Raw genomic sequence first — 144,179 nt, forward strand, 5'->3', positions numbered from 1 at the left:
GAATAATTATCATGAGAAAAAAAAAAAAAAAAAAAAAGTGATTTTCACAATACAAGTTGTTCCTTCCAGGGTTTATCAGTCCGTAAGTGATCCAGGAACTCAGTGCACATTTAAGGAAACATCTGGTATTGTAAAATATGATACTACTCAATAAAAGTCTCATAAACAATTAAAATAGTACATGCAAGAATAACAGAAATACCATTTGTTACTCATTTTCAGAAGGAAAAAACAAAAAAAAACAACCGATGAAAGTATAAATCAGAAGTCTAATAGTTTGACAAGGATAATGTTAAGATCAAATGGAAAACTCAAGAGAGAAAACTCAAAGTTCTCCAAAAGGAAGGGGAGGAGCACCTGGGAGAAAAGAGAGAGGAAATTGTATCTCCGGTTTTTAGTGCTCCAGATATTGTTTCTTATTCATCTGAATATCGGTGTTGTACATGCAAGTTTAGGAGATGATCAAATTTGACAGAACAAAACACTTACTGAAAACATTTTGTTGTTGGGATCAAATTTCCCTTCTGTAAAAGGACATCCATAAAGCTTCCAAGCAATTTAGTTAGCTGCGGGGGTTTCTGAGCTTCAAAGTCTTGACCATCCCAGCCTCCACTGGACATCTGTTTTTTTAGTGCTGACAAATGTGTGGACAAAGACTTCTGAAAGCTTAAACACTGTTTGAAAACAATATCCTTGCATAAATTTTAATCAACCATGTATTTTAGAGCTCTCTAGTAATCTCTAAGTAGGCTGATTATTATTGTGGTTTGGTTTTGTTTGGTTGGTTGGCTGGTTTGATTTGGTTTGTTTTTCAGGAAGACAAAAACTCTTTTCTGATGTAAATAGCTATCTAAGATTAGGGTTTTATGTGTTGTAACTGTCAGGAACAAATGTGTTTTATTATACTACCACATCAGCCTGAGTTTCTCTCTGGTTCACATCTCTTGTTCACCCATTCTACTTCTGTGCTTCTCCTGGCTTGATGTACAAACAGAAAAAATCAGCAGGCAAGGAAACCTTTCTGCTGGTAAGAAATGCTCACACTCTTGTCTCCAAAATGAGTCTGGATGTGAGTGGATGTGATCAGCAGCTGAGCTCACCCCAGTTTGCCTGTGTATTCAACTCAACTTTGTCCCCCAGCTAACCTGTGCCACTTCCTCTTGGACTCCCCCAACAAGAAAACTACCCAGGGAAATTCTTGGAGAACATCTTAGAATTATTTTGCACTCCATAGTTTGCCTCCTCTGCATTCATGAAAACAGATCTTCAGACATATTTATTTAAAATAACTAACTAACTAAATAAATAAAATGTTTAAAAGGATGCACAACATTGTCTCTTGTAAAACTGCTTCACAGTGATAACATGAGACCATTTTCTGGGACATGGCCCAGGCCAGAAGTCCACCAGGAAAGGGAATCTATGCATGTTTAAATAATTCAATTACTTTTGAAAATCCTTCTGGATGATTTATCTCAAAGATGCACTAGGTGTTCTGCAGCAGTGCATTGCACCTACCCCTCTTTTTGAAAACAAGCATGAAGTCTCTAGCAGACTGCCAGCTGCTGAACCCCTGCTACTTTATCATGTGATTAAGACCCAGATATCTTTGAAAGACTACCCAGAGATTCACCAGAGCTAGATGTCTTCTGTTGTCATTAGACAGCAGCTAATTTAGACTGTGGGGAATTCCAGGAAGACCATTCTTCCATGTTTGAATCAAGGTCTATGCAAGGTGCCTCAGACATGATCTCAAGAGATGAGAAGATCACAAGAAAATCACATCCAAGCTCAACACATTGCCCTACTTTCAGAGTAGAATTTAATTATGTTTATGTAGGTCATGATTCTATTGGTGGATGAAGTTTACTAGAGACTGCAGGTGAGGCTGACAGACTCCATCAAGGAAATGTGTTAAACAAGTCCAAAACGGACACATGGCAAATTAGTCATTGCTGGCTCCACAACCAGGGTAAAAGAGTAGTAAAACCATAAGTCTTTCAGTCTCTATTATTTGCCTATTAAACTTCCCATAGCCCTTAAGAGAGGTGGAAGGCAATACTCCTGAATGTATTCAGCATGTAATATAAAAAAACACATCTCTTTTACAGAGCAGCCACTCCTCTGATGATTTCATGTGCACAGTGGGTATTGCAGGCAGCAGCATCTCAGCCCATTCACTACTTAATCCACTCTGTTCCAGCTTAATTTGCAAACAAATCTTCTGGGAAATGTTATGAAGAAAGGCTGAGAGACCTGGGTCTGTTCAGCCTGGAGAAGACTGAGAGGGGATCTCCTCAATGTATATCAATATCTGAGGGGTGGGGGACAGAAGGATGTAGCCAACCTCTTCTCAGTGGTTTGTGGGGATAGGACAAGGGGCAATGGCTGCAAGTTAGAGCACAGGAAGTTCCGCACTGACATGCAACAGAACTTCACGGTGAGGGTGACGGAGCATTGGAACAGGCTGCCTAGGGAGGTTGTGGAGTCTCCTTCTCTGGAGATATTCAAGGCCTGTCTGGACGCCTACCTGGGCAGCCTGCTCTGAGGAACCTGCTTTGGCAGGGGGGTTGGACTCAATGACCTTTCGAGGTCCCTTCCAAACCCTACAATTCTGTGATTCTGTGATTCTGTGAAATAGGGTTTACTTTATAAAACACCCAAATCATTTATGTCAGTTGTTAATAAACAATTTTTTTCTCCATATGTCTACATTTGATCTACATCTATATAATTAGTATCTATATCATTAGTGTCTACACTAGTTCTGCAATTCCATCATATAGGAATGCCATAATCAGATTATCTTCAGATGTCAGAGACAGATTTGCTCCTTCCATACCTGGTTCCCTTGTCTACTCTTGTTTGCCTCCAGTTTCTCAGTAGTACACCACTTACGGGAAAGTTTGTGTCAATTCAGCAAATCTTGTTGAAACATCACTCACTGTAGTACATGTAATGCAGACTCTATGTGCAAGTGACAGATGCAAGCATTGCCTTCTCATATGAGCTCTTTCTGCTAGGACAAGAAAAGCTGGAAAAGAGGAAAAGGCAGCATATGAAATTTAAGTGGAAAAGAACTCCACCAGAGAAAATATCAAAAGGATCACTATTTTTCTGTTCATTTGTTCTTTTCTAAGAAGATATGAAGGGAAAAATAAACACACTCATTGTCAGCTCTTGTGTGGATGTTTCTTTGGTCTATTTAAAAACTAATATGTTAAAAAAAAAAAACCACAAACTATGTATTTTAAGGGAGGTTGAATTGACTCAACCAGGATGTTAGCGGTGTCTGAAAGTCATTTTACCTTCACCCAGAAAGAAACACACTGTAATTTCAGTGAATATTTATTTTTGTCTGGGGTTGCTCTTTCATGGAAAGTTCCAAAATTTCTGTGTACAAGATACCTTGGACACATCATTTACAAGTTATTGGTAAATCAGTTCATCTCAGACTAACCATTCTGAAGAATAGCTTCTGAAGAATAGCTTGTCTTTAGAAGGTATCTTTCTATAACACTTTCGTGGTGTAACTCACCACTGAAACCTTGCACTTAGTCACCCTACTACTTACTCATATCTTCTAATTTGCAACATAATTCATAGAGAAGCATCTGAAAACTAGTGAGAGTTGAGATTTTTAAGATGGCGCAGTGTTTGTGCTAAGGCACTTATTTGTTAGTTACCAGTTCAAACTTGTTTAGTGTCAATAATGCTGATAGCATTCAGCAGCAACAAGTTTACACCTGGTAGTCATGTTTCTAATCTAGCCTGTTTAGAAAAAGGTCCAGAGTTTACTTTTGAATTACTCTACATGTAGAAGGGGGACAGGGCAAGCACTTCCTTAAGATCAAGTAATGTCACTTTAATTGACGGTCAGAACTCATTGCCCATAGTCTTCTGGTTTAGCAATCAACTATGCCCCATGGGATTTTGAAAAATGAATGAACAATTATGAAACAAAAAAACCTTTGGACATAGCTCCTTGTTCTTCTTGGCATTCTTAGAGAATAATAGTAGTATATAACAAGATTCTGTTGAAAAGCTAGTTTTGCATTTACAGAACCCCAGACAGCACAGACTATTTCCTCATTTAGACGAGTCATAGTTTCTTCTCCTGAGGCCTCATAGAGACCTTTCCTCTAGCTTTTGACACAGCCTTTTCAACTAAGTTTCCCCAGTGGGGATCTAAGCCACTGACTAGCATAGTGTGTGGAACAAGAACCCCAAACCTGAACTTGTCTCTTATGAGACTTGCATCTCTCTAACATGAAGAAATCCAACTCAGTGATTGTGACACAAATCAGGAAGATCCATCTGATAAGAAGGCCTTCTTATAAAGGGTAAACACCCAGGGCTCCTACCTTGATCTGGTCTCTCACCGCAACCATCAATCCCAGAAATGAATAAGCCAGCTGGCACTGGATAATAAGGTATAATATGAGATGAATCCCCAGGCACTGGTGGCCAGTTCCAGCAATGCCAATTGTGTTCTGTTAGTCTGTACTTCGTCAAAGTCCACTTGTACTTTGTTCAGTCTGTACTTTGCTTACAAACAAAATCCTACATGTTAACAAGTATTAATATTGTTTAGCTTCTCCGCTAATTACTGAAAGATAAATATTAATGGAATGGGTTGAGAGGACGTGAGGAAAATATTACTATGCTCCTTTCTGCATATTGGCTTAAAGTTTTAAAGTACGTCAGACATCTGTCTGCCTTTTTAGAAGTTTTATGTGAAGAGCAGAGAGATAAGTAGGCATTAATTGTACCATGTGAACTATATAAATACTGAGCCTTTGCAAGGCTTAAATGAAAAATATTTGGAATAGCCTTTTCAAAAAAGCTACAAGGCAGTAAATCTGCTCATTCTTCCCCTTTACAGTATAAGAATTCAAAGCTACAGCATATAAATTTTAGCTCATGCACCAGCTCAAGCATGTAAACCAATTTACTTCTGATCTTCTTTCCAAGGTTACTTCTCAGTCACTGATGTTTATCTTATACATTGTATATCACCTAGATAATTGAGAGGTGGACAGAAAGGCAGAATCTGTTATTTTTTTCAACTACTGCAGAAGTCTGCACGCTCTCCAGCAGACAGGTCTTGCCACTGCCCAGCACCCTGGCACAAGAGCTGAGTAGACTTATGTTGCTAATGAAACAATGCTGCTGATAAATTGTGATTGACAGCCACATCCTGCATCCAAAACTATAAAGAGGCATGGACCCTTGATAGTCATATAATAGTCTCTTAGTCAATCAGCTCTTACACCTAGATAATTTGATATATTTAATTTCCTTTGGCCTCCTGCACTTCATCTTCTGACTGACTGCTCCCAGTGGATATAAATGTGTGTGACCTGCAAGGCAGCTTCTTTGCAATAAAAACTTTTGAGCACATCCAGTAACTACCACCTCCTTCATTGTGTGTCTGGGCTCTTTTTAGCCAGGGTATCTTGCCCCACCCTCTGCTTATGTTCCAACTAAATTTCACATGTATTTTTCTTATGAGGAGTTAGGATAGGATTTTAGCAAAGAAAGTGAGGACAACAGCATGGGTTCTGGATGAGCTGAAGAGGAGAGTCATGGCAAAAATGCTGTGCTTGAATGAAATTTCCTGTCCTTGGGGAATTTGTAGGACTTCAGACATTCTCACATTCTGCACCAGGTCATAGCCATCACTCAATGAGGACAGAAAGATAACAAAGCAGGTAGCATGTTGGTTGTTAAGACACTCACACGAGTCCATACAAAATCCAGCATCAAGCTTGTGCTTCAGGATGCTCCAAACTACAGATTTTGTCAGCTCAGCCATCTGTGCAGCAATGTGGCCATCAGCCAGGACTCAATAAGTTCAGGTTGGTTGTCAAGGGGAGCCTGAAAAAGAAAAGTCACAGGGTTGATATGTTGTCACCTAACATATCTTACTCTCAAAGTTCTTTGGCTGACAAGGTTGTTGGGATGCCACTGAAAGCAGTGCAAAAACGCTCTGCAAAATGATTTAGTTTCAGTGAACTGACTAATTCAGAACAACAACAACCAAAAGAGCTAACTTTTATTAAGCTTCTTCTGACCAACTCTATTTGTGCTCTTTTTCCCTGGCTAGTCAAAGGCAGTTTGTACAGACATTTTCTCTGGCTCAGCACGACGTCTCCTGTCGTCACATTTCAGACAGGTTCTCTTCACACATTCTTGTAGATGCTGTGCAAAATAGTCACTAAAGTCAATAGAGGAAAGAGATATTGATGAGCTGTGTTACAGCTCCACCCTTGGAGTAACGGACACCCTCTGCCCCTATCTCCATGCCTTTTCCATCAATCCTCCACACACATACTTCCCAACCTCACAAACACAGCTGGAAGTAAAGTAAAGAGGGAAGAGGTTTCCTATCCAAGCTTTCAGGAAGATGATTCACAAGAAATGAAAGCAGAGTGGGAGCTAGGACGGCTGAAATAGTAGCACAAGCAGTACTCACAGAAATCCTGGCAATAAAGATACATATTTTTTTCAACTGCAATAAACCCCAAAAAGTTTCTCAAGTTCCTGGCCATAAGGACTTTCTGTTTTATCTCCATTAAGTATTCTTGAGCACTGTTTGGTAATCAAACATCTTACATTAACTTTCTATGGTAAAAATGCACTTTTACTCATTCAATCATTATTAATTGAGGCAAAGAACATAGATCCAATCTGAGTCACTGAGGCAGTTCCCTGTTTTCATGAGTAATTCTGTCATTCCAGCTGACTCATAAACTGACCAAGCTCCTTGTTTGTCCCACTCAGCTTCCACTGAGTAGCTGTTCCAGATGCTTACTGGTGAGAATCCATCTTCTGATTTCCAGCTGGAATTGACTGCTAGTAAATTTACATATTATTCTAATTGCCACCATTGCTCTGCAGCATAGACAGCTCTTTTTCTCTTTCTTTTCTTCACCACTACAGTCAGTCCTAGCAATACAGCCAGAAAAAGTGGTTTATAACTTTTCAGGTACTGGGTCGCACCTGCTATAAAAGACAATCTTTTAAAATCTTTATTGTTTGATAAACCATAAAAGTAGGTAAGAATATAGGGAATTCTCTTTCCATGTCATAGCAGGAGACTTCCTTTGCTCCTGCTCCAAACTGAAATCACTTGTAGACAGTAACTGGAATTACAATGTTCCTTTACAGTTTGAAGTCCTCTTCACCTTCACAACAGCAACAAAAATTATTATTTCTGTGCATTAGCTCTGCCCTGTTTTTGTCTATAATATCTACTTCTGGAGGTGATGTGGACAAGCATTTAACAAGCTGATGAGCTACAAACAACTAACAATCCAAGATGGGGAGGTGCCACCAGTGACAGTCGCACCATTTTTCACATGTAAAAATGAAAATACCTGTGAAATCACTTAGAATCAATATATATATATATATATATATATATATATATATATATATTTAAATTACACAATTCTATCTTTTCTCTCCTCTATTTGGCCATTAGGGCATCACTATAGTAGCCTCTCTGTCCTGTTAAGCCCATGTGGCTATATATTCATAGATACATAGAATGGTTTGGATTGGAAGGGACATTAAAGACCATTCAGTTCCAATCCTCCTGCCCTTGGCAGTGACACCTTCCACTAGACCAGGCTGCCCAAAGCTCCATCCAACCTGCCTTTGAACACTTCCAGGGGTGGGGCATCCACAGCTTCTCTGGGCAACCTGTGCCAAGGCCTCACCACCCTCTGAGTGATTAATTTCTTCCTTATATCTAATATAAATCTACCCTCTTTTAGTTTAAAACCATTACTCCTTGTCCTGTCACCACACCTCCTGAGAAAGAGTCCCTCCCCAGATTTCCTGCAGGCCCCCTATAGGTACTGGAAGGCCACTGTGAGTTCTCACTGGAGCCTTCTCTTCTCCAGGCTGAACAACCCCAACTCCCTCACCTTGTCTTTATAGCAGAGGTGCTCCAGCCCCTTGATCATTCTCATGGCCCTCCTCTGGACTCATTTTAATACATCCATGTCCTTCTTGTGCTGGGGGCCCCAGAACTGAACACAGTGCTCCAGTTGGGGTCTCATGGGAGCAGAACAGAGGCGGAGAATCTCCTCTCTCACCCTGCTGGCCATGTTGCTTTTGATACAGCCCAGGGTAAGGTTGGCTTTCTGGGCTGCAAGCGCACATTGCCAGTCTGTGCTGAGCTTCTTATGAACCAACACATCCAGGTCCTTCTCCTCAGGGCTGCTCTCAATCATTTTCCATCCAGTCTATATTTGTGCTTGGGATAAACACTGAACACCTCGTTTGTTTGAAAAGTGGTATGTAAAAGTTGAAAGCAATTCACAAATGACACTTTGCAGTCAAATAGCAGATGGATTATCAGAGACCAAGCGAAAATCATTGTTTTCTTCAGCTTAACCTCAAACCTCAATAAACAATTCAAAATGTCACACAGGAAAGTCCCTGAGCATAAACAACATACTGGTGTATCATGTCCCATATATCATTATCCTATGCTGTAGCTGTACAAAATGCTGTACAGCTTGGTCAGACAACAAGTAGACTGTGGATTCAGTGATTCATAAAACAAAAACCTTAGAACATCCAAAGTTTTTCAGTGTTATTTTTCTCTGCAGTGATGTTGCATTAATTACAGTACATAAACACATTATAGAAAATAAAAAAGCAACTCTCATGAAGAAATATAATCTTTCTCACAGCAGATTGTATAAAGTTCCTGATATATTCCAGAAATCAAACAGTTCAACAACTTCCTTTTGACCTTTATATCACTTATCAGTTGTGTTTCACTGGATGAGATTTTTCAAGCAATCCATCAGCAAATTTGTCCAACAATATTACAACAATCTATTCACGCACATATTGGGTTGTTCATGAGTAAAAAAGGGAACTTCCATAGCTGCACTAACAGTATGTAACAATTTCTGCCTGTTACTTTGAAGTATACACAGATTGTCTTTATACGAGACACAGAGATCTTTTATTCTATTTTTATTTTTATTTCTAGAAAGCTTTCAAATGGCCTTTGTAGCATTTGGTAGCTTTTAATAATTAGAACATCTAGGAGTAACACTGGCAACATTTCCATTGGATTGTTCCTCTTCAACATTTTACATGTGAGGAACATTTTAAATAAATTCTATATATACTTCTGTAACCCTTAATAATATATTTGATACAATGGTGTTTACTTGTAAGTAATCACCCACAAGTCATTCAGATTAACAGTAATTTTCTCTCCAATGGTCTTTACATCAGTATACTATATGAAATCAGTACCTCTGAGAACAGTTATAATGACAGACATGTTATAAAATGTCAAAGCCTTTTGTTGTTGAAAATGCTTATTTCTGGACTTCTTATAGCTCATTTTATTCCTTTGGCAGAAGCCATCTGTTTTTAAGGACTGGATTAATCACTTTTACACTAAGCTCTCTTAAAGTCCTGAGTTACAAAAGCAGCATGACTTCTGGTCTGAGAAAGCATGGGGGGGGCAGCAGTCAGAGTCCCAAAGATAGAACATGGAGGTGGTTTACATGTTGGCTTCATTCTGAATTAATTATTTAAGGAATACGGCTGGCACACGAACAGTTGGCCCAAATGCTGAGAGACAAATTGGGGAAAGGAATGGGAGCTTCTTTAACCATAAGAGGTAACAACTGGAGAACCCAAAGACCACATTGATCCAAAGCTGCAGGAGAGAAACATGATTGGGGCTAGGAAGAGAAGATACACCTTGGAGTAATAAAAATGATGAGCAGTAACCATGGGGAAAAAGTACAGATGATGCTGGACAGCAGATACAGCCAGGGAAACAGTATACGAAGGAAACTGGTGTGGTTGCATCTTACCTAATCATACCTAATGTGGGTGGACTACAGAGAAGGGTCACTGTCCAGCCCTTGTGCCCTCCACAACCCACAGTCTCCTAGGGAAACATTACCACTTCTTTCTGAAAGATTCCCACTCATCTCCCAACCAGGCAGTGGCCTGTTTGCTGTCAGTCCATGCAACGGTGCCTTTAGGAATCGGGATTACAGGCAATCAACTGCTGCCAAGCTGCCAGAAGCCTGTCTGATAATCCAGGCACAGCCTGAAAGCTGTTGGAAATGCTTTATTTCATTTTAACTTATTTCATTTACTAAAATAAGTACTAGAACATATCATCTGCTTTTCCTAAGCATGTGCAACTAAAATTATACACTGCTCATAAGATTAACTCACCACATAAACTGTGATCTAACTCATAACTGTGGAAAGGAAATGAGACAGGATTTCTCAGTCTGTGGAAAGAATTTGAGTAAGCAACAGCTTGAACTTACCTTTCCCATGAGACTGCAGTTAAGCTTTCAAAAATGCTAAGGAACAAAAGCTTGAATAATCTTAATATCCCTTTTTTTTTTATTTTTCTTTCTTTCTTTATTTATTTTTTTTTCCACATTCAGATGGATTTTTTTTCTTCCCTTCTTCCTCCTTGTAATTGGAGACTGATTTGAACAGTTTAATGATGATCCAGCATCCATAATCTGAAAAAAATAATAATAAATAAGTAAATATATATATATATATGAACTGGTCAGATGCAAAGATGCAGACAACGTGCTTTAAGGAAGTTTGGAAAAGAGGGCTGCAAACTAATCTCTTTGCAACCTGCAGCTGCATAAAAAATGTGCTCACAGATATAGAAAAGGCATCCAATTTGCCTAAAAGAGAGGAGAAATTTACAAGGAGAAATTAAGACCAACTGTGATTTCTAAAGCACTTTTGCAATACTTGGCTGATGGGAATATCCTTCAAAAGTTCTTGAGAGGATAGAAATGGTATTCACAGATGTAGTTTTGGTAGTTAGACACGTAGACATGGATCTGCCAGCTTTTCTTTTGAAAACAAAAAGCAATGGAAAAAAAAAAGAAAGAAAAAGAAAAAGAAAAAAACAAACAACAACAACCACAAAATAAAACAGCTGAATAGATAGAAATTACATTTATTGGCTTGCCTGCAAAGCAAAAAGAACACTGCTTCACAAAATGTTTTTTTCTCTGCCATTCCCCGTCCACACTCTTTCACTTCCTTGAGAGCTAAATATCATTCCTGAGATCTGAGAGGGAGTTCTGTGTCATGTCCTGCATATGTGAGAAGGAGAAGGACAGAGAGGTTGATAGTTCCTGTGGTTATTAGGAAAAGTTGAACAAATTGAGCGCTTTATATTTATAGCTGACTGACACAGCTTCCATCTGTACTAAGGATTAAACTTCTCATACAAAAAAGTCTGGTGTATCTGAAATGCAGGACCTTGAGAAAACTTTTATGCTGTACACAGTATGCGAACAGGCTTATATTTGGCCACTAAGAAAATTTCATAAAAATAAATAACATCACTGGCTTCGGAAGGCATCCTAATGATAAGTCTTGCAATTTTTGAGGCATTCCCATTGCTGGATAGTCACAGGTGGTGTACTCCAGGGACAGATACTGGGCCTAATACCATTTTACATCTTTAATTACCTGAATATCAGAGGCAGAACCCTCAACAAGTCTACAAAACAAAACTGGGGTATGTCAGAGAGTCATGCTGCCATCCAGGGGGACCTTGACAGGCTGGAGAAATGGGCTGACACAAAACTCATGAAGTTCTACACAGAGAAGTACAAAGCTCTGAGCTGAGGGAGGAACAACCCCAGGTACCAACTCATGCTGGAGCAGACAATCTGGAATACAGCTTCTCTCTGGTGGTGGATGCCAAGTTCAACATGAGTCAGCAATGTGCCCTTGGGACCAAGAAGGTCAACAGGCAACCTGGGTTGCATTAGGTGAATTATTGCCAGCAGGTGGATAGGAGATCCTTCTCCTCTAGCCAGCACTGGTGAGGCTGATGCTGGAGTGCTGGCCTCCCCAGTATAAGAGTGATATGGGCATACTGGAAAGAGTGCAGCAAAAGGCCGTGAAGATAACCAAGGGTCTGGAGCATCTCTCCTGTGAAGAAAAGCTGGGAGAGCTGGAACAGTTCATCCTAGAGAAGAGGAGGCTCAGAGAAGATCTCATCAATGTCTTACTGAAGAGAAAGTATAAAGAAGACAGAATCAGGCTCTCTTCTTTCACGCCCAGTGCCAGGACAAGAAACAAACTGAAATACAGAAAATTCAACTTAAACATGAGAAAAAATCTTTTACTTGAAAGATGGAATTACTTCCCCAGAGAGGTGATAGGGTCTCCATCACTGGAGATAGATACCTGATGAGACACAGACCTGAACAACTTGTTGTGGCTGAACAACCTTGAACCTGAACAACCTTGCTGTGGGTAGAGGGGTTGGACTAGATCCTCCATAGAGGTGCCTTCCAGCGTCAGCAGCTCTGGGACCCTCTGATTCCCCAGAGTGGCATATTTAGATCTTCTATGTTTGCAATGACCTAGAAAATGCATCAAATCTAACCTTCTAGTTACAGCTCTTTTCAAGTTTTTATTCCACCTTACCCTGTAAGTGGTCCTTACAGGCTCTCAGATCCTCCTGGACTATTGTGCGTGTCCTGCCTGGAACCTGCTGAGAAAAAAAAAACAAGTTGTTAAGGGGTAGAATTAGGAAAAAAGCTGGGGGAAAAAAAAAAAAAAAAAAAAAAAAAAAAAAAAAGCTGCATAAAAAATGTGCTCACAGATATAGAAAAGGCATCCGATTTGCCTAAAAGAGAGGAGAAATTTACAAGGAGAAATTAAGACCAACTGTGATTTCTAAAGCACTTTTGCAATACTTGGCTGATGGGAATATCCTTCAAAAGTTCTTGAGAGGATAGAAATGGTATTCACAGATGTAGTTTTGGTAGTTAGACATGTAGACATGGATCTGCCAGCTTTTCTTTTGAAAACAAAAAGCAATGGAAAAAAAAGAAAGAAAAAAAAAGAAAAAGAAAAAAACAAACAACAACAACCACAAAATAAAACAGCTGAATAGATAGAAATTACATTTATTGGCTTGCCTGCAAAGCAAAAAGAACACTGCTTCACAAAATGTTTTTTTCTCTGCCATTCCCCGTCCACACTCTTTCACTTCCTTGAGAGCTAAATATCATTCCTGAGATCTGAGAGGGAGTTCTGTGTCATGTCCTGCATATGTGAGAAGGAGAAGGACAGAGAGGTTGATAGTTCCTGTGGTTATTAGGAAAAGTTTTTGGTTGAACAAATTGAGCACTTTATATTTATAGCTGACTGACACAGCTTCCATCTGTACTAAGGATTAAACTTCTCATACAAAAAAGTCTGGTGTATCTGAAATGCAGGACCTTGAGAAAAAGCTGGGAAGTTTTGCTTTCAAGGCAATGAAAGAGCATTTGCTTAAAGTGCTCCCATCAAAGTGAGGACCTGAACTCATAGCTCATTTCTCTTTCAGCCACACAGCCCTACAAGCAGTCATGAAAATTATCTAAAAGGCCTCGGTCATCTTTTTTGTACCTTACATGCACATCTGGAGTTGGTATTGTTGGTATATATCTGTTTGTGAACTGTTGATCCTGCTGAAGTCACAACATAGCCAAAATTCACGTGTCCCACCATGTTGCTTGTAAGAGTGATTTCTCAATCATCTCCTGCTGTCATCATAACAGTAAACAACATCTGGTGTTGAGGCACAATCAGCCAGAGAAATGAGTTCCTCACCACCAACTACCTACGTTACTACAGCCTCTGCTTTCTCCTGAAGGAAAGGTTGTGCCCGCCACTTGCTCAGAAGAGACCTTCCTGCCCCTCAGCTCATAGCAAGGCTCTCTGCAGTCCCTAGTGCTGTGCACACGCGTGTGACAGGTGAGCTGGTCCCCATGTTAGCCGGAAATCTGACTTGGTGCAAGCCAGACACCAAAGAAAGCTCAGCAAGTTTGCTTTTCCTTGGAGAGCCTCTGAAAAGCAGGAGTCCTCTTCTTCCCACGCACATTTCTCTTGCATGGAGTAGGGCCTGGAGACCTGCCCTCCTTGCAGCTGGGCTCGGGAAGCATTTGCTCTCCTGCTAGCTTTAACAATTGCAGACTAAGCAGGCTGTCACCAAGTTTCGTTCCTTAATGGCTTCCTGGTCAGTGGGCAGTTTCTGATCTGGCACATCACTTGCCATGTCTGCTTAACATATACCCAAAAGTAATTTGGATCCTTGGCAAAAGACACCCCAGCTTCATGTCTGGGTAATCCCAAACCCGAAGCTGCCCTAAATTGTAACCATGACTGATTCCAACTCATGCTCCTCCCCTCTCATCCCTCTGAGGGCTGTCATGTTCTTTGATTTCTGCCCAAAGGGACTGAGAAGGATTCAGACTTTCTGCTATTTCCAGACTTTGGGAAGGAAAGTTATCCCAGCAATCTCCAGGGAAAAGGTCTTTGGGAAGGGAAGTGTGGCTTGATTGAGAAGAGGTAGGTGCCTCCTCTTCTCCCAAGACATCAGGTCAGGATGCACAACAATTTTACCTGACTCCTTATGGACAGCAATTCAACCACAGGCAGGGACTCTGCAATGCATAGAAACTGTACAGTTAGAAACACAGTTGCACATTTTGAATATGAAAAATCCTATTATCTTATGTGCAAACATTGCAGAATCACCATGGGAGGTGAAAATCAGCCCTGTCTATATCCATTGATCCTATTCTCCTAGAGGAAGAATGTCCAAGAAATGAGTCAAGAGTATTCTGTGCCAGTGTATTGGCACAGAATTAAATGGCAAAAGTTTTCTGTGCCATTTAAATGTCTGCACTCATTTGAAGGTAGCCTTCAGTGAGGTACTGACAAAAAGTGAACAGTGTCTGTAATAAATATTAAAGGAGAAAAAAAAATAAGTGTGTTTTTACATGGTGACAGTCTCTGAGGGCCAGGGTGTGGTACAAAGGGAAATGTGGTAGCACTTGTTAAATAAATGTTCTTAGGCTTTTCCTTGCTCTGGCTGCAGGATTTTCTGGGGCAGGGTAAGCTGTGTTTTCCTCACTTGTTCTCTCCCATATTACCGTGCCTTTATGCAGGAACAAGACTAGCTATAGATAGTGCCAAATTTCTATATTTACTTACATATTGTTTCTAATACTGAAAAAAGGTCAACAGAAGAGAGGGAAACACTCAGATCCCCCTGAGTTCAGACTTTCAATGGCTACAGGTGTGTTCAGTTTCTGTTTCAATAGTGGACAAAGGAAAATCATGTTTTACAGAATTTATATTCTGAATTCTCACTCATAAATTGGCTATGAGAGCCAGGACTCATCTGTTTTTATAGTCAGCAGATTGATTTATATCTATTTCACTACGGCTTGATACTTAGGTCTCCCAAAACTGGCTGACAAACACACAAAAAAAGGACTTGTCATTTTTTGGAAAGTTACATGTACATCCCCTAGAAAAGAGGACAAGCTTTAACCTTTCAGAATCAACATTATTTCTTAGTTCTCACAACACTTCAGAGTGCTTATCAAAGGAGGAAAATGTTTCTAAGAGTAAAGTAAATATTTACTATAAGATGGTTTTATTATGTGTTATTGTCAATTTGTTGTACCTTGTACTGTTTCTGTGTTTGCATTGGTAAGCATTTCTGAGTTAAAAATATCAGTTGTATACATTCTTTCTGGAGAACACTATTTTGTCCTGCTTTCCTATAGCATGCCCTAAGAGCATGACCTAAGTAGACTTCTGACAATGTTGCATGTAGTTTCACTGCCTGAAGTGCAATATGGAATATATCCCTCTTCTACTCTGTTTTATATATCAGAAATTTAATTTATTTGATAATTTTAATGAAGAAAAGTATTCTTTGCATTTGTAATGCTGTCTAGAATTGAGTAACACAACCATTGTTGAGAGTCTTGAAATGTAAGCAGCTGAAATGGTAAAATTTAATTTTATTTGAATTAATATGTATATATTTAGATTGTTCAAATGACTGTGTTGAAGTTTCTAGCTTTAGTGGCCTATGAATACTGTTTGAGGCATTTGAGGCAGTTCTTCATTCCCACCTCTATGCATATTGCAGAAGTTATTCTCTTTCAACAAGCAGAAGATCCATAAAAACATCTTAGGGAACTATTAGAAACTTCAGGCTATACCCTTACTGGTAATGCAACCCTATACACACAGTATGGAGTGTTTTTGTATGAAGTGGCAGAAGACTGTATTTAATATTTCATGTGAAATGGCGGAAGATTGTATTTAATAAATAAATAAATACATTTTCAGCTCTGATTATGTGATGCAAGGGGGTTAAACAGGACCAAATCCAACCCCTAATCATGATTCTATCAACCTGATTTAAAGCTCTTTGAAGTCATTATGAGTCATAAAATCCAGATTTCTTATAATAATCGGTGTGGCATGGTATATCTATAAGTTATCTAGAATAAAAGATTATTAATAGTAACCTAAAAACACTTGCTAATTTACTGGAAGAGTTTCAGACACATTCACTGCTAGGTACCTATCTGAGGTTACAGGTTTGAGCACTTTTTGCACTAGAGTTCATACTGAACATATCAAGATGATAATTTGCCTACTTACTCTATTCTGAATTCCCCAGGCACAGAAATAAATGGGAGTATTCTAAAAATGATGTTTGCTGCAAGTGTCCTCTTTAGTAAGATATTTTATATACCATACATTACATACAAGACAAGACTAAAAGTTCTCCCAATCTCTAATGCAGACATTGGTTCATGTAACTGGGAAAGGGGAATTTTCCACCAAATCAGTCCTAAATCCAGACATGTTTTAAATCAATTGATGACTGGGCTCCCTAGTCTCTTCCGCTTAGTATGTGTGGAGGGGGAACAACTCCCATATTTTTTCCTGTAAATCACAAAGCATGCAAGTTTCAAGGAGTTATGTGAAACCACAAGATCAACTCACTGATGGATGTAACAGTCTTGGGGGAGAAGAAGAGGGAAAACAATACTGCCAGAAGCAATGGCAAACCAACCCTGGCAAAAACACTTTCAAATTTGCTTTTTTAGAATAACTGCAATTTCAGTCTCCGTTCACACAAAAGTTTGTTTAAAATCCGTATATGTGATCAAGATCCTCTTGTGTTAGATGCTACACAATACTTAATGAGAAATACATTTTTTTGTCAGCCTGAGAGGCAGGGGTGTTCATACAGAAGGGGCAACGTATATCAGCAGGGTGGGGTGGGGTGGGTTTAGGGAAGGAGGAGAGGGTTGGTAGACATTTGAATAAAGAGGAATTCCAGATAAGTTTGTGAAGAAGGACAGTGAATTAATTTTGCAGCTGTTTAAATCTAGTACCTGCCATGTGTGATACCTTGGTCCCACATCTTGATGTATGATAAATATTGCTAAACTATGCTTGGAGTATACGTGAATAAACAGCTCACTTAAGATGTGGAAAAGTAATTTTTTTCTACAAGTTTTTAAGACTTCCTTTTAAAGAGACATATCTTCTTCAGTCTACAATTAGTTAAAAATTGAAACACTCTAACATGTTTCTTCAAAACTCCCCACTGTGCCTACAAACAAGCCAAATGGTCAATTGTCTGCTGTTATTCATACCTGTATTTAATAGCACTTTTATTGGAGAAAATCAGCTCAACACTCAATTAACACATAGCATTTCTGTAATAGCAGAATTGGGGAATTTCCGCTGCCTTGTCCTGCTGACCTGCTCACAGCAGTAATTTTTGTACAGTGCAGTTTGAGAGATTTTTTGTGTATAAAGTCACTACGGAAAGTAACACTGACCATTTTTTTGCATGTTACCACTAATTTCATCCTCTAATCTCAGGTTTAACTATTTAAAAATAAACACAAATATTTTGGAGTTGCCAGATTCATGAATCATTGCAAATACAGGTAAATATCCTGACAAAATCCTTCTGTCCAGAGTGTTTCTTTCACCTCTTCTTGTTCAGAATACATTAAGGTTTCTGAACTGTACGGAATACAGATTACTCATTGACTCTAATTTCACTTCAGTTGTTACTAGTATAATGAATTAACTCAAGTGGAAAAGACAATGGATGGTCATAGCAGACAAGTCCACTATATACAGATTCTATGTGAGTCTGATTTTTTTTTTTTTTTTAAGTACATAGGAGTTTCCGTGTGAATTGGATAAGAAAGAGGAATTCAGGACATTCCAGGGCATACTAGTATTAGATAACCTTAACCTCACTGATAAACACAAGGGGAAAAGCACACACAGTCCTTTCAAAATGTTTCACTTTCCAGCTCCATTGTAGAAAGTTTCTATACAGCTTACAGTTCTGGGTTCTCTACTACGAAACATGTTCCTTTTACAGGTTTTGTTTGTTTGTTTGTTTTTCCCCAAACCATTTGCATTAAAATATTCTCAATTTAGAAAATTGGCTTAGCAATGACAATTTAAGTACATTAAGATAATTTTTATTTAGTTCATACAAAACACTTGACTGAAGAACACGAATCTGAAAACAAAAGTAGTTGTGTATTGTGTATTTTCTTAATGAGGAGTTGTAGTAATTTTTCCTGCATTATTTAGCAAGGAAATCACTTTGATTTTCTTTCTTCCAAATACCACTTTTTAAACACAAAGTCAGTTAATTTCAGTCTCAAATGTTGGTAAATATGTCTTTAGCTGTAAGATCTCAGAGACGGATTCCTGTCTTTCCTGGTAAAAGTCAAGCCCAGTTAGCAGCTCCACATCACGAACACGTGCCGAATGAGCCTGAACTCTTTCTTCAACCCATTCAGAAGGCAACCTATTTTCCTGCCAAAAGAAACAAGAACAATGTTCAAACACTGGTCATTGTCTAACACAGCCACCACACAAGAAAGTGCCTTTTATGGCATTAAAGGCCTTCAGTTTGTAAAACTTTTTTCACGTTTTCCTAGACATCTTTGCAGCCTTGCTTTTACAGATCTCACTTACACAGAGGCAAAGGGATGTCCCCTCTCACCACTTCCAGAGTAACAAAGAAGCAAAATCATGCTGAAATGGCAAATATGGCTTTTAACTACAAAGTACATGTGAGTCTTATTTTAAACAACCAAGTCAGGATAGTTTAGTTACTGTACAAAATAACTACAGTACTCAGGCTAGCCAAAAAACAGGTATATGAGAACCTGAACAAAGTTTTTACAGCAGCTTAGCCTTGATTGTTGGAGAGTAATAATAATTGCTAGATAGACAAGGAAAAAATGGAAATACAAGCTCTAATCGATGCAATATAAGCACAATCAAATAATCTGAATTATTTACCTGCAAAGTTTTTATGCAAACAGATGATAATGTGCTTTTCTGTTACCAATATATTCTTCTGACACAATAGTTCACTGAATTTATGTTACCACAGAACACAATGAAAATTACGGAGTGCAACAATATTGAGGTTTTTTTGCTAAACTTTAGAACAACAGATTGCTAAAGTATAAAGGTTAATTCATAAATATTATTTATTTTGTGCATTCAGTCAACTCTGAGATGACAACAACAAAGAAGTGGAGATACCCAAGTGCTTTCTAAGCAATAAGCTTGTACCCGTCTGGAGTTATGAGTTCAAAATCACTAATTAAATAAACACTATTACATTGCTTCGAAAGCTAGTTCAAGTCTGTACAGCTATACTTTTTTGTGGGAAGACTAATAGAGACACCGAGCTAAGGAACCTTCTGCCTCTCAGGGCTTATGGAATAGATATATTCCAATCATTGGTTTATCAATACAAGTTATACTCCACTAATTTATTTTTATTGTTTGCTACAAAATGTGAGAGTTGCATTCTTAGTGGAAAGCATATATGTACATGTATGTCTTCTTTAACTAAAGTATGTATTTCTGATTGTTAACTGTGAATTTCAACTGCAGAATGATCAATCTAAATGCCTGCTGTCTAATTTCTGACAAACACGGAACAAAGGACTGAAGGAATTCCACTGAAGAGAGTAACAAACCTTTGATACCTCTGGAGTAAGTTTATCTTGCCGACTTCCATACAGATATTTCATCAAACTTGTTTGTTCTGCTTTTCTCAGCCCTTTTCACTAACCTGTCAGGTGACACTATTTCCAAGTCCTCTTATCAAACCCTCATTTATTCTTTTCACTTGCTTCCAATCAGCTGGTTTGGTACCTGCTGCTTTTCCTGGAGCTTCTTGCTCTCCTAGTCTTCATTATCTCTCAACTCATGCTCAGCTACTGGGAATGAATTTACCTAAATACTAGTCTAAATATCTTAGACATCTAATGATTCTCCAGATAACTGTATCACACTGGGAATCAGTTCACAAAGGTTATTTGCACATAGAAACATAAAACTATACTTACAGCACAGCTTTCAGTGTTGTCAGGTTGATGAGGAATGATAAAAGACAGAACATCCAAAGAGCCTGTACAGTTCAGGGGAGTATAGGATATGTTCTTGCAGCTAGTCAGAACCACAAAGTAATGGGTTGGGATAGGGATTTGTGTGTTGTTTACATGCCTATAAAACAAACATCAGTTAAGGGATTTATCTGGATATCAACTGTAATAACCATTGATACCACTAGTATTTTATAGAATTCATCTCAGTACAGATCTTTCACTGTTATATGACTTCTACTTTTCTTATGATTGAAATAAAAAGCTTGGGGGATTCATAGTCTCAATATCTGTTTCTTGAATAGCCAAACATGCATGGACTAGTCCTTTTGCTACAAGCAGTCCTACTGAAAATTACAGAATTGCTTATGTGCTCAACACTGCTTTGTCAAACTCAGAGACCTTTACATCTGAATGGGGCATGATAGAGCATCATATGTGCCCTTCATTACATTAAGAATTTCAACCACATGTAAATGAGCAAAAGAAGAGAGAAAAGAAAATCAGTATCTGATTCTTGTCAACAAGAAATGCCAGAATGACGAATTGTGGTTATATGCCACCAGTTTAGGATACCTAATTCAAAATGTCTTTTCCTGTATTTATTAGTTACTCCGTTAGCATGGCCACTTCTGTGTATAAACTTATGAGGAGCTTCCCAAATTTGCTGTATTTCTTCAAAATTTAACCAAACACCATGAGTGAAACCATTGTTCTGCTTACTATGACAGAATAACATGCTGAATGGAACATGCTTGTTCAAAACTGTAGACAAAATTATGTGGTTGACTGCGCATTAAGGCATTCTGCTTGGAAGGAAGTTCCAGTCTCTCCTCCCTTCCACCCTCCTACTTCGTGGCAGGGTTGATTTTCCCATTCTCAAACCATTTTTGACAGATGTGGTATTAAGTCTAGCCTTGAATAAAACATCTCCAAAGACAGATTCAGCAGTGCAGATTTCCAAGCATTTTTCTACTACGTAAGTGTCCTTACTGTTAAAAGGTATTTTCCCTATATTTGGAACAACCCAAGTTGTTTGCATATTCTGCTTTGGGTTATTTTGTCTGTTTGTTTGGTTTGGTTTTTGGTCTTTTCCCTTCTACTTTCACTACTCCCTAGTAATACTTGGTCTTTATCTTTTATGTTTCTCTTTTATGGAATTCCGTTTTATGAAAGCCAAAAGTACCTCTCAGGAATGTTACACGTTACATACCCGGCTACATGAATGCATTGAACATGCAAAACTGATCTTTGCTAAAACAAAGTTTGAGAAAACAGGGAGAAACAACAAATAGCTGAGTGGGCACAAACATAAAAGCAAGAAAACTGCACTCAAGCACATCCTCCATATAGTAAGATGTCATATATTCTTCCAGTATTTCCACTACAGAGGACAAAAAGTCTAAGCATAAACTTAGGAAGTAAATTACTGGTCAGTATCTGTGCATATGTACATAGTTACACATGTAACTGCAAAGCCTTTTTCTCTTTACTGGAACTTCAATTTTTACAGTATTGTACCTGTTTACAAGAGAAATTGCCATTGTATGAGTAACAGTGGATGTATCATTAGAAGGGGAAGACTCAGTTCTCCTTGACACTTGTTTTTTCATTCTTTCTGAAAAAAAGGCTTATTTGGGGACAGTGGGAAATAGTCCAGAGCTTGACCTTTGGCTTTTCTGTGTACTTACTGTGTAATTTCATCAGGAGTGTCAAAATGGCCATCATAATTGTAATCAAATACTGGTCCACTGATAACATTTACTCCATTCCTTTCTCTGGCATACTTCTGAAGAAGCACATTATGGAAATAGTCCCATATGTCTGCAATTAAAAAAAATAAAAAAATAAAAAATACAAGCAGATTTAACTTTAAATTGGGGTTGTTTCTGCACTAAAGAAAAAGAATACCTTGTCTTTTTTGTTTGTTTGTTTTTGTTACAGATACATAAGAAAAAAAAATCCAAACTAAACTGCCTGTAAAATCAACTCCTGACACACAATTTGGATTTCATCAGAAAGTACAGATTGTCATTCACCATTCAAAGGGTAATGGTAAATGCTATTATACCTCTTGCAAGCTCCATTGCACTACTGGATATAATTCATTGTACCTTTGTCTTCAAATGGATAATTATAAAGCTGAAAGGCCATTTATTTCTGGCCTTGGGCTAGCACCCAAAACTGTGCCAATTAGTAGAATCCAAGATAATGGCTTTGAGAAAGGAATATTTACCACCTGAGAGTTAGCCTAACTCTACAAAACTCATGTCAAATATCACTAGGCAATGTCTTATTTCACAAATGTTATTTGGGCAAATATAATTTGTAGGTTACAATCTAGTAAGACTATTTGAATATTTGCAGTTATCAAGGGGGGAAAAAAAGAAAACATGGGTTCGGAGGGCTGGGAGGTACCCTCTATAGATTTATTCTTTTATTCTTGTTTATGGCCTATAGTAACTTCTTGTAAGTTTTTCTTGTAGTTTCTTGTAGTCTCTTGTAGTTTTCCTTGGAACACTGGATTTTCCATAATGTCTTTGATTTACTTGGAAGAATAAGGCAACTTAGGTTTTCCAGATCTCTATTTTTTATATGATGAGTGAACGAATAAATGATGTCTGAATGTATTAGAAAAGTAGTTACATCATAGAATCATAGAATGATTGGAAGGGACCTCAAAGGCCATCTCATCAAAGGCAAAGTTTCAACCCTCCTGCCATAGGCAGGGATACCTTCCACTAGACCAGGTTGCTCAAAGACCCATACAACCTGGCCCTGAATACTTCCAAGGAAGGAAGATTCATTCTAATACTTCCATGTTCTTGTGCTGGGGGCCCCAGAGCTGAATACAGTGCTCCAGGTGGGGTCTCACAAGAGCAGAGCAGAGAGGCAGAATCACCTCCCTTGACCTGCTGACCACACTGCTTTTGATGCAGTTAGCTTTCTGGGCTGCAAGCGCACATTGACAGCTCATGTCAAGCTTTTCATCCACCACCTCCTCCTCGTCCTTCTCCTCAGGGCTGCTCTCAATCCATTCTCTGCCCAGTCTGTATTTGTGCTTGGGATTGCCCCAGCCTCAGCCCAGATCATTTACTTCAGTAATTTCTCTTTCTATTCTTTGTCTATGAGAATGAGTATAAACCTAAAAGCAAAACAGGACAATAGGCATTTGTATAAATTCTAATCAATGATTATAAACAAATGCAAGTCAAGTTAGTTGGAAAGGGTTAATGTAGCTTACTGTACTCATGTGATAGAAATATCTGCCTGAAAGAAATATTCTACATTATCTGTTTTGAAGTTCTTTTTGATGAAACATCAGGTATCAGAGCACTGTTAACAAACTTTGTCCTGTCTTCCCTTGAGACCTTGCAAAAGAAAAGAAAATGTGCCATTTTCCTTCATCTCAAGCCTTTCCCCATCGGGATGTTGTTCTACAAGTTCCATAGCTAGCATTTAATGTTACATACACCTAAGCAGAGGACTACACACATTAAAAAAAAAATAGTTCATGTAAGTGTATTGTAAAATTTCACATATCTATTTTTAAAAAGATTTAAGTATATTTGCATGAGATCTGGATATACTGAAGGCCATGACTTAAGCCCTTGTCATAGCTATATCAAATCTACAATAGTCAAAATCTTGCATCCTACCTCTGAAAGCTTCATACATGGGAACAATATTGCTGGTGAGTAGGGCATCATACTGTTCAAGAGTGGATGAACTGAAGTCTATATAAAAGAATAAAGTATATATTAGTGAAATGCCATACAAAGACCTATTTGATACACATGTCACTATAAATTTCAGGTACATGTAATTAAATCACTTTACATTTCTTAACATTTAAATTTTCTGCTACTCCACAGAAGTCAGAACACAACACATGAAGCCATATACAAAGACACAGTTATGTCTGAACTATATGGGCTAGATAGAAAGTTTCTGTCATAATTACATCAAATACCAATGACAGGATTTTTCTTTTCTTTTGTTTTGTTTTTCACATGTAATATGAATTATTCTAATTTATTCGCTCACAGAGTAGACTGGAAAGGAACGATTAGAGCATAAAGTCACTGTATTTATCACCTGTTGTAATTTCCAGGTTATTCCACTTTCATTAGATGTGTTTTCTTTTGATTTCATCTCTCTATGAAGCAAGCTCCCCAGAAATAAAGTATCTTCCAAAATATATTAAATTGTGTTGTACCTTTGCGGTATGATTAAAAAGGCTCTGTGCCTATCTGATTCCTATCCATTTGCAACTGAAGCTGATATTTGAGCATCAGTGTATGATCCTCCTCCAAAACTAGTATCTCCAAATTTGTTTCTACAACCTGTTCAATACAGTCGTTATCAAATTGGTCAATAGAAAAGGAATATTCATACAGAGGAATAGGGGGAGCTCTTCACTCAAATCCTTTTACATCTTTCCGATCAGTTTTCATCACAGTCAAGTTACTCCATTTTCTAAAGAAAAACGTAAATGTTCTAAGCTGAAAATATTTAGATACAAGTAGCAGTTGTCCAGTTTTCGGTCAGTCTACAAACACTGGAAACCTTTTTCTGCCCAACATGCTGATCCAAAGAAGTTTGTTTTGGTGTTTGGGTATATGTTTAAACATAAACCCACATCCAGCTGATTAAGACTTTCTATGCTCCAGCTATAAAAAGAATCATGCTCACTGGGAGGGTAGAGGAAACCATATGTCAAGTTCAGTCCTTCTGGGTAGTCGGAACAATTTTGGCTATGAGCAACAGGGATTCTAACATCAGCCCGCAGACAGTCTGAACCAGTGGGAGGAAGAGAAGATGTGCTTTCCTGTGAAAAGGGAAAAAAAACGTATTACACCCACAGCTGTGGCTAACATAATGCTCTGTATGTTTTTAACTTTCTAGAATGGTCTTCACTGAATTTTCTCCTGTTTTCATAATGAATCAGGCCAATGCAAGTAATGGACACTGATGCACTCTGTGCAAGTATTTTTCCTCTACTTCTTTTTGCAGGTAATTCAGTGAAATCCTTATGCAGGATAAGGATTAAAACTGTATTAGGAAAAATAAAGTTATACCTTAGGCAAAAACAGGTGACAACTTTGTCTCATTCTTCCCTTTTACAAACTTATGGAAACACAAACATGATTTCACATCCTCCTGCAAACCAGTTTATATATAAAGGTGGCAATAACACTACACCTTAACATCTGAGAATATTATCTCAATAATAACAGTCTGTGCCTCTGAAGAGTTAAAGTTAAATAAATTCAGGGAAAATTCAGCACATTTTACTGGCTAGCTTCACTAAATTCAGCTGAGTAATGTTTGCATTACACACTAGCTAATACCTGGCCAAAAGTGATTCTGATTAGTGTAATTGTTTCTACAGCCTTATATTATACAATAGCATTAAATAAAACATGAGAATGTGTGTTTCTGTATTTAACTACACTTTCTTTTTTCATACTTATTTACGTGTTATTTATTTTCATTTTGGTAAGAATGCAACACATTTAATTTTTACATCTTTACATGAAAAAGTTAAACATCTAAATTGAATTTTAGCACATAGTAGATTTTGATTGGTTTAAACCAAGCAGGAAAAAAGAAAAAAAAAAAAGTGGAAAGTAAGTTCTTCTCATGCCTCTTCACAATTCTTGATTTAATTTCTTTACTTACTTTCATGTGAATTCTAAAGATGTTCATATCACAGTCAGGTTAAATATTAATGGAAAATACATATACTTCATGCAATGAAATATAAAATACAAAAGGCCGTTTTTGCCATCTGAGAAGATAAACCGTCATTGTTAAGCAAATGTAAATCCCAATACAAAACTGACACCCAATTCAATTCTGTAATTTGTCCTTTCTAGTGTTGAAATCAGTCAGGCTGGGTTAACAGATCAGGTTCACCCAGAAGGAACTAACTTAATAATTAAGCTCTGATATTCAACAACAGGTTCGATTTCTCCATGGTCCCTGAATGAAAATATGAATCAAAGTAACAAGGGTCAGAGTAAACATGACAAGGGCTGTCCTGAAGAGAACTTCATTTTAATTCTCACTAAATGTAGGGGCCTGACCTATGTTATCCAAATACAGCAATGAGTCTACTTTTAGACATGTATCATGATGCTGGGTTTTCAAGATCATTCGTGTTTTCTCCAGCCTGAAGCCATGAGAATATCCCCCAACTCTTCCCTTATTATCTTATGTTACGTGGAATCATAGAATCACAAAATATCCCGAGTTGGAAGGGACCCATAAGGATCATCAAGTCCAACTCCTGGCACCACACAGGTCTATCCAAAAGATTAGACTATGTTACTACATGTAAGTATGCAGTCCAATCGCTTTTTAAATTCAGACAGGCTTGGTGCAGTGACTACTTCACTGGGGAGCCTGTTCCAGTGTGCAACCACCCTCTCACTGAAGAACCTCTTCCTGATGTCTAGGCTAATATATGACGTCTGATAGCTTCTACTTGAAGCTATCTATATAATATGAGCTGTAATACAGGTGCCAAGGCAGGAAGACAGTGGTTTAGAGTTGTCTCATGTATGTACTACATCATACATCCTGTATTTTCTGAAACACTCTCATACATTCAGGAGATATAAATTGCTCATGGCTGTTTACATTGAGCAACACCGGAGAAAATTCAACTGAAGAAATGAGAATTCATAATGAACACCATATGAACTCTCAAAATATTGAAAAAGCAACCATTCAAAAATATTTCAGCTTGCTTCTTCAAAGATCTACAAGTCAGGTGGTAAATAATATCAAAAGCTTCCAAGAGATGAGAATGGGTACCTATGTCATCTTTTAGTACAATGAGATTAACAGTTAGTGAAACACAAGATTGCAAGCCTTATTTTTGTTGCTCTGTAAACTAATATATTCACTCTACTACCTCTCTTCATTCCTCTTCCTCAAAAGAGAGAAATTAGCTATTTTTAAATAGGTATTCTTTCAATAAGAATAGAAAGATTCTCAAAGAAGCTGTTGGAAGGGCTGATTTATTAAGAAATGAGGTCTTGACACTGATAACCACCTTCTCAAAATTTCAGAATCAGGACAGGTTTAGCTGTTTGGCTCCTTGTCTTTGAGTTCAAAAAAAACATAATGAGTCGTAAAGAATGCAGTTACAACTGTAAAAAAAATAGCATTGCATGCCACACTATGCGTTACCTTTTCTGATGCAAGTTTTTGTCTTTTGACTAATTCATAATTAACATTGAGAAGCATGAGACATTTACATTACATGACAGACTTGAGCATCTGCTGTGGTCTGACATGTCAACTTCAGCCACTTCCAGGAATCTTTTTTCAGTAATCAAGAAGAAAAAATGCCAAACCACACAAAACAAAACTTCCATTATTCTAGTGCACTGAGCTGTATTTCCAAAAACCCCAGTGACTTAGACATCTATCGTTGCAGTTTTCATCATAAAATAGATTAGATTATTATACATTTTTATACATTTTTATAGTAAACTTAAAAATTCTTGCATGTAATTTTCTTTAACCTCAAAAAATGCTCCAGATTTCTACATAGGAAACCTCTTGAAAGCTCAGAATGGCAAATAAAACTGCACTTCCACTGTAAAATTTGAATTCACAAATGGTTATATACAGCAAGGATATTCCACATTCCGTAGCTGTCTGCGGACAGGTGGAGGAAAATCTTATTGCAAGAAAAATCTGCCTTCTTCCCTGGCAGATAAGTATAAAGCCTCAAAAAAAAAAATCCTTCAATATATATACATATTTTTGACTGAGAATACTAAGCAACCTAAGGTCTGACATCATTTATTTAAAATCTGTAACTATATATTATTCATGATATCCCAGATTCTGTATCAAGTGCAAGTGTGCAAGTGTGCTGGCTTCATCAGCCAGCCCAGTTTCAAAACTTCTAAATCCCACAAAACCAGCAGAACTTCAGCCTGTACCACTTGTTTTAGGATTTAAACCCTTCTTTATAGCTATCTACTGTCAAAAAATACCCCATCTTGCAAATCGTATAAATCTCTGCACAGGCTTTATTGGAAACATAAATAATGTAAGAGACATTAAAATTACGTAGAAATTGCAGTCTTCTGCCATTCCCATGTATTGTAGCCAAAGTTCACAGTCAAAGGCAGTAGCTGTAGCCTTCTGTCCTTGCACTGCTGTCACAACTTGTGAAGCTTTTCCTCAAGTGTTACATGTTGTGATTAAATTAAAATTGTGATGTCAGCTTTCTGTGTAAGGTATGTTAGTAACTGAGCTGACTCTTAAACTTACAACCTTTCATCACTGTGCTTCCAAGAGTACTAGAGAGAAAATTTATTCTTTCCTATTCTTTCTATAGGAAACGTACATAATTGCATTAGTCTGCTGTGAGCTATACACTCTAGTACTTCTGTCTTAATCATTCACCGCTTCCCACAACGTTGCATAAATCACTACCAGAAACTCTCACATATGTATTTGTGTTGACTTAGATGTTACTTTGGGCAAGAACTTTTCCAACTGAGAATTTGGTTTTCAACAAAAGAAAATGATTGAAAAGTAACTTGATTTTCTGAGCTTTTTGCTGCTGTTGTTGAAATATTAAAAAGACCTCAGCTCTGGTGGGATTTTGTAATTACACAAATTCAGAAGAAAAATCTGCCCACAATTAATTGGTTTTCAGTATGGTATTGCACTTTCATACCAGGCTGTAAGAGCAGATCATCAAAAACAATGAAGTAAAAATAATCTTTGTTGAAATTGACATTTTTTTCACTACATTTTAAGCCTTGCTAGGGTTGGATTTATGATCTTCCACCCAGATTACGAAAAATTAGTATAAAGCACAGAGTAAAACTTTCTGAAATTCAAACATTCTAGCAGCATATATTTGTTTAAAATAATTTCCCCATATGTGTGTAGATATGTGTACAGATAAAATGTACACATATATAGAAATATATAGAAAAAGGGTCAAATTATACAGTGGATTAAGCTCATGAATGTCCACTAGTTTACAGACCCCAGGAACTCAGATTTTTCTAGGGTTGTATACCCTTGAACTCTCAGAGTTTCATTCAGATGTAATGGTTATTTCATAAATTATATAACGTAATAGAGAACAAATAAGCAAAACACATGCATTAGTACAAATTGTCTTGTGGAGTTGTATAATGGTTTGTTAGTAGGATAAAGACTATGATAATCATTAAAAAACTTAAAAGTTCCTGTTTTGGAAATCACAGACCTTTTTTTGCTCAGGAATTGACAGGCAAGTTGGAGCAACTTTGACACTTTATCTCTTTTAAAGAACTGGCTTAACAGAATGAACTTCTTTTATATCTTTTGTGTCCCTAACATATGGCCATTCCCACTTATTTAAACATATTTTTAGATGCTTAAAATTTGACAGATGTCATAGATACTTTTTCCTTTTCAGAAATAAAGGCCTCGGTCATATAATATCCACCTGTTCTTAACCAGTATTCATAATGAATGCACAACATTTTCAGTCCACTGTATTAGACATTTAAGAATGATACAAATGTTTGATAACTTACAGGCTTATTCACAGTGTATGCAGTCCACAGTGGCATCCAGATATCATGGCTGTATCCACTCACATACTGATAATGGGGAAGGAGGCAATAAATGTTGTTCTTCTGAAGAACTTTGGGTCTCCCATATGGCAAATGGTATGAGGTTACATTCTTTACTATAATTTAAGAAAAAATGATTGATTCATTCTTCTATAACATTTCTGATGACACAAAGGTTTAAGCCAGCGGAGAAAAAACACAAAGCAAAATGTAAATTAAAGCATTAACAAATAGAGACAGAACTGACAAGAAACACAAGCATGTATTTATTTAAGCTCTTAGCTTCTAAGTGGAATAAAGATATGTAGAAAATAGTTTTCATTTTGTTTAACGTAGCGGGTCAACATGATATGACATCAGACATGAAAATTCTCATTTCTTTGCAATTTCTTATGAATATAAATCTTTTGAATTCATTTTGCCAGTGGAAAGAGAGCTATTAGGCTAGCAAACATTGAAATGTTTCATAAAATTTCCAGAAACCTTATAGAAAAACATGGTAGTACGAGAATTTTTCATCAAAGACAAACATACGGTTGCAAGATAGCAAAAAAAAGATATGCCATATAGTTCAGAAGTACTCAGGTTTTCCACTGAAAACTGTGTGGTTTTTCTCAAGATTTTAATGGGATTCAGATCTAGTTCTTGTGCATAAATGCCACTACAAAAGTATCAATTAGTATCTTTTAAAGAAATGCAGGGAAACAAGAAAAACAAGAAAATGCTTCTGACTTGGCTCACCTACTTCTCTTCAAATTGCAATTAACGTTGCAAAAATTCCCATTGAAACCAGTAACTTAAAATATAAAACAGGCATAGATTTAAAAATACTGCTGTCCCTTTCATTTCTTTTTACTTACTTTCATCTGTGGTGAGATTTAACCTCTTGTTTACTACTGAAAGATCTGTGATCTGTAAAATATCAGAGAATCCTTCAGAATGAATCAAGTGTTTAGAAAAATCAAAGAAAAAAGAACACACTTGAAAAGGATGATTGAAAGATTCCAAAAGTTCCTACTTACATTGCATGTGCATCCCAAATTATCTGCAGGAACCAGACTGGAAACCGGACATGATAAAGGAGATGACTCCTCTTTTGCATGTGAAGGATTGTAAAAAGGTTTTTTTAACAGGTGGTTTAAGCTGCCATGTGTTCCGTTGTTTGGTGCTGGTGTAATATGTAGCAGATCTGTTGGAAATTTTGAAATTTTAAATGATTTTTAAAGCTATTTTAAGACTAGAATATCATTTTAAATAGACTCTCCACCAATATGCATTTTCTGTGCATTTTTTTCTAAATGTAGAACAAACAGCTTATTCAATTATTTAAACCATTAAGTTAACTATCACTATCTTGCAATTTTCCATTTTCAAAGGTTCATTGATATCTTCTTCCACTACATCAAGATTTGGTAATCTATGTACTTGAGTACTGTTCATGCAGTTTTATACATTGCCATAACATTCCTGAGATTAAATGATTTTATGCAGAGTACAAACTTGTTTGCAAGTCACAAAATCACAGAACTGTTGAGGTTGGAAGGGACCTCTGAAGATCATCTAGTCCAACCCTCCTGCCAACAGAATCACCTAGAACACATTGCACAGGATGGCATCCAGGCGGGTTTTGAATATCTCCAGAGAAGGAGACTCCACAGCCTCTCTGGGCAACCCGTGCCAGTGCTCTGTCAGCCTCACAGTAAAGAAATGTCCCCTCATACTCAGATAGAACTTCCTGTGCTTCCCGCTGCCTCTCATCTCTGGGCACAACTGAAAAGAGTCTGGTTCCATCCTCTTGAGAACCTCCCTTCAGATATTTATACACATTGATGAGATCTCCCCTCAGTCTTCTCTTTTCCAGGCTCAACAGGCCCAGCTCTCAGTCCATCCTCATACAACAGCTGCTCCAGACCCCTAATCATCTTAGTAGCCCTCCTCTGGACTCACTCTAGTAAGCATACTAGTTTATTGCATTTTAATCCATATTTTCTGAAGAACATACTTCCTAATTGCTTACTGTCATGGCTGCTATGGTTCATCCGAAGCTATGAGCAAGAGTTGTAACTCTCTAAAAGGTTCTTATCTTATCAGGAGTTGGACTTCATGATCCTTATGGGTCCCTTCCAACTTGGGATATTCTATGATTCCATGATTCTATGATCCCCAAATGATTCTACAGACACCACTTCGACAGCAGGCTCACATGGCAGGAGCACTTCTCCATGGTTCTTTAGTGGACTTCTTTTGCAGTCAATAACAACCTCCAAAGCAGAATAATTTCTGGCAGTTAATCTTTCAGCACCATATAGTAAGTGAAACAGCATGGCTTCCATATTGTATGAGAAAAAAACTAGCTTTTGAATGAATTCACCAAAATTTTTGTTACTCTTCTTTTTCTCACACAACACTGGTATTTGAAAGCACTGCTGGTTTATCACCTTAAGTACTAGATTGTTTCTACTCACCACACATAAGGTTGTAAACCTCGATGTTTTCAAAAGCATCCACTTCTGTTTTTTCTTTAAAACTTGGGCCATATCCTAGGAATATAGCCTAGATTGGAAAAAAAAAATCTATTTAAAGGAACCCAAATTAAAAAAACAATTCACTTGTATTTCATGCAAATGGGGACACTGGACCAAAATAGTCTTATCACAGTCATAAATTACAATACAGGATTACTCTGATAAAAAAGAAAAATTTTGCCCATTATATATAATTTTAAGAAAAAATATTTTATCTTTTTTTAATATTTTGACACATACTTATGAAAATTATTGCTCGTTGTGTTTCAAATTCACACATTTTTATATTTTCATTGCAAAAGTTGGTAACAACTTCAATAAACACAGAGTTTTGGCACTCACAGATCCTATTTAAATGCTAATATTGAGCCAGAAATATAAAGTTTGGTTTTGTATTTTTTTTGCATTCTCAAAAATCTTTGGATAGTTAGGAGCTGATTGCTGTGGCAACAGCCAGCATTAGGGAACTGGGGAGACCCATCTCAAACTTTGCTGAGACCTAAGTCAGTAACACCAACAGTACAATTTAGTACTGGACATCCCTTGCTGGGATCTGTAAGCATTTTAATGGAACCCTGATACTACCTACAGTCCCACATCAGTTTCTATTGCTTCATAAGCCTTCTGAGCTCTCTGCCATGAGATGGCAGGAAACATGACTAAACAGGACAACAGTCTGTTCTAAAATAATATTCTTATGTTCTCACAATAGAAAAGGAATTTTTAATATATTTTTGAAGACAATATTAAGACATATTACTACTTTATAAAGAAATATTTTTAATCAGTCGTTGTGCCAGCAGCATAAGATTATCTATGATTAATGTCTCTACATCAAACAGAATTTATTTTTTTTTCCAACACAAACACTGAGTGCAATTCTGATCAGTATATTGACATGTGGTTTTAATACAGTTGTGAAGACCTGGAAGAATCTCATTATTAGGCACAGGATATGGGACTAGTAGAGGTATGCTTGACCTTACTTAAAGCTTCACCTCACAGAAAGTACATGGATAATACATATCTTCTTGAGCTCAAAAGCTCAAGACTTCTAAATAGACCTGTTACAGGACATGAAAGAGACAAAATTTCAAAATAGGCTATATTAATATACAGGCTATATTAATCATCTTTTTGCCCTGATGACATGCCTAAGGCTTGTAAGACAAGCAGAGAAAATGAGATTTAGCTTATTTGAGCACACAGGCCTTCAGATGTTCAATTGGATTCCCTGAGTTTATGGAGATTTTTCAGTCATTGCTTCAGTAGAAAAGGAAAGAACTTAGTGTTCCACATCTGAACACAGTATGCTTGATTTACTGGTTCCATGGAGTTAAGGTGAGCCATGACAAGTTTTACTACAGGATCCCAAAGAAGCTGGACTTGTACACACTGATGAAAGGCAATACCAATATGTGAACCCTATACATGTTCACAGTTTGTATGTCTGGATGACAGGTAAGAAAAATCACAATGCTAAAACTACTATATATTCTCCTGGTTCATCTACCACATTCTGATTTTCTTCATGAGAAGACACAAGACTTGAATAGAAATCATCTTACCTCCATACTTTTAAATTCATTGTCATAGCCATGGTTACCTACGTCACAAAACGTGTAACTGTTGTCCCTGAGAAGAAACCATCACAGACTGTGAATTAAAACGTCACAAATAGAGGCAGATAGTAAGAGTCATCCTAAATCACTGCACTCTGAACAATATCCTCAGAACTGACTCTGAAATAATATTGTACTGCTTTTTGCTCATCCTGTGTTCATGTTTATGAAGAACTCTCCATCTTATACCACAGGTTGCTATGGACAGAAACAAAACATATTCTAGACAACTATGGAGTGTACAGTGAATCAATGTTTTCAAAATAAATTGAATAAATGCCTGTTTTTGACTGAGGCCTTTACTCAGCAAGAACTTTCACAACAGTGTAATCTGCTTAGGAAGAATTCTTCAGTTATATTCCTTGGTATCAGCAACTTAATATAAAAGTCATAGTAGGAAAATTTATCTGTTATCTTCTGTGGAACAACACAAATAAGACTGCAAGGGATTTTGCCTTACAAGAGAGTGCAATCTCATCATATATCTTAAAAGGGTGATCTTGAAGGAGAGATGTTCATGTGGGAAGGGGTTATAGAATTATTAACATGCTAAAATACTCTGACTTATGGTGACTAATGCTTGTATTAACTTAACTGTTGCTGAGATACCTGGAAAGATAAGGACATAGTCATCTTTTATTTATTCAACACATACTTGTAAGACCTATGTACCCTGTTTTCAAAGGCACAAGAACACTCAAGCACAGCTAAAAAGAAAAAATGAATGTGATATTTTTCACTGTGTATTTCTTTTTAGGTTCAGGACAATTATTTGGTTGCACCAAAATAAACAATAAAGTTATGTACTGATCAGGCGTTTTCTAGTATTTGAATAGCCTTGAAATTCCAAGTCAGATCATAGTTCTGCTGTTGTAGCCCTGTATCTCAGAAATACAGTATTGCTACTTACACCACCAACATTGTCCTGAATTTTACATAGTTTTTTATATAGACAGCAGTAAAAACTAGTTATTCTGGGTAGAATGAAATATTTACAGTTCTGAGGTAATGATGTAGTGTGGAGAAAAACTGACCTTGTACAGTAGCAGAGGACCTTGAAAAGGGGCATAGCACAGAAAAGGGGCAGAGCATAGCACAGAAGACTACAGACATGAGATGACTACAGACTTGCCCAAGCTGGCCTCTGGAGACCCCAAGGCTACAAACAACTCACCAGTGTTTTGGTGAGTTATCAAAGACATGTAGATCCGGAAACTAATATAGCCATATTTAGAAGTAAAAAAGAGAACAGGAACAAGTATTTAACACATGTAAAGTACATTATAAACAGTAGAATGAGATGTAGTGTTGACTTGGAGACCAGTGAAGAACGACAAAGTTATAGAAGTGTGTTAGCATACATATAAAAATGACCTCAGTAAGATCACAGAGTGAAGAAAAAGAAACATCAGCATCATATTCCTATTGAGGAAGGATAATAATGCCAATTTCTGGACAGCAGACTGAAGTCATAAGGGCCCAGAAGAACAGTGAGAGGATGACCTTAACACCAGCAAAAGGTCTAGATACTAGGAAGGGTTTGCGTAACACTTTTAACTGCATTATTTTTGAGACTTTTTTTTTTAATAGCTTTTTTGTTGTTGCTGCTGCTGTTGTTTTTTTTCTGTAAAATTTTTTTCTGGAGTACTAGACTTCTTTGACTAGACTGTGAAGATTTCAGTCATACTAAAATGCATTCTTAGCTTACATTATTCATTTTTACACTTGAAAAAAAAAATAAATGTAACACTGCAAGTCTTACAAAACAAGAAAGGAGGCATCAATGAATGAAATGAAAAGGAAAACGGTCACAAACATGATGGTACCTTACAGCCAGCCACTGTCGATCCACCAGAAGATGAACTTTGTCAATACGAATGTTGTTAGCATAATGGAACCGTTTTGGCAGGTTAGGTGTCAGATAAGGCTTGAAGTGCTGAGGGGATCTTTTGCACTGCACAACAAGAAAGGGCCCAGTCAGATTTGTGCAGTATCAAAAATAAATCCATCATTGAGTATTATCACAAACAGTTTGGAGAGAGCTTCTCCAATAACCCTGCCTATCTCATTTTCAGCCCAAGAGGCAATGGAATTATAGTAACCTTACCAATACTATGGTAAAAGCACTGCTAAGGCTGAAAGACATTTAGTAGTAATGTTTACCCTGTACATTCGTACTAGTGTCACTGGCATCTCATATGTAAGTTCACAAACTACAAGAGAAAGTTCCTAGGTAGTTCATGATTTTCTGTCACCTTCTATTACTTTACCATTCAATAAGCAACACAGAAAAACAAATATACATAACATGTACTGTCTAGAGTTTTAGTTGCAAGATTGAACATGTAGATGTCTAGTGCTCAGCTATTAGCTACAGACCTTAGCTCTGACATCCACATTTACTATTTTAACTGCTATATTAATAGGCATACCATGAAGGAGTTTGCCATCAAGACACTAATGAAAACCATACAATATGCTGCAATAATTTAACTGCATATGGTTATCAGGAGTCACTCCACCAGCCAGAAACCACCACAGCAATGTTTCAGAGGTGTTGATCCCATTCAGAAATCTGGGACAACACAGAACAGCTAAAATGTTGAGGGAATTGCTGCTAGAAAGCAGATTAAGCCAGAGAAGAGGGCCTGTTTTATCACACAGGCAGCACACAAGCTATAGCATATTTGGAGTCTGATCTGACATCTTCACCTTTGAGCCCTAGAATTCTACACTATGCACAGAATGCCATTCATGTATGAAATGAGAGTAAAATGTTCCTTGATAGTCATCTAAGAAGCACAGTGAAAAACAAATAAGGATTCAGTGGGTTTGCTAGCTCAGGAGAGGAGATCATTCTGCAGAAGATACTCTAATAAAGGGAAAAAAATAGAAGAAATCGACCTAATTAACATACAATCCACAATTTCCTTCTCTGCCCCAAACCCTTCTTCTAACAACTTGAAAGAGACAAAACATGGGATGTAACTATCTATGAATAGATGGGGGAAAGGAAGTCTCCTCAATCCAGATTATTCCTACAATACAGAGATGTTGCATCTCACCTTGTAACTATTACCAGTAGCAGTTTCAAGTAGGGTAGAGAACATGCAGAAACTGCTATTGCCTTCACCCTAATGCTCTTTGGTATGACAGGCTCCACATCATACAATGGGGTAGAAGATGTAACACTGAAAAAGCTCCTTCCTCTATTCCCATCCCCTGATATTCTACTCCCACGTCTGCTTTGGATGCTGGAACAAAGGACATGTTCTTAGGTAATTCAGAATCAATAAGAATTTAAACAGGAATTTCACCGCTCTCTGAACTTCGAGTGGCTGGCAAAAGCTACGTGTTGTATGGCACAGATGAGTGATTCAAGAGGTTACAGGAAGACCTCCAGTGGTGGTTTATTGGAAATACACTCTGCTGAGATAGCCTAGCACTTTTCCAAGCTGAGTAAATACTCAGCTCTAGAAGTATCAGAACATCTGTCCACAAATTCATTGAAGGAAATAAAGGAAAATTATGGCAATACAGAGAGAGTGAGCAGTTTATATCTTTAATTCACCATGAATTATAAATTTAAAGAAATACAAAAATCAAGCTTCCTGCAAGGATGCTAGTTTGCACACCACATATATAACAAGTTAATTTATAATTTGATTAAAATAAACAAGAGAACAAACAAACACACAAACAAAAACAACAGTGAATTATCTATCTTAAGACTATAAAGAAAAATATGCAGTGTTCCACCTCATCACCTTTCAGTAAAAGAAACTGTCTTGGTCTTCCTATGTTTTGCACTCCATCCTGCACTCATTTGTTTGCATCCTTCAGCACTCAGCTGCCACAGAGTGCACCTAGAAGGAGCAACGGCCTACACAGGAGACACAAGCAAGCTTGGACCTGCTCTCAAGTGCTACACCCACAAAGTATGGCAAAACTATCACTATGGAGACCAGTGGTAGTGCAGCATACCTAAAAGTCCTGCAAGTACTCAAGTCATATGCCATAAAAGTTCCTGAAAAAGCCATACTTCCTCATGCCAAAGGTCCATCTTGCCCAGAACTCTGTTTCCAACAGTAGCCAGAACCAGATACTGAAGTATAAAGAAAGCATATACAAACAAGCCAAGTATTAAATTAATATTCTTTCTTGTACCTGTTCAGCTTCCTCTAGGCTTACTTGTGCATCATGTTTAACAGCCCTTACAGGCCTGTCCTTCTTAAAGTCATCTAAAATCTTCCCTTCTTATTTATATAGTAAGCCTCTACAAAACCCTGTGGCAATGTACTCCACAATGTCAAAATCTGTTGCATGGAAAATTTGCTTTAACCTGGCCTGGGTGCAGCCCTTGTGATACAGAGCTAACAGGATGTCTATTATTTAAAGCACCACTGTGTTGTATTCTGTTCTATAATGAAGATATACCTTACTTTCTCCATCTGAAGTCACCTATTTCTTCCATTTCAAAGTGAAGCTCAGAAAACTTCTTTGCTTTGAACAGAAATACAGCACAGCACTCATTTGTGTACTATTTTTGAACAACTTCTAGAACTACCTCCTGTGGTACACTACAATACGCTATTTAAACTGGCACTATAATCTCAGTTTTTTACAAACTATGTTTTTTGGTCACATTCCTATTAAGAGGAACTACGAGGAAAAAATATTAAAATATTTACTCACTGTGAGGTTTTTAACAATTCCTTCTGAGTCAACTGTTAAAAAGAAAAGATCAATCAGCATACATTAAAATAGTTGAAGGTCCAAAGCCTTGCTAAAAAAATTTCAACACACTTTTTCCCTGTAAAATTGAATTTCTTTGTTAGCTTGTGAAGATCATGGTAACATAACCTTCCATGGATAGGAATGCTATGTTTGCAAGAATAACTGCCTGCATACATGGTAGCCTGTGACAATACCTGGTACTTTGGGTACATCAAGAAAGACTGTTGAAAAGCTATGTTGATAAGCTATGTTGAAAAGACTGCCTACACCTAAAGCTGATAAATCATGAAAACCAAATTTTTTTCTCCCTACAGACCTCAGTTTGAAATAGAATGTTCTTTACATTGAATTGGACCTGGACCGCTTGTCTAGTATTCCAGTTCCAGCAGCAGTCACAGAGAATCCAGTCTGTTCTAGCAATTTCACCTTCTATGTTTTAGAAGAGTAACTTCAGTCTTTTGACATTAGCTTTCTAAAATACAAATCAGAGCACTTTACAGAAGGAAAATTCTTTCAGAAAGAGTAAGACCATTAGAAAAAATAAGTCAACAATTATACAGAAAATAAAACACATAATAAACATCATTATTTGTTCCTCTGAACTCCTTAGTATACTTTGTTACTCTGTTCCTGTCTGACTTAGTCTGTTACTTAAGCCAAGGAAAGTCTGCTTCAGGTTGTATAAATGCTGTGTCTATAAATATAAATACAATTAGAATAGATAAAAGAAAGTACAACAGGATTCCAGCTTTTAATTAAAATCTGCTATAATTATGCCTTTTAGAATACTTTATGAATTCTCTAAACTCCCTGAATAGAGCACTTCCATGGTTTACCTCTCTCCCTTCTTTTCCCTGATACAGAAAGTTTTGTTTGTTTATTTATTTCCTGATATAGTGCTTGTGCAATCCCAGGATTGGTCCACACTTACAAGTATAATAGTCCTGAGGAACCTTGTTTGCTCGAATGCGAGCTGCAGGCCCAGCATATATGTAGAAATTAACCTGTTCGAAGTAATCAGTCATGTATTCTAATTGGCTGCAGTAGGTCTTGTCCATCCCTAGAGAACAATACAGAAACAGTTACATTCCAAGATACCATAAAGTGATTTATAAAATTGATTAAAACTAGTAAGCACACATATTAGAAGAGAAAGAAAACAATGACTCAGTGAAGTTTACATTGAAAAACAAAATTATATACATTACCATGATCAGCTAAAACAATGAGATTTACACAATTGTGCAGGTTTCTCTGTTTAAGTCCCTCCATTAGCATTCCTAGTGTTTGATCTGCTAGCTGTAAGGCTTTGATTACCTGTGAGAGAAACAAGGTTCATTAGAACTTTCCTTTGTTGCTGATTTCAAGTTATCACTTAATCAAGTTATCACTTAAATCAGTCTGAAAAAAGCAAGTTTTTCTGTCAGCTTTCATGCTGTTCATATTGCTCCTTTATTTCTTCTGCTCCAGTGCAATTTACCATCACCATTAAAGATGTGCAATTCCAATACTCTACCACAGAATTTGCTACACTAAGTACATTTTAAAGACTCACATTAGATTTTTTTCTATTACTTAAGCTTTAAAATACGTTTATTAAAATAAAAATGTAACACATTCAGATTTTTTCCTTACCCCCAATTTATATAAAATATAAGATTTATAATATTAAATGTCTTTGACATTTATGACAATTAATGACAATGACAATTAAACTGTCGTTGTAGCATGAGAATGTCATTGTATTAATAACAAGCAGCATTTCAAAATCATTTACATACACTCTTTACCTATGGCATCTAAGGAAACATGGTGTCCTTCTCCAATACAGAGTTCCTTCAAGCTTCCTACAGAAAATCACTGACTATGTGTACTGAATTTACATGGCAAGGTTTTGGTAGTGGGGGTCTGCAGGGGTGGCCTCTGCGAGAAGAATTCAGCAGCTGCCTTATGCTAGATAAGGGCCAGTTTCAGATGGCTCCAAAAGGGACCTGCCGCTGGCCAGAGCCGAGCCAATAAGCAATGTCTGCACCTCTGCGAGAGCAGATTTAAGAAAGGGAAAAAACTGCTGTGCAACAGCAGCTGGGAGAGAGGACTGGGAACCAGCCCTGCAGACCCCCAGGTCCATGCAGCAGGAGGTGCTCCAGGTACCACAGCAGCAGTTTCCCTGTGGCCCATGGAGAGGCCCCTGGTGGAGCAGGCTGTCCCCCTGCAGCCCATGGGTCCCACATGGAGCAGATCTCCACGCTGCAGCCCCCCCGTGGGTGGAGGAGCCCCCGGTGGAGCAGGTGGATGTGGCCTGGAGGAGGCTGCGGCCCATGGAGAGCCCCCGCAGGAGCAGGCCCTGGGCCGGAGCTGCAGCCCGTGGAGAGGAGCCCCCGCAGGAGCAGGGGGTCTGGGGGGAGCTGCCACCCAGCTGTGGGGGACCCGTGCTGGAGCAGTTTGGAGAACCACACCACCACTGAAGTAATATGGGAGAAATCCATCACAACCCACACTGCAGATCTTCACGAAGAATGGCTCTTCCCTAAATGGCATAGCTGACTTACTGTCTCCTTCAAAGAGCAAACAGAAAGGACAACGCTTTACTGAGTCTGAGGAATTGCACCCTTCTTGTTCCCCTAGCCGCACTCTCTCAACAATCTTGCATGCAAGGACAACGCACAAATATACAATTATGCATACAGTAAAGGGGTTTTAAGCCCTTTGTGCACAAAGAGAAATGGAATTCACTTTCCAGTCAGGGAGCCTAAAACTGTCCTACAAAGATCAGTTTTTCTGTTCTTTGTCCACTACAAGAAAGCCTTCTGTGGAAGATCATTTTCAAAGCTATTACACAATCTAGGAAGGAGCTGATATGATAAGCCTGATGTGTTGGGTCTCTCCTTAAAGACTGAACTTTTTTCATGCATGCAGATAAAAACGAAATAATACAAATTAACAAACACTGAAGTAGAATTAATGAATATATAAGAGACAGTTCTGAGAATTTCCTAGGCCACATGCTTCCAAATATCACTTGTCAATAAAATTGAAGTTTCGTCTAAATGCACTCAACTTTAAACTTAATACTATTTGTAACACTATGAACAGAAATGATTTTCTGCCAGTCCATTTGTGTTACGGCTCCTTTGGCTCACACACACTGCTGATCATAACTAAGGGGTCAGCCACAAGCAAGAGCCTAACTTAATGAAAACTCAGAAAACAGTCATGGTAATTTTTGATCTAGTATACTTTCCAAGTTTATAAATCAGATAAGTTTATAGTACGGCACCATTTTTAGTGATATTTAGTCTAGGAAAAACACAAAAACTACTTACGCCAGCACTAACTGGTCCAAATGAATGTCCAGAAGAATCTGGTTCTTCAACATACAAAGTGTAGAAATCAGGCCTCAAGTTACAAATAAATAAAAAGGAAATATTATGAAAATTTGGAGACAGCATTGAAAAAAAAAAAAACTCATATGAAACAAAAGGAAATACAAATATAATTTTAAGTAATTTCCTCTAACCTTAAGAAAAAAAGAAAAAGCAAAAACAGTAACTATAATCATCTACCTTCCTCTGAGTTTTGTAATTAATCAACATGGACTATTTTATTTGGAATTACATTTTAAGAAACAGTATCCAGTGTCTTTAAAGAAATCACTCAGTAAAACCTCAGGATCTTAGAGAACAAAGCAAGCTGTTCTTGAGATACAAACAAAACTACCACTAAAATGACCTTATCCTGCTCAAGTGATGAGGCTCTAGAAAGTGTCTCCTAACTGCAAATATGAGGACTTTGGTAACAAATCATCATATAAAAGATTTCACTTGTTTACATGTTACAAAGATCAGCATGGTAATCTAAAATTCTATTTAAAAACACACACAAATGAATCTTAATCTGTCATTATTTCATTTAAACAACTGCAACAGATACAAATCTATTGGGCATCTAACTGCCAAGTTACAGTCCTAGATCACTACGGTATTCAGAATCTTGTGTCATTTAGAAGATGTAAAAGTCTTCTACTTTGTCATTCTCTGATACATGCAAACATAGTAATATCCACACTACCACAACCTGTACAGACATCTGCTTTTCATTCTGAATTACTGTCTGCAATTACTTTCAGATATTTAACCTTTCTTGTGTAAGACCTTTCCTACAAAATCCTACACTCAGCCTAGAAACTGAATGTTACATGTTTCACCTAGGGCATAAGACAAAACAATAAAGGAAAACTTAAAAAACAGTACATTCCATTCAGGTACATTGCATCCACAATCGTATGTTGAAAATCATTAACTATACTTATACTACAAGGTCATGTTCAGCAAATTCTCATCTGAGATGGCAAAACATGGTAGATTCCATGTTTCAGAAACACTAATAGAAAGTTCATCTGCAAAGTATTACAACCATTCCAAGCTGTACTCTTACAAACCACTAGGATATTACTGTTACCTTTCAGATTTGTTATAATCAAGCCATTTCAGTATTCCTGAAATTCTCTCTTCATATGTAACTGAACTGAAACAAACAAAAAGATATGTCAACAAGCCCTTTCTGATTTGCCCTCCCAATTCCAAGGAATATAAGTACGGAGAAAGAGTCCACCTAGTTACTATGTTACTATATTACTCTTGTAACATAATAAAGTCAATGTATTGTATTTCAAGAATGACATATCTTAGTAAGATACCAGTAATAAGTAATTTGTTATCAATACAGCCTTACAATTATATACTAACTTTAGAATAGCCTTGTAAATGTACAGAACCATGAGAGATTTACTGAAATCACAAAAAATAAAAATATAAAAAAAAATAATTGCTAATACCAATGCCTTCCAAAAGATGAAAAATTACTCGGTCTAAAGGTCATCTTCCTTCAGTAGCTTCCCTATGCAGTGTCCTTTCTTCAGTTAGTTCCTGCCTTCTATAACCTTTTGCCAGTGTTTCCAAGTTAGTTAAGGTATAGGTTATCTGAAAACTTATTATCAAGTACAAGTACTTTCAAAGAGTTAGTTATTATGTGTAGATTTTAGACTTCATGTGTGAAACTACGGTAGTCTTTGGTATAGCTTGTAGGTGGCTACTATTTATGGGATGCCTTCTCAGTGGGAAATTGGTGGTTTGCACTTGGCTGAAACTTTCAAAACCATCTAGGAGAGGAGAACATACAGTACTTTTTGCCTTTCTTATTGTGAATCACCTAAATGGGTTTGAAATTTTTAACTATTAATGGCAGTTCCGTGGCAAACACAGGACTATGTGATATGGCACTTGCCACTCAGACTGTTGTTTAAAATTGTAATTATTAAATTAAATTATTTAGGTATTTAATTCCCTCAACTGTTATATGACAATTTGTATTTTTGGAGTAATTTAGGGGCATTTTCCACAAGCCTTATAAAAACTTACTTGTTGTACATTTTGTACAAGTCCGGGTATGTACCATTAATGGGAACATCAGAGCCTGGCCAAAAGAATGTTCCTGCTTTCAAACCTTGGTACATTGCTGTAAGCCACATCTATGGATAAAGATATAAACAAATTATTTTATTGCATTTACACAACTGGAGGGCCTCAGATCACCAGAATCAAAATACATGATTGGATCAGAAATATGGGCTGCAGGTATACATTTCTTTCTTCTTTCATACATCATGTACCTAACAAATCATCATGTTGCCTAAAAATGTGTCAGATTTGAAGTTTGTTTTCTGTGTACACATTCTGAAGAAACATTGGTAGCATGGGAGTGAGTATGCTGCAGTTTCTTGGGAATTCTCAGGGAAAAAAAAAATCGTACAGGTATTTCCATAGCTGCCAACAGGTAGTGTGTCCTTTTTCCAATGACATATCCTGCAGAATGGATATGTGGATCCAGTGGAATGAATCATAAAGATGGAAGATACGGTTTCTAGTTACATAATTTTATTATTACAGGGTATATTTCTCTTCATTCTAAAGAGTGCAGCTGTGGTCCCTACTGAATCCTTCAGAAAACAACAGCACCAAAATTTGTATACTTGGGTATACTATAAACATGACTACACACATATATATATATAAATATGTAATCTGTATGTGTGTATATAATTAAATATATATGTATGTTAAACATATACATTAAGCATATACTACACATGTAAATAATTTTTTTTCTATTTTTGTACTACTTGGTATTTCTAGTAAATTAATAATATTAGCTATAACCACAGATACAATCAAGAGGTAGGTTTTCTTGATGAAATGAGTCACATTTTACACAGAAGCATTCATTTAGATGGAAATGAAGTTTCTTGCTATCCTATTCCTTGTTTTTATATGCCTGGACTTTATAAGTGTATTTTTAAATGGATATACTTTGGAAATAGATTTGCAAATTTCATTGTTTAGCTAATTGTCAAAAACTAACTAACCAACCAACCAAACAAATACAACCTGCAAAATAAAACCCTATCAAAAACTTACTAAGGTTTCCTGTGGCAAGAATACCATTCCAATAACAGCCAAAATATTTAAGGATTTTTCAGAAACTGTCCCATTAAAAGAATTCTTAAAGCCTCTGAGTCAACATTTTAAGAGTTCTTTTACCTTCAGAAAGAAAACTGTTTTGTAGGCAGCCTATAATATGAACCCTAAAGGACATTTAGTATGTACTGCAAGTACATCACACAACTTTGCATTTTATTCTCTTTTGTTTTATAATATGACACATGATCCCTTAGACAGAAGAACACCATGAATGGAAGGTAAACCTACCGGCTGTCCCTTCCACCACTCAGGCTGGAATTTTTCGGTCCCTGAAAGTGAGAAGTGCCTGTTCAAGTCTACATCATACATGCTGTTATCAATAATACCATGAGATTCTGGATACAATCCCTGCAAAATGAAAACAAACAAACATAAAACTATGAACCTTAAAATCAAATGAAACCTAAACTATGTTGCAATTATTGCAATTATTTTATGGCTGTTTTATCACAGAAACAGAATACATTTCCTACCTCACATAGTTCATCAGATTACTTCCAGTGAACTCAGTGTGCCTTGCAAGTTCCCTTTCAGTTTTCCTCTTTCCTCCACAACCCCATTAAAAGCTGATATGCTATAGATTAAGTATCAGATATGTCACATGGTTACATATCAGCTGCCAAACCCACCCTAACACAGACACTCATCAAATGGCAGCGCCCTCACCCCTATTCACCCGTATCCAAGTAGACTGACAAAGATCAGGAATAACAGGTTCATAGGCCAGAATCAGATGACATACCTACATAAACACGTAGGCATGCCTCTTTCCTACAACGCTGCATGTACTATCTCAGCATGTCTCTTTATATATCACTTCTATAGCCTAAGTTCCTATGTTCCACAAAAAGATTAGTTAATTCCTTGGTACCAAAAAATCTTTTCTGTGGCATATAGATAAAGAAAAGTATAAATAACAAATTCTCACTTACTGTGACAATAGTATAGTGGTTTGGAAAAGTTTTTGTGGGGTAAGCAGCTCTCATGTATTTTGAATGTGTGCCACATGTTTCTGCAACAGATTACAGAATTAATATAAGTTTCCTTCCTTTTTTTTTTTAATTGAAAACTAACAGTCTTAAAAACAAAAAAAAATAAATAAAATAAAATAAAATAAAATAAAATAAAATAAAATAAAATAAAATAAAATAAAATAAAATAAAATAAAATAAAAAATAAAATAAAATACAACATCACCACAGTCAGCTGCTCAGTTGTCCAGTTGCTATTGTATTAGACAAGAAATTTGACCCAAAAATACGACACAAACATTCTGGTGTTTCCTTGTGAGCTAGGCCTACACTCGATTGCCATCGAACACAGGACACTCAATTCAGCTGCCTGAACCCTATATGCTCGAGGTCCTTTGAGGCATCTTTAGTGATTCTGCCCAGTCTCCACGCGCTGCTCCTGCATCCATGCCAACCTAAGTAGATGTCTCTCATACTTCAAATCACCCTGGCACTGGACATATACATTTATGTAACCAGACTGAAGCCTCAGGTCAGCCCAGGCAGGACAATCTGCAGAGCTGTCTGGTGAACAGAAAGACTCATTTGCAACAGCACTGGAGTCCAATGCCATTTTAGATACACTCAGATATCCAAGACATACACAGGAAGCCAGCAGTTTTGATGTAAGATCAATGGGAGACCTGTGCCCTGATGTAGATGCTGAAACCCACCCAGTCCTGTGGCACCCTCTGTAGGTTGAACTGACATGCTCTCTAGGCACTTGCACCATACTGCACAGACTGCATTAACCATAAAGGCACTTACTACAATGGACATGTTTCTTATATATAGACATATCCAAGAACATATCTAAATATATGTGCCCTAGTCTGGACTGAATCTCATCCCAAGTGCCCAGGAAGGCTGGACATGCTTCAAGAATGAAAACTTGAAGGCACAGGAGTTTGTAGCAAGATGGGTGTCATTCTTTTTTCTTAGGTGACAAGTGATAGGATGCAAGGAAACAGACTCAGGTTGTGTTGGGGAGGTTTAGATTAAATTTTAGGAAGAATTTCTTCACGGAAAGACTGGCATTGTATTAGGCTGCTTGGAGAAGTGGTGGAGCTGCCATCCATGGTGGTATTTAAGAGACGTGTGGATGTGGAGCTTAGGGAAATGGTTTAGTAGTGGACTTGCCAGTGATGGACATAAGGTGATCATTAGAAATGATGATCTTATGGGTCATTTCCAACGCAGATGATTCTTTGATTCTTTCTCTCCATCCATTGTGCTACATTTCAGCAATTAATTTTCAAAGGCACTTACCACACCTGAACATCTGTAATAGCTAAATGCACTGCAATTCAACTTATTTATCCACAAAATAAAAGTTGTGAAGACTCTAAGATGCCTTAATGCCATTTTTAATGTCATGTGGAGAAACAACTCTGTATTAATCTGTAGTCAGCTGATCATTTGATTCACACAGAAGCACAATTTATTAGTTGATATAAAGCATTTCCATTAAATAATAAAATTTTTTAACTGAACAAGTTCAGCTAACCAATTGAAAGCCTGATACTCAACAAAACTGTTCTAGTGTTGTTCAGAAAAAAAAGGCTTATAAAGAATGTTTAAAGAGGGACAGAATAATTGACAAATGAGAAAATCAGAAGAATTTTTTTACAGATTTCTCTTGAACAGTAAAGGAGTTACTTTCATAATATATATTCTGTACCAACTTGCTTCATTAGCTCTATTGAAAATGCTAGGTTAATGGAGTCCGAGAGAGGAAATATTTTATGGTACAAATCAGCTTAAAAGTCTTCCTTTTGCAAAGAAAGGAAATTCCCTTTCTTACCCACAGTAGATTACTGAGAAATATAAGCATGAGTGTGTATAAGTAAATATTAAAGCTGACCACAGGTATTGAATTAGAACTGATCTTGTTTACAGGGATTTCTTGGAAACATACACCTAGCATGGTTTTCATGCCTTCACCTAGCATGGTTTTCATGCCTTAAGTCAAATTGGCATTTCCTTTTCACCTCTTTCAAAAGACTGGAATTGAACACTGACTTCTTCATGCATGATTTCTTCACTGATTCAAATTCCTTCCATTTTCAGAAAGACAGCAAAGAATAAAATATTTGCAAAAGAAGTCATTTGCACATTGTTTTAAGTTCAGGCCCCTGGATATCCTTTGTAATCCACAAACAAGATTGTTTACTATTCAGTAAGCAGAACATAATATATTCAGAACAGACACAAACACTGTCAATTTAGACTATTACTGCTGAGAAGAAATGAATAAATTCGCAGAGATTTTGGCCAGGTACAAAGCATATTGAGAGTTTCCTAAAATATTCAGGAAATTTGAATACAAAGTGTGCGCTAATGGTTTTCAATTTTCAGAGCCCTCTACAGCACAACCTAAAGAAATACTGAGAAACAGTTGCTTGAACCTTACTGCAATTACATCAATACGTTAATTTATACCAACATGTAAATTACATTATATTTAAGTCTAAGATAAGAATATTCACTCATTCTCTTAAATTCTTAAATATTCAGCTTCTTTTTAATATGTTAAAATATCTGACTTGGAAAAGTACACCTTTGAGGGATACTTCCCAATAACCTAATGCATTTTTTTTAGTATTATACTTTAATGAAGATCGCGTTACCTAATAGAATTTTTACTGGAGTACAGAAAATGTATGAAATCCTTTGCTCGAACTATTTTTGAGCCTTAAACTGTATTTGAATGTACATTTCAAACTAGTTATTTAATAAAACACTGCAGACCAATATTAATGGCCTTCTTAAAAAAGAGTCTTGGTTGCTGTGCACTCAAATACAAGAATTAATGTAGAATATGAAATAATATAAGTATACAACTGATAAGGGAGACCTGATTTGGGATCTTCTTATTGTCGAGCAACATGTGAACAATGTAGCAGCAAAAGGGACTAAGTAGAGAGGTTGCATGCAGATTTTTAAAGAAAACAGTCAAAGCACTTGTGGTAACTTACTGAGTTTTTCAATATTTGGCAGCAACGAACCCCAGGTTTGCAAGTATTCTGCTCTAAAACCATCCATTGAAAAAAGGATAAGTGGTGGCACATCAAACCTGTAGGAAAATACAACTTCTTGATCATTAAGGAGTTTGAAGAGTTATTGACTTGTTAAAGTCTTTAACAACAAAACAAATTCTATTTTTAAAAGCAGTCTCCAGAACTCCCATATGATTCCAAGAATTAAAGTCACAGTGAGAGATAAACAAATAGCTCAAGTACAAACACACAATCCTCATGAAAAAGAAACCACTGGAGGCATAAAATACAAGCTACTCATTATATATACAACCCATGAAAATAAATTGTTTGCTTCTTTTTCATCTTTTAATCACAAATATAAATCTACAGACTATCATCCAAATTCAAGCCCAGAGTACAGAACAGCCAAAGCACTTCTGGACATAGTAGTGTTGAATTCTGTCTCTTCTCTCTTTACACACCTTAAAAATCTTTCAGGGCACCTGCACAAGACTGTAAAAGCCAGCAATCACCCAGCAAGCAGCTAAGATCATTTGGCCTCTGGGCTGGAAAGAGTAATCTCTCTGCACTGCCGGGTTTGTGCTGTTTACCTTACCACATTTGCTTTGTGAAGACATCAGTGGGCAGTCCAGGTTCTCTGTGGATTTTATCTTTCAAGTTAGCTCTCTCATTGAGGTAAAGAAAGCTTTCTTACCTCAAGTCCACCGACACACTGCACACAAAGCTAAGAAAAGAATGCAGCTGCTATCATGCCATAGGTAAGATTTAATGTAAGCAAACAAGGATCAAAAGCCTCAGATCTGAATTTATATGGAAAGTATGATAAAACGTGTGCAAATTGAAATTGATCTGTAGAAGTGTTTAGATTATTGTTGTAAACGTTCTAATTGGGAAGTGCTACCTGTGAAAAAAACCTTCCAAGTTATTAGATGTGTTTTTTTTTAACCAATCTAAAAGGACTGATAAAGAAAAAAAATGCATTGGGAGATATAAAATGCTAGCGCTACAGCATTTTACTTGTAACACAAAGAGAAAAAGTCAGAGGGATCAAGTTATCTAGTTTTGCAATTCAGTCTTTTTGTTAACCATCATTATGTATTTCACTGTTTCCTTAGAAAAAATAAAGCTTACAATTGAATGAAAAATGTAGTTTGAAATAAGTTTCATTATATGTGATATCTAAAATAAATAAAAATAGAACCAATTATTCGTAATTTGTAGAAATGGTTCAATACATAAACCTGGAAAACATTTGAAAAGAACTACTATTGATTAAATGCAGTTACTAACATGTGACTGAAGAATTTTTTGGAGTAATACTTTGAGTGATGACTATAAAAATAAAGTTATATATTCATATCACACAATATCACAAAAAATAAAACAAACTATCCCAGTTTGTTTCTCATTCAGTCTTTCCAAAACACTAAAGTACACTGTCATCAAAAGTTTGTATACAAACATTTTGCATAAAATAGCTTCCTGATTGAAGTTTGAAACAAAATGGAGCTTTATATAGCTGTGTTGTTTACAGCACTTAAAGAAGCCTTCTTCTAATGTCTAAATTCTAGCCTATGAATCACTGTGAACTCCATAAGTTATTTGTTAACCTAAGAAGTACGTATCTTTGTACCTATACTTGGCGGTCCATGCAGGAACCCATGAACTTTAGAAAGAGGCTGCACTACTAAAGGTATAATTGTTATAATTAAGTATAATTCGGCAGTAAAATAGATAACATAATAATAACCTGACAGATACTGAGACTTAGCCGAAAAATAATTCATTTTATCTTGAGAACAACTTTTAAACTATGTTTCTGCCTATCCTATACCTATAACATCTGCCTGTAGATATAAACTATCTTTATAAAATACCTACAGGTGGTCATCAGAATTTCCATGTTCCAGATATTGCAGACATAGCACTACTTTCATATCTTCTTTTTTAATTAACCTTTCTTCTCATATGCTCTTTGAGTAAAAATAAATAAATAAATAAATCTTTCAGATAAAGAATTGCCATCATAAATTCCAAGTTATCGTAGCCTGCATAAGCTCATAGAACGTCAAGATTGAATTATCAGAAATACTGTACTAATAACGTAAAATGGACTATGAACAATTTGTGATACATGAATTAACTCTAACAATTTTTCCAGGTCTTTGGAAACTGACTTGTAATCTGCATTTGAACTCCTGTACTCTGCTCTGAGCTGTAAATGATAAATGGATTTGCAACAAAATTACATATGCTCTAGAAAAACAAAATGTTGCTAGCCATAATCTATTTCTATAGAAAATATATTCTCTAGGCAGGCATCTTATTCTCAGTAATTATAAAAATCTCTTAAAGACCTACTGTGGCTGAGTGAAGCATTTCTGCCCACCCTAATATTTCTTATTTGTTGAAGGGAAGGGAAAGGGGAAGGGGAAGGGGAAAGGAAAAAAACTTTATCCTACCCAGCTGGACACTGAGGAGTTTCAAGTGGTGTACATGGTTCTTCTACCCAAGGTATTTCACCTAAAATGACAAAATAAAATACTGAGTTAGCATTACAAAGTAATACAAAAAACAAATTGTACAACAAAGAAGTTTCTTGGTTGACCTTTTTAGAGCTCTTTCTGAGACTTTTTGTTTCAATACAGAATTATAGAAAAGTAGGGCTAAAAATACCTTTATATATCATTTTGCACAAGCTATTAGGCCTTTAGACACTGAAAGGACTAATGCTTACAGCTGTAAGCTAAAAACAGAACACACATACTACCCAAACAAGCAAATAAAGTGGAGGAGAAATTACTATGAAAGCTTAGCCTAATTTTTATCTGTCTCTAAATGAGTAACATTTAACTGTATCCAGGATCCACACTGGAATACTTCTTTTTCTGCAAATTCCACTTATACACTTTGTGATGGCTGCCAGGACTTCCTTTAGCTTTTGTTTTTCTTTTCTTCCCCTGTAAAGAATCCAAACTCCTTCAGTCTTCCCTTGTTGGCCACAGCTTCTGACTTCCAGGTCTTTCTGTTCTCCCTTGAACCTACACCTGCTTCACATTTCACATTCACTCATTTATGATAATGATCTGCCCATCCCTTTGGAAGAAATAAGGGAAATAAAAGAAGAAGTAAGAAAAGAATGAAAGGGGGGAAAAAAATAAAGAAAGAAAAGAGAAGAAGCAGCGGCTGTTAGAGTTCTTGGCTTACCACAGAAAACTCCTATCCTAATAAACAGCCAGAAGTGGGGATGTACACTGATCTTAATTAGGTCAGTACTCTCTGCTCAAATAAATTAGCATCTAGCCAAACTCTTGACTGTTTTTAGCTTCCATTTGCATTTAGGTGACAAATATAATATTGCAGAACTTGACTTCAGTCTCAGCCACCTCACAATATACAGGAGTTCTAATAACAGATAACATGTTTTAAGTCACCAGTATACTCTTCAGATATCATATCTGTAATCTGATTTTACTAACGATGTTATGTTTAGACAGAGTCTGTATAAAACAATTAAGTATGAACAACATTCAAAATAAGTAAAACATAAGAAACTCATTCTATAAATTAATTTTTATTAAAAAGAAAGGGAAAGTTTTAATTAGGGCTCATTACTACTACTATAAGTACTTCAGATTCCATGGGATTTGAAGCTGGAACCATGTCTCCAACTATTTTTTGGAAAAAAACAAACAAACAAAAACACAAACGCAAAAACCACATTCGGGATACTGCTGCAGTATTCAGAACACTCTTTCTTATGAATGACAGTTCTCACACTTCTCTCCAGAAATCTTCTTCTTCCTAGTCAAAAACACCAAAAGCTTCACCACAAAACATCTTCATCTTCCAATACGTAACTATAAGAATCTAACCTTGAGAAACAAATGTATCAACCTTTATATTTCTAATGTTTGAGCAAACATTTATTTCACAGGAACATTTATACAACATCTTTCTGACTTCTGATTTACCTTTGCAAATGCTGTTGTAATTTACACAGCAGTCTTTATTCTGCAAACAGTCATCAGAACAAGAACAGTAACTTCCAGGTAGCCTCTTCTCACCACAACGGAAATTAGTGCATCTCCAAGATCGGGCTGAAAAATGTAAGAAAAAGATTACTATTCCATGCACAGAACAGTATGTAAACTCCTTTGTTTTGAAATCTCCCCCCCAAAAAAAAAAAAAAAAAAAAAAAAAAAGCTTTTGTTAAACCAGTATTTATATGTCCTACTTGATTTACTTTAAAAGTTTCATGTAAGAGGAAAATTCAACACATTTAACGCATAAAAACACATAACATGTTGCTGCCGTTGAATGGTAACATCAAATCATAGAATAATTCATTTTAGAAAGGTGTTACCAAAGTTATCTTGTTCAATGCCTTCCACCCTTCAAAAATAAATAAATAAATTAATTAATTAATTAAAATGAAAGAAGGCAAGAGATCTTTTTTTTTTTTTTCTTTCTCTTGTGCTTAATTCCCAGCAGATAGGAAAAGATCTAAGGGATCTAAGGGTCTAAGGGCAGAAGCAGGCAGAAAGTGATAAGGATGAAGAAAAACTGAACTGCTGCCAAGACAGCATAGGGACTAACTGGAGAAGAATCTGGACTTGAAGTGGAAATAAATTTCCCGGAAGAACATTGCAATCCTCTGATTCCATTAATTCACAAGTAATCCCCAAGCCTACATCATAAGGTCAACAATATACTTTACAGGAACTCCCGTTAATTTTCAAAAGGACAAAAAGTTCTGGTGCACAGGCATTGTTTCAGACCCCTAGTCAAAGAAAACCTGTCATTTCATTCACACTCGTCCATAACTTAATCTGGGCCAGGAAACATGCACTACAAATGCTCTGGTTATCTTCAAAAGAGTTGGCTGTTCCGTGCTGCTGTGCTGTGCACTGCTGCATTGCACTGTGCTATACATGAAGTCCATAAAAATTGCTTCAATTAATATTTTTGCCTAAAAAGCATGTCTCTTCATAAGAAAAAAGATGAGGATATAATTTGAGAAAGAGGTGGAAGGGTTTCATGCTAGGCACTCTAACAACCTGAAACTCAACACCACTGGCTTCCTCCCTCCCCAAGTCAATATATGGCGTAGCAAAGCCCAAAACCTTTTCCCAGCATGGCCAGGGGGTCTTCTGTATATCAGTGTAAATACAAGAACTGATTTTTTTCCAATTAGTACTATGCAATAAAACAGAACAGAATGGAAACCAATGAGCACAGACTGCTCAAGACCATACTTGGCTCCACACAGGCATCTTCATAATCCCAGCAGCAGTCTTGACGCTCTTTGCACCCACTGTCACACTGACAGCCTGCCACCTCTTTCCGATAGGGCTCATTGCATTTGTGCCTGCAGCTGACTGCAACGAGAAGGAAAGGGATCTCAATGACCAGGCTGCAAAACAGTCCTGTCCCAGCCACGTCAGATGAACGGATGTTCATGGACATGTAAAGAAAGGTGATTAATTTTCCAAACCAATTTCCCAAGTCATTTTCCACTGCAGCCGCTAGTGCGCAGGTCAGACCAAGCAACATGAGAGTCGTAGGAGGTCCTCTGGATACTGAAGGTCCTGGGTTTTATTTTTCGTGTGCTCACCCGGGACTGCTGGCATAGCTGTTTCTGCTGCACTTCTCCCCAGAGAGGCAATGCCCAGGTATCCCACCCTCCCACTGGTGTCTCCTCTGCTTGTTTCTGGATCCAGGATGCTGAGAGAAGAGTGACTCCCACCCTGGGTGTGGGTCAGGGGCTCCCTGAGGGCTCTGCAGCAGCCTCATCTGGGCCAGGGCTGACAGTTCCCAGGCTGAAGTGGTGCCCTGGGCCCTGGGTGGTGGGGGCAGGCCCAGAGCGCTGGGCAGGGCTTATTGGTGCACTCCTTGGCCTGACCACATCTCTCCCACCTAATCATTAAGAAGTGCCTTAAAAACCTGCAGGTTTGATGGTTTTGACCCAAAGAAATAAAAGGGACCACATAAAGGGCCTTGCACAGGAAATGGAGACATGCAGTTCCTCACCACAGCTCTGATACCTTCAGAGGTATCAGAGGTTGCAGAGGGCCTCTGCAACATCCAAGGGCAATTCCAACTCTCCAAACATCACCTGCACAGTGTGCCTTGTGTCTGCAGTCTCTGTAATGTAGAAGTACAGTCTGAACCACTCCGAGCACCTACATTCCTAGTGTTCCCATCTAGCCACAGTTATATTGCGATGGGTATCCTATTATGCTTCCCAAATGGTTCATGCTTCTGCAAGGTGGACTGCCTACAAAAATCAGGCTTTAATATTCACTATGTATGGATATGGAGCTATGAGCTAAGATTGCTTTTTTTTTTTTTCACATTAGTCAGCTTGTTTCACATGTAGAAAGTTCACAGGTTGTACTTTGCTCTTTATGTGCAATACAATAATCATTCATTCAAGAAAGCTAGGCAAATAATTAGAATAACAAATATGTAATGAGCATAAATGAATCTGTGAAAAGAAAAATACAAATGGAAACATGTAATTAAAGGTTGCATTCCATGTCTAGGCCATGTTCTGCCAAGGAAAAGCTGTGATTTTTCACAAGTGTTTATAAACATATGCAATCATTTTTTCTTCATTTTTAGTCTCTAAAGTATTTCATTTAATTTTCCTCTATCCGTTGGCTTTAGAACAATCAAAGTTGTTCAGATAGTCTATCTGAGTTAAAATGATATAGAATATACATGGTGAGTCTTTGTCAGAAGAAATATAAAACTTTTTCTTTTTCTGAAACAGAACTGTTTATACAATCTGCAATCCATACCTCTAATTTCTTCACAATATTTACAAAACTGTGTGAGTTCTGTTAAGTTAGTACATTGCTTCATACTTAACAATGTTACTTCATCTTTCTTAAGTAGATCTGGTTATAAAGTAACAAATAAAGTTTGGCAGTCCCTTTTTAGGATTGCTCTGCAACATTTGCAGCCAGAGACACAAAAATTTTCTTTCAGTGCCATCTTTCACCTTCCATTCACTTTCCACAACTATGATCAAGTTCCTCAGGTAAATGTCATTAAAGACTCATGTGGTAGGTATCTCCATATTTTACACAGAAAGTTGTAATACAACACATGTGCCATCAAACAGTAATTATAACTCCATTTCATCCTGCTAGGACTGAACGAGTAAAGAGTTGATGTAGGTAAATATGTTTGATACATGTTGATTAGGAGTGAGAAAGATACTGTGCTTCCTTGAACGCCTCCAGTATGAGATTATTATTGTTTTGATTCTAAGTGAGGTGTTATAACTCACCATGTGATGTTTACTTGTTCTGATCCTGATTGACCCTGACATCAATATGCTATTCCATTTTTTCAAATTAAAAAATAATATTCCACAAATTCAAAGCATTGTACTTTTTTCTTTTTAACCACAGATTTACAGAAATTGACAATTTCACAGAAAATTCATGATCACTTTTAGCCACCTGAACTATGCCAAATGCACCTGAACTATGAATCGTGAAGGTGGTCCAATGACATCTCTTCTACAATACATGTTGCTGAAATAATTGCAATGTCTTATATATAATAAGAATGTCCTATCTCAAATTTTCTAAAAATATTATCAAGATAAAAATTCCAAAGCTGTTGTGAACTAGGTTTAACACTTCTAGATTGAGAAGCAAGATATTCAGTGGTTTAGCATATGTTTTCAGGTATAATTATGTGTACAGATTTTATACAATCCAACTTGAAAAATGCAAGAACTTTATTTTCGTAGATGGCAGGTTGTCACAGAACATTTATACTTTATAAAAGAGGGTTTGCTGAAGGCCTTTAGCAGATGTAGCTTAATTATACTGGAAGTATCATAAACATACCTTGCTCCTGGGCTCCACGGTTTAGTCCAAGTCCCAAACCTAGTCCCAGCGACACAACCACCAAAGCAACTAGCAGAAACTGTCACACAAATACACAAAAAATAAAGTTCATAATTGTGATAAACTGTTACATTTATTAGGAATTAACTATATGGCATGGGAGGCACAGAAATAATAATCTTGTAAACTGTTTGTAAGGCAACGCCTAAATACCGCACTTTTAACCTAGGGCCGGTCCTATCTTGTAACCAAGGAATTCTTTGATAGGGAAAAGATAGTAGAAAGCAATGACTGCATTCACCTGTTTTGCAAATTCTTAATCTTTGTAAAGAGAAGGAAATCCCCACCTTTCTCAACTCCAAAGCCTGTATTATAGATCCTGTACTTTCCTAAAATGCCCACAGGGGTTTTTTTAAAAACTCAGCTGGACTGAGGCTGCACGTGTCAAGTTTTCATCCACTAGCCAGTTTCTTTTAATGAGTAAGACATTGTATTAGTGAGGTTAGAGAAAACTGGAAATGAACAAGCAGCCTGAAGAAAACTGGAAATGAACAAGGAAAACGCATAATAGAAAGTCATATAATGGTTGGAAGACTGGGAAAGAGCTGAGGAAACCTTCATCGGCTTAACAGACACTCTAGATGTACTGGCTAAAAGGCACAGTGAAAAATGACAACCCTCTATATTGCAGCATATCCATTTTTTACTAAGGCAGTAACAGGAAGGAAAATGCCTGTCAGAGAAAAGAACCATAAAACAATCCAGTTTACTTCCTGCTTTTGTTTCAAACCCTGTTTCCTGCCACTTCCAGCAACCATCAGGCACTAGCAAACATTGAGATTCAAAACAGAGTAGAAATAAGAGCAGCTTACCCTCATACTTTGCATTACTGTAATAGAGCCTCTAGGGAAGCACCCTGGGTTTTTCGTTACTGCCCATCCTGCCCCAACATTTTACCAAGTGGCAGCAGCAGAGAGTGCTGCCCTGTTCTCAGGTGAGGGGTGGGTGTACACTTTGCAGCTCCACTCCAGGACACAGCCTAAATGCACATCATTCCTACCTGCAGACTGGGAAGATCAACCTTACTTGCTCCCTGCTGCTCACTCCCTTGTTTTCGGACAGGAGAAATACCCCAGCAGTAGGAATGGAAATGGAATTGGTGAGAGAAATGGGTAAAAGAGACTGGTGGGAAAAGCATGAATTGGAAGGATTGACCAAAGTGGCAGAAGAGTCTCTTGAAGAGAGACCCCAGATGTGAAGGTAAAGGTTTAATGTCACATCCAGTCAAGCAGGACTGAGAATTAGCAGTCGCATCTGGGCTAGAACACCTGCCTCTTTCTGGACCAGGAGCACAATTCTTCCAGTGTACTGTAATTGGTTTTGTTTCCTGAGCACGGACCAGATCAATCCCCAAGGCTTGCAACCTTCACCTAAAAGTTTACTCTGATTTTAATCTCCATTTTCTTACAAACTTAGAGTTTATAATTACAAACTTGTATTTGTAATTGAAGTAAACAGATAATACTAAGTTTAAAGCATAGCTACTACAGCAACTAAATGTTCTCACTGCTGCAAGTCATTAGAGAGCTGAAATAAAATCCAAAAACTCATGTTTGAAAGGTAAATACACAATGTATTGCATTTTATTACCAAATTTACACAAAGGCCCTTGATTTGGGGACAGTGATCCTTAAGGTAAAATAACATCAGTAGCACCTATTCAAATCCTCAGACTTTCTACTGCTAACTTCTATGTCTAAATTCATGACTAGGACTTCTTATTCATGAAACAGTTGTCCCTAATGCATATTCTCTGACTCTCCTCTGATAGTGTGGACCTTCTAGGTAGTGTTACTACTCACTGAGTACACAGTTCTCCACCTGATCTTTCAGGAAAAATTTACCAGGGAAGTAGTAGTAGTTTCATATAGTTTCTCAAAAGCAAAAATCAGTGGTGTAGAATATTAACAGCTGACACCTCCAATACTGAGATTTTGTTTCTTATAAAGGCAAGCATTTGAAAACCATTGCATTTGGAAAAATGAATGTTTTATGATATTTAAACTTCTCAGTTTACTCTTCTAAGTACCTTTGGAAAGTACTGTTTACTTTCCTTCCTGATTAAGCATTCTTCTTACACTCTTTCTCGATTAAATTATTTTTACTGATGACTTAAGGAATGTCTGTTATTTTCACTTCTCTTTTTTTTTTTTCTCCATTTCCAATATTTCTCCTATATTTTATGCAATACTTTCATAATGCAGCATTAAATAGGAACTTGCATTATGTGAAATTGTTCTGATGACATAACGCTGAAGAATATCACAACCTGCCTCTCTTTTTCATAGAGCTGGTTTCAAAATTAAGTTTTTAGTCTTTTGAAAATCAGTACCTGTTATCCTGTCATTTTCATTAAATTCCAATTCTAGATGCAAGAGCTTGTATAAACACACACATACACACATATGTACATGTATGTATAAATATGTATACAACTTTAATATTTGTTTCATTTATGGTCAGAAACAGAAACCTAAAATGTGTATCAGTTCTAACAAAAGATTTCAAAAATGTAGAGGGACAAAAAAAAAAAACAAACAACATTCTTATCTACAAGGTAGCTGAATGACTCTTAAAGCCCTGGGGAAGAAGGAAAGAGTTGACACGGTATTTGAGACGTGAGAATGACAATACGGGATGAAATGGTTCATTCATCTTTTCCTATACCTTGTTTTTCATCAATGCATTGCCTACATACTCCTTTTATTAATGACAAATCCAAAGACACAAAAGAATAAGCAAAAAGGAACAGGGGATACATTGGCCACAAACAAATTAATAAAATAACATACTGAAGCACTGTCTTTGCTGTGCAAAAGATCTGTCAGTTTATCATAGCAAAAGAAAAAGTCTAATTACTTGCCAGGAAATATATATATAAACGTATATGCATATATATATATATATATATTTGACAGTGTTAAACTGCTGGATAAGTACCACAAGAACTTTAGAAATCTGCCAGAGAAATTAGTGCCTTAGTGCTATAGAACTTTAGGCATCAATTACCAAGCTACCTTGAATCATTACATTAATACAACAAAAGTAGTAAAAAGCCTACAGATTTGAAAATTGTAAAGTTTCTACAGTTCTGAAAGGAAAAAAAAAGAGTAGCAGCCCTGAAGAACAGTGCCTACTTACAGCACAGATTATCTTGTATTTCTGGAGTGTTTTTTTCTTCACATACTGTGATGGTTGTAACATGTCATCCAAATGTCTGCCTTCATGCATGTCTAGTTCATCGTGACGATTCATTTTGCTGAGGTCTGCCTCTCAGCTGTGTGTATGCTGTGCTCCTTTGGCTCCCCAGCTGGCTTAGCTGCAGCTAAGAGGCTGCTTTTGCTTCAAGTGTGTGTGTGTACTTTGCTCAAAGGTTTTAAATGAGGTTTTAGCTTTTACATTGGTGATAGGTTTGCAGGAAGCCAAAGTAAGCAGGAAAACTACTCAGCAAGGTCAAAGGCTGAAAAGTTCTCTCATGTAGAGAGAACTGTTCTGCCACATTTCAAGATAAAGATGGCATTAGATAAACTGCAGATTAGGAATAATATGTTGCTAAGCAATAACTTGCAAAAACTACACAAATTTGACTACTCAACTATTTGCCTGTCATACAGAGTATTTCTTTACTTCTAAGAAAGTATTTGTGATTCTGTTAAATACCTTATACAAAACCAGTACCTAAGTAGATGATTACCTTCTGCTCTGTGTTACATCTATGTTTTGAGTTCCCTTCCCTTATTTAGCACCAGAGGATTCCTCCCATTTAATTTCAATCCATTTTTGTCATAGACTTCTTTCAGTCTGCTACACTTTTTTTTTTTTTTTCCAGTAGTGGTAGATGCATTCATTAAAGACAAATGGTATACAGCCAAATCAAATTCAATAGAAATAAAAATTAAATACAGTTTGAAATGTATTCCTCATTCAATTTGGTGGTTAATGGGAGGGCTGTTTGTTATGGAAATATATAGCCTTCATAGCCTGGATTGAGAACCAGGATTCTTGAATCATTACCAATTGTAACTACTCAAATGCTTATCCAATTCTAAAGTTGAGTACCACATGAGTCATAATTTAAAATAAATTTATAACATTTATTATAAAAAAACAAATTCAAAACCTAGAACCATATGAGTGGGTATGAAGAAAATTAGCTCCATCCCAGCCAGCCCAAACCAACACGGTCTCCACACCTTATTATATGCCATTTACATTATGCTTATGTCCCACACTATATAATACTTCCTCATTTAACCACCACATCCCTGCCCATCCTTTGATATATACACAGATATCATTCTCTTAGTCTGAGGTTCACCTTTGTAAAATGTTCCTGAAATGTCCATGGACATAATCTTCATGACTTGGGTTCCATCTGTTATGGTGGTCACAGGAGAGGAGAGGTAGTGTGATGTTACTGGGTGCCAAAGCCAGCTCAGGTAGGGTCACTGCTGCGCTTGCGTGGCTTTTTGGGAAGCTCATTCTTCATCGGTTTGAGTGGTTCCTGCTGCAGTACTTCCTACAACACGCAACTCAAATCATGGGTTACAACTTAAGGGTCTATCCATACCAGTCTTCACCCTTCGTCCCTTTGGACCAGACTATCAGACTTAACCTTGCAATGGACTCCTCACCCTCACCCCTGCTCCTAACCAAGGGTTGCAATTCCTGTAGAGGTAGTGTTGCAGTGTGGACGTACTTGGAAGGCACAAGTCCCTCTGACTTGAGACGCTGCAATTGCAGCCTGTCCAGTCAGCAGCACAGGAAAAAACAGCAAAGCCCTGGCAATTTGCCAGTCCAGGGATGTGGCCTTTGCTGTTATCAAAATGTTCCCAAGCACAGCAAAACATGATGCTAAGTGCAGCAAATAGCAGCCGCTAGCAAGCACTAGACTCTAATACAAAGAAGCAAGCAAGACCTGTGGCATGCACAGAAACCTGCCAATGAATAGCTAAACAGTGGACCAGCTATAAATCTGGCAGCTTATAAATCAAATCTGTTGTTGTCTTGAGCGCCACTGGCCCCACGTTGGGTGCCAAAAAGCACTCTGGTGGGTTAACCCCTGTAGGCAGCCAAGCCCCACCCAGCCACTCGGTCCCTCCCTCCCAGAGGGATGGAGGAGAAAACTCTAGGGGTAGAAGAAAGAGAAAACTCAGGGGCTGAGCTAGAGTCAGTTTAATAGGTAAAGTAAAGCTGTATGCACAAGCAGAGCAAAACAAGAAGATAGAACTTGTTTGCTGTCCTTGTATAACAATTGTGAGAATTAAAGCTGTGTTTTTGCAATAGAAAATACCACTAACCTTGCATATTCAAAAGTGATTGCGCAGGCACATCAGTGAGGGGTACGTTAGGCAGATAAGGGAACAGTGGAAGGTCCCACTGCCCCAAAATAAGGATGGCTACAAAAAAAAAAAACAAGACAAGCAGTTGTGGAATCAGCAAAATCAAAACAAACAAACAAACAAAAGATCCTGGGCCCCTCCAGTAATGAGAGAAGAAGAAAAAAGGGGAAAAATGAGAAATTACAGGTTGGTCAAATAAAATTGTACGTATATGGTGTAGTAACAAGCATCAAGTAGGTTGTGAAGCTGTAGTACTCAGCCAGTGAGGAAACAGTGGAGGAATCAAGTGTTGGGTAATAGGGGATATAAGGTTATGATACACTTCTGCTGTGGGCTCCTGCTTGCAGGATGCCTGCTATTGCAATCGTGAACAAAAATGCTGCTTCACTGAGATCCTCACCCGAACCTATGTTATTGGTTGCAGACTGTTTCTCATATATAGTGTTGCTTGTCAAAATGTTTGCTTGCTCTTTTATATATTTAAAGTCATTTTGTAAGGTGCATTTCCTTTTCTGTCACTGGAATTTCCGGGTCATTTCTTTCTCATGCAAACGTTTCTTTCCTTCCTTGTTTGGTCAGGCTTACAGCTCCTTTTTACTAAACACATGGAATCTGCCATGGCCTCATTCCTTGGCAGAGACAACTAGGTGCAATCCCAGCCCTTAAGACTTGTACTGTTCTTCCTCTTTGACACTCGGGTCCCTTACAGAAGGCACAACGACCTTTACTTAGACCTGATTTGCCTGTGTAATGGCCCTGACTTGGACCTCAGCTCTACCTCAGGGACCAGGTTCTCTGCTATAGGTAAGCTCATATGTAGTTCACTTTTATTAAAATTAGATCTGGTTAGACAAATATGGTGGTTTCACATTGATGGTCAGCTAAACTCCACCACATGGTCCTCCTGCTCCCTTTCCTCAATACAACATGGGCGGAAAATATGATATAAAAAAATGGGGCTGAGATAAAGACAGGGAAATCACTAACCAATTACTATCACAGGTAAAACAGACTCAGTGTGGGAGATTAATATCCTTTGCTGATTATTGTTAACAGAGTAGAGCAGTAAGACACTAAAGCAAGCTCCAAAGATCTTCCCCCCATCCACCCTCTTCCACCTCCTCCCCTCAAGTGGCACAGGAGAATGGGGGCTCCCGTCTATGGCACTTCATCTCTGCTGCTCCCTCACTGGTCACTCTCTGCCCCTGCTCCCCATGGGGTCCCTCCCATGGATGCCGTCCTTCCTGAACTGAGCCTGCGGGGGCTGCCCACAGGCAGCAGCTCTTCAAGCACTGCTCCCACACGGCTCCGTACCACGGGGTCCATCCCCCAGGAGCAAACTGCTCCAGCACGGGTCCCCCACGGCTGGGCGGCAGCTCCCCCCAGACCCCCTGCTCCTGTGTGGGTTCCTCTCCACGGGCTGCAGCGTGGAGATCTGCTCCATGTGGGACCCATGGGCTGCAGGGGGACAGCCTGCTCCACCAGGGGCCTCTCCACAGGCTGCAGGGGAACTGCTGCTGCTTGCCTGGAGCACCTCCTGCTGCGTGGACCTGGGGGTCTGCAGGGCTGGTTCCCAGTCCTCTCTCCCAGCTGCTGTTGTGCAGCAGTTATTATTATTATATTTTCTCCCTTCCTTCAGTCTGCTCTCCCAGAGGCCCATCCAACATCGCTCTCTGGCTCAGCAGAGAGCCAGCAGCGGGTCCCTTTTGGAGCTGGCTGGGCTCTGCTCCCAGGGGCCACCCCTGGCAGCCATCCTCTGCTAGACCTTGCTGTGCGAATCCACAGCAGGAAAGGCACCACGTATGAGATAAATCACTGTTGGGACCTATTTGGGAGCTCAAGACTACCTTATGATCCACTTTTAAAACTCAACATTGGGTGTGGCATTTGGGGCAAACTGCGTGGCGCAGAACCCTAGTTATAAACTTAGATTAGGTTTAAAATAAAGGCAACCCCTCCCTTCCCTTCCCTCCCTCCTTGCCTCCCTCCCCGCCCGGAACGCAGAGGCGGCGGAACGCCGGAGCCGCGCAGCCGCTTCCCGGAGCGGGGGGGGCCGGCAGCGGCCGGGACCTTCCGGCGGGGGCTGCGGCGGGCCCGCGGGGGCGGCGGGGCCATGGCGCTGCCCATGGCGCCCATGGAGACGCAGCTGCAGAGCATCTTCGAGGAGGTGGTGGTGAGGCCGGGGGCACGGGGGCGCCGGGCAGGGCAGGGCAGGGCAGAGACCGAGCCTCCCCGCCCCCCCCCGGAGGGGAATGGCGGCCCGGGATGGTTCGTGGCGTGTTGTGTCCGCGCCTCGCCGGCCTCTTTGTGTGCCCAGCGCCTTCGTTGCGTTCCTGCAGCTGCGGTTGAGGAAATGCCGGGCTGGCGATCGCGCTGCTGCTGTTGCCGATCTCGTGGGCAGCAGGGAAAGCGCCTCGCGTTGCTGTGCGGAACAGGCGGGTGTCAGGCCTTGTGCAGCAGCTGGAGGAGGCCGAGAGTTGCATCCAGGGGCAGTTCTCGGCGTTGCAGTTGGGCGTAATGGCGTTTAAGGAAAAAAATGATTTAACAAGATAAACTGGGTATTACATGTAGATAATCTTCTACTGCAAGGCCGTATGATCACTTCATGGAATTTTAAAAGCAATGGACTTAAACTGAGGTGGAGCAGTAACTGTGTATCCAATTGATTTGCGTAACCAAGTGTCGAGAAACAGGAGTGGGACAAAAGGCTTAGCAGGATTCAGAAATACTAGGAGTATTTCTTGAAGTGTGGGAGGAGAGCTGCAGTTACAGAATTGAGCGATTTCTACAACTTTGGGACATAAGCTAAGAAAGAGCCTGGCCTAATAGGCTGCCCAGGGAAGTGGTGGAGTCGCCATCCCTGGAGGTCCTTAAAAGACGTTTAGATGTAGAGCTTAGGGATAGGGTTTAGTGGAGGACTTGTTAGGTCAGAGATTGGACTCGGTGATCTTCCAGCCTAAATGATTCTGTGATAACAGAGGAAATGCATCCCCCTCTGATACAGTCCCATTAGAGCCCTCCTTAGCGTTGCGTCCTGCTGGTTAGGCACCCTTGGAAAAACTTGTCACAGCAGCTCACCTGGGGCTTTTCTCTTGCAGAAAACGGAGGTAATTGAAGAAGCTTTTCCTGGGTGAGTGCGATGTTAGATTTTTTGTTTGTGACTTTCTGTGTAAATGCATTTTTCTACTTGTACTCTTTCACTGGTGTAGTGCTAATAACCAATTTTCTCGTTTGCATTAGTATGTTTATGGACACTCCTGAAGATGAGAGAACCAAACTGATCAGCTGCCTGGGTGCTTTTAGACAGTTCTGGAGCAGTCTTTCCCAGGTTAACATTTAATTTTTTGCTTCGATATATATATTTTTTTTTCCTGCCCATGTAGTAAAACCTTGTCTAGCAGACAAACACTGAAGCTATAAGGTGTGTTTCCAGTTATTCAGAATCTGATTTCAGGTATGGCCCAGTAAAGAATATAGGAAGACTATGCAAGAAAAAGATCAGCTTTTACATTAGTAAGACTATATAGTTGTTCAGCAAAAGTTGTGCATTTCTAATAAAGATAACCAAGTGAAAGTAGTAACTGTTCAAAAGTAACATTTTTTTTTTTTTGTAGAAGTGAATAATTAAAACGAAATGAAAATAATGTTTATGTTCAAAAATGACCTTTTAATAGTTAGATACCTCTAGGCTTTCTTCTTGTAATGGGAGATCTACTTCATTTTCAGTCAATTTGATTATAAGTGATACGGGAAGAACGGTGTAAAACAGTTCTACTTTATTCTCTTCTGTGCTGAAAGCATGTGACAAACTAAGTTGACTGTAGAAATCAGTTTCGGGTATGAGATGAGACTTCAATGGGAACTGTTTCCAATATTGTATCAAATGACTTGTAGGGAAAACTGAATGTTGGACAACTGGACTAAAAACATTTTAAATTTCATTCTCATTTCCTGCCAGTTTCGGTTCTTCATGATAGGAGATTATATGAATGTTATGGTTTGTTTCACTACCCATAAATACATTGTTTCTCCCCTTTGCTGTTCTTTTAGGAATCCCATGAACAATGTGTCCAGTGGATTGTAAGATTCATTCATAGCCAGCACAGTCCTAAAAGAATTTCTTTTCTTTATGACTGTTTAGCAATGGCAGTTGAAACTGGACTTTTGCCACCCAGGTAAGTTAAGCCACAGTGAGTCAATAAATAGGATACTTGAAAGCTGCAGTATTGCAGGGTGCTCTGTGAGAGCGTTATTAAAGAATGTGAGAGCACATGCTCATAATCTGACATTCATTCTTGCATTATCTTCTTCTGCTAGGATGGTTTGTGAATCTCTGATAAACTCTGATACGCTGGAGTGGGAAAGGACACAGCTGTGGGCCTTAACATTTAAATTGGTCCGGAAAATTATTGGAGGTGTAGACTACAAGGTATTTCCCCCCCCCATTCCTTTCTTTGTGAGAAGATGTATTGCTTTATGGCTTTGCTTTTATGTTTTTTTGCTGGTGAACCCCCTGTTGCTACCTAGGAAAAGCAACTCTGAGTCTTTGGTATGGTCCGACTCCAACAAAAGGAGCAGAAAACCATGCATATCTCTCAGAAGAAGACTGCTTCACAAATGTTGGTGGGTGTGTTAGATCAAACCCATAAAGCACAACATTGTATGTTGGGCAGTCTGCACAAGACGTCATATGTTGGGTATCTCTGGATGCACATCAAGATTTCAGCAGTTATTTTTTTTTTACCTGGGGTATGCCAAGATTGAGAAGTCCCATAAGAAGTTTAATGCCATTAGTGTTCACATTTTCCCTAGCACTCTGTCTGCTGGCACTTAGCAAAAACCATCTGATTTCACTGAAGATGCTGTCTGGTCATATTCACTATGTAATTTATCTGCCTGAAATGAAAAATATCCTGGAACATTAATTTTGTGTGCTTTCTTTTAGGGTGTGCGTGATCTCTTGAAAGTAATCCTAGAGAAAATCTTAACAATTCCAAACACTGTGAGCTCAGCTGTTGTGCAGCAGCTTTTAGCAGCAAGAGAGGTAGTTATCTCAATTTTACATGATGTCACATCAGTCTTTCAAATAGAGCCACTCTAGCTATCAGAGTTGATACAGATCAACAGCAAAGACCTGTTGTTTTCTGTTACTGTGTTTTGTACCTCATACGAGGAGCTTTTTGGGGATGCTGTTGTGCACTAAAATCCTTAAAGTCAGACCTCACGTTTGACTTACTGAAGTAAGTTGTATGAGATAAAATGTTGAGATTAACTACTTTCTTTTTTCTTAGTTAGTGAAAATACTAGTTGTTTTCAACCTTTTATAGGCAGACATAAAGGCATAGTTTTACTTGAGCTTAAACAGCCTAATTTACACTAGTACAATTAAAAGCAGATTTTAATCTAATGAACTATCAGGGTACAACTTAAGAAAAAGTATTTTAATCTTGCTAGTATTTATTTTTATGGATTGCCCCAGACTAGTAGACAGGCCATACCTTTGTCTGTCTTATCCCAACTTTTTTTAACGCTGATACATTCTTCCATTCTTCTACTTATAGGTGGTAGCCTACATTTTGGAAAGAAATGCATGTTTGTTACCTGCCTACTTTGCAGTTACAGAAATCAGAAAGCTGTATCCTGAAGGAAAACTTCCCCACTGGGTAATGACAAGATATAAAATCATGTAATCTAGAGTTTTGTTTTACGGAAAACAAAACATTGTGTCTCTTTTTTTTTTTTTTTTTGCTTAACAAATTTAAAGCGAAGATTTAGAATATTTTATTCAATGGCAAATTCTGTGTTTAGGTATGTCAGTTAAAGGTATAGGCTTGTTGTGGTGGAATCAGCAGATCCCTGTGTTCTTGCATGAAGTTGATGGCATAGTTTTGACCTCTAGCTTGGTGTTCAAAAGTCTTGATGCATTGAGTTGGGTTTGTTGAATACGTTTGGATACACAGGTCATGCTTACCATCCAGATTGTGCTCTTTCTGTAGTAAGAAAGAAAAAAAGCACTTTAAATTGCTGACTGAGATAGTTTTGTGTGTTTAAATTCAGTTCTGTGATAAATGTCATGCAATAAAAATGGTCATTGTTTCTATAAAGAATGTAATATTGATCTGGAAATAAAAAATATGGTGCTTTATTGTTGTGGTATTGTTATCCAGAGGTAAACAGAAATTCTGAAGTTTTATTTTGTCTTAAAATCTTTGCTCCTAAATAGCATACACTGAAATAATGTGGTATATGTAAAAGAAACCATTATTATAAAGTTATTAACAGTTATTATTGCTCTCATTCAAGTGTAAAGTGAGAAGAGTGCTTCTTTCCACTTTACAAGGTTACATTTTTCTTTTTATGGTTTCTAATTTCTGGAGTATTTTTCTGACTTCTTGAAATGTGTAGGGAGATGTCTATTTTTAGTAGATTTCTGTGTATTTAACTAAAATGCATGAACTTTTTTTTTTAGTCTTAAATAATCTGTATCAATATATGCAATTGATATTGCATATCTTTTCTCACCCAGCTACTAGGTAATTTAGTATCGGATTTTGTGGATACCTTCAGACCCACAGCAAGAATAAATTCCATTTGTGGTAAGAGAATGACTTGTATTCACTAAATATTTTGTTTTATGTAACCTTTTGGGGCATATGTTCATCTAAGCAAAATGATTCAGAGCTTATGTCTCATGTAGTATCTTTCCTTTGGTTAGTTTATTTTCAGACTTGCTTCTCCAGTTTTTGCTTTGAAGGGGAAAATTGATATTGATGAGGTCAAAAGCATTCAAGTTGATAGCAGAAGTGTATGTACTTCTTGTTACATGTCTGTGTAGTTTGTATCTACAGTAGACCTTAAGAAAATCATAGCGTTTCTGCATTTCAGGATTTTGAGATAAAACAGATCTACCGACTGGTATGTTAGTTTTAGAATGTTTTCTGATTTCAATTTCTGTTGGAGCTTTTGTAGCTGCTCAGTTTCATCCCTATTGTGGCAAAGTTCTCTGTGAACTTTCTAGTTCAGATGAGAACAAAAGTTTACTGTTTTAATTGTGATGCATGTTGTGGTTTTCTTTAAAAAGATAAAGATGTCTTCTGTTTGCTTTGAGAATTAAGTAACTTTATGACAGTTACATTGTTTCTTAGCTTTTAGCAAGTGTTGTTGCAACTGAACTTAAAGAATTAAGAGATTAAGAGCATAAAATCATAATGTCCCCAAGCATTTTGGTTCTAAAGCCAAATTTTTACATTTTACATGTATAAATTGAGGAGAAGATACAAGTATTTGTACTTCTTGTTTTATGTGATAGTGTTATGATTGGTCTGGACAGCAGAAGTTATGGAATTTGAACTGAGAATGAGATTGAGGTCAAAGGTGGGGCACCTAAATTTAGATGGTTATGCACAGATGCACTAGGGGCTCAAGGCAGGTGCTTGGTTAAACAATTATGTTATAAATTATTATATACATAATATATAAATACAAATAAATTATATTATAAATATGGTTAAACAATTGAAATATATCCTAAGTCTCTAACCTATACTATCTAATGAGTCTAAATTTATCCTACAAAAATTCTTGGTGTACAATCAGCTGAATCACACTGGCCTACATTGACTTAGTTGACTACATTTCCTGCGGCTGCAGGAGGAGCACAGACACTTGTATTTGACTAACATCATCTTGAATGGAAGCCTGCCCACAGGATTCTTTCATCCTTAGGGGATGAAAGAAGGAAAAGGGAAAAGAATAGCTTACATACTTAAACTAGTAATACCATTTTTGTTGGAAGGACCAGTGTACTAAAAGTTAATCTGTAGGCCAAGCAATGGCATTAGAACAGTCTTAGGGTAAACTGAAAGGTCTTTGGGCACAGAGATTGCTCCTCTATAGATGAAATAAAACTGACCATTTGTGGAGCACTTCTTCTTTTTTTTTTTTTTTTTATTTTTGTGGTTTGGCATACAGTATGAAGTGCTGTGATTTTCCCCCATGGGAATTAGTGTTTCTTTTAGATTAATACTTGCAAATACTTTAATTTTCAGGGTACCCAATCTGAATAGAAGGGGATTTAACTCCTTGGATACTTTGTTAGTTGAGAAGTTGAACTTTCTGTTGGGGAAAATAAAATCAGCTTGAAGCAATCCTATGGTAAAAAGCTATGAACAATGGAAATGTAAGGAGAGCATAAAAGTGGCTGAGGCTACTTTTTGCATCAGAATGATTAATGATAGGCCAATTTCACTGTTGTAGAATTCATGATGTTTCATTGCATGTAGGTCGCTGTAGTCTTCTTCCTGTGGTAAATAACTCAGGTGCCATGTGTAACTCATGGAAGCTGGATCCTACAACCCTTCGTTTTCCTTTGAAAGGTCTCTTACCATATGACAAGGTATGCCTTATTAAGCATCTTAAACCTCTTTATGTTCCAGAAATACAAAGGTTTTATATTGTTGGGGGAAAAAAAATCAACTGTGAATTTCCTATTGGTCAGCTAGGCTAGCATTGCAGTTGTAGATGTTTTCCCTGTGTTATCTATTTCAATGACCTCAAATTGTACATGGAGGAACTTTAAAGTAGCATGTAGTGTAACTGCTGCCCAGGAGGCTGAAGAAAAATTTGTTTCATGTTCTTTGTTGGTGTGTGCTTCTGGGAGCAAGTGGGAGCAGAGAATTGATTGAAAAATAGTTTAGCAGTGAGGAGGTAAAGAGAATGGGAAGGTGGTTTCTTCTTTTCTACGTTCTTTGTTATTCTATGGGAAAGATACATTTGCAATTCAAATGTAAATAGAAGTTAGCTTATTTGAAGTTAGAACTCTGGAGTGTGAAAGAGTGGTGTACTGAAAGAAGTTAACAATGTAAATGAACAGGACAAAAATCCAAGGTATCCCATCCCAAATAACCTAGGCCTCTAAGGAAGGATATAGAAGATCTAATGTCGCATGCTGTTCACAGTCCACAGCTATTTTCAGTTTAGGGGTTTCCTGAGACAAGCTTGGTTTCTATATTTAATAACCATTTATTTTTCCAATACTTGTTCAGTCTTCTCTTGAGCCCATGTAAACTGTTAGCATCCTCAGTATCCTTTTGACAAGGAGTTCTACCTTTCAGCTTTGTTGCGTGAGCCGTTGCCTTCTATTTGTTTTGAATCATGCTTCAAATAACTTTCTTTGAAGTGATTCAGATGTTGGAAGATACAGTGAGCAGTTCCATATCTGCTTTCTTTGTGTCACTTGTGATTTTTATGGATCTTGGTCATGTGCTTCCTCAGCTGCCTTACCTAGCTTCCTTTCAGTTCTTGACGGTCTTCCAGAGTCCTGCTCGCAGTTTTCCAAGGCTGTTTTCAGAAAGCATGACACCCTGTTAGTGGTTTTAAAGAGTGTATTTCTGTCTTGTCCCTATAACATCTCTAAAGAGTTCTAAAGAGTTGGAGTTATTTCCTTCTTTCTTTTGGGTATCAGAACAAAAAGATTTGCATAAGTAAGTAGATCATAGATAAAACACCTGTTACATTGTTAACTCAGTTAAGTAGTAGTATTAAACGTCATCTTGAGGCAATATATGTTTGTATATGTTTGCTTTTTTTTTGAAGGATCTGTTTGAGCCGCAGACTGCTTTGCTGCGCTATGTGCTGGAGCAACCGTATTCAAGGGATATGGTCTGCAATATGCTAGGTCTGAATAAGCAGGTACTGTACTGTGCTGTAACACATGGTTTAATTCTGCATAGAATCTGCACTATTCTTTTTCTCTTTTCTTTGCTATAGCTAACTAAGCAAAACAGTTTAGGTCCAGAGAGTGATTTTTTAAATTATTTTTACTATTTTATTTTTATTTTATTTTTTAATGAGATCATATTAGGTTAATTGGACACTGTTGTTCCTATCATTTGGATATTGCTTTACGAATGTTAAATTGAAAAGTAGAGATTTAAAATATGATTTTTTTTTGCATTGCTTTTTTTTCCTATAAGGCCAGCCTCAAGTACACCTTTGACAGACAGTAGGAGACTGCTAGCTCAAAAAATAAAAAACGGTTCTTGTTCCTGTTTTTAGTTTTCAAAATGTTGTATTTTGTTGTATTGGCATGTTACAGTACTACAATAGTGGAACGCTGGGTTTTGTTTTATTATGTTTTTTCTTTTTATTCATTAGAATGGGAGGGCTTAGTCTGGCTTGGGGATCCTTGAGGCTGGCCTCATAGTCACTGTTTTGTCTTTTCTTTTTTTCTTCCTTTATTTTTGTTCTGTCCTGTCTTGTCCTGCCCATCCTCCAATGCTCTAGACCTTGAACATTGCTCAGGTATGTTCACAACCTTACTGTTGTATTGTGACTAACGATACGCTGGCCGCTTTGTAGCCACTGATTCCAGTTAGAGAATACATGTACAGTCAGGGCTTGAAATTGGCAGGACCATTACACAAGGGCAAATTGTCAATACAAATCTCTTCAGATATGAGAGATATAGCATAAAACTCTGACAGTCAGTGGTCCTTTGGTCCTAAGATTTTGATTGGAATGGACTGCTACCATTACCTTTACCAGTCATAAGTACTTTTATTGCTGGAATTTTCAGATGAAGAAAGACTCTTAGTTCAAGACTTCTTTCCTTATGCAGGTGGAAAAATATCCACTGCACTCAACTGTGAAATTACAAAGCTGTAAATACAATCCTTGTTAATATATATTAAAAAAAAAAAGCATTAGGAAGTCTCTGTAACAAACTTCCCAACAGGCAATTATAATATTTTTCAAGCTAGGTAAAACACAGTAGTGTGATAAGTAGTTCCTTAAAATTTGGACTACCTGTGGGGTTTTGTTTGGTTTTGTTTGTTTGTTTGATTAAAAAAAAAAAAGGGCAAGCCTGAGCAAATCAACCAAGTAGACTTTGTTCAAAATTTGACATACAGTACTATATTTACAGTTGATCCCTTGTTACAATAATAATTCCTCTCCTATTTAAAAAAAAAAAAAAAAAAAAAAAAAAACACAAACAACATTTCAAGCTTTATAAAATGGCGTTGCTGTTTGCAATACTATAGTGAAGGTTGTGTCAGTGTTTCCATTTAAGAAACTTTTTTCAGATTTTTAACTTGACTATAAAATTTACATGACTCTGAAACCTTGTGTATATTTTCTATTTTAAGTGAAATACAGCAATGCTCCCATGCTCTTTCTGAATTGAGAATGTTTTTGAATGCACAAATTCCTACATCTTGGCAAACAGTACTATACTGTTGTATACAACAGTCTTCTGTATTTGAGACTCTTAAAGCAGCTGAAATGTTAAACTTCAGAAATGAGCTGCTAGGTTTAGTGTTCAGGAGAGTAGTATTTGTATTTTGGGTCTTTTCCTGTGTCTACATTTAGATAATAATTTAAACTCTTCTTGTATGTATATTGTAGCTGGTAAATCATACAAGACTACAGGAAAAACATAAATATTAAGCCCATTTTATTCTAACTATTTGTGGTCTGTGCCTTAGAGTCAAAAAATGTCAACATTAAAAATGCTGTTTATTTAGTCTTATTTTTCCTTCCTATAAAAATAGTTGATGGAAATTCAATTGAATTAATGAAATATATCGAAGTATACTTTTTAAAACTTGGTTAGTAGCGTATGAATTTCTACACAAAGTTTCAACCTGGCATGAAATTTTATGGCCAAGGAACAAACTTGAAGAATGTAGCTTATAAAGGAAATGCTGACAGAACATGAACTATAGCTGTGCTGCTACAACTACACCAGCGTAAGGACGTTTAGGCTGCTGTGATTCAAAAGTGCAAATTGAGAGTAGGGTGGTGTAGTGGTATAGAACAGGAATACTATATGTTCTACTGAGACATTGATATATTCTGTTTAAAGCTGTGGAAAACATTACAATTTTAATTACTTTTTAGGTACAAATTAATGTTATAGCTGAATTTGTTATTGTATCCAGACGATTAAAGAAAAATAATAGTGTGCTTTTCACAAGTTGTTTTACTGCGTTGGTGTTTTCAGTAAAATAGCTGATAATTTTGTATTTTATATGTAGAACTGAACTAACCTCTATACGTTGATTGTCACTGTAATAAAAGATGCTTAGCAATGCAAATAGTTCCAAGTTTGTTTCAAAAATGAATACGGAAACACCTCAAAGTGATGATCAGGCATTCCTTTTTATTTATATGAAGCTGCTTGTATGCCCTGTCAACTATTCACACAGATCCAGTTGCAGGATTGGAGCCTTCATTTGAATCTTTTGGCATCACAAACTAGGTATGGTTCAGCAGATCGGAAATTTGCCCTAGTTCTCGAATATTCTTGAAGACGAACAATGAAATTCTCTGGTTCAGTCTTAACTAAGCAGATGTGTGTTAGAAAAATGTTCACTCAAACCATCTCTGAGTTGTGTAGAAAATACATATCCAGCTGTCCGCTAACCTTGCAGAGAGAAACAAGAAGGTAAAATTTGGTATGTTTATGCATTCATATCTTCCTTTCAGGAATTTAAGTTTTGATGTGGGATTTTTATGAGCTTTTTTATACTTTTACCAAGTCTATGTATGGCTTTAAGTCCAGATGCGGTAATACAGACTTCAGCATATTCCTTCTGTTGGACTGTGGGGTTGGCTTTTCTTTTCTGCTAGTGTATAATTCCGTGTGTGGTAGTATTTTCTTTTCTACCTGTGTGAATTGGTTTATAGGAAGGAGAGTTTTAAATTGTATCTTATCATGTCTCTTCATATGCATGAGTAGTACTCCCAATGCTTACTTACCTTTTGAATAATTTTGTTGAGGTATTTAACAATCTGTGTGGGTTTGGGTTTTAGGGAAGTTTTTTGTTTGCTTTTTTTTCTTGGAAAATGCTTAAAAGCTTAGTGTCTTACATTGCCAAATTAAGACTCAGTTTAGGGATCATATTTAAGGGAGTACTTAAAAACACGTGCTTCTTTGAATCAAACTTTAGTAATGTCTTAAGACAATCATGAAATTGCATTTGAACATTTTGCTTTATATTATTACCTTCTCTGTACATACAGATTTACATGAAAAACGTCCTTTTAGAATAATTGAATCCTTGAATAATTAATCTGGATTGTGCTGCAGTCCTCTAAAAAATGAAATTTTACTTAAGCTTAATGTAAGCTTTGATTGGTTTTAGTTGGGGAAACTTTGAAAAAAAGAGGTAATTTTTCAGGTGTCTTGTTTCTATAATGTTATACAAACTTTTAATTAGGACATACTGTATTTTGCAAATAGCCTGTGGTTATCTGCAGCTTTGACTATGAGATGCTGTACTGAGATGAGATACTGTGCTGTGTTCAGGTGGATGTGTAGTTCTAATTTCCCCTAGCGACAGACCAGAACAGTTTGCTTAGGGAAGTTGTTTATTTGATGTCTGTCATCATGGAAGTAGAATTAAAATATCAAGTGGAAGGAATGACATAACTCAAAAACTGACTGCCCCTTGTATTTTTGAAGTATTATATATTGATGTTGGGGACTTCATGGTATTATTAGCGTTAGCATGGCAAAGTACTTAAAGTAAGGGGTGTGATTACTTTTTTTTTTTTGATACATTTCTGATTGTCTGTGTGTTGGGAAGGCTTGAGAGCACTTCCCTTGTTGAATCTTACACCATTTTTAATCGGAATACTCACAGAACTAGGTAGGAATAGAATCAGGTGTAATATAAACAAACTGTAGGGGCTTGTTTTGAGTCTTGGTAGCATGCAGTTGTGGAAAACGGAAGTGAGAGGGGGCTGTAGTTCTGTTTTGTATCAATTACTTTAGCCATTTAAATTATGCACTTTGAATTTGACTTCTGGAGGTACCTGTTGCTCAGCAGGATTCTGTCTCCTGAATCCATTATTTATTAAATATTTTCAAGCTAAATGGTATTTCTTAAAGTACTTGAAACAATAATGACCTGCAGCTAGCCTTACTGATTTCTTAAAATAATTCCGTTTTAGAGAAATCTCTTAACAAAAAAAAAAAATAAGACAATTGAAGCTTTGATGTGCTACAAAAAGGTACCACTGGTCCATTAGAGGGCTGGTCTTGAGAGAAATTTTAGTGTCGAATTGTCCTGGTAGTACTTTTTCTTTTCCTGTATCTCTTCATCATTTAATAATATTTTCAGTGATGTTATGTATTTGTCAGATATTTAAAGGTTATTGTCAGGAGTGAAATGGAGAGTATTTATTCACATTTTTGTAACTTGGTTATTTTATCTCTTATTTTTAAAGACCAAAACATAGTTGTTTTTACTGCTGTATTTTTCCACATATAAAAATACTTCCAAAATCCCAAATCAGTTTTTGTTTTTAATTTTGAAACACAAATTCCTGTTTGTTTTTGAGGAAAATCGGCCCTTACCTGTATCTTTATCCATGTCTCAATACATAGAGAAGTTCTCTTTCAGTTACGAGTAGTTAATAAAATAAGACCCCAATCCTGCGAAGACATAGGCAAGTGCAGTATTTTATTTGAGTGCTCCAAAACTCATAGATAGAAAATTTCCACTTAAATATGTTCACTGAAAATACAGAAAAAAAAAATGCCAGAAAACTAATTAAAGAAGATAGAATAATAAATACTGCTATGTTTATCACAGAATGCTGTGAAGCAATAAAAGGATGAATTTCAGAATAAAAGGATGAATTTATTTTACTAGTTTCCTGGCTCCTAAACCTTTCCCAGTCTTAGAATTATTGAGAATACTGAAAATTCCTACTGGAAATTCTGGCTTTCTTTTTAACAGTAATATTTTCCTGTTGTATTCTTTCAATAACTTTATCCTAAATTAATATAGCCTAACATGATTAGGCTTTTGGACATTAACCCAGTGCTTAGCAAACTATTAAATTTCAAGCCCTGTACATAGTAGTTTTGCATGCTGGATTATAAACTAGTCTGTAGTCTTGTCTGTTGCACCCTGCTCTGCTTCATAATTAGTTGCTTGGTGAGGGAGGGGGGCCGGGGGAGGAGGGGATAACAAGAACAAAAACACAACGAAACAAAACCGAAGTGTTCTCAACTGATGATGTTAACATTGCTCTCTGTAAACCTGTAGCGTGGTTGATCTGTGGCAATGGCATTGGCATTGTGTACTGGAAGAGAAGGTGAAACAGTAACCGGTGCTTTCTATTCTAGTTAGAGGTTTGTGTTAAGCATGCTTTGAGAAAGCACAGCTAGAATTGGAGCTTTCTGCAGTTTGGAGCTGGCAAAGAGCATGCAACAGGGGATGCTGTTCACTATATTATGCCAACTTTTCCCGTTCTTGCATTTTATGTTCAATTTAAGAGAATATTTTCTTTTTGTTGTTGTTGCAAAAGATTACCATTGATGAAAGTTAGAACAAGCATCCCCTTTGAGCATCTCTCTTTCCTTTTATTATTTCTTACTTTTTTAATTAAAAGGTGTTTTTAGGCTGCCTGGCTAGTAAGTCGAAGAACTCATCTAAGGCATCTAAACTCATCTAAACTATTTTATGAATATTTGGGTAACCTTTTAAAAAAATTTTTTTACATATGCCTTTTTGCCTCTAGAAAGGGACCTTGCATTTTCATGATTTAGTATTTGAGCAGCTCAGTTCCTTTTCTTTTGTATCATTTAAAGTAATAATGTTTTCTTTAAGGCTGCATTATGTTACAGGCATCAGATATAAAAATAAATAGAAATGTGACCATTCCTGAACAGAGATTGTAATGAAACAAGCTGAGATTAGATTAGTTCCATAGTTCTAGCATTGTCTGAAGTAAGTTAAATTCCACGCAGCTTTCTGTTTTTAGTAATAGCAGCTTGTAGCACTAGCTATACAAATACGGAGTAATACAAGGTTGTTGCACTTGACATTTATACTTAAATTTAATATTTGTGACCTGAGTTCCAAGCTGGTAGTGGGTCTGGCTTATGTACATCAGTGCTGACAGACAGATCTGAATGTATAATGCCTTCCGTACTTCATTGTTGTTGAAGGTCATTAGAGAAGGTGTGTTATTTTAAACGATTTGTCTGATTGCTTACCTTGCCGCAGAGATTGTGGCAGTCTAAATCCAACAAGTAAAGTGTTCATCACTGTAATACATAATTGCTGTTCTATGCAAGTACATAGAACACACTGTTTACATCAGATTAACTTCTAAGTCTTCTTGATCTTGCCTTGTGCCATGTGGTGCTGCGTCAGTAGGACTTGTAATTTTAGGGGTACTGACCAGTTCATTCTGCTGCTAATTGTAGGTGAGCCCAAACTGAGGGTGTGAAAGAGAAGGAATGGTCATGAAACACCTGTACTGTGTATTGGGATGCTTCCTCTGGTTTTGTCAGTATAATTGGTATTTTTTCCTTTATGGTGCTTTCTGCTTTTGAAACGTACTTTACGAGGAAAGGGAAAAAGAACAAAAGCTGTGTTAAAAGAAGAAATTTTCTGTAAGTGCAAGATCAGCAAAATAAAACATTGGGCATGAATTTCTTTAAAATACAGGGATTTTTTTTTTTTTTTTTCGGTGCACTGGTGATCTGTGTTATGGAACTGAGTAGGGAATTACCTAAAAATCATTGTGACCTGTAACATAGTGCAGCTTTAATACAGTGGCTTATCCTTAACTTAAGTTCAGACTTCATTTCATGCTTCCCAGCCTTCTGTCAAAGTACTGTAATTTAACTGCAACTGTACAAGCCCTGAAGTTAATGGTAAGACTTTTGGAATACTGTATCTGATCTCTGCCTTACAGCACAAGCAGCGCTGCCCTGTGCTGGAGGACCAATTGGTGGATCTTGTGGTGTATGCCATGGAACGGTCTGAGACTGAAGAGAAGTTTGACGATGGTGGAACCAGTCAGCTTCTGTGGCAGCATCTCTCCAGCCAGCTCATTTTCTTTGTGCTCTTTCAGTTTGCAAGTTTTCCTCATATGGTCCTGTCACTCCATCAAAAGGTAAATTGTTTGTATCACTCCCAGTTGGTAAGAGAGGTTTAATAATAATTAAAATAAAAATAGAAATAATCCTCGCCCCTGCTACCTCTCCCAAGAAGTACCTTATGGGTAACGATCAATTCTTTTTATTATTGTGCGCTGTAGAAACAAGTCAAACTCTCAGGTTACGTTGTTGTTAGGTAGGTCTGTTTTCAGTTTATTCAGTTACGGGGTATTGTGTTATATTTTAACTCAAAAAGTGTTAGTAGCTAGAGCTGGGAGATAAACTGGCATAATTTAGAAGGTCTGAGTACTGTACTGCTGCATCCAATATACATCAAAGCTTCTAGCAGAACAAACAGCCTGTGCTAAAGAAAGCTAAAGCTAAAGAAAGCTGAAGAAACATGCCTTGTAAATGAATGCAAGAACTTTTAGTTTGTTTGTTTAACCAATCTAATCAGAGCAATTTAATCAAAGATCATTTGTGCAATTACAGTGACATTAGTAATTACAGTCTATAGTTATTGTTACTTCCTAATAGTAATATTGTTAAAAGTGATACACTTCCTGGTATTCACCGTCTCCTTTCTGAATCCTAAAGTGTTGCTGCCAGTCTTCCATTAAAAAGGCTAGGAAGGGTTACAGTAAGCCAGCAGCATCCTGAGCTCTCAGCTGGGAGAAATATGGTGTTCATGATAGGAAGAGAGTGTTCGTTCTCCTCACTATAAGATGAGCTTGTGGCTATTTAGATAAAATTTCTAGCGTGCTCCATCTTTGTCCATGGTTCCATGTATATCCAAATTTACTATATGTAGTATGTTTTACATGGGGAGGATACTTTTTTCCCTACCCTTTTTGGTAGCCCTAAAATTCAATTGTTTTCCTATGATGACTGTCAATGAACCTTTGGTAAAGCAAGTCAGTGTTATTAAAACAATAGGTTCTGTGCCACAAAACTGAACAGATCTAAGCTAAAAATCAAGCTAGGTAAGAGTATAGGTTGATAGAGTATTTGTTATTGCTGTATCAGACAAACTAAACAAATTACAATAAAAAGATACTCAGGCAGGTCCAGAGAGTCCAGATGAAGCAAGTCCAAGTTATTTGGGTTCAGAAACTTTCTAAATAGTTAGTATAAAACCTATGGCCTGCTGCTATTGGTGGTGATATTCCTTTTGGCTACAAGACCACAAAGTGACAGCTTAAGGCCAACATTTAAGAGTTGCTGTTTTTTTTCAAAACAACGACACTGGAGAGCTAAATACATTTTAAATCCTACAGTTAACCTTTTTGGCCCTCACAGTCTGTTTCTCTGTTATGACTAGTGCATCTGTTTGCCATCTTTCTGAAAACACGATGTGTATTTCTGTGATTTCTATAATTTCTGTCTATGACCTGCTATAAAATGCCCAATAATCTCTGAAAATTGAAACTATTACAGCCTGCTTTTCTACTTTCATGGGAATCTTTACAGTGTTTTTCCTTCTGCATTCAGTATTTGTCTGTTACTGAGTGTTTCTGACAGTTGGCAGGCCGCGGTCTCATTAAAGGGAGAGACCATCTGATGTGGGTGCTACTGCAGTTCATCTCTGGCAGTATCCAGAAGAATGCTCTGGCTGACTTCCTCCCCGTTATGAAGCTTTTTGACCTCCTTTATCCTGAGAAAGAAGTAAGTTTTGTCTATGAAATTGTTTGAATTTCTAATTATTATTCAACATGACAGTGCCATACATAGGTATAGCTATTGTTGTTGAGTTAGTGTTGCAGCAGTGTGCTGCATAGTTACAGAAGTTTTGAAATTAAATAAAAAAATTCAGTATTTCCTAGCTATATTTTTTCAATAGCCACACTTGGGCAGTGTTTTTGTAGTCAAAAGAAAAAACAAAACAAAAAAAACTCCTAACTCATGTTTTGCCTGAAATAGGTCTGACTAAGGTTTTGAGGAGGTGATTGCTTCCACACTCAGGATACTATTAAAGAATAATGTTATGGAATTTCATTGCTATGTCTGTCCTATAACAGAATAATACATTATCAGACGATTCCAGGAGCAAGAAAATGAACATGACATTTTAAATTCATTTTGTATTAATGGTTCCTTCTGCGGCTGTAAATCAAATCTTAGTCACGGTTGGTGCATTCCTCTAGAATGAAGGTTCTTAAGACAGGGGAGTTAGAGGAAGTATTTAAACTTCACCATGGCAGCATTTTTCTCAAAACATCTTCATTGTTTGCTCTTACAGTGCCTTTTATTTGAGGTCAGTAGATGCATTAGCACAAATGTGTGGCCTACCAAACTGATAAGGGTTAAGTGCAGCAATTTTTTTCTCCTCCTAGGTTAGTTTTGACTGGCAGGAATTCTGTAGTACAATTTGTTGCATGACCTCACAGTGGCTTTTATCAGCATAAACTCTGAGAAGAGTGACAGGACTGGTTACTTTAATGTAGTTAATGGGCTTTGAGTTATGTTTGTTTCAAGTGTTTGTGGGCTTAGGGCGTTTCTGAGCATTTTCTAAATGTTGTCAAAGGCTGTTGCTCTTAAGAGGACCTGTCTTACTCTCTTCTTGATTATGCATTGCTGCCATCTCACTTGTGGTGCTGAGGCATTAGATAATTTGCTATATTTCAGAACAATTACTGAGGTTTAGTTGTGTTCCAGAGCTCTTGAATTAAAGTGATTGACGAGGAATAGAATTCGTCCTTTAAATATGTTGCTTGTGGTGTTGCGAGTGCAGAAGAAAAACTTAACCTTGAGAATACTGGCTATCTAAGCTGGTTTTCTGTACATTAATACAATGAACATGTCACATTCGCTTGTTCTTTCTGTAGTGTATTCCTGTACCTGACATTAACAAACCCCAGTCGACTCATGCTTTTGCAATGACCTGCATTTGGATTCATCTGAATCGGAAGGCCCATAGTGACAACTCCAAGTTACAGATTCCCATTCCTCATTCTCTTAAACTTCACCATGAGTGAGTTTTGTTTGTTTGTTTTGAGTGTGTGAGTTTGTTTTTGTTGTTGTTTTTTTTTGTGTGTGTGTGTGTTAAACTTTGTTTTGTTTCTAGAGATAATGAAATAGGACCCTTCAAGTCTGTATTCAAAATGTATTCTGTGATGGAATGCTGATGGGATAAGGGTTATCAAAGGATAAAAGCACTAAAATCTCAAAGTCAAAATACCTCATTAAAAAGTGCAATGCTGTTATACTTTAAAGGAAATTGTTTTATGTCTAAGAGTGATAAATCTTTACTACCAATAGAGAATTGGAAAGCAAATTGACTACCTTATTTTATTGTGTTGTGGGTTGGAAAGTGTGTATAAGCAGTACACTAGGGTAAGTTTTGTCTGGAAAAGTGTGTTTTAAAGTGTATTTTTTCTCTTAAGGTGACAGAAAAAATTTGTCTTGAACTGTTTTTACTAAACGGTGAAACTAACTATGACATAAAATCTAGTTATTTGATGTGATGCAATTGATAAATATTTTCTTTTTTCATGCTATTTTATAATTAATTTTTAATCTGTGGATATTGTGGCTCTAATGTTGGAATGCATGTGTATTTTTCTTCTTGCTTCTTCCTACTTAATACATAATCTGTCTTTGGCATGCAGGTTTTTGCAACAGAGCTTAAGAAATAAGAGTTTACAGATGAATGACTACAAGATTGCCTTGTTGTGTAATGCTTATTCAACCAATTCAGAGTGTTTCACTTTACCAATGGGTGTCCTGGTAGAGACTATTTATGGCAATGGCAACATGAGGATATCTCTTCCAGGGACTAATTGCATGGCATCAGGGTCTATTACCCCATTGCCAATGAACCTCTTGGACTCACTCACAGTTCATGCAAAAATGAGGTACAGTATGCAATGAGTTCTGTTTTTTTAACCTGTTAATGCTTATGTAATTATCATCAGGACAACTTTTCTGTGTCTGAAAATGTCATGTTTAGATTTGTTGACTTATATAATAAACTTCTTAACTTTCAAGTACTTGATTTTGATCAAAAAATATTTTCTTTCTTTCTTCAGTTTGATTCATAGCATAGCTACAAGGGTAATTAAGTTGGCTCATGCAAAATCTAGCGTGGCCTTGGCTCCTGCTCTCGTGGAAACCTACAGTCGCTTGTTGGTTTATATGGAAATAGAGTCCTTGGGCATCAAAGGCTTTATCAGTAAGAAAGTTTTTCTTCCCCCCTTCCTTCTTCTTTTAGTTCAGTAGCATTTTCTTTCAGTAGGAACTGGAGGCCATATCAAAATCTAATGATGCAACATCATGAATACCTATGCAAATTGTCTTAATATTAAAAAAAAACAAACAAACAAAAACTAATAGTTACCCTAGTGCTGCAGTAAATTTCAGACGAGAGTGCTGCAGTCCCTTTATATCATCACTTGTACTATCAGGACCTTCCTAGTCAAGCTGACTTGTACAAAGAAAAATAAAAAGCCAAAAAAAAAGCTTAACGGAAAATCCTAAGTAAAGGTATGAAATTGTTCAGAAATGATATTTAATTTCACTTCATAAAATAATTAAGATGTCTGCTGTATATGTTCAGCCACAAGATTATTGAGCTGTGCACGTTTACAGCCTCTTAAAGCAGTGCTTGCACATCTGCTGTTTGGAGAGTCAAAAAAAAAAATCTGACTTGCAAATAAATATAATGATCTACAGTATACTCTGTAGTTGTTTTTTGAAGTGTAATCACTTAGAAAACTTAACTTTACAAATTCTTTTTCATAAGGTCAGCTCCTGCCAACAGTGTTCAAATCTCACGCATGGGGAATTTTGCACACTCTGCTAGAAATGTTTAGCTATCGCATGCATCACATCCAGCCTCATTACAGAGTCCAGCTGCTCAGCCATCTTCATTCCTTGGCTGCTGTGCCGCAGACTAATCAGAACCAGCTTCATCTGTGGTAAGTGATGGTTACTATGTTTAATCGTTATCTCCGATCGCTTCTTCAATCTGTGTTGAAAGTTGTGTAAGAACTGTTTGAAATTGGATGCAAATACTTCCCAGTCTTAATTCTGTGAATGTGGTGTTTTGTGGAACCTCAGCAGGTCGTGTTTCAGAGATACAGTTAGATGTTAGCAGTACTACTCTGCAGAGTTGCACGAGGCAGCCTTCCTTGCACACACATGGCAGAAGCGTCACAGGTGTGATAGGTTCCTGTCACACAGTAATGTGCACCAGCACCATCATGTCAGGAAGTGTCAGAAAGCTGTTGAACTTCTTGCACTGGAGGAAAAGGGCAATGCTTGCTTCTTGCAGTCACGGTGATTAATTTGTCTGCCCGAGGGGACTGTGCTTGCTTACTCCTGTAGAAGATGTGTAATTCCATTACAAGAATTAAATTTGTTCCATTTAATCCGTTAGTATAGTTTATTTTTAGTCAGATCAAAGAAATAATCTCATTCATCCTGCATCTGTAAAGGAATTAGCAAAAAGCTGTGGTGGTCTTATGTGAATCTGAATGGATCAAAAAATGGCACGTCTTCCATCAGTATAATCACACAGTAAAACAATGGCTAATCTGCATACAGGAAAGATGGAATTAGTAGTTGAAGCTGTAGAGTTAATACACAGTTAATTCTAGGGAAAAGCTTTGAGTTTAACTTGCTGTTAAAGTGACATTTTAATTTTTGTATTTCTTAAAGGTTAAGCTGCAGACTGAGATACAGTTTGTATGCTGAATGCGGGGTTTATTTGTTTGGGTTTTTTTTGAAGTCTATTTATTGTTACAGAAGGATACTTCTTGGGGGGAGGCATGGAGGAAGAGAGAGCAACCTCATTATTATTGGTTCACATCAAGGAAGTCTAATTAAACTAATTTCTAAGTCCAAGTTCAAATTGCTCAGTTGCTTATTCTTTACTAAGAATGAAGAGAACAAGTGAAGATAAATTTCTTCTTCAGTCAAGACCTTTTTTTTTTATTCACCTGGGTACTGTTTTGTCTTGTTAGTTGGAAAATAAAAAACCTGATTGCATGCTTATGCAGTCTGATTAACATAGCATATAACTAGATTGGAGTAAACTAATGTATGGCTTTGGCATTTCAAAGACAATGCTGTAAAAGTCTCTTAAACTGCTTCAAACTATCTGGTGTGAAAAGCACTCTCAATTAGAGTGCTGGAAGATAAAGTGCTTCTCATTAAAAGCAGTATTTCTTCATTTCTTTAAGAAGTATGATTTACTGCTGTCTGCTTCAAGGTGATAGCTTTGCAATTTTCCATGCCTAATTCACGGTTTTTTGCTCTGTTCTTGTGTGTATATATGTATTTTTTTTTTCCATATATTACATGTTTAGATGAAGACATTCAAAAGCTATCAGAAGGGGGAACTCTAAATTGGAGAGACTCAAGAGTCTTTTTCAGGGGCTTTGCATCTGGAATTTTCACTAAATCAAAGTTTCAGAGCTTTATTTGAAAAGAAAGTACTTAAATGGTTGATGAGTTTATTAAACAGGGTGGGAGTGTGGCGGAGAATTTTATCAGAAAGTTAAGAACATTACTTTCAAAACAGATGCTTCTGTATTATATGAAGCAGAAACTGGTGGAAGAGCATATGTTTTTGGTATCTTAGAAGCAGTAGTATAAGCATTCTTAGCTAACTAGGCTGTTTTCTTCTTTCAGTGTTGAGAGTACTGCTCTAAGGCTGATCACAGCTTTGGGCAGCTCGGAAGTACAACCACAGTTCACACGATTCCTCAGTGATCCCAAAACAGTTCTTTCAGCAGAATCAGAAGAACTCAACAGGGCTTTGATCTTAACTCTAGCAAGGGCAACACATGTGACAGGTAATAATGGTACTTCGAGATAAAATCTAACTGAATAGTAAAGTCAAGCTTCTTCTCTAAATACCATTTAACAGAATATCCCAGAAATGGTACGGTCAAAAACATACGCCCCCCCCTTTTTTTTATAAAAAAAAAAAAAAAAAAAGCAATTTTTTTATTTTTTTAAATGAAAATAAAATTGTTTTTAGGGAAGGGGCTGCTATTTATAACAGAAATCAGATTTTAAGAGCTGTTTTTTATGCAGAGATATAGTGTGACCAGGTTCTTCTCTCTGTCTTGTTTTCACTTTCATTATTAAATGTTTGGATTGATTAAATATGTGCCATTTAAGAAAAAAAAATCACTATGTTGAGAACAAGTATGTTGCTCATTCAGAAGTCACCACCTATATAGCTTACCTTTAAGACAAAGTAATGCATGTTTTGGATTCCCTTTCATGGGAAAGGGAAGGGGCAGAAGCTTTTCACTGGTATTTTAATGCGTCATTAATTTGCAGTGACAGTGGTCAGGTTTTTGATAGCTTGGAGAGGGATATTTTCTCTAGCTCATTTGTTTAAATGGGAAAAGTACAGTTTAAATCTGGAGACTCGGTGGAGAATTAGAACAACTGATTTCACAAAAGCTGGTGGAGGAAATTTGAAAGGGAAAGGGTTTTGTTATTTTACCTTTGTTCAGTCTTTAATGTTGAGTCAGCATTGGGGCTGGAGGAAGATGAGTTGTGTTTTTCCAGAGCTTAATTGAGAAAGGTACATCTGAAGAATATTTAAAGCAATACAGAGTCGCATCTAGCAATTTTTCCATCGCTAATTTACTCAGGATTTTTTAAAATTAATTCTAATGACTTAATTAGCAAAAGCATGTCTTGCTGTCATTACAGGAAATTAAATATAAAATCTTAAAATTGCTTGCTTTATTTCTAGCTCAAAGCCTAAAAATAATTTCATTACTTTAAATAGCATAAAATATCTTGTTCTACAAAATATGTAAGATTCAGAAGAAGGGGGTAGGAAAAGTTTATCAAAAGGGGAACACTGTTGAACTAGCAGAGGCCTAATGCCTTTTACTACAGAAGAAATAAATGTAAGAAATAATTATTATCTGTGTGTGTATGAAATCCTAATGGCATCAATTCATTTTCTAGACTTTTTCACAGGCTCTGATTCAATTCAGGGAACTTGGTGCAAGGATATATTGCAGACTATCATGAGTTTTACTCCGCATAACTGGGCATCACATACACTAAGCTGTTTTCCAGCTCCACTGCAGGTAATGGTTTCAAACTGATGATTTTATAAGTGAAAATACTTATTCTCTTTGCCATTTGCTTGTTGGTGAGATTCTTCTCCTGTCCATATGCTCTTCATCTCAAGTCACTAAAAAAACAGCATGATTGTAATGCTGATCTTCAGAAATGTGTTAGCTTTTCCTGTACTCTAAGGCCAAGTATGGCGAGCAGTTAGTACCAGAGCAAGGTAAATCAGATCTTTCAAAACAAAAAAAAATAATGGAGAAGCTTCTTCTCTTGTGGCAATTTGTAATGTGACTTATAGATACAGTTGCTGTGGTGCCACAGTGAGGCAACAACCCTGTCTAGTAGGTTTTTATTGTACAAGGAAGTACTTAAAACCTGCTAAATCACATTAAGGTTGACCTGTTGCAATGTTTTGTTTTAGGCTCTCAGTCACACCAAAATCTACTTTTATTTCAGGTATTTTTCAAACAGAATAATGTACCTCAGGAAAGCCGTTTTAACTTGAAGAAGAATGTGGAAGAAGAATATCGGAAGTGGAAGTCTATGACCAATGAGAATGGTATAATCACTCACTTTTCTGTGCAAGGTTCACCCCCACTTTTCCTTTGTCTTCTATGGAAGATGCTGTTAGAGACGGATCACATTAATCAAATTGGCTACAGGTGAGCTTAAAAGCTGTGCAATTTCAAAGCTGTTACAACAATGTTTTCAGTTCTGAGGACATGGGCCCTGTGCATTACAGCTTGATTTGTACTTATTTATTAATTTGGAGCATGGGGGGGAAAAAAAGAAGTGGAGCCTACATATTGGTATATAATAATAAGTTTGCATTGTTTAAGGTTGAGTACACCACCTAGCTGATTTTTTTTTTTTGTATACTTTGGTTCATCCTGGTAAGAGAGGTGTAGGCAAGGATGTGAGGTGTTTGAATTCAGAAATTTACTTAGCCTTTATACACTAATAAAAGCTATATATATAAATTAAGATGAAAATTATATACATAGGTCTACAATTTTTTGACTTGTTCTCTGTAGTAACAGCATCAGCTCTAGTCCTGAAAAGTAAGATTATTCTTTTTCAGTCATCATTAGGTCTGTTGAAACAATGAACATATATAATAGCATATGTTACTCATCCATGCAATCAGAAAATAGCAGTATTTTAATGTTAAGGTTATAATAAAAGCTTATATTAATATATAAGGTTATATTAAAAGCACACAGAGCAGGAAAATAGAAATGTGTTGCAGAAGATCATGCAAAGAGTTGTGTAACTTTATCGGTTATGTGCAGAAAAATGCATAACTAGAGCATGTATTCTGAGCAGAATGCTACAGGTAAGAACTGTTGAACTTGAGGCATTTCTTATATGCTAATGCATCCGGACTTAGGAATTCCTTGCTTATGGGATGAGGCTTGTTTTGTTTTTATTCAATAAGGTAAGGGTTTGGTTTTTTTTTTTAAGCAAACATTTTTATAAAACCCACTCGTTCTTGTAAAATAGATGGTTAAAAATGTATTAAGAATACTAACAATGATTGGTTGCTTTTATGATCTGTGCAAGTATCCTTGTTAAAGAGACTTCTTCTCTTCTTCCACAACAGAGTACTAGAAAGAATTGGGGCTAGAGCTCTAGTGGCACATGTCAGGACGTTTGCGGATTTCTTGGTGTATGAATTCTCTACCTCAGCAGGAGGCCAGCAGCTTAATAAATGCATTGAGATTCTGAATGATATGGTATGGAAATACAACATTGTAACACTGGATAGGCTGATACTGTGTTTGGTAAGTATTGCCTTAAAAGAAAGGATGTGAGAGGTTTCACAGAACTTGATCCTTGCATTCTTTGTCACATTTATGGGAGCAATCTTTTTAAAAAATGCATTGGTTTTATGTATTGACTATTTGCCAACCCCAAAATCAAGTAAAACAGTAGATTAGTTCTGTAAGCAACATAGAACTCAGTCATACAGTTCTCTGAATCTTCGGGGGAAGCTTTTATCGGTTATTTAACGGCAACCATTGAGTTAATATTAATGTATGTTATTGTTGTTATGCTATGGTGTGGAAACAAACGTGAAGTCTTGTACCAATTAGAGTTTTTCTATTTTTGCTTGGAACCCAACCTTTTTCATGTAGAAAAATAGGGGAGAAATAGCATTCTCTGACTTTCCAGGTTATTCTGTAAACTAAAGAAAAGCAGAATTTACCCAGAGGAAATTAAATTGGGTTTTAAAACTTTAGTCCAAACATGTCAGTGGCCAGAAGTTTGAAGAAATTTTAGATTCGCTATCATTAATTGGATAATTTCAAGAAAAGAATTGACAGCCTAAAGAGAACTAGAATTCATAGTAACATACTTTCACTGGGAATTTTTTGAGACTTTTTGCCTGTTGAATAGAAAATGTGATTGTTAGGTTCTGCCATCTCCTGTGAAAACTACCTCTATTGTGTGTCTTCACTCCAAAAATACACTTGAAAGATCACATGAATTTGTGTGTAAATCTACATGTATGTAATGTCCAGTTCCATAGGCTAGCCAATGATTAAAGGTTCTAAAGCAGACAGTGATATCAACTCTAATTCCACGTTTTCTGATCCTTTTTGTTTAAAGGCTATGCGTAGTCATGAAGGAAATGAAGCTCAAGTCTGTTACTTCATAATTCAGTTACTCTTACTCAAGCCTAACGATTTCAGAAACAGAGTGAGTGATTTTGTGAAGGAGAATTCCCCAGAGCACTGGCTGCAGAACGACTGGCATACTAAGCATATGAGTTATCATAAGGTATCAAAGCTAATAAAATCCTTTTGTTGTAATACTATGCTATGGAGTTCAGATCAGCTAAAAAGTCTTTTTTCCTGTAAATTACAGGACAGTTCCATAGACTCTTGGAGTTAGTTGATAAGTATTAATTTATTTAGACTAGTATTAAAAAAACAATGCTATGTTTATGTAATAATGTTAAAATTATAATGCAATGATATCTAAAGATGGAAGCATCTGAAGGGTTGGTTAGAAACTTGTTAATCTAAATCCAATAATTTTAAAAATTACTTAAAAAAATAAAAATAATTAAAATTTTAATTATTTTAAAAATAATTAAAAATTTAGTCATAATAGATGTTCTGTGCATCAGGGAAAAGATATCTGTTCTCAAGTTCCCCATCCCTGCAGTGCTAGCACAGAGCCTGGTTATGGTGTCTTCACTCCACTCCACCTTCCCTCCTATATCTCTTAGAGTCTGCATACCAAGCTCCCCTGGTGTTATGAATGCCTAAGGTTGCAGTTTCCCAGGGAGTAATTACATGCATGTTATACACGCTATTAGTGTTCTGACTTAGTACATAATGCAGAAACTTCTGGTAGTGCTGATTCCCCTAGATTTTCTCTTAAACCACTTGACAAGGAAAACACAGTCACTGCCTGCTTTCAGCTTTGCATTGGTTTCCTTAATGCTCCTATATGCCCCTTCAAGTGGTGATGAAACTTTGTATATTTTTTTTCCTGAAGGAGTTGTATGTAGGAGTCATAACCACTATTTAATTTCACTCAGAGATAAATTTTCTTCAGTGAGATTTACGCTGGTAGCCTCTCATTGCATTCATGTATGATAATAAGGGTTATGAAGTGTCTTTTTAAAGCAATGTCGATTCTGAATATTTAATGCAGTGCTTTTAAAGAAAGAGTTTTTAATTTTGTTGGATTTCTTCCCTTCAGAAATACCCTGAAAAGCTGTATTTTGAAGGCTTGGCAGAGCAAGTCAATCCCCCAGTTCAGATCCAGCCACAGTACCTACCAATTTATTTTGGAAATGTATGCCTGCGCTTTCTGCCAGTGTTTGACATTGTAATCCATAGATTTCTGGAACTGCTTCCAGTGTCTAAGTCACTAGAAACTTTATTGGATCATCTGGGAGGTTTATACAAATTTCATGGTAAGTTATATGGGAATGCAGACTTTTTATTCCTATTGTGACAATTCTGTTCTTTCTCCTTCATCGCCTTCATTCATAATTTTAATCTGCTAGCACAGTGATGTTTAATCCTTTCCTATTCTGTGAGCCCTATGCACATTTCCATAAAGAAGTGTGTTCCCTGGTTAGTGTATTTCAGCCTACAAATAGTGAACTTGCTTTTATTCTGGTAGCTTTTGCTAGTGCATGCTTAACGCCTTTCCCTTTCACTCCCTTCTAGTAGTGAGTACTTGGACTTGTGTCTTAACAATCATTCTGTTACCAACACTGAAACAGACAAAAATCAGAAACAAACAAAAATGCCTCCATCTGTCTTTGTTTAAGATGAAATAATTTAACCTGACTTTTTAATACGCTTTTTACTGCACTGTTACAGTAAGTTTTGTGTAGATGACATAGCTATGTTATGGCCAGACATTTTACAATATTCTTTTACTGTGATTTCATACCTGGAGTCTTCCTATTTAATACCTTTTATATGAAGAGGTGATTTAGTGGATTAATGTCGGATAGATTATTATGTTAATATTGACGTTCTGTGATTGACCTCTACCCATCTCCCCACACATCAAAGTATAAATGGAAGACAAAAGAGAATCAATGTTGTATAGTGAAATAAAGAACATGAATCCATTCTAAATATGCTGTTTTGAAATACTGCAATTTAGTCTCCGGGAGCTCTTGATTTTAACTTTGCCACCAGAAATGTAACACTGCATCCTGTTCACTTTATTTTCTTCTTGGCAGATCGTCCTGTGACTTACCTGTACAACACTCTTCACTATTACGAGAGGCATCTCAGAGAGCGCACAAACCTCAAGAGAAAGCTTGTTCATGCCATTATTGGCTCTCTCAAAGATAATCGCCCACTGGGCTGGTGTTTAAGTGATACTTATCTCAAATGTGCTATGAATGCCCGAGAAGATAATCCATGGATTCCTGATGACATTTACTATTGCAAACTCATTGGGAGACTAGTAGACAATATCCTTCTTAAACCGTGCATGAAATAAGCTGCTCCAGTGTCTCCTAGCTTCATTTCATCAAAATGTAAAGTTCAATTTCCATCTGTTCAGCCTAAATTCATATTAGGTTACTTCAGCATATTTTAACTGTATGCATTTGTTTCTAAAGGTGTGAAGAATGTCAAAGCAGTAAACCAGTTAAGCAGATATAGAACTGACTGGAGATGATTAAATGTGTGTGTGTATATATACATACATACTAGGTCAGTGGTCCTTTTGACCAGTACAGAGCAATACCTTTTAATTACAAGCATTGTTTAGAAGTTGAAAACAAAGTTGTAATATGTTTCTTCAGTATTTCTTTCCTATTTTGTGTAGGGAGTGTGCTCTCCTAGTAAAAGCAGCTTGAAAAATATGGTGAAAATGATATAGGCTACAACTTTATAAAAACTTCACTATTTATTCTATTATTTCAAAATACTTAGTGCATTCTAAATTGAATTGTAATTGTGTCATAAAATCAGCTTGACATAAACCATGATTCTTTAAAGAACAATGTAGAACATAAGATCAATTTTTTTCTAGTGCCATTACCAGTATTACTAAGAAAATATGTTGTAAGCAGTGCCACATTTAGGCATGTATATAGCTGAATATATATAGGTGAAAGTCAGTATACGTGCTGTTAGCTACTGCTGACAATCTGTTTTTTAGGCGGGAAGAACTAGAAATTATATCTTTAACACAAACCTAAATTTTCTTAATTGTCGCTTTTTACTTTTTATGGTTATGATCGCAGTTGATTTAAATTCCTGTGGAAATAACTGGTGAACCCATGCAGCTATGTTCTAGAGAACAGTGCTAGACACCTTCTCTTTCTGGGTTAGCTTTATGGAAGTTGGCCAGTTTTCTGGGTGTCGTGTCTTTTCCTTCACTTATCTTCCCAAACCTGCCTTTCCTTTATGTGTAACTTGGAAGAAGTTTACTCAGCCTATCTAAAGAAAGCTAAAAATATATAAAACCCTGCTTCTATGCAAATGTCAACAGTACGGTGGGAGATCTTTTCTGTATGTAGCTCAGATGAGCTAGCGTTCCTTGTGAAAGCAGAGTATTTTCAGACTAAGCAGGTGCTCACTTTGCATAAACTGTCACCCTGGAGTTCTGCTAGGAGATCATATACTGAAGCAAATTAATGGTTTCAGATTATGCAGAGTAGAAAATTCTTGTTATTTTCATCTTGTCATGGAAGCAGATGGTGAATGAGATGGTTGGTGTTGTTTTGTTCCACCTCTTAATCAGGGAAATTTATCCTCTGCATGACCATGTGTGTAATGCATCTGTAACTATGTATTTGTGCAATCTTCAGTGACTTATATTGATGCTCTTGGCCAGATGTCTTATTTTTATGAACTGTGTTTATTTTATTAGTTCTCAGTAGCTTATCTTTCATTTCAACTCAACTATGTGTATGTGTCATATAGCTATATTTTTAAATACCATGCTACTTACACAAATCTTTGTCGGGGAAGCTTTTTTTCCTTAATCATTGTCACCGATGGCAGGAAAATCACCTGGTCCATTTCCAAATTGTGACTGGAGATTCAATGAGTTTCCAAACCCAGCTGCCCACGCTCTTCATGTTACCTGTGTTGAGCTCATGGCCTTGGCAGTTCCAGGAAAGGATGTGGGCAATGCACTGTTGAATGTTGTGCTGAAGAGGTACGTTGCATCTCTGAAACTGTTTTCTGTAATTTATTGAGATTGCTAAGGTAGTTTGTGATATTCATTTTCATTGATTTTTATAATTTTTAAGTATAAATAATAACATTTTTAATTAGGTGTTTTTGGAGGACAAACAAAGCTATAGGGATCAAGCAGAAAAATGGTGTGTTGGATTCCTGTACTATTGTGGATTGTGTGTACTTCAGGAACCATTGATTCAGCATGATGAAAAGATGAAGGGAAGACCTTGCACTAGCTAATGAATTATCCAGTGGGTTCAGCAGCACAAAGACTAGAAAAAGCCTGTTGTCCTTTCAGCTGGTGTGGGAGGAAAAAAGTTGATATGCAGAGAAAGGGACAGGAAGCCTTGGCAGGATTCCAGATCCTTGAGATACTAGTGTAAAATCAGAGATACTTTAAAATGGTGTAGTGTACCAAGGCTGGCGTTGTGTAAGGATGCATTAAGCTTGACCCATAGTTCTGTTTCTTGATTCCTAACTCAGTCACCATGAAAAGAACTGAAGTGAAAGGAAGGACCTAGTATTCTTTCAGTGACTCAGATGTCATCTTTGATAAGCAATGATAAACTGAAATGATTTTTTTTAGCCTTATTCAGCTTAGTAATGTATTATTGTTAGCTTTGTTTGTGGCATATGGAGGGAAATAGTCAACAAAGGGACAAGTAGCCTTTAAGCGCTTGAGTCTGTTTGTAGCAATCACAGTGTGATTACGGTATTTGAAGAAAACATGATACAAAAGCAAAATCATGTCTGAATAAAATTTTGCTAGTGGCATCGTAGTGATATTTATGTTGTCTGTTAGCTCTCCTACATAGCTGCATATGTTTGTATAGTTCTCTCAACTTCGTGAGAAATTTTCTTTGTATAAGTACACCTTGTTCTAGGTACATTAAAAGCACAAACTGCAATTGTGAATTTCTGAGACTGGGTTTTCTTTTTCTCTGTAGTCAGCCCCTGGTGCCAAGAGAGAATATCACAGCTTGGATGAATGCTATTGGACTAATTATCACAGCCTTACCAGTAAGTTGATATGTTGCATTTTTAAATAAAAAAAAAATAATAATCTTTTTTCCATGTAAAGATTAGCATCTTCCTGGAACATGTTGTAATTTTTTTTTTGTAGTTTGCAATGTGACAGCCAACATCTGTAGATTCTGCAGAGCCATTCTGAAGGCTTAGGAAAATATCTTTTTCTACTTACCCAGCATGGAAAAAGTGAACAGGCTTTCTGTTTTTCTATTTTGTTTTGAGTCGGGGGGAAAAAAGTGAATCACTCCTATTTAAAACATATTTAATTTCCACATCTATAATATTAATTATAGACTGGAGCGATGAAGATGAGAATTTTCATAAGACTTCTGATGCAATTTATAAATGCTTACACTTGCACATCCTGTATCTCTTAAATCATGTAAATAAGATGTGCCTAAGACTGCAAAAGCAAGTATATGCGGTATTAGAGATCATGTTTCAGTAGAAATGTTGATCTCCTGAATATAAACGGATAATTTTGATCTTGTTTACATGTTGTTTATATGTGCAACAGTTATTTTCACGAGGAATTCTGTCCAGCAAAATGGTTCTTTTCCTTGGAAGAAAGACAACATTAATTATGTCCTTATTTTTATTTTTTTTGATACGTGTTTCTCCTGTGTCTTCTCCTTGCACTTTCATCTATATTCTCTGACATATGTACCCTTCCTTTGTACTCTACTCAGAAAATTCTTGGTCTCTTTTCATCTCTGCCCTGTTTCTTTTGGAGCCCTTTACATTAGCTTTCTAAATAACCAAGTTCGTAAGATACATCTTGATAATGCCACACCCTTTAACGTGTCACATCCACCAACAAAGATGTATGCTGTATTGTGCTTCTTAATTTTCAGGTTTGTCAGACGTATTTATAAACGTCTTTATATTTATAAACATGTAGTTGAAAGCATCTTAGAAATATGATAGTGGTAGAGAAAAAATGAGGAGCATTATCTTAGATGGTGTTCCTTTCAGAAGGAATTCAGGCTTTTTGTTTTTCCAGGAGCCATACTGGATTGTTCTCCATGATCGCATTGTGAGTGTCATCAACAGTCCCAGCCTGACATCAGAGACAGAGTGGGTTGGTTACCCGTTCCAGCTGTTTGACTTCACAGCATGTCACCAATCTTATTCTGAGATGGGTTGCAGCTACACTTTGGCTTTGGCACATGCTGTCTGGCATCATTCTAGCATTGGACAGCTGTCTCTTATTCCTAAGTAAGTGCTATGATACTTGATGATTTGTCTTACTCCATGCATATAGTAGATAACAAAGCTGTACTGGTAGTATTTATACAAGCAAATACCTAGGGGGCAGCACCAAAACCCACCTGATAAATCTCAAGGTTTATTCCAGCTCCCTATTCCCCTGACATGACTCTTGTGTCTGTAAGTTTCAGAGCTCTCATCTAGAGTGTGATTGCCTTTCATCTGCCTTTTTAAATTTTGATTAGCTTTTATGCTTTTGTTTGTTCCTTTCATGTTCAGCTTTTCTTAAAGGCACTGATTGTAGAGTAGTCTTAAACTGTAACATCAACTGTAATTGGCAAGTGTGTCCTTTATTCTGGCAAGTGCCCTACGGCTGCCAGTTGAGATGCTTTACTGACTGAAGAATGCAATAGTGGTCCACTTAGTCATTAAGGCAAGTATAAAGTACCAGAAGTTGATTAGACTTTCCGCAGTGCTGTGTTAATGACAGAATTAGCAGATGTCATTTACAAATACCAAGTTGTAATATACTGGACAGAAAAGTGAAGGTAGTATGATGTATTCCTGTCGATCATTTGTGAGCGTTGATTTAAAATCGGTGTTAAAACTTCAGAGCAAAGCTTTCTTGCTGTACACGGCATTCTGCTAAGCTCAGGTGGGATTGTCTCCTTGAGACAAGGTTCTAGTCTCATGATAATGTCTGGAAATGTTCTACAGCTTCACTGAAATAGCTAGTATTTTCTGAAGTACATCGTAATTTCTAAAATGAAGACTCAGATCTGCGAGAGAGAATCCTATGTTTTAGTTAAAATTTGGGCCAGGGGGAGAAAAAGTGCAATTCAAATAGGATATATCTTGAAATATTACAGGTTCCTCACAGAAGTATTGATACCCATAGTGAAAACTGAGTTCCAGTTACTCTACGTTTACCATCTTGTCGGTCCTTTTCTGCAACGGTTCCAGCAGGAGAGGACACGATGCATGATAGAGGTAAAGTGTAGCTCTTGGATTACTTTATACAGTGTATGGTATTTTTGCTTTTCAGTTACATTAAAGAGTAGAATGCGACAGAGATCTTTCTTATAAACATTTAGAATTGAATTCTATACAAATAAAATGGGTTTTAAGGATCTGAATTGCTGAGTTGTTATTCAGCTACCTTGTTAACTGAAACCCTATCCGTTTGGTTCAGGATGAAACACCCAGCACTTTTTTTTTTTTTTTAAGTGGCGTTTGCTTTGGCTTTCAAATTGCATGCAAAATGTGCACCAGACTTAGTGTGTTGTTTTTTTAAAAAGCTTCTATGCAGGTTAAAGAAGGTAAGTAAGAACTATGTACTGTGAGAATGAGGGAGCACAAGCAGTTTCGTACACTGATATCATTGGAGGGAAGAAAGGGAGAAAAGAGATGGAGTTGGCCAGCTGCCAGATGACCTAAATAACTGCAGGTAGCAGAGTCATTTAGAGAAAGACGAGCTAAACATGGGATATGTGTCTTTACATATTTGTGCTGACAGCAAATATCTGCTAAGCCTATATGGCAAGTATGCATCTCATCTCTTTCTAGAGTTTGATCAACATAATATAAAGGTTTACTACCACTACTAATTGTTTTTCATCCCAAATTACCCATGTCTATGCTGGAGATTTCAATTTAAGTCTTCTTAGGTTCCTATTAGATCTGCTGCTGCAATATTTTCCCTCATTTCATAATAAACTGTTCAGTTTACATACATTGTTTTGTGAACAAGTCACAAAATGTAGGAAGGCATAAACAGTGAGCTTTGAACTGTTGTTCTTGTGTTTCTGGATGTATTGTGAATACAGGATACTGTAAGGAGCTGTATCGGTTGAATAATCATATAATAGTGTTTCTGTATATTTATTTGCATATTTCCTTCAGTTTTCCTACTGAGCTGTGCCATTTTCTGATTCTTTTTAAAGTATATTTTAGAAGCATGAAACAAAAAAATACATACATCATCATCATTTAAAGGTTGGACTAGATGATCTTTGAGGTCTCTTCCAACCTAAATGATTCTGTGATCATTTGGGAATCCACAAATCATTTTTTTATTCTTCTTTTCTCTTTTTTTCTCATTTTCTTATAGCTACAATAAAAGTCACACCAATTTTATTTTTTTTTCATGAAATAGTGCTTAAGTACTGGAGGGCAATAGAAAATGCTGTTTAGGTGTGGAGCAGTATCTTTTTATAGGCTCCTGTGTAATACTGTAAATAGCTAGTAAATACTGCTTTGATGAGTTTGTTCCTCCCTCAGGAAGGAAGGGTTTTTGTCTTTTTTTCTCTGCGTTGAACCAAAATACAAGAAAAGATGGAAAGATGATAGCTTTTTAAGTTTCTTAACATTCCCATACTACTGCTTTTCCTTTGCAAGGAACTGATTTCAGTGTCAGAATATCATGATGAGTTACTCCCTTCAGAGTAGGCAGCAGCTGTTGTGTGACTAAAATGACAAGTCACAAAGTTCAGATTTCACGTTACTATTTTTAAATGGTCAGTCTTACATAGGTTTGCACACAATGCCTCCTTTATTAAGTATACGGAAGCATTCTAGTTGTAGAGAATTCATCTCTCTGTGGAGAATGCTTAAACCATTAAAGTGCACTGTATGCATTTGCCAAAGACCTAGCTGTAGTCTAGGTACAAGCTAAAACAGTAATCTGTAGAGTCTTCTCTCTAGAAGACTCAAATACCTATAACAAGTTTAACACAAGATTTATTAGCATCTACTTTCTCGAGTTTTGTGGGCACTTATTCAAAGCATATTGCAGTCAGTGATGTTCAAGCATTAGTTATGTAATGTACCAAAATACCGTCACTACACTCACTGAAAGTTAGCTTTTGGAAAAAAGAATCATTTAGTCAAGCATAATGGGATTGGTTAGACTTGCCCATTTGTCTTTGCAAGAAATAAGCAGTTAAGAATCACAGGTACTTAAAAAGCAGTATATTTATTACACTGTTGAACTGTTTCTGCTCTAAATCACTTAAAAACCTGTTTTGATTTTGGGTGTTTTTTGTGTCTGTGGAGACAGATTGGAGTGGCATTTTATGAAATGCTCCTGAATGCTGATCAGTACAGCTCGCACCTGAACTACATGGATCCTATCTGTGATTTCTTGTATCATATGAAGTATATGTTTACAGGTGACAGTGTGAAAGACCAAGTAAGTAAACAGTCGATAATGATACTTAATTATCCTTTTTCCTTATGGCAAATTAATATTTTTAGGAGCGGTTTTTGTATGTAGCATTAAAAAAATGCTTAATTGTTGACTGGTCTCTCTGTATGCAAACTGGGGAGTTGGTACACTTTTATACAGGTAAAACCTTTTAGATGCGGTAGGCTGAGTATCTCAGATTTCTAGTTTTTCTGTAGCGTGAAACTTCAGATTGCAGCTTGAAAACTTTTTAAGTACTATTATTTAATAACCAGTAGAAACAAAGCTGTCAAAGAACCAAAAGTTTATATAGCTTTTTCCTTCAGTTCATAGCTTTTAAGTTTTTCCTTAGTTTCTGATTCAGTTAATGTAACTTGTCTTATGACAGAAACAAGAATGTAGCCATAGCTGGTAGAAAAGTAATTCAGCTAGTTTATTTTATAACGGTGTGGGCTTCCTTAAAGTGATTTGTGTTAATCATTTGCAAAGCATTGCTGTACAACTGTTACACCAAGGAGCAGTGTAATAAGGTTAGTTGTCAGGAGAGGTCTATAAGATAACGTTCTATTCACCATGTTAAGTGATTTACATGATTTACTGTATCTCTTTCCTTTTATAGTTGTGCGTATGTAATGGTCAGGTACAGTGGTCAAAATACTTCTATTTTACCAAATGCATTTGTCTTTATTATTATTTATTATTATTATTACTATTATTATTTTATTTTACAGGTTGAGAAAATAATTTGTAATTTAAGACCAGCTTTGAAACTTCGGTTACGTTTCATAACGCACATCAGCAAAATGGAGCCAGCAGCTGTTCCACAGCAACCTCTTAGTAACGGCTCACCAGCACCACAGCCTAGCCAAGTGCCTGTTAATGTTGCTTTGCCAGTTACACAGTGAAGTGAAGTGTTAGGTCAGCCTTGGTGTGACGGTTTCCTTCTAGAAGTCAAGGTGAAGCATCATCTGATCTGCAATCTGGTATGCTGTGTAAAAGGAAAAGAGAACTGCGTGCAAATTTCTGCTTCGTTTTCTTTTCCATAATGAAGCTGTCCAACTGTATGCACGCCAGTTTTCCTGCCTATTTATATCAGACACTAAATAAGGTATACGTTACCTTTCCTTGAAAGCACTGAGTAAACTTTCTCTGCATGCAAGTACGTGGATTTCTGAAGAGTTCATGGTATTCCTGCTCCCTAACCTGATCAGAGTCACCTGGATTTTTTCTTTTATTTGTCTATGAAATGAAAGGACACTCAACACATGTAGCCTGGTAGAAAAACAGCCTTTATAAATTTGGCTTCTGCATTATTAGAAGTTTGTATTTTTTTTGTCCAACAAAACTTAAATTCTTCTCATTTTTTGGGCAGACAAATTAAGTTGTTATACAGAAAATCTCCTAGAAAAAAAGATTGCATCAGTTGCATTGGGTCAATTATTCTCAGGCTTTGAGAGGATGTTATGAGCTTTTGAAAATATCTGTAAATTTTATATGTACAGTTTACATTCAACAAATGAGCAGTGGGTTTGATCTAGCATCAATTACTAGACTGTTAGACTACTACCCAGAGACTGTCTCTAATGAATTTATTATGAAAGTCTGCATATTCAGTTAAAGCTATGCTGGTTATTTTATCTTTCCTATTTGGGAAATGGTGTAATTTTTATCAGGTCAATCGTATGAATTTTATTAATATCGATATCTTATATTTTAGATTTGTATAATATTCGACTTTAAGTTTTTTCTGTGTACTGTGTTCTGAGGGTTTTGATAAGAGAATTGAAAGACTAAATACCTTGTAAATACTCGTTTGTCAATTTTTTTTAATTAAAAACAAAACAACCAAAAAAAGCAACCTTTTATGACTGTAGTAGTAGTGTTTATTTGTTTTTCATAAATTTTGTGTTAAGGATACCATTCAGTGTCCGATTTCTTTCTCTGATGTATGCCTTTTTCTAAAAATGTGATAGTTATGAAAAGGAGTTGTTGACTCTATGGGTAGAAGTGTTTTTTGGTTGGTTGGTTATGAAGACTGTCAAAAAGGGACAGCGAACCTGCATTGCTGGAAGCTGCCATCATTTGGATTGTATACTTGGATCCCAAATTCTGCTAAGTGTAATTTAAGTAAGAAAAAACTGTGAGTGCTTTTCAATTAATTTGTCTGATATAAAAACATGTTTGCTTATCACATACTACATTTGGTCTAAAACATGTTGTGTTCCATTCCAGTCAAGTTATTTTCGTTTTGATAAAGAGGTGAACACAACTGGTCTCCAAAACTCCAGTGGGGACGATCCTATCCATAGAGGCATTCCCACAGGCTTTCACAGCAGATTCTGATGGTGGCTTTGAAAGCTGCTGTTGTCAGTGAAACTGTATTAATAGTGGTTCTCTTCCTAAACAATTTTTGGAGCACACAAAGGCCTGCAGAACAGCACGTTACCTGGCTATTCAGTATGCATGTTATGACTGAATTATTTTTAACACTGCAGGCATTTTCCTGAATTGTCTCACTTCATATTGAAATAGATTTTTAGTTTGATGTGGACCCCGAGTGTTCTTTTAAGTATTTAAACCTCATCTGACTTTTATAGACAATGTTTATTTAGGAGACTTGAACAATGTATGTAGCTGGTTGAGTCAGTGGAGATTGTTCAAAAAAGTTTGCATTCCCTCTTTAACCACCAGAGGGAGACTTATTCAGAAAATCTCATCATTGTGTGTGTAATGCATCACGAATACTCAAATCTTTGAAGTTACCAACATTTTTATCCAAGATTTAACAACTTAGAAGCCATATCGTCCTCCTGTCCTAAATGTTTAAAATATGGTTTGTTTGTGTTTGTTGTTTTTTTTTTTTATAACCAAGTTTGCTTAAGGACTTGCTAGAGCTGTGGGATTCGCAAAATCTTCCAAACACATCTAGAAGGCTTTAAGCTACATGCTTCTCCCACAATTGATGTGATTTTACAGAGAGAACCTGGAAGAGGATTAATGAAATCAAAACAATAATGCACGTTGTTATGGTAAGAATAAAGGATTATTTTTATTTTAAAGTCAATCACTTGATGCATGCAACTGTTACCAGAGTTGATAAGAGATTTTTGTATTTAAGTACATCAAAATGTAAGCAATAAGGGAGATCAGTATACTTGACTTGGATTTTAGCACTAAGACCGTTCAGATTATCTTAGTATTTGTGGGCTGTACCTGAAATTGTGCAATGTTTTCTGAAGGTGCACCAAAACAGGGTAAGATCACTGCAAATTTTTGCTCTGTTAGTTTACCTACCCCTCTGATTCTCCACGAGATGGGTTTACCTCCATCTTGCCTACTGCTGAGAGTAATCTTACAGCAGTGAGTCAACATTTGAATAAAATGATCATGCAGTAACCTGCAGTACCCTCTCCAGCTCCAAAAGGGGGTGAATGTTCTTGGTTTTCACTGTGCCTTTGTTCCAGCCCTCCTGTTTCTTCTGTATCAGCTGTTAGCTGTGGACAGAGAGACACTGTTTTGTTTCTGCATTCCTCTAAACATTTTAATCAAAAGCAAAATTTTACCTTCCCTTCCCATGTACTTATGTTGTGCATAAGCTATGTATGTGCTCTTGTACAGTGTAGTGCTCTTCAGATCTGGCCCTTCCCCTCGTTTCATTCAGGGATTGACGTGGGACTTGGTGATTTGCATCTATTATGAGATTTTATAGGAGTGAGTTGTTTTTAGGATAAATGGGCTCCTCCTAATTTATTTACTTTTTCTCCTGAAATGTGTGGGGATATACTGTAATCAAGCTGCTGCTTTTTATTGGATTTGCCCCTATAAATGCTTCCTGGGAGCTTACACACACCTATGGTGCTCTAAGCCCCCAGCTGTGAGAGGATCCTATTTGATTGCGGGCTCAGCTAAGTCAAGGTTCCCTGTCCATCAAGGAGAGCCATCCTTACAGTTACTGCCTCCCAGATGTGAGGGAAGGTCACAGACAGCAGCAACTTCATGATTCACAGCCTTGCGTGCTCTAGGCAGAAGCGTTTCTGTGTCAGTCTGACAAAAGCCAGAGATGCTGTTCATCTGTTCCCTTGAAAATGGAGGTCTAACTACTGCAGGTGATCGCTTCAGCTTGATGCTTGTTTAATCAAGCTTCTTGGTGCTTGGGGAGTGGCACCAAATAGGGCAGGTCTTTGCCTTTGGACAGCAGCTTCTCACCTGTCTTCTCAGCAGAAACCAGCCTTCCCTCGCTTAGGGCAGAGGCGAAGCAAGGAGATTTGGCTTTCTTTCTACCCACGGGAAAAAGCAAATGCACAAAACAGCAGCAGCAGTCCCTGCTTCCTTGTCCTTGAGTCTATTGCAAAGCAATTGTTTTACTTGGGTTTTTTGGACTGTTAATTTGCAGACCTTTGTATGACTAAAACTCCTTTTATGCAGTTTTTGAGAAACTCATCCCCATAATATACACTACTAGTCAGCACCTCTTGGGCATCTTTGAAGGACAAAGCTTTCACAAAATAAGTCCTATCTCACGTTCATATTTATGATTTCTTTTTTCTTTTTCTTGTACAACAGTTGCATTTTACTGTAGGTCAGGTCATTCGCTTTAAAAGTGTGTACAGGAAGGGCTGTGCAGAGCAGGGATGCACAGCATCTTCCCAGGGCACCTCAGGGCTCCATCCCCTAGCTTTCTCCTCCCACACCCAGCAAACCACATGCTAAGGTGACCCCATCGTGAACCACTGAGCCATAAGTTCTTGGTTTTCTGCAGTTGCCATACTGGCATTTATTTGACTTCTCCGTGCTCCAGCTCTCATTGTTGTTGATGAACATGGGACTTAATCTTTAAAGAGAACAGAAGAAATCACGTTAATCAAGAAAGTAAGATGTCTGTTCACTTATTTCTTAGTATTATTTTAAGAGGAAATCTAAAAAAGCCCTTAGGAATTCTTGAAGAATGCACTGAAACATATTTGCCACACAGCTTTGATAGATCTGTTTTTTCCCCAGTCACTTGAACACAAGGGCATGCATAGAATTTTTGCCACTGGCAAAGGGATGCCACTGTGTCATTTTATTTTCTGCAGCTGTCTGAGAGCTGGGCTATCACAGCTGTGGCAACATCCCCACCTCCCAGCCTGCAAAGAGTTTGATGAAGCTTACTGATGGTGCTTTTGCATGTTCCAGAGGCAGCTTGGGCCTTTCCTTGAAAATAAGCACTGCAGCCAAAATGAAAATAACGGGATGCTATAATTGCATTCTATTTTTCTCTTTGTATGTGAAGTCAATATTCAAGAAGACGTTGGCTTGATAACGTTTCTAGCCAGTGTGCAAGCAGAGCCTGCAGTACTGCAAGCTGTGAAACAGATTTTACATACACGTTCCTCAGCTAGGCCTTATTTACATTAGAAACATATGTAAGTATATGTAGTACATTCAAGCTGTTCTCACACGGAAGGCTTTTCCAGTGCTGTATCCCAAACCATGGGTACAGCCCTCACCATTGTTGTGTGAATGAAAAATAGAGACCATGCTTGAGCATGTGCCGTGGTGCTGGAGTGGCACGCGGTGTCAACCTGTCAGAGAAAAGAAAGCCCTTTGAAACAGCTGGGACTCCATAAAAATCCAATTTATATGATCCATCAGAAAACTATTTCTTTTGCTCCATTAGATGACAAGCTGACAAAGCTTGTTTTAAAGAACATTTTCAATTTGCTTAATAAATTATAAAAGGAAACTTGCAAATAGCTTATTTCATTTGCAGTGACATAAATCCCAAACTGATTTTTCAATAGTGTTATGAATTATATAAAGTGATTTATAGGTTTCCTTGGCATCAGTTGTCTGTCTTTCTCCCTGAAATTAGACAAGCTAGAAGACAGGAAAGTAGGACAGCATTAAAAAAAGGATTAGAATAAAACATTGCAGAGTGGGAGTATTTGGAACATTAAAATATGAAATGCTGGCAAACTACAAAGGAACGAGGGACTAGTGGTTGAGGGCCAAGAAGGGACTGCAGGAATTCATATTTATTCTTCTCTGTCACAGCCTGCCCAAGTAACCTTAAACAAAGCTCTGAGATTCACTCTGCTGTTAGCATCCATCAGTAAAATATAGCCAATAAGGCTTCTCTGCCTCCCTGTTGGGCTGTAGAGCACCCTTATGTGCATGTGAGGGACAAACAGGGCTGGGGGATTGCTATGGGGGAATCACAGGAAAGATGATAAGAGCATCCTTTCCCACAAGCCTGGTCCTGTCTGCTTCATCTTCTGCAGGGTTCCCAAGCTCGTTTGGCTATTACACTGTTGCCTTTGTCACTGTCATCAGCAGCTGACCCAGTTTCTGTGCTTTACAGAAAAATTTCAATTGTTTGGTCAGCATCTGTAGGATCTGAATTAATAGTTTAATAATGCTCTGTGCTAAATCTATCCACAACTTGGGTATCTCGGGTAAAAATACAGAATTACTAAAAGCACAGGTGGATTTTGTTTCGACCAGAGAGAGAAGGGTAGATAATGACGTCTCAGGCATACTCATAAGCATTCAAGGAGCAAAACCATCTTGATGCTATAAATCAGTTTTTTACAAGCTATTCTACACACATTGTGTTTATTCAAGTAGGTGATGCTTCCTGACAGAACCTCCTTCAGTCAGAGGAGCACACGGTACCTCTTTTGCTCTGGAGTTGTTTGTCTTGGAAGGAAGGACATCTACAGAAGGAGGACAAAAAAAAATTAGAAAAGGTATGGGAAGCCTGCTGACAAGCCCCCTACAGCCAAATGTTTAAATTTGTCCCTGCAGTAACTCAGTCAAGCCTCTCAATTTGACACTGTGAGAAAGTGTTAGTCCAGCAGAGAACTAGGATTTTGTTTGTAAGCAGAGCTGTGTCTTTTAAGCAGGCCAGCGTGTCAGTGCATGTAGCTCCATGACACATCTATAACACATCTGGTGCCCCTCGTTCAGCTTTTTCACCTTGCAGTGTGTTTTCTGCTTGCCTTTCCATGAGGTGGGCCGGGGTGTTTTTAAGCTTTTCCACCTTATGAAGTGGTGAAGTAACGTCACAGCTGTGAAAGAGGAAAGCATTGGACCCTGTCATTGTTTGCTTAGTTGTATATCCAGGTGTTTTTGCCACAACCAACAACCCCTGCGGCTGAGAGGAGTCTGGTGGGCAGGGCAGATGAGAGCAGTGCTTTACTGTGAGCACGGGGGCTGTGGCTCAGCACCGCTCTGCCTGAGAACAGGGCGATGGTGGCTGCTGCCACTGACCCACACTCGAGTGCACAGCTAGTTTCCTTTCCTATCCATACACTTCTGTGGATAATAAAAACAATACTTCTTGTTTTCTCATCTTAAATACATGATATAGAAGAAACACTACAGGGAAGGATTTCTCCCTCCGGACCTTAAAGGTACCAGAGGTACAAGTCTTCACCATGCACTGTGGTTTTTGTTTGTTTGTTTTGTTTGTTTTGTTTTGTTTTGTTTTTCTGAGCAAGTATTTCCCAGCTAGGCCTGGGAAAAGAAAGCAAACTTAGGCACTTAGTTACCATTTCAAGAGGTAACACTGGTATATGCACCTTTCCTGTCTCCTCCTTCTTTTCACTTTCCCTTTTTATATATATATTCCCAGGCATGCAAAAACCAGCATTCTACCAAGAAATGGGGAACCTGGGCTTTTACTGAGAAGTGTGTGTAAATCCAATTACTGCAATTTTACCAATGCAGATGCTAAGCTTTCAGCAGTGTGCATAACTTTGTGCATAGCAGCTAATCTCATTGCCTTCACCAGGCCAGATTAATATATCTCATTTGTGCACCTGTAAGTGCGAAACAGAAGTGGTAGTCATATCAATGACAGTAAGCCATTTAGGCAGCTAGAGCTCATATCTTTCTCACATGCAAATATGCAAGACCACAGTGACCTGAAAAACCTCTTTTCTGATGGCGTGAAGTGGTACTTGACTTCCTCAGTGCTCACAAATCGCCATCTCATCTTGCTGTTACCAGACCTCTTGTTCCAGAACAGGTATTGATGGGAATTTGTTGTTTCAGAAACTCTGCTGCAGAGAAACTTTCTCTTATATCATGTTAGTAGTCCTCTTCTTTTCCTTATCCCTCTTTTGTTACAAACATATTCCTACCATTTGTCTCAGTATTCAGAAGGAAAAGATCATTTGTCGAATGCAGCAGAGCCTGGGCAAGGTTACTGCTACCAGGTCTTACAACTTCAACTCTCATAAATTTTTGGGGTGTAGGGGTTGTCAGAAAACAGGGGTTTATACTAGTATCACATCCTTTGTCATAATTTCAGTGCTGCTACTTCAATAAAAGTTATTGACTTCCAAGGGAGCTGGCTTTTACGTCACCAAGAATAGTTAAAAAGACTGGAACTGGATGCATGCTCCGCTTCAGAATAGATCATCTTTCACAGTGCTGTGCCCTTGTCACATAAATGCTCAGCAGATGATAGATGGCATTTTAGTGCTGTTTTACTTCTGTATGTTCTGAAGATCATTCATCCAGGCACAGTGTTCGTGTTTACAGGGACTAGTGCTGTAGCAAGGTATGGCCTCACTCTGAATATTGTGAGTGGTTCTGGGCTCCACGGTATAGAACGGATGCTAAGATACTTGAAAGTGTCTGGGGGAGGGCAACAAAGCTGGTTATGGGGCTGGAAGGCATGTCCTGTGAGGAGAGCCTGAGGGCACTAGATTTGCCTGCTCTGGAGAAGAGAGGCCAGGAGGCGACCTCGTGGCTCTCTGCAGCTTCCCGAGGAGGGGAGGCACAGGGCAGGTGCTGGTCTCTGCTCCATGGTCACCGATGTCAGGGTGTGTGGGGACGGCACAGAGCTGTGCCAGGGGAGGGTCACACTGGGCCTGAGGGAAAATGTCTTTACCGTGAGGTGGTCACACACTGGAACAGGCTTCCTAGGGAGGTGGTTGATGCCCCGTGCCTGTCAGTGTTCAAGAAGCATTTGGAATTACGGCCTCGATAATATGCTTTAGCTTCTGGTTAGCCCTGAAGTGGTCAGGCAGTTGGACTGGATGATCTTTGTAGGTCCTTTCCAACTGAGCTATTCTCAGCTTCTAGACCTTGATGTGGTAGTGCACCAAAACTATTTGGAATTGATTTTAGCAAAGCAGAAGTGTTGCAAGGTATTCAGTAATATGCAGAATTGTAATTTTGTGCATTAGAGTAAATATGAGAAAAACAAAACAAGGCCATGAAAGTAAAAAAATGCAAGTCTGGAGTTAACTCAAACAACTCATTTACAAAGGAGGAAAGTCAGAAAGCATGTATCAAACAGTAATAAAATTATGACACAAATGTGCACCTTACACTAAAGATAAGAAAGTGTATCACATGCAAGATTTTACACTCATCAGTTGTTTTCTTGGTTTTATTATAGCAATAAAGAACAGTGATGTTCCTTCATTATTTGTCAGCTAGGGAAAGGCTATTATCATTTTTCCAACTCCTAAAACTCTGTGCCATAGCACAGTGGGGGATTCACAAGCTCTTTGATTAAGGCATAAATCACATAGAAAAGAAAAAAGGAAAAAAAAAAGAAACAAGAAACAAGAAAATGAAAAAGAAAAAAGAAAGAAAGAAAACAAAAAAGAAAAAGGAAGGAAGGAAGGAAGGAGGGAAGGAGGGAAGGAGGGAAGGAGGGAAGGAAAAGGAAGGAAAAGAAAAAAGGAGAGGAAGGGAGGAGGGGAGAGGAGGGGAGAGGAGAGGAGAAAGGAGAAGAAAGGAGAGGAGAGGAGAAAGGAGAAGAAAGGAAAATAAGTCTCTTTGTAAGTGTGGTTCCAAATGAGACAGAAAGGAAGGCAAGATGCACTCCCCTGTTTTCTTGCTGTGCAGAGAAACTCCTGGATTTTGAGGATCTTGTGGTAACATAACAGGATACAAGAGGGCACCAGAACAGAAAAAGTTGGAAAGGTGCTTTTTTCCCCACTAACAGATGAAACAAAATCAGATTTCTTAATGTGAGATTCTATCGGGGGAAAAAAAAAAAAAAAAAAAAAAAAGCTATAATCTTAGAAGCATTGAGAAGCACTGACACAATATTTAATAATGTAATATTTGAATTTAAATAATTTAATTTTTACATATTTAATATGCAAACTTAAATAATTCAAGGTGAGTCAATAATTTAATAATTACAGTTCAATATGAAATACTTTTAAAATATACATTCCACAGTGTTGCTATGCAGAATGGCAGTGCACACAGATAACCATGTTTAGGTTTTATTTATGTTTTGAGATATACTAATATTGGACTTGAGATGAAAATATGAAGTTTGAGATGAAGTTTGAGAAGTTGAGATGAAGTTTTTCTCTCCTTCCTCTTGTCCAGGACTGCTATATGCTCTCTATAAAAACAGTAACTCGGAGCCAGAGCATAAGAAACAGCAAAATAAAACATCTTCCTTTCCTTAGCATAGCTTTCTACATTCATAAGCAACAGTTCAGGAATCTGATGTCTAAAGTTGCATTCATAGTATTCCTGTATAGTAGCAATTAATGAATCCTTTCCAGTTCCTCTCTAAATCTATACATCATGTGCGTACATTTACATAATCCTCAGTGCTATAGCATCCCTAGCTTCACTTTAGGTACATCCTCAGATGCACCTCAGAGAACTCTTGTTTATGTAAGTCAGTTTTGCTAGTACTCTCTGCTGCCCAGCATAAGAAGAGGAGAGAAGGAAGCCAAGAGACCTGTTTTGGAAACGTCAAAACGCTTCATGTTAATGCTGTTGGACTAGAATGGTTTGATGCTTCATTCAAAACAACAGCTTTTGGTATAGAGAGGAAGCAAAATTAAGGGAAAAAAGATGAAAGGAGTTTAATTACACACAACATATTTTGTTTTAGTTGAATGAATCATCAAATTGTTTAGGTTGTTTTCATCTGCAAGGATAATGTTTGTTTTGGCTTGATTAAAGCTGTTTGTTTCCAGGATTAGGGGAGGCCTCTTACTGTAGTCCTTAGTGCCTACCTGTGGATTTAAACCCATGCCTTTAAACCCCTGATTTAGTCTGACTCTGCGCCCTTTCTGAAATCCTTCAAAAAAGCCCAGATTTAGTCCCTGTCTCTTTGGATCCCAATACCTCTCTGCACTCCCTGCCTTCACCTTGACTCTTCCCATTAGTCTTGTGCCTTATCAGTGTGTTCCCTCCTGGGCCATGAACAACTGCAAATGTGGCAAGTGTCCTTGGGACAACCAACTGCTGATCTATGCAAGTGGAGAGCACACTGAAAACTTTATTTTACTAAATGTGTTTGCACAAAACTTTTTTTTTTTTTTTTTTGACAATTGTTTCTGTTCATTTCCCTCATCAGAGCAAGGTCAACAACTCTTAAGCCTGCCTAGTTTTTGTTATACTGCATTCTCTGTGATAGAGTGTTTTTTCAAAAGGGTCCTTTGTTTGGATTTTGGCAAAGAGAAACAAGACAGCAACAGCACTAAAAACAAACAAACAAACAAACAAACAAAAAAGCAAAAAAAAAAAAAAAGCAAAAAAAAAAAAGAGTAAGAAACTGCCTTATTTTAATCCTTGAATAATTTAGATCACAAACAGAACAAATTATGTCAACAAGCAGCTACCTCGTGAGTGAAATAGCTGTGAATTTTCTAGTTTGAATTCCTCAGCAGTCACGCTATCATAATCCAAAGACAGGAACAAACCTTTTATGTTGTTGTCCTAATGATCACATTTTTTTGTCTTAAATGAGAGAGAGGTTGATTGACTGCACCAGAGTCAGGTGGTGAAGAAAAGCTATAATGCTTTTACTGATGGATAGGAGCTGACACAAAATGCCTGGATAATGTCATTCCCATTTGAACTGGAAAACCCAATCACTTAATGCACACCCAGGTTTACAGAGGCAGAATATCACCTATTTGTTCGTAAGATCCAGCAAAGGCAGACCAAGTGGAACTGTGAGTGTGAAAAGGTGTAACATGCTTGGGAAATAAAGCCTTAGTGACCCAAATTCTCCTGTAAATAATACGTCTGAGTAAAAATAAAGGAATTGACAGGAAATGTGTCTCGTACGACCCACATAGTAGCTGTTCTTTATAAAGGATATTTTTTCTTTCAACTATTCTAAAGCGACCCAATAACTTGTAAGACTTACTTTGTTGCAGAAACCGTATATACGTATTTTTAAAGGCCAGTCACAAGGTTCTGCTTGTTCCAGCAGCTCCACAGTAAACAAGACTTCTTGTTATTTTTTGTTTGTTTGCTGGTTTTTGTTTTTGTTCTGGGCAAGATTTCATAATCTTTCATAAGTGGGTCCAGAGAAGGGCGACGAAGCTGGTGAGGGGCCTGGAGAACAAGTCCTATGAGGAGCGGCTGAAGGAGCTGGGCTTGTTCAGCCTGGAGAAGAGGAGGCTCAGGGGCGACCTTATTGCTCACTGTAGATACCTCAAAGGAGGCTGTAGTGAGGTGGGGGTTGGCCTGTCCTCCCACGTGCCTGGTGACAGGACGAGGGGGAATGGGCTTAAGTTGCGCCAGGGGAGTTTTAGGTTAGATGTTAGGAAGAACTTCTTTACTGAAAGGGTTGTTAGGCACTGGAACGGGCTGCCCAGGGAGGTGGTGGAGTCACCATCCCTGGAAGTCTTCAAAAGACGTTTAGATGTAGAGCTTAGGGATATGGTTTAGTGGGGCCTGTTAGTGTTAGGTCAGAGGTTGGACTCAATGATCTTTAGGTCTCTTCCAACCTAGAAATTCTGTGATTCTGTGATTCTGTGATAAGTCACCTTCTTTCCTGAAGACCTTTAATTCTCTAGTGCCTTCCATTGAAAATACCACAAAAGCTGGGAACTTTTATTGCATTAACTTTGTTTGGATCAGTGTCTGGGTGGTGAGACTGTTTTATGTTTTGTTAATGGTGCACATCTAAACGGCATCAAGTCTCATAGGATGACAATCACTTCACTGTGCAAGGCGTTGTGCTACAGATTGGAGGAGGTGGATGGTCTTGCACTAAGGCACTGGATGGATCAAAAGTCAGAGGACATGGCTTGCATTGTTTACTCTGTGAACCTGAGATCTTGGCTCATACACCTGTGTTCTACAAGGGTGTTTTCATGAACGATGTTTTTCATGTTTGATCAGATACTGTATAGGGGCCATAAATAAAACTGAATAAAAAATGTGACTTCCACTAATTGTTTTAGCAAATTCAAGGGAATCTTCATATAATCTTTCCTAGTACCTTCTACTCCAATCCACCTGAAAATAATGGAAACGTGAATTCAAATTGACAAGCTGATGTTCTTCCTAAACTGAGAGGTTAGATTACCATTTTCTTTTTTTTTTTTTTTTTTTTTTTTTTCAGGAGAAACATTCAATGGTGTTGAACTTGGTTTATTTTCACTACAGAGTTCTTTATCATTTTATTAACCAAATAGAGAGCATCTGTCTTCATCATTGTAAGGGCAGGTGTTCAGTAAAGACCCAGGCTGAAGACTACTGAAGTTCATGCAAGTCGTTTCATAGACTCTGAGAGGAGATACTGATTAAAATGAAAAATAAACTCAGAAATTTCTCTATTCTCCAGTCCAGTATCCTCACTCATAGACAATCTGTTTATTTCTTCAGTTTGAGGTCAACAAGAGGGAAATTGCAATGGGAGAAGACTTATTTGAAAAATCCAATATACAGTGTCCAAAATACAGCAGCAGAGGATAAAAACAAAAATAAAATCTGAAACAACCAGTAATGAGCACTATTCAGAATGGCAAATCTGCAGAGGCAAAGTGAACAGAATCTAAAATGAATGACACAGCCTGTTATAAGAAGCAGGATTCTTTTATGCTGGATTTACTTTTCTTATTTTAGGGATCGATTTTAAATGGCTCAGAAAATGCAACAAAAGGAAAATACCATGACAGGCAGTATTTATACCTGGTGGGCTTTGTGAGTACACTGGAAGCGCACTTCTCTGAAATTCCTGAGCACATATTACAAAGAGAAAATGATCATGGGTGTTTTCTCAAATTGTTTTGTTTATGGCCTCTTTTCAAAGGAACAAATTCCTTCCTCCCAGGCACTTCCCAGATCTCGGGTTGCAAATGGAATGATTCCTTCCCCAGACATCCCAAATGTCCCTCTTCCTTCTCCTTCAGCTATTCTTTTCCCTCAAAAGGCATAGCACAGCATTTGGGGAACACCAGAACCGTGTTTTGGCTGCTATTTATTTGCACTTTCTCCTTCATGCTGAATGTCCCTGTACTTTCGGTGCTGAATCTGAGTCGCCTTTTGTCCTCTGCTTTCAATGATTTCCTGCCAGTCTATCTATAGAAGTAATAACAAGCAAAACAGATGGTTTTGTTTCAAATTCTCTGTCTACCCTGACAGTAAGACTAGGCAGTACCTGCAGGTTATCCCCACCATATTCTGCTAGATGAAGAAAATTTTCAAAATTGGCAGGTGTGTTATCCTGGCCTCTTATTATCTGAAACCAATGTTCTTCTATTCTGGATTCTTACATGAATATAAAGAACCGAAGCTCTTTACAAAATGTAAATTATTGTAAACATAGATATCTAAAATGTCGTCAAAAACTGACAGTATCAAGATCAGGATCCCTTGTTCCAGTCATCAGTTTAACAATAACAATGTTTAAATGTACAATTCCTCAGAATTTTCTACTGTAACCTATTTCTTTGCATGCCCTATATAATCTTTAGATAAATTATTGAACTAAGTACATTACCTTTCTATTTTATAGGAGACTTGATTCATTTAGACTCCTTTCCAACTGTGTAACTGTTCTCCTTTGCACATGAGAAGAAAATGCCGATGAATTTATTATTTATGGTGAACAAATATTAATAGTTCATGATGAATTTCATATGGTGGTTGCAACAGAAAAGTTTCTAGGTAAAAACAAAAAACCTACCTTGTGACACACCTTTTGCTGCAAATGCTTTTCCTGCTTAACATTCACTGTGTGAATTATACTTGATGGATGATGACATTGGTTTCATTCTGCTTTGACACCAGCAGTGACTGCTAACACAGTGATTAACTAAAAGCAATGGCATCATTACTGAGTGAGTCATTAGCATCCACAGAGAAGAGCATTAATGAGGAGGGAAAAAAAAAAAAACAACAACAACAACAACAAAACAACACACAATTGCTTAGAAAAAAGCACAAAGCACAAGATGGAGTATTTTAATTTGTTCAAAAATAGTTGCTGTTCCCCTGCCCCTATAATTAAGGTCTTATTAATTTAGGATGGGAATGGATAAGAGACACACATGAAGCTTTGTGTGTCTGCATCAGATCAGTGAGGCCCATAGCCCTGAAGAGAGAGCCCCATGAATCACAAGCACCACAACCACTTCCAGAAGGAGAGGTTCCTTCATGGCACAGGCCGTGGGAGAAATGAGTATCAGCTTCCTCTGTATTGATGTTTACTTCTGTATCAGCTTTTTCCAGCATGCACATATGGACAATGTCGAAAACTGACAGTTTCATCAAGTCTGATATGATTTATTTTCAGTAGACTCCTAACAACAATAAATAACAGGCAAAAGATGCAAAATCCTACATCTCTTCAGGTCAATGGGGGAGTTTTGCTATTAATTTAAGTATGTATGGGCATTCAACCACAACATAATGATAACCCAGCACCATTCTGAGTATATCCATGTTGAAACTATGTCCAGAAAGTTCTCAGGCAAACAGACACTGAAATTAAGGATGAACCCAATGTATTGTAGTAAATGAGGTCTGATTCAGGCTCCAAGTCTGTGCCTGACAAAGGGAATTTTTTCTCAGAAAAATCTGAATTGACATCCTGAGATTCTCTGCAGGAACATTGTACAAAAGGGCAGAAATACAAAATTTCCTGATTAATTCCACTGAGCATATTTAAAGGAAACAAAGCATTGACCTTGTCTAGATCATTCGATTGGATGGGTGGACAGTAAAAATGACTTGCATTTCCAACGCATCCAGAGAGAGATCACAACAATGAGGGAGCAAAGATTAAAGCCCCATGCCTGACAAGTTCTGTGTGTCTTGAATCACAGAGTCAGAAAATGACAGAATAATTTGGGTGGGAAGGGATGCCCTGAGGTCCCATCTGCTCTGCCCTCCTGCTCAGAGCATGTAGTCAGGGCTATTTCCAATCAGGTCTCCTGTGCCCACTGGGTTAACCTCTGTGGAAAGGCTCCTGTGAACATCAGTGGGATTGCACTTCAGCAGTTCAGGTTCACATTTAAGAAGCCTAAAATTCATCTAAATCCCTGGGACAAGAATTTGCTATTGGCTCACTCTTCACTGCCAGGAAAACCTGATAGAAAATACTAGGCATGGGGATTTGGCTGAAAATAAGGTGTGGTTTAGGATTTTGGTCTTCTTGAGTCTAGGGCTTGTCATGGCCTGGCCTGTTCTGCTCAGCATTAGTCCATGTATTTCATCAGCCAGAAATGGGAATGATTTGGCTAAAATCTCAAGATTTCTGCGTATTAACTGGCATGCTATGTAAGTTCACATGTTAAAATCTCAGCACTGAGGATGTATTGCAACATTTTTGAAGGTGAAACACAAAACAAAACCAAAAAAAAAAAAAGGAAGAACAACAGAATAGCTGGAGGCTTGCATCTGTCAAACCCACTAGGTGTTTTGCATTCTGTTTACTAAACAACAGCTGTAGCCAAGCAGTTGGATGGCCCAACTATTTCCGCACTGATCTTGAATATAAATCCATTTTTGCTCAGAATTATATTCTAATTTAACACTTTAATACCAATTTCAAGATGATTTGGAGATAAGACTAAGCAGAGCTTTTTTTAAGGAATCTGGGCTTGGATATCAAAGGTGTTCTAGGTACTACTTGTGCAGACTAGCCAGGTGGGGCTTTAAAGCTTTAATTGCTAATGCCAGAACAATGCAGAATCCAAGTGTCACTCCAGTGGTTCAGGTCTGAGCCAACACAACTGAAGTTGAGTGGCTGCTCCATTTGACTACAGCACCAACTGGGAGACCTCCATACTTCACTGTATAGAATAGGTGAGCCTTAGGGTCTTCTTGGTGCTAGTGTTATCATGCATTAAAAGTAGTTAAGCACTCAGCAGGAGATTGAACCAGATGATCTCCGGAGGGCCCTACTAACCTAAATTTTTCTGCAATTCTGTGAATTGACAGGCTACATTTTAAGACTATTTTCCCTGCTCCCCAGCTGAGGTTTTATGTAACTCGTCATTGCAAAGACTGGTAATTCAAGGTTGTTAAAGGAATAGTTTAGGTCAAACCCATCCTGAAGTTCTTCTAGTCTTTAATATCTGATCCAGACGTGTGACTCCCACAATCCTTTTGAAAAGCAGCAACATCATACTTTCAAGAACAGCTCTGTGTAAGAACCTAGCTAAGTGGAAGCACGTACCTACAAGTATACAAGGTCAACAGGACATTGAAATGTCTAATTTTCAGTCATGCTTCTCTCTAGACCATGTATTTCCTTATTAAGTTCATAGGGATAATTTAATAACTAGTTTAATAAAATGCAGCAAGTAAGAAAGGTGACATCTAGACAAGCTAATGAATCTTATCATTCCTTACCCATGCAAAATGGTGCAGTTTGAACCCCAAGGCTTGAGGAACCTTATGCCAGCGTATCTCACAGCTATCTTGTCCATTAGTCCTCTGGAGATGGAGTCTAATACCATGCAAACAGCAAAGAGAATAATACAAATCTTCCTGTCTCAGGTAAGCCCTCTAATAAGTGGTTAAGGCAGTGAAGAAGACAGTATCCTAACCATGGCACCAATTTCATTCTTCAGATATGACAGGATGATGGACGCTCTCTACCAGCCCCAGCACAGCCCAAACAAGGGAGGGAGTGACCTCTCTCAGAAGAATGCTTTGTGGGGCTTCAGTGCTGCAAGCAGGAACCTGAGGAGCTTACTGGAGGGAGCACCAATGCCCAGAAATTTGAAGTAGTTTGAAATGATGCTTTTTAAGAACACGTATTCTAGGGACAAGAGGGTAGCTAAATTGATCTGTGAAGTCAGTTTTCTTGTGTGGAATGGGCTCTCTTTTTAATATAAGTCAACAGATAAGTAGACAGAATATCAGCATTAAATTATACTGTATAACACATAGTGCTTCAAGGTGGAAAAGAATAATCTGTCTCATAGTCTTTAAAACTTGTGTAATCCTAGTTGAATCATATTTAAAATCTATTAATCATTTAATTGCATGTTTTTCTTTTAAATTGATGCATATTTTCCAACACGTTGTCATGTAGTACTTTTTAATGTTTTTGATATAAGAAAAAAAAAAGTTAAATACTAAAAGCAATTACTTTAGAGAGTGAAAGAGAAGGAAAATGAAAGCAAAAACAGCTCATCATTTCTCTGCCTGGAAAGGAAAGTAGTTCAAACTGATTATCATTTTATCTGTAAGTGTTGCAGGCTTCTGGTTACCATGAACCCTGGAAGCCCTGTGCATTTGCACTTCAGTTTAGCAAACAGAAGCCTTGCTCTTCTCTTTGTTCGGAAAGGTTTAGTTCAGAATTAACAAGCTGATAAAATACGTTGCTATAAATTTTTATAAGAATCTGTGACAGGTCACATCACTACGTTGTCATGGTGATGAGAAGTGCAGATGTCAAATGCAAACTAGAAAGCGGTATATATGATGGTCTGATTTTGAGAAAGATTTTATTAAAGCAGCTTTCAGGGGGCTCAGATGTTCTTTTTTTCCAACAGACTGCTTAGACTTCAGTAGCCAGAGGCCCAGTGCAGAGATGCACTGCAACCCTTGGTCTGCTGGTTTCAGTGGTCTGTGGACATGGCCTTTGGGAAGGTACTGATGTGAGACAAATGCATTAGTTTTCTCTTTGCACAGTGGCAAATTCCTCCTGGGGACTAAGGCCCTACAGCTGCTTGAAGTACATGTAAACTTAATGAGGATTATTTTTAGATGACTGTATTTGATGTATAGTAAATGGGGTGGTACTCTTAGTAAAATTTGCTTCTATCTGAAGTGTATTTCCTATCACTGCCATTGACCAGGTTTGTCTCTGCTATCTCCACTGCAGCCTGGCTATTTCTTTCCACTGTCCCCAACAAGGTGAAGCCAAACCCAATGCTGAGGAAGTAGAAAGAAAAGGGAAAGAAAGTGTCACATCATGTTGCATTGTAGGTTGGGGAGAAAAACTGTGGTATTCCAGCCCCTGGAACCAAGGAATCAGTCAAAAATTTTCAGGCCAGTCCTGAAAACAAATTCTTCCTTTTCAAAGTGAATACCATATATGTAAAGTGCATACCATACCACAATGTCTAACAGCACTATATTTAATTTTATGTTTTCCTTATAAATTACCTACCAGGTAATAACCAGGAGAAAGAAGGTTGCCTTCTAGTACTGAAACCAGCCTTCCCTCAGCCTCACACAAGTCCCTCACATCTGAGATTACTCTGACCATGCTGCAGTAGCTATTACCCTGGCACATGAAAGCTTGTGGCAGAAAACACACAAACACATATGCATATATGTATACACATACTGCTGCAACCTATCAATAAGAATTAAAATTCTAATTTGCTCAATAAAAGCATAGAGTAAATACATGTATACTTCGCATACAAGTTGCTGACAATGTGGTGTAAAATATGTTGAGTGGCAATTTAAAAAGCATCATTGTCTCTACTGAAGGCGAGAGAGACCAACTGCAGGTCAATAGTGGCATTGATCAGGAATGGACTCCATGACAAGGATGATAATATCAAAAGCATTCCTCCCTTTCTGTCTGACTTTTTTCCAGTTTTTAGTATCTTCTGTAAGCTACTTTGTGCTTGCACCACAGAGGGATGTTTTTCATACATGTCTTTGACATAAGTTCTTTGTTTCCTTTGTCATGCTCTAAAACCAGTTCTGCTCAGCTAAGGCTGCATCCTTTCCATCAACTGTACTTGTCTGCTGCTGAATTTTACTTATATCCCCGGGACCTCTTCTGTGATGCCCCTCAGGCCTCTCAAGGCCTCCATCATCACTATTTGCTTGTTCCCTTGGTAGCCAAGGCCTACAGATCTCCTGGTGACATTATGAGTTCACAGAGCAGTCCCTCCAGGGCCCTCTGAGCTGAGCACCCCTGCTAAAACCCCTCACAGTTCTGCTGGGCCTGAGGAGGAGCTTGGTCTGTATCAGTGCCATGTGCATTAACAGAGCCTCTTACCTGCAGATGTTAGGGTAACATCAGGGTCTTGACTCACCTTCTCATGAACCACACCAGCTGACTGGATGTGGAGGAGGTCCAACTATGCCTACCACCAAAATCCAGGTAGGGCAGGACATCCTTCAGTTATGTTTAAGGACTGACATTGTATCTTTTATCTCATGCTCAACTTTGGAGCAGAAGCTGCAAAGTGCAGGCAGTAGATGGCTATATGATTTATCCAGGTTCCAATCAGGAGGTTACATGCATCTTCTGCCTATAATAATGGAGGGATAACTGCAAAGCTGGATTATTTCTTTACTTAGAAAGTTTTTCTTATGCAAATGCAATAAGCAGATTACTGAGAGGATACCTTTCATGTTTTCTCATCAAGCATTCAATTAGTTGAACTCATACAGCTGCCTCACCCTTCTCTTGTGTGAAAACGGATTAAAAATACTGGTATTACAGACAACAATCCTATGGAAATTTTATGCAAGACTTCATCCTCCCACCAGCTTTTTTTTTTTTTCCTGAACTTCAAAACTTGGTCCTTGTCAGGCTTCCAGCTCTTGCAGAAAGAAGCAGGTATGGTGACTGCTGGCTCTGGGGCCTAAGACGAAGGGGTGAGATAACCAGTTACTGCTCACCTTGGTCTGCTGGTAGAGGGGAAAAGTTTGGTAAGGAGCAGACATATGGTATGGGACAGTACCTAGCCTAACACTTGGTGTCACAGGAGGGCTCTGGTGTCTGTGCCCACCCACAGAAAACAGGAAGCTGAAGCCAGACAAGCACCTGCTCTGACCCATGAAATATTTTCTTCTGAAACTTAGATGAAGATACTAATAACCACAGCCATGTTGATGGAAGTAACTAATCTATTTTGTAAGACTGCATCTAGAGCACCGTGTCCAGTTTTGGACCTCCCTATTACAGGAGAGATGTCAATACACTGGTCTCTAGAGAAAGGCCACCAAGAAAGGGTTGGACAGGAAGACATGAACATGTGGTGTCAGAGAGGCTGAGAGAAATAGGTTTGTTCAGCCAGGAAGAGATATGGCTTTGGGAGGAACTAATGATGGTCTTCAACAGCCTTATGTATTAGAAAAGGTCTACTCAGAGGTGCACAGTGAAAGGACAAGAGGCAACAAACACAAGAAGCAACAAGAAAAATTGTGATTGGACATAAGGAGAAAAAAGTTTCACAGATCAGGCCCTGAGACCAGTGACAAAGATGCCGTGCACCATTGATGCTCAGCTGGATGCAGCCCTCAGAAATCTGCTCTATTTCTGTGATTTGGAATTTAAATTGGAGGTATGAAGCAATGTTGCAACAAGAGAACCCAGGATTCCCCTGTGCAACATAATTGCCCAACAGATTTCTTACTTTGTTTTTCTGTTTAGATTTAGTGGCATTTTTTGTCCCTGTCCAGATATATCACATCCTCTTCCCTTGACATTAGCTGAAACATCTCCTACATCTCATGTCAATGACAGCCACCATGACCCTCCCCAGACTCAAGCACAGTTGGTATTTTGGGCTGCTCTCAGTGCAGTATGGACACCTCTCTAAGACCATCTTAGAGACACGTGGAGTCTGAGTATCGTTAGCTTGGCTTTTGAGTTTTGACCTGTTAGCATGAGCTGGCCTTTCTTGCTCCATCCTGCTGAGATTTCATCAGGGGCTTTTTGCCCTGCCCAGGAGATGAACCCCCAAGTGCAACATAAGCAGTTCTGCTCAGTTGGTTGTGTAAACAGAGTGTATTTCTGACATCACCAGATCTTGATGGGCATGTGTGTGGTGGAAAGAGAAAGAACAGAGTCAAGACCAGAGGGATTTACTTAAAGTGCATTGATATTTTATTTATACTTTGAAGATCAGCTAGTAGTAAATGTCGAAATGATTTTAAGAGAGCTACAGTCATCAAAGTTTTGCACAGTTTCCAAACCCAGTTCTCTTTGGCTGAGAATACATCTAATCAGACAGTGATTCAAACTGGTGCATTCTCACTGCAGACTTTTCTTTCCCCAACAATTATACTATTTTATGTGGGCCACAGATGTTCTGCCACAGCAAATAACATGAAGATCTGTGAGTTTCTTTTTCAGAGATGCGTTACCAAAAAAATGTGATTAACACTGATGACTCAAGAAAGGGACGGAACATGTATTTCTCAACAGAAACGTCAGAGATAAAAAGAGAGTGGTTGAAAAGCACTTACAACAGACTATATGAATGAGGTACATGTTTGCATTAACCCGTGTTGCTGTGAAAAAAGTAAAAAAATAAAAAAAGTAACAACAACAAAAAACGTGGCCTGAGCCTTCCCAGAAGTCCATGGAGATACCTGCAGGGGCAGCCCAGATTCATCCAGCTTGATGTTTGGACAGAAACTCAGTGACTGAAAATAATGTTATTGAGCAGGTGCACCAAACGAAACTGAAAAGGGTTCTAGAGGTCAGAGTCAGTAAGAGGAAATCTCATACATTAATTCAAGTATGTTAACATCCTTCACATTATTTCCAGATAAATAGAAATATGACTCATTTCCAGATATTAAAAAAATAATAATAATAAAAGTGACTTGAATGACTTGATAGAATGGCAAAGGGAGTGTTCAAAAAGCAACTTGACTCTAAGTGCTCTGAGGACATTATTAAAAAACATGGTTAGCTGACAATCTGAATTAATTTCTCTGTATACAGACTGACATATTGCTTCATCCAAATGCTACCTTTGGTAACCTGGCTCTTTGCCTAGCAATTTCAGATGACATTTGGTCAGAAGCCTTAGATGAAACAGTGATCACAGGGATTTCAGTTTAAATCATTTCACTGAGTAGAGGATAGTAGTAAAGGCTGTAATTATTCATCAGTTTTGGATGATACTCAGCTTCTGAAATCACGGGAAAACTTCAACTGACAGAAACAGGCACTATTGTGGAATTAGGAGTGATGGGATGTGGCCTTCATTTTCTGTAATTGTCCCAGCTGCTACCACAATTATGATCATTATTCCATCCAGAGCTAATGTTCCTGATATGGAAGAAAAGGGGGGATGTTTGGCTAATCTGTTGCTGATGGCTTAAAAGTCGAGACTTCTTCAGATGTCACATGTTCAGTTACAGCTCTGGTACTTCTACTGCTAGGTGAAAATTAATATTGAATCTCTCATGTCTGCTAATGATCTGTGTGAAAGAGACAGTGTTCAAAGTTCATTCGGCAATGCATGTTGCATCCTTCTTTTAGGATTCAGTGACACTGTTTGAGGGATTAACAGAAAGGAAAATGAAGATCTGCCAGTGGCCAGACTCTGGAAAGTGCAAGTGACTTTCACTGATTTTAGTGGAAATTTAAAACAGCAAATCTTTTAACTTCTTGTGACCTTTTGTTCTTAAGAAACAGCTTGAGTTTTGCACTCCATGAAAACACAAGCACAGGAAATCAATACTTAAATCAAGTATTCTACAATGAATAGTAACACCCATCTCACCCGTAATGAAGTGTTTCATTAATTATCAAAGACTTGTCTGTAATACATTGTAGCAAGAAGCAGATCAGAGTCAAGCTCTTGGGCAAGTGTATGACCATCTTCATCTGTACACATTCTGATTTTGAAACATATAATTTAATAAGTTATTTCACTTTTACTTGAAAATACTTTTTAAAAGGGCTATTAGTGAGAACCAACCCAGGTTACAGCTCTGCCACAACCATATGTAGCTGTCCTGGTTTCAGTTAGAACAGAATTAATTTTCTTCCTACTAGCTGGTGGAATTTTGGCTTAGGATGAGAAGAGTGCTGATAACACCCCGATGCTTTAATTGTTGCAGAGCAGTGCTTATACTAAGCCAAGGACATCTCAGCCTTTTGCTCTGCCCTGCCAACGGGCAGGCTGGGGGTGCAGTAAGAGCTGGGAGGGGACAGACCCGGGACAGGTGACCCAAACTAGCCAAAGGGGTATTCCATACCATCTGACGTCATGCTAAACAATATATAGGGGTGGCTAGCCGGGGGGACGGGGCCGGACTGCTCGGGGTTAGGCTGGGCATCGGTCAGCGGGTGGTGAGCAATTGCATTGTGCATCACTTGTTTGTACATATTATTATTATTTCCCTATTATCACCATATTATTATTATTGTTATTATTGTTATTATTATTTTGTTATTATTATTTTCCTGTCTTATTAAACTGTCTTTATCTCAACTCACGGGCTTCACTTTCCATTTCTCTCCCCCGTCCCAGAGAGGGAGGGGGGAGGGTGAGCGAACGGCTGCGTGGTGTTTAGCTGCCGGCCGGGTTAAACCACGACAGTAGCACAAAAGGCTTTTGGTCTGTAAGAAATAGCTCAAAAATATTCATAGGGACTTACACAGAGGACAGGAGTAGAATTGCATGTTTGTTTGTTTGTTTGCTTTTTTAATTTGCCTTTTATTTTTATTTATTTTTTTCTACATATCTTCAGGGTTCAATTATGCTCCCCACTATATCGTCACAACATAACTATTCCCTGCCTAGTACAAGTTAGAGAATCACAGTATCACAGAATATTTGAAATTAGGACGTCGTCTGGTCTGAAGCCCCTGCTCAAGCAGGGCAAGTTAGAGCCCCACGCCCAGGACCATATACAGATGGCATTTAAACAGACATATAGTAGACCCTGCACTTAAACTGTGTCCTCACCAGTGCTGGGTAGAGGAGAAGGATTGCTTTCCTCTTCCTGCTGGCAACATTCTGCTTAATACAGCCCAGGATACCCCTGGCCTTCTTTGCTGTAAGGCCACATTGCTGGCTTATGTTCAGTTTGGTGTCTACCAGGATTTCAAGGTCCTTTTCTGACAGACTGCTTTACAGCTGTGTGGCTCCCAGCATGTGCTAGTGATTGGGGTTATTCCTACCCATTTGTAGGACTCCACACTTTTCCTTGTTGAATTGCATGAGGTTCCTGTCAGCCTATTTCTCCAGTTTGATGAGGTCTCGCCAGATGGCCACATGACCCTTTGGCATACTTCATCCAGATCCTTAATGAAGATTTTCAACCAATCTGGACATAAAGGCTGGTCTTTGAAGATAAGTGTGACTTCTGCTTTCTTCCAGTCCTCAAGCACTGCTCCCACTTGCAATAATCTTTCAATTATTATCAAGAGTGGTCTTGCAATGACATCAGCCAGCTCCCTTAGTACCCTTGGGTGCATCTCATCAGGACTCATGGACTTAGAATCATAGCATCATAGAATATCCTGAGCTAGAAGGGACACAAATAACAGAACCATTGAATCATTCAGGTTGGAAAAGACCTTCAAGATCATAACATCCAACCATCAATCTCACCTACCAGATCCCATCAACTAAGCCATGTCCCCTAGTACCACACCCATACAGCTCTTAAATATCTCTAGGAACGGGGACCTGACCACTTCCCTGAGCAGCCTGTTACAATGCTTGACCACCCTGTCTGTGAAGAAATTCTTCCTAATGACCAGTTTAAACCTCCCCTGGTGCAACTTGAAGCCATTGTCTTGGTCATCAAGTCCTACTCCTGGCTCCACACAAAACCACCCAAAAATCAGCCCCTGTATCTGAGAGTGTTGTCGAAATATTTCTTGAACTCTGGCAGACTTGGTGCCATGACCACTGCCCTGGGGAGCCTGTTCCAGTGCCTGACCACCTTCTGGGTGCAGAACCTTTCCTTAACACCCAGTCTGACCCTCCCCTGCTCCTGTTAGCAAAAGGAACAACTGTGGCACTTGTCCTGGGTAGAGAGTCTTCCTGATCTTCAAAGCTGAAAGATTTTTCCCCTGTCATCCTGTATGGCCGGAGACTAGATATCATATGGTACTACAGAGCATTATTATTTCACACTTTACTCCTTTGTAAGGTTAGAAATTAACATTTAAATCTTATTTGATATATTGTATATCTTAGCTATCATGTTCCAAAACTGAGATTTCATGCTGATTTCTCTTTGCTGGTATCCATTAAAACACAGTGGTATATCTGCAAATTGGATATCATAAGAAAGTCCAAACTTCTTTTATTATTCATAATGCACAGCTTTGTGCAAGGCTTACACATAGTGCGTGAAGAGGACAAAAGCTTGCTCTAAGGATTGGCTTGCTGGCTGAATGCAACCACCTCCTCCTACTTTGCAGTACTGTTGGGATGTGTTCATGGCAAAGTCACATTTCTTTACCAGATGGTGCTATCCCCTTTGCCCATAAGACATTCCTGAAGATCTACATCTTTCAGAGTACTCAAAACACAATACGGCATTTAAAGATCCTTTCCTCACAAAGGGTATTTTTACTTCCCTAGAAGGAAAACAAATTATTTCTGGGATCACTTGTGCTGTTACCGCCTTAGATTCAGCTCCCTACTGTCTCAGTAAGTCATGACTTCTCTTCACTTGCAAGTTTTGCAGCATGTGAAACCCACAAGGGCCCTCGCTGACAGTGCTGCCAGCAGCAAGGCCCTTCTGGTGCCTCTGAGGCCAGCACACTGCTCCAACTGTGTTGCCTCAGCTTGCCTTGTTTCCTCTGTGCCTGAGCACAGGCAGGGCTTTTGGAATCAGAATATAGGCTGCAAGTCACTATGGGAAGAATCTGTGGGTCATTTCCTACCCAGACCAGCCAGGTTTCTAATTGTGGGGAACAGGTAGGAATGCAGGATTTCCCACAATAAAAGATCTCACTTTATAAGGTATGATTTGGTGCATAAGCAGTCAGACTCCAATAGAGACCAGGCTAACTGTGTATCCATGGCTTTGGTTGAGGCAAGTCAGTCTCAGAAAGATGTTTCCAGCTCAAATGACTGCTGTATGTTCAGCACAGGACCTAGGATGAGGTTTTGCATCCCCTGCAATCCTCAGAGCCACAAGTCAATTGAGTGAGATGCTGCATTGCCTCTCCGTCCTGGATGATCTTGGGGCATGTCATCCTGCAACATCCATGATGGTTCTAGCATAGTTATGATTTTCAGATCACTGGCAACCAAGGACAGTTTTGTAAATTCCTTCATTGTAACAGAGGGATCCAGTTTCTTTAAGCCACTGTCAATGAGGAAAAACAGCTGCAGCTAAATCAAGGTTTAAAAGCAAAGCAGGTCACAACAGACTGGGAGGATGCTAAAGAAAATGTGGCCATTGCACCTATCAATTTCCATCTTCTGTCTATTCTGACCTAGCATACACTTCTGCCCACAAAGACTAATCACTGTCTTTTTCACAAAGAGATATAATAGTGAAGGCATTTCCCTCCTTTTCAAAGCTTTTTTTTTTTGCCTTTTTTTTTTTTTTTCCTCACAGTAAGCAAATCACTCACCTCACTGAATTCTTCCTGGCAATCACCTTTAAGAAGAGTAGCAACATTAGCAGTGACATGCCATATGTGTCTGTCTGCCTACTCTGTGGATACACATTTAACAACTTAAAAACAGTACCCATGAACAGGAAAGTGATCATCTCGCTGTAAGAATTTCATTGCTGTGCTGTAACTTCACCTAGTCATATAGTGAAGGACAGCACTAACTGCTCAGAAACAGATGATCATTTCCTTTGGCTGTATGATCAGTTTTTCAATGCACTTGTCAGTGGAAGAGATGGGAAGTAATCCTGCAGAAGAAATTTCAAGACAGACCTACAGTACCTGTAAAAGAAGAACATATAATAGAGATATGAATGAGAATATGCATATAATATTACCATATCAACTTCAGAGCTTCACAGTCCTCATATTTTGTTTAATGCTGATTTCATGTCTCCAATTTACTATTTGTTTTCTCTAAAGTGAATGTTGTGAGCAAATTATTGCCTTTGTTCTAGCTGCTGTTTTTTGAAGTACATGAAGACTTGTGTCATATCCTTTCTGCTGTTTTATTTATTTATTTATTTTAATTTTATGTTATATTTCACACTGCTCTTTGGTGGATTTTCTCCCATTGATTTATAGCTTTTCTGAAGTACCAAAATTGGACTTGGTTCTGCAGTTGTGTCTCACCAGTGTTAAGTAAAGCAAAGGAATTGTATTAGGATAATATACTCAACACTCAACTTTTTAACATTCCAGAATGATGTTCCTTTCTTTTTCTTTTTTTTTTTTCCCCTGGAATGATGATAACATTTTAACTTGTGGTTAGTCATCTCTAGGATGATGTGCTTTCTGTTGGTCAGCTGCTAATCCAACGTTCCCTACCCAGTACTCAGGCAATTTCATCTTTGTGTAGATTTTTTCACTTGTTAAACTGCATTTGTTTCTTTTTATTCCAAAAGTATCTCCAATTTGTTTAGTTCATATCAATTTTCTTCTTGTACTTTAGTGTGTTTCAGCTTTCCCAGTGTTGAAGTTGCTACCTTGATCCCATCATCTAGTCAGTAGTTTTACTCAGCTTGAAGCATGAAGAGCATTGGGGCACCTCATAGGTATCCAGAAGACTATAACAAGACTGAATTTTTAGGGGGAAAAAATCTGTTTAATTTCCCACGAGTGAAGAAAGCTGGTGCAAATGCCAAAACAGAGAGGTTGGTTTCAGTGAATCAAAGGTATCCCATTCTGTGGAAACCAAAATATCACAAGTGTGCTTTCCTAGTTTTTGAGTGAATCAACCAAGTGTCAGGTCTGGTCTACACCTTCTCTGAGGTGCAGTTGGGCTACTTGGCAAGTCCTAGGTTAGGAGCTGGTGGTCACTTCTAGCTATGAGTTTCAGCAGTGGTAACAAGAGTCCATCTCTGCTAAAGTTTCTCCTACTTGTATCATCAAATGATTAAATGTGATACAGGGGCTTTCCAAAAGAATACAATGGTCTTCCAGGAATGCAGAGCATACAGAGACTTGATATAAAGTTAAATACACTATCTTAAATAAACTCTCCACAAGAGCTCAGGCATGCTCACCCCATCTTCAAAGAGCAGGCCGCATTGCCAAGGGATGCTCCTCTTCTCCTGTGCTTTGTCCTAGCCTGGCCAGAGCCAACTATTGTTAGATTAATTACTTTACCTGAGACCATATTTCTTTCTTCTTCTTTTTCCTGCTTGTTCTCCTCCACCTCTTCACATCCCCTGTGGAACTCAGTTCTAGGCATTCAGCCAAGCAATGTTGTAAAATTAGAGAAGAAAACAGAACCTCAAGTATATTCAGAGAAAAATGCTACATAGCTGTCAATCTGATACACAACATTTGCCACCCATGTGACTACCAATGGTTTATCGAGAGTTTGAATGTTTTGGGATTTGATAAACAAAAGGCTGTAGATGAGCCCAAGGAAATAAAGACAACTGATGAACTACCAAAGGAATGGGAAGCTGAGACAACAAACTTTGCCTTCTTCTACCCTTGGCCTATGAAAATATTTTCTTCTACTTCTCTGAAGCTCCTGTAAGAATTGCTGGATCTACACCTGCACCAGCTGGAGAAGTTCCTTGTAATCTCATAGACCTAAGCTATTCCAGAGTGTTAGCTCATGAGCAGGAAATCTCCACCTTTCAATTCAGTGGCTTGTATTTATCACTATTCCCCAGAGATTAATGCGCAAGATGTAGCAACCTGATAGTCACTGTTTTTACCAAAGGATGCATATGTAGTGCAATGAAACAGTTTCATGTATCAACCACCATAGGTTGTACATTCTAGCACAGGTTATACATTCTTCTGCCTCCATATCTTTTTATTGAAAAACAAAACCAAAGCAAAACAAAAACCTCTTTTCACTGTCTCATGAAATATTTCTGTGTAGAACTGCTGCTTGTTCATTGATTTTACAGAAGGGCAAAGTGGGAGGGGTGTCTACATATGCATTATGACCTTCTGCAGATCACAATCCGTAAAGATCACCGTTTCCTTCCAAGAAGCTCGGAGGCATGACCTGATACTTCAGTCTTTCAAAAATAAAATAATATGTGCCAAGCTGAGAGCTGGGGAGACCAGATGGTACCAGTGCCTAAAGGCACCTGCAATTGCAGGGATTCAAAATGTCCAGCGATCCTGCAAATAAGCAATGTGCCACAGTATACAGAATAATTTTGTCAATCTGATCTAGAGAAGAATGTGACACTAGAACTGTCATGCAATAGTTTATAAGTAAGGACAGGTGTTGTGCATCAGCTCAGAGAGCTGGTCCACTCAAAGACTTTTCCTAATAAGTGCACATTTGCTGTCACTTTGCCAGTTGAGTTGCTGTGTGCAAGATGGACTATAGAAATGTGTGGTACCCAACAGGACATGACCAGGGAAATCACCGACAATTGCAGACAGCTCTGGAGAGGGTTGCTTCTCTGTCAAAAGTTGATAATTTCTTAATAGTATTTTGTACTACATTGATTTTAACAAAAATAATAGAAATGATTCACTATACATTGATTTTAACAAAAATAATAGAAATGATTCACCATCAATTCACCATCAATTCATTTTCCCCTTTCAAAATGTGTTTGTGTTATGGTAGGTAGAATATTATGGACTTCATAGATATATATGTGTGTGTGTGTGTATATATACTTTTAAAAATATACAAATAAACAATAAAATTACTGATAACTTTAGTTTCAGAAAATTCATTTATTGAGATTTTTTCTTGCTTGAAGTTTATTCTACCTTGGGTGAGAAGTGTGTTCTGATTTTATGGCAATCTTTGTGAAATGGAAAGTCCATTTATTATCCATCCTTGAACTGTCCAGCTGGCTTTATTCTTGGTTTGTCTATATAACTTAATCTGATGTGTTTCTGTACCTGTAAAAGAAATTACATAAATTTTAGTTCTGAAAGGTAGGATTTGGGTGTGGTTCTGCTGTTTGTTGCAGATATGTTTTATATTTCCAAAGTTAATACAATTTATACCTGGGAATTCTTAAATTTCATTTAGAAATTACTTCCAGGAAAAAAAAAAAAAAAAGGAAAAAAAAGCTTTATGATATCACACATTGACTCCTTTAGCATAATAATTTGAATGAATCAGAAGTCACAATGCAAAGTTGGTGAAATGCTAAGTGTACCAGAAGCTAAGGAAGCATGGAGGTGGGCTTTCTATGTGAATATACTGTCTTTGGCAATGGTTGTGTTATGGAGATTGACACTTTCCACCATGGAAATAATACATGCAAGCTAGATTTTTTAAATAAAATGACTGCATGTTAGTCGTTTTCCCAGAGCTCATAAAGATGTGCTTTGTAAGTTAGCTAAAGTTTAGAAGGGGATCACTGATATGGATAGATCTTTCAGAAACCAAATGAAAACAGAGAGATGACTTTGAGTTTCCTTGTAAAGCTAAAGGACAATTTTGCTAAACGACATGGTGGTTTGAATATGCAGTGTGCCTTGAGAGTAGAACTGAGCTTTCAGATTGTATTCCTATTTTTCCTTTGTAGCTCTTCTTTTCCCTTTGTATCTATTTTAGGAGTCTCGGAGTACAGTTCCCACCCTGTGACAGCACAGGATTTTTTATACGGTGTAAGCTAGAACAGACTGCAGTGTAGGAGGATGGTGGATTGCTGTAGCCTCATATTACAAGCAAATTTAGCAAGTGCTTTAAAAAGCCAACACAAGAAATAACATCAAAAAGACCATGACCAAAAAAAAAAAAAAAAAAAAAAAGTATAGAAATATAAACCTGAGGCTTATTTTATTCTAGGAGAAAGGGACTGGCTGGAGATGGGAAAAAGAGCACATTACAGTAAATGGAAATAAAGTCAACCTAAATGATTCGTTTCCTAGTTGACTCACTATCGATAGGATTTTGGATAATTTTTTACTATATACTTTGTTTATATTTTAATAAAGGATCTTTTATTTATTTTTACTACATCCTTTGTTTTTATTTTAAACTACTTTTTAAAGTTTAATGAGATAGATTAATGAGATAAATGTATAGTTAATAATAGGAGCAAGAAAGGTTTCAGATGTTCTTTATGGCTACTGGGACTTAAAGGTTTGAGAGATATGTAATCATTTCTTCTCCAAGATGTGAACCAGCCTATTGTTAGTGCAGGTTAAGTAACTTACCCAGTGACCAGTAACTCTCCAGTAAGTGCTGGTTTGACAATAAACAACCTCAAAACCGTACCCAAAGAGTACGGAAAAGAGAACCTGCCTTGTGGTTCAGTAGATGGCGCTCTTCCCTTCTCCTGAGGTCGCAGCTCACGGTGTTGACGCCCCAGGTGCTATACTTCAAGAGTGATTTAAAGCTACAGTTCTTCTGCCTCTTGGGCCACTACTGCTTGGTGTGTGTTTTGCCAAGATTTGATTATTAACCCCTTTTATCCAGGTCCAGGTCCATTTTCTCCTGTGCATTCCTAGAAGGCTTTACTAAAAAGGCAGAGGCATTTACTTCTTGTGTAAGGCAGAGTTGCTTGTTATATTTTAAACATATTTAATTTGGGAACATATTTCTGGTCACATGAAGAAGCAGATGACTGGGAACAGCCAGCATAGATTTACCAGTGATAACTCATTGGTAAATGACTGCGTAACCCAACTGCCTTGTAGGTGAAGTGAGAACAGTGGACTGATTGACTTTAGCAAGACATTCAACTCTTATCTCCCACAATGGCCTTGCATCCAAATTGGAATGTGAATGTCTAGATGGACAGACAACTGTGTAAAAAAAGTTGCTGAATGATTGGGCTCAAATGGTAACATGTTACTCCTTACCTGGAGACAGGTAACAAAGCTGATTGAGTGAACTTTCATCAACTTTGTAGATTAACTCATATTGGGGGTGCACAACCCAATACCCTCAATGGAAGGTCTGCCATTCAGAGGCATCTGGACAGGAGGGAGGAATGTGCTGACGGAAACATTATGAAATCCATCTGGGACAAATGCAAAGTCCTGCACCTGGGAAGAAAGAGCCCTTGGCAAAGATGTAGTCCAGGGACAGGATAGAAGCTCTGAAAGGAAGATCCTGGGGTCCTGGTAAACAGCAAAGTCAAAATGAGCCAACAGTATACTGTAACATGAAAGGAGGTTGTGAGAAGGGCTATTCTGTACTCACTGAACCACCTCTAGATCAAGGCCCCTGACAAGAAGAATCCTCTGGGTACCTGTGGGGGTTGCTTGAGAGGAGGGATCTGGGCTGTTCCCAGCCATGCATGGTGGGAGCTTGAGAGAAAATAGAGACACATTGAAAATGTTTCTTCACTATTAGGACAGTTGTGCAGGGGCAGGGGCTGCTGAGAGGCCAGAGGCTAGACCAGAGACCCCTGAGATCCCTGACAGCCCAAACAGTCCTGTGAAAGAATTTTACCATAATTTCCTGTTAAGTCACACTTCTCTTTAAAAATAGAAGCAAACCTGAAAGATTACTATAGCTGTTGGTGACCTAACGTGGGATTCTATTTCAGCCTGCTTTAAAGAGGCAGGAGGTGCTTAGAGAAACGTGCACATGGTGGCCTGCAGCTGCTAGTACTGCCTGCTTGCTCTCTGCTGTGGGAGGAAGACTTTGGGGAGGCAGTTGGGCTGGTGACAAGGCCTGGCATGAGGGATGGGGACCTTGAGGGACCCTCATTGTTCACAGATTAGCCCTGACTCCATTTACTTTGTTGTACTACTCAGAGAGGCTATGATACACTAGCAAATTCATTATAAAGACAAAAGAGGGAGAAGTCATGGGAAGGAGAAAGATCAGTCTGGGCTGATGCCAACTTCAGTGGGAGACCTTGGGTTTTCCTTTGAGAAGCCATTCCATAGGACACAGCTGAAAGAAAAGCCATCAGAGAAATGGAAAATAGCTGCAAGATTATAAAATGCTAAAGGAAAGCTTCAACTGTGAGAAAAATAAATAAATAAATAATGCTGGTTGTTCATTCATTTTCCTTTTAAATAAAAAAGGGGAGGGGGGGGGGGAACGGGACTAAAAAGGCTGTACCTCATAATAAGGAAGGCATTATGCATATTCAGATTATGAGCAAAGTTTCATAATTATGGAGGATCAAGTCTGATAAAAGAAACCATAACTCCCTATCATCTTGTTATGAAGTAATATCATCTCTGTGTTCTCCAGACTAACAGATACTGCTCCATTGCACACGATGATGTCACATCATAAAGATATAGATAGTTTAATAAGTACTAACTACTTATTTTATCACTACCGCTTGTAAATTAAATCCGTGCTCATGCTTGTAGAAATATGTTTTGTTATCTTGATTTAAAATTACTGAGAAAGACTGAGAAAGACTCCTTTTACCCTCCCACAGGATTGCCTGGCTTGCTGCTGCTTTCTGCCACATCGTTTCTGCTAGCTGCAGCTACTCCCAGCTGGACCTGCAGAAATGTTTCTGACATGCGCTTGTCTTCTGTCACAATCTGTCTGGGTTTTGCACAACAGCCCAAGTGCAGGCCCCACCAGTCTGCACGGCAGAAAATGAGCCAGAAAACTTATGACAATCATTCTGGAGTTGCAAAAATAATAACAGAGTGAGATATCTGACCTCCACTGTTGTGGTCACCCTGAGCAACAATGCTGCAATAGAGAAAAATCATGCTAAAGGTGGGACGCCTCCATCACCACTATAGTGGAGACAACAGATGCTGGTACTACCCCACCTCAGCCTCTAAAGACATATTTATAAACAGCACACCCTGAAGCCCCAGCTAGATTACAGGTCCAACTGTGTGGAAAGGTCAGTGAACCCCCTTTTTTGCAACAACACACACTCTTCTAGTAATGCTTGGTAATTAAAAGGGCCACCATGTAAGAACAGACGTGGATCTAGTTTTTATAGGGACTAAAAAAGCCTGCCATAGATGCTGAAGTTCAGGCTCTGGGTTTCATCCTGTATATAAGCAAGGATTCAGAGAGTGCTCAGAGCTGCAGACACATCTTTCTCCAAACTGGTTTTCTCATCTCTGTTTAGAGGTGAACGTTGGATGCAGTTCATAGTCTAGCAAAACTAGTAAAAATAGTCATCAAAATAAATATTCATGATGAGCTATTTCATACTCAAAACAAAATGCAGATTTGATTTTCAAAGGGTTCCTTAAATTAATCACTTTGTATTTTGATTTTCTCTTTGTCTGGTGTTTGACATGTGCTGTACCATTCTTTACTAGTTGGATTTAACTGAACAGGATTTTTAAGAGCTCTGACTAATCTTTATAGTAGGGAAAAATTTCTCCTCTGAGCAAGGGGAAAGCAGGCGGCACTAATTATCTGTAGCGTGGAATAACTCTGTCAAAGAAATCCAAGCTTTGAAATATATTTTCCTGTCAAAGCTTGACTCATTAATATGCTTATCACTTGTGTACATATTCAAAGCATGTGTCATATAATACAAATTTGAATGTGTCAGTGTCATGTGGATGAAATATACAATCCTTTTTTTTTTTTTTTCTCTTCTTTTTAATTAAGAGACTTTTCAGAAATGTGTTTACCCTCTTCTGTGGTTGTGCATCTCTGCTTCTTGCCAAGCCAGCAAGTGGGGGAGGGTTTCCTGTGCAATGCAAGGTTCCTGTCTTTCCAACAAAAAAACTCAAGCAACCAGCATTTTTCTGATCCTCAGCTCAAAGCTCAGTAAGGGCTGATGTTCATACATGTGGATAAAAAGTCATGGCATTAACACATTTCCAGATTTTTTTTCCCTTGCTCTCCCCTTTTTTTTTTTGTTTTGTTTGTTTATTTTGTTTTGCTTGTTTTTGGTTTTTTTTTTGGGGGGTGGGGGTGGGGGTGTGCATGTGTGTGCAAATGTTCAAGAATCAGACCATCAGAGACATAAACCATCTTGATTTCCATTCTTGTTTAACCCTCCATGTTTTGCTTAATCATGGAATGCTTTGGGTTGGAAGGGACCTTAAAGATCATGTAATTCCTGTGTATATTCATTCCCCTTTTTTTTTGCCATTCAGGTCTGCGATCTGCTGTGAGCTGTGTGCACCTTCAGGCAGAGCCTTTGCTGTGGGCTGGACTAGCACATGCACAGTCCCTGTGGCAAAGCAGGAAATTTTGTTTTCCCCCAGGGCTCTGAATTACATCTCTTACTTCTCTCCCTACCCAAAAACAATATATGCTGATGTAACTGAAGGATGTGACTGTGGCTCGCAAGCTGTCCTGTCCCTGGGTGGGCAGGCACGCATGTGTCCAACACGCTTACCATGAGTGCTGAAGGGTCTGATGCCCCGAAGGCCTTGGCAATAGGGGCATTTGGAAGGAGGTGTCCCTCATTCCTTCACATCTGTTATCAAGACTCCCACAGGCACAGACTGAATAGCAAATACATAGGAAACTTTTTCCTCCACTACATAGAGGAGTGCACCCAGCCAGGCTCCTACCACATTCAGAAAGCTTTTGGGAAGGTGGGAGCCACTGAGTCCTCTCTGAGGGATAAAAGAAATGTGCAGCTCTTCTTGATGCTGTTCCCAAGCCTCGCAATCCGTTTGTTTTCCAGATGCAGAGATAGATGCAGAAGGCTTGAGATATGCCCACAGGACTACTGAGCTTTTGCACATGTGCTGGGGGCTAAAGGCAAGGAAATTGAAATGTGACCTCCTGGTGACAAAATTGGTGTGGGGACCAGTGTGGCAGGAGCAAGGAAGAATCTGCATGAAAACTGCTGCAGTAGGTACAGGATAAAAGATAACAGCACTACAGCAGTAGTTTACTCCCCTCTCCTCTGGCTTCTTACAGTGTTTTCTACAATCAATTGAAAATACTCTGGAGATGGGGCTTTTAACAAAAATGAACCAAGCTAGAGCACTTTATTTCACCATTACATACTCTCCCCAAGTTTTTATAATTTGGGCACTGTGAAGCAATTAATTACTGTGTTGAAGGCTGAAGGCTGTCTAGTTTGGGCCTTAATTTCTGTAAACATATGACTTTTATTTTCTAACTTGCAGCTCCTTGGTTTTAGCCTTCACACTCCAGCTGAAATGTCCCTGGTGTGAAGGTTGACTGAAACCTTCCACTCTCCCCAGTGCCTGTCCATTTGCATTGCTTTCTGTGCAAGGCCCCAAACCCAAAGCAGAGTAATTGGTTGCCCTGACAACTTATTTCTAGTTTAGGTCTTTTTTTTTTTCTTTTTTTTTTTTTTTGGCCTTATTTTTGTTACAATTACAATCATTTGTTACTTATGAGAATAGATATGTACTCTTTGCTCTACCTGCTGTCTGAACAGGTGTAATTTCCTGTGAAAGGCAGTGTTGACATTGAGAGTACAGGGCTATGCATTTTAAAGTAGTCACTATTCAAAAATATGTTGGTGGCCATGGCAGACTGATGTCATATCACCAATAGACATTTGTTGATTAGGTCAACCCCCTAATGGGTAGCCCACCTGACTGATGCACTTTGAAATGTTTTAGATGGCTAACATTAAAAACCAGGATAGCAATTACTTTAAAAGAATATATATATAAGAATATATATATAATAATACACATATATATAATAATACATATATATATAATAATATATATGTATAAATATATATAAAAGAATATACATATATATATTCTGATTTAAGCAAACTCTAAACCACTAACCAACAGGGGTTCATGTAGGAGTACTTTTCTTCCTCCATTATTGGCTCTGAATATTCAATTTCTCAGACTGTTTGAAGTCAAAATCTTCTGCTGGTATCGAAGTTTTCAAGACAAAATAACAACATCATTATTATTATTTTCAGCTAGATAAATTAGTTACAAGGGACATACTAATACTTTTCTTTTCCCTCCCAGATTCCTGACTTTTCAGTAATAAGATGATTCTCACTGAACTTTTCAGTTGAGTTAGAGACTGACAAATCTCCTGTATGCTGAGTATTTTTCACACTTACATTTGTCTTTTGCTTTCTAGCATTCAATAGTTCAGTGCTACTTTCTCTGAATTCCCTGGATATGCACAGAAAAAAAACCTTCTTTCTCCATTAAAAATAAACACTAGAAGTACAGGTCATAGTCCGAGAATGTTTCTATTATTTATGTTAAACTTGTACTGAACTGAGATCAGAGGAGTATTCTGCTGGTAACCCTCAAATTTTAGTCACCCACAACCAGCTCGAGGTCTGGGCTGAGTGCTCATGGCTGGTAGCACAAATCATTTGGGCTATTTCAAACAGTTACCCTAAGTAATGGGGAAATTAATAACTTAGAAAAGAGAGTACTGAGTCTGGGTTAATGAACAGCCATACCGAGCAGCATCCCTTAGAAGCAATGAAGTTTCTTGGGTCTATAGAAATGACAAAAATGTATTCCTTTATTCGTTATTGTTTTAATTTTTTTGAATCAATAAACCAACAGAGCAGAGCCAGTGTGCTGTTCTAGGCTTTTATTTCTAATTAGAATTAATGAATTGTCGAGAGAACAACACAGAGGAGTCACTGATTGAGTCATATACCAGATTCCTAAGCAAATAGGCTATTTGGTTTCCTCTGGGGAAGAGTTCAGCAGCATGTCGTTCACAGAGGGTGTCACACAGACAGGTGACATGGATGATTTTGTTATGCAATATTTAATCCTAAAAATGTTTCTTAAGGTGTAGTAAGAGCAGAAGTTGAAAACTATGCAATGTTACATTTCTTTTCAATTCAGAGACAGAAAATTTGTAACCATACATAAGTTCATAATTTGAAACCTAGCAGTGATATGATTTGGTCAAGATGGATGTGTAACTTCTCCACAGAAAGAAAAAAGAACACTATTTTAGAATATCCCAGGGAAAATTTGTTCTTGTGACTGTTAAGGTCATTTGAAGTTAAGGTCATTTTTATTGTTTTGTTTTTTTGTTTTGTTTTGGATTGTTTATTTTATGTTTTTAAATACCCTGTAGTTTATGCACATCTTACAGAAACCAGTGCTGTGCCCTACTAAGTTAAATTGCTGATCCTCTAGAAAAAGAAAATGGTATTAGTAGCTGTCAGGAGGGGAGGACAGATAAGTGTGGTATCTGGAATTCCCACAGATCTTAATGCCAGACCAATTCTGTGGCACTGATTCAAAGGAAAATAATCCCATTGGAGTCAAAATGATTTTTTTAGTCAGTAAGGTCTAGTCAGTCTATTTTAGAAGTCTAAGTAACAAGCTTAATAGTCAAAAAGAAAAAAAAAAAAAAAGAAAAGAAAAAAGAAAAAAGAGAGACTTCAAAGACTTTGAAGTAATAATCAGTTCTATGCTTGTCATTGACAAAATCCTTGTAGGTGCAAAGGTGTCTTTAACTCTTTAACATATTTCATGACAAATTCCTGAAACAGAAGGATTGGAGCATGGGTGCAATAGAGGCACCAGAGACACTCGTGGTGAATGGAGTCAAATTCAGTTGGAGGCCAGTCACTAGTGGCATTCCCCAGGGCTCGGTGCTGGGGCCGGTCCTCTTTAATATCTTCATCAGTGATCTGGATGAGGGCATTGAGTGCACCCTCAGTAAGTTTGCAGATGACACCAAGTTAGGTGCGTGTGTCGATCTGCTCGAGGGTAGGAAGGCTCTGCAGGAGGATCTGGATAGGCTGCACCGATGGGCTGAGCTCAACTGCATGAAGTTCAACAAGGCCAAGTACCGGGTCCTGCACCTGGGGCGCAATAACCCCAAGCAGAGCTACAGGCTGGGAGATGAGAGGTTGGAAAGCTGCCAGGCAGAGAAGGACCTGGGAGTATTGGAGGATAGTTGGCTGAATATGAGCCAGCAGTGTGCTCAGGTGGCCAAGAAGGCCAACGGCATCCTGGCTTGTATCAGAAACAGTGTGACCAGCAGGGCTAGGGAGGTGATCGTCCCCCTGTACTTGGCTCTGGTGAGGCCGCACCTCGAGTACTGTGTTCAGTTTTGGGCCCCTCGCTACAAGAAGGACATCGAGGTGCTTGAGCGAGTCCAGAGAAGGGCGATGAAGCTGGTGAGGGGCCTGGAGAACAAGTCCTACGAGGAGTGGCTGAGGGAGCTGGGCTTGTTCAGCCTGGAGAAGAGGAGGCTCAGGGGTGACCTTATTGCTCTCTACAGGTACCTTAAAGGAGGCTGTAGCGAGGTGGAAATTGGTCTGTTCTCCCATGTGCCTGGTGACAGGACGAGGGGGAATGGGCTAAAGTTGCACCAGGGGAGTTTTAGGTTGGATATTAGGAGGAACTTCTTTACTGAAAGGGCTGTTAGACATTGGAACGGGCTGCCCAGGGAAGTGGTGGAGTCACCATCCCTGGAGGTATTTAAAAGACGTTTAGATGTAGAGCTTAGGGATATGGTTTAGTGGAGGACTGTTAGTGTTAGGTCAGAGGTTGGACTCGATGATCTTGAGGTCTCTTCCAACCTAGAAATTCTGTGATTCTGTGAAACACCAAAGGTGTTTTCTATTCTTCATTTTAGGCTGGACCCCCAGACTGATGCAAAGTAAGTTATCATCCAGCTTAAAAGTCCATCTCATTGCAGCAAAGATGAAGGGTTGTGTGGCAAGAAACCTGCTTTAGTTCCTATTTTGGTTGCATACAGTTTGATTTTTTATATGCAGTTCTGCATCAGAGAAGAGTTGTGTTCACCATGAATTGCTGACCATTAACTACATGGGTTTGGGTGCACAAATGTGTGCATTTTTTGAGAAGTGCAGCTGTTAGCTGATGCAATATTTTAAATTAAAAATGGAAACCTCAATTAGGATTGTAGTTTTTGAACTGAGATTCTGAAAAGCCTTGCTTTGTTTGGGTACAGAGCCATTCTTTTTATGTGTGTTTGATTATTTTATTTTTTATGTAAGTATATGGCACTGCTGTGTCCTAATGATTTTAGGACAGAAGTTTTTGTGTTTGCTTTCTACTATATTTATTCTTCATCTTCCCTCTTCTTTGTATCTGCTGTTCTTTCATCTTTAGCTTTGCTGCTGTTGTTACTGATAGGAAAATTTAGGAAGGGCACATTAATATGGTTCTTTATTGCAGATGCAAAGAAATACAACGGAAAGGATCTTTACTGCAGATGCAAGAGGAAATATAAAAAGGACATGAACAATGTCTATGAAATTCTCATATTGGGAAAGGAAAAGCAAGTAAAGTAAGAGAAAAATTCTCATTTTAAGGTGAAGGGATCTTAATAAAACAGGGCATACCATTGTAAGACACCATACAGTATTTTAAGTTAATTGTGTCTATTTTGAGATATCTCAAACCAAAAGCACTGACAGCACTCTCATCCCTTAGTACCTAAATGGCACTCTTACTCTTCGGCTATACAAGTTTAAAGCTGAAAGTATGTGTTTCCACTACATGTTATCTCCAACAAAAGCAAGACCTGGGTGCATTCATTACTCATGGCTGTACTATGAAATACCAACATGATAGAGCCGTGAAAAGAGTTACTGAAGGTAAAGGACAGCATTTTCACAAGAATATACAGACAGGAACAAGCCATTTATAACCATGGCATGGAGACCAGGAGATTTCTAAGCATTAAAGCTGTGAAGTGATGGTATATCTTCCCACAGGAATACTGATTGTTTCTGGTGCTTCTTTTTTGGTGATTTAGTCTCTGAGTTTGGTGATATCATTTTTTGATTTTTCAGTCTTGAACTACACTACGAAACTTCGAAATAAATTCTCTCTCTCCTCCTCTCTCTATCTCTTTTGGAAAAATCTTTGAGCTTTAAAAGTTAAGTTTACATGGCAGGAATTTACCCAGAAAAGTTCCCTGAATCCCTTCCTCTCCAAGAAGTTCTCCACATGCAAACTCCTGCTAACAATTCCCTTTGAAGAACAGTCACAGAAGTGTCTGTGGGGCTGAGACTGTCTCCCAGCTTTGGCTGTAAATGCAGCTCAGTAAGGCTGTGTAAAGTGTAGTCATCTTCCTGTCTTGGAGCCTGTTGTCATCCACAAGGGACTGCAGAGCAGCTGAAAGTAATGGTGAGGATGGAGATCTCAAAGGATTTCACAGACTTTGCTTGTAATTCCTTAAACAAAAATTTTGCCCTGAGCAAGTCAATGCAATTTCCTTCTATCACGCTTCAGTCTGTCAAAAATTCATGACTGCACACCAGCAGCAGGTAGTATTTATGGATTTAACGATGTGATATGCATTCATGTCTGGCACAGTGACATGCCCCAGAGTGCCCAGAAAACTCTGACCAAAGGAGCATTCGGCCACATGCCAGCACCAGAACGGGGCTCTCTCTGTTCTTTCTTTTCTCTCTGTTCTTTCTCAGTGGCAAGGAGCCACGTGCTAGCACAATGCCTTCATTGTCGAAATATAAAGAACAAAATGGGCATGTTTAGCCAGATCAGTAGTGGAACAAATCACTTGTACTTATCAGATTTCAAGGTCTTTTCTGGGAACAGAAATTTGGAGCCCTCCAAAACTCATATGAAAACAAAACAAAATAAAACAATACAAAAAACCAGTAACATTCAGGCAAGTCAAAATTAAGAGAGATAGCTCCACATTTTGGTGGTGTCTAACTAGTTGCGGTCACAAACTCTTTTGTGTGATTACATATTTTAGAGCTGGGTGACACACTGAGAGAGCTGAACTAGAGGAAAGCAATTCTCTTGCCACATACCTACCTGAAGTACTAATTCTTACTGACTAGAAACAGATTTCTCCCTTGTTAGAAGGGAAGATATGAACTAAAGAAATGGGAATTTTAACCCAGGTCAAGAATAGTCCAATGTCTCCTCTACACCTTTTAGAATTACAGAATCACAGAATGATTGGAGTTGGAAGGGATCTTAAAGACCAACTAATTCTAGCCCCCCTGCCATGGGCAGGGACACCTCCCACCAGACCAGGATGCTCAAAGACCCATCCAACCTGGCCTTGAACACTCTGAGGGATAGGGCATCCACAGCTTCTTTTCATGGCAGAGAAGTTGATGTTTCTGGGTAATAACTTCCCAGGATATTTCTTCCCACTCCCAGCACTTGAGATACAATGCTGCTGTCACACCTGATTCAGGACTAAATCATGTCAAAACATGACACACGTAAGAATAGGATGTATGTCCTTTACTGAAATTTTGCCTGCAAGTCACAGAGGAATGATAAACAGGGAATGGCTGACATGCATATCAGTCCTGAACATAACTAGGCTTAGAACAAAGCACTTCAGAAGAAGATCACCTGATGCATCTGCTGGGATCTGCGATTCAGTGACCTTGGCAGTCCTTCAGTCCTGTATTATTTCCAGGTCCCAGCAAACAGATGTCTGATTGTTACCAACTATCTTCTGTATCTCTAAGTAAGCTGAGCTCTCTTTAAGCCATATGGGTCTAAGTAACCTATCTCTAAGCTTATACTTTTATTTTGGTTTGGTTTGGTTTTTGTCCCTTAAGTTTTTATAATACTGAGTTTGGTGCCCAAAAGACCTCACAATCAGGGAACATTCCTTGTTGAGTTCCAGAAATAATCTATTCATATCCATGGTCTGTCCAAGCAACATTTTGCTTTGCTTGGAGCATAGTTTATTTAGTGTAGGAAGTTCCCTAGAGTGAGTAGAATCAAGACTTCACCACCTACCTCTTAGAGTTGTCTTTCTGACCCTGCCTTTCCCAGCCCAACAACTCTCCTTTATGCTGATGGTCTCCAACACTTGTCTCATTAGGGCTTCCTTCCTTCCTTCCTTCCTCCAGAAATGGTTCTTTCTGAGTCAGCCAGCCAACCCCAACCCTGGCTTTTGTCTTTATAGGTAAGCCAAAGCATCTTAAGTGCCTGACTCTGGTTTAGCAGGGAGAGAGGAGACTTGTTTTTTCTACTCCACCCCTATAGCACTTGGTTACCTTAATGCAAACAGGCCACTGCATTTGGAGTGTATATTTTGGTATTAGCTGTAGTATTCTCAAAACAAACGAACAACTTTTGTGTAAGTTGTTCAGCTGAAGTTGCTCTTCAACTGATCAAAGAAATAACTAAAATAAACTATAAATTCTTTTCTGTTTTATTTATATTTTCTATAATTTTCTTATTGCTAGTTCTCTTTTACAATAACTCAATAAAATTTGTCCAGTGCAATCCACAGCTTCCCTTCAATATGCAAAAAATGTTGTGTTTGGATATTTAGGGCATAATCCCAGTCTCCATTGAAGTATGCATGAAGAATGCCATTCCACTGGCTTCCTAATGATTGGGCTAGGTCCTGCAGGCAGCAACTCCCTCTGGCTGTGATGTCTGAAAGATACTTCTCATTCTTTTCCATTCTGAAAAAAAAAAAAAAGAAAGAAAGAAAAAAAAAAAAAAGAAAAAAAATCTTTACTGGCTATCCCCCTATACTAATTGGTTCCATTTTGCTACTTCCACAAAAATACATAAAGAATATGATTAAACCTGACAGATATTGTTTTCTTTGGTGACCTTCTCATTCCCAGCAGCCAGACAACCAGATAATGAAATTTATGAGTGGATTGTGATGCTGTCTACTATGTCCTGAAAGTTTTATTATTG

General features: G+C 38.0%; 2 protein-coding genes across 6 annotated transcripts; one reads left to right on the plus strand and one right to left on the minus strand.

Annotated features, from left to right (window-relative positions):
• Positions 1-18,361: 18,361 nt before the first annotated feature.
• On the minus strand, positions 18,362-61,053 carry LOC101800542 (ectonucleotide pyrophosphatase/phosphodiesterase family member 3). Its single transcript, XM_005009574.6, has 25 exons — positions 60,425-61,053; positions 57,224-57,302; positions 54,611-54,733; positions 53,327-53,452; positions 51,815-51,875; positions 49,329-49,426; positions 46,273-46,352; positions 45,569-45,688; positions 44,222-44,331; positions 43,263-43,328; positions 42,128-42,200; positions 40,013-40,121; positions 39,736-39,864; positions 38,763-38,794; positions 35,894-36,021; positions 34,014-34,080; positions 32,386-32,473; positions 30,943-31,109; positions 30,781-30,832; positions 29,882-30,036; positions 25,008-25,143; positions 23,972-24,049; positions 22,004-22,136; positions 20,277-20,433; positions 18,362-18,720 (listed from the first exon to the last, which is right to left on the minus strand). Exons 1-25 carry the CDS (start codon positions 60,536-60,538, stop codon positions 18,547-18,549), a joined length of 2,655 nt encoding a protein of 884 aa, XP_005009631.3. The 5' UTR covers positions 60,539-61,053; the 3' UTR covers positions 18,362-18,546.
• Positions 61,054-64,641: 3,588 nt separating this feature from the next.
• On the plus strand, positions 64,642-101,545 carry MED23 (mediator complex subunit 23). 5 transcript variants are annotated; one of them, XM_038176892.2, is made up of 30 exons: positions 64,643-64,798; positions 65,724-65,755; positions 65,866-65,953; positions 66,676-66,800; positions 66,943-67,054; positions 67,571-67,669; positions 68,187-68,288; positions 69,152-69,221; positions 70,908-71,020; positions 72,220-72,315; positions 72,910-72,927; positions 79,348-79,548; positions 81,053-81,196; positions 82,357-82,502; positions 83,140-83,385; positions 83,560-83,702; positions 84,273-84,447; positions 86,165-86,328; positions 87,470-87,594; positions 88,037-88,242; positions 89,184-89,364; positions 90,194-90,364; positions 91,298-91,514; positions 92,301-92,537; positions 94,072-94,237; positions 95,208-95,280; positions 96,293-96,507; positions 97,368-97,488; positions 99,557-99,688; positions 100,414-101,545. In XM_038176892.2, exons 1-30 carry the CDS (start codon positions 64,739-64,741, stop codon positions 100,585-100,587), a joined length of 4,152 nt encoding a protein of 1,383 aa, XP_038032820.1. In that variant the 5' UTR covers positions 64,643-64,738; the 3' UTR covers positions 100,588-101,545. The 5 variants fall into 5 exon arrangements, with proteins under 5 accessions (XP_038032822.1, XP_038032820.1, XP_038032821.1 ...); XM_038176893.2 differs by having other exon boundaries at positions 64,666-64,792; XM_038176890.2 differs by lacking the exon at positions 64,643-64,798 and adding an exon at positions 64,897-65,060.
• Positions 101,546-144,179: the final 42,634 nt, after the last annotated feature.

This window comes from Anas platyrhynchos, chromosome 3 (assembly GCF_047663525.1).
Source record: "Anas platyrhynchos isolate ZD024472 breed Pekin duck chromosome 3, IASCAAS_PekinDuck_T2T, whole genome shotgun sequence".
NCBI classification, from domain to species: Eukaryota; Metazoa; Chordata; class Aves; order Anseriformes; family Anatidae; genus Anas; species Anas platyrhynchos.

Coding starts and splice junctions, on each gene's coding strand:
- MED23 (XM_038176891.2), top strand. CDS start 64,878: ATGGCGGCCCGGGATGGTTCGTGGCGTGTTGTGTCCGCGCCTCGCCGG. Junction 67,670..68,186: donor AGCTTTTAGCAGCAAGAGAG/GTAGTTATCTCA, acceptor TTCTACTTATAG/GTGGTAGCCTACATTTTGGA. Junction 90,365..91,297: donor AGCATATGAGTTATCATAAG/GTATCAAAGCTA, acceptor TCTTCCCTTCAG/AAATACCCTGAAAAGCTGTA.
- LOC101800542 (XM_005009574.6), bottom strand. CDS start 60,538: ATGAATCGTCACGATGAACTAGACATGCATGAAGGCAGACATTTGGAT. Junction 31,110..32,385: donor GGTTTACAACCTTATGTGTG/GTGAGTAGAAAC, acceptor AATTTCCAACAG/ATCTGCTACATATTACACCA. Junction 18,721..20,276: donor ACAACACTGAAAGCTGTGCT/GTAAGTATAGTT, acceptor TTCTTTTGGCAG/GAAAATAGGTTGCCTTCTGA.